Consider the following 142,226-nt stretch of genomic DNA (forward strand, 5'->3'; position numbering starts at 1 on the left):
AACGTTGCCTGATATGACGCACAGGTCCAACGAATTAGAGGCTGTTTACTCGGAGATAACCTCACCAAGAAACAAAGAAGTGTTCTACAAAGAACAAATAGATAAACTCAAATAAAAGGGGAAAAAGCTTCTCTTATTTCGTGGCTCTTAGGCCCTATATATAGGATTACAAGTTGTAGAAATCCAAAGAAGAATGTGCTAAAAACAAGACATGGAAACTAGAAATGAAGACTTTGACTAAAGACCGAAATTAATGATTTTTGTTGAATTCTTTTTCCCATGCACGACCAAGACTTCCTTGCTGACTCCCTCTTGTCATTCTTGATGAAAATGGGCTTGAAATGGACTGAGGAAAGGTCTGGTCGAATTTGGTGTAAAACCGACCCAAATTGAATTTGTTATGAATTTTTCTTTGGGCTGAAAAATGCTCATTTCGCCCAGCAACTAAATCAGCTCCATCTTCAGTGTCACTTAGCTCATTCAGCTCCAAGCTAGTATCACTTAGCTCACTCAACTCATCTAGCTCATCTACTATCACTTCAGCTGGTTCCAGCTCGTCCTCAGTCTCATCAGCTGGTTTTAGATCAGTATCCTCACCATTAATCCATCCTATTTTGTCTTTTGTTGAAGAATCATCTGGCTCAGCCATGGTCGCATCATCCTGGCCCGGGTCTATGATCCGAGGCGCATCATTCCCTCCCTCTTGAAAAGGATTTGACCTCAAATCCATTTTACATGTATCAAAAGGAAATGAATCAGACAAAAAGAATTAAAAAATCATGTAAAATTTAGTGAAGGAAAATTTTGGAAAGAAACTTCCTTGGAGTTTTGAAGTTGGTTTCCTCGAGTACATGCATCTCCAAGTCTTAAACTGATAAGCACGATCTCTGCTTCTGTTCCTGACACCTCTTGGAGACTGATCATGTTTATCCTGGACACTCAAAACAAACATTAAAATACCAGGATCATATGTACAAGACAAGTACTTGTTCAGATCATAAACCAAAGTTTCTTTCCCTAGAACATGTAGCACACGTTTCAGATCATCATGAAGCCTATCAAAGTAAGTCTTGTACACCAGAATGGTGTCAGGGCACGTGATAGCACAGTTCCTAAAGAACAAATTCAAATCATGCGCAAGTTTCTCAGATTTAGAACACAAACGATTAAGTTCAAATTGAGAATTTCTTATCCAAGGCTCAGCATGTTTATCAAAGAAGGTGTTGTAAATCAGAATGTTTTCGAGGCATGAACTACCATAGAACATTTCCAAAACGTGCCTAACTTGATCAGATTCAGAACACAAAAGTTTTAGTTCAAGATCAGATTCAGAATAAGAATGGACAGGTTTCAAAACAGAATCACCACAAAAATCTATTTCAGCTTTATGTGAATTCTGTTCCAGCAATGTGCTAACCATAAAATCTTCCAAAGCATATGAGGATGCAAACAAAATTCCAGTGATCAGTTCATGTCCAGAAGATCTCAGACTAAAGCTATTTTCTTTGAAGACAAATGAATCAAACGATTTTCTAGAGCAGAAAACTAGTTGTTGCAAATCAAGCTCAGATGACTTTTCAAGATGATCAAGACCAGAAAGTTTTATGTCATTGGAACTGACTTTATCAAACAGATCAGGCAGAAAATTAATCAAATCAAGTTTCTCACAGTGCTCTTGAATGTATGTGGTCAAAGGCGTAGGAGTTGTGCCGGGATCAAAGCAAAGTTGGTTCTCCATGATGATGGATGTTATGCTTGGTGCTTCCGCTTAAAAGGTTGGACCAGGTTCGCCTTCCTCATCAAATATGGGACCTAGATCATCGTCCATGGGTCTCCTGGTGCCAAGAAGCAGTCCTTGATGTGAGTAGTCGAATGGTTCTTCCTTAAAATCCTGTGAAAATAGAACAAGACTACTCGGATGCTCCGGTTCAAAACAGGTTAGTCCATTAGTCTCTTCATCATCAAACATAAAATCAGATTTTGGAGATGGAAGATCACATTCATCCTCACAAATGATCAAACTTTCAATCATCTCTTCATCATACTCATCAAAAATTGGTAAAGAATCTTAAAAATCTTTTTGATCTTCAAGGTTGTTTTCAGATTTACCTTTGGGTTTTTCATTGATGAATAAGGAAGGCTTAGCTACAGATGCACGTGTGGTTGTGCTCTTCTTTTGGATCTTGCTGACGTCCTTGAGGGCTTTCACCACACCCTCCACAAGGTTGTCACAAAACTCCCAGACTTCAAACTGACTGAAAAGCCTTCTTTGATCAGCTTCAAACATCTTAACCTGAAAGTTCTCAACACAAAAGGTTAACAGATAAAAATAATTCTCACACTCTCAAGTGTTTGATCTCACCCACACAAGTGTTTCTCTCAGATTTTATGGTCACTCAAGAGTCTCCTCTCAAAGTTCTAAGAGAACAAATCAAATAACCCAATGGATTTCTCCAAGCAAGCAAGAGATGAACACAAGATAGAAAGATAAAGAGAATTGGTTTTGAAATCCGTATTAACCACTCCAAGGCTGGATTTCTCCTCAGCCAGCAGGATTTCTCTTCCACCACCTAGCCAAATAAATCAAACTTTTTTTTTTCTTTTCTCTTTTTCTTTGATAGATCTTTTTTTTTTTTTTTTTTTCTTTTCTCTTTTTTTTTTTTAATAGAAGAATGGCGATAGGTAAGGTAGTGGCCCGGATTTGAGATAGAAAGATGAAGAAGAAGTGTTTAGAAATGAAAGATGAGAAAGATGGATAGATAGTACCGGTTGAGTGGCTCTGATACCACTTGATACGCCCTAAAATAGGGAAGGATTACTCGACCGGACTAAAGGGATATGAACTCGCCAAAAGGGAGAACTGATGGATTGAACGGTGACACAATGGGTTGCGGATGGCCCAATGATACTACCAGACTTCAGTTGGTGCTTGATATGACTCACAAGTCCACCAAAAGAAGGATTTCTAAACGTTGCCTGATATGACGCACAGGTCCAACGAATTAGAGGCTGTTTACTCGGAGATAACCTCACCAAGAAACAAAGAAGTGTTCTACAAAGAACAAATAGATAAACTCAAATAAAAGGGGAAAAAGCTTCTCTTATTTCGTGGCTCTTAGGCCCTATATATAGGATTACAAGTTGTAGAAATCCAAAGAAGAATGTGCTAAAAACAAGACATGGAAACTAGAAATGAAGACTTTGACTAAAGACCGAAATTAATGATTTTTGTTGAATTCTTTTTCCCATGCACGACCAAGACTTCCTTGCTGACTCCCTCTTGTCATTCTTGATGAAAATGGGCTTGAAATGGACTGAGGAAAGGTCTGGTCGAATTTGGTGTAAAACCGACCCAAATTGAATTTGTTATGAATTTTTCTTTGGGCTGAAAAATGCTCATTTCGCCCAGCAACTAAATCAGCTCCATCTTCAGTGTCACTTAGCTCATTCAGCTCCAAGCTAGTATCACTTAGCTCACTCAGCTCATCTAGCTCATCTACTATCACTTCAGCTGGTTTCAGCTCAAGCATACTCTCTTCAGCTGGTTCCAGCTCGTCCTCAGTCTCATCAGCTGGTTTTAGATCAGTATCCTCACCATTAATCCATCCTACTTTGTCTTTTGTTGAAGAATCATCTGGCTCAGCCATGGTCGATGATCCGAGGCGCATCAGTGCGGGTTTACGATTTTTCTTTCGCAGGTTATGCGGGTCGGAATTTTGAGTTTAAAAAATAGAGTCGATCCGCGGGTTGACGGGTCATGCGGGACGGGTTGACCCGCGAACCCAGCCCTAAACCAAATCCATGATATATTGAAATTTGTATATATTTTCTTTCAAGATTTCTTTTTTCTTTTTGCATTTATAAATAAAACTGTTAAAACTTAAATTCAGTATTCCAACGATATTCACAACAATTAATGGTTAACTAACTGGTGACAAAAATCTTGAGTCACAACAACAAAAGAGTTTACAGGATATAAAAGTTCAGACTGACAACAACAACTAACAAGATTTTTACCAAAACAAAAATAACAGTTTATTCAAAACCTTAATTTGTTGTATAATTGGTTCGACTGGTGCGTACATTAGATTTGATCATTATGTTCTCCATTCCAATGGAAACATTACAAAAAAAAGAATGACCAGAGAAAACCTATATAAAATTGAATGAATAAATTAAATTTATATATATTTCAGAGTTTATTTTGGTTCTTGAGAGAAAAACCAGGGAAGGATATGAACCTGAGGACTCCGTTTAGCTACCCTTTGGATGCGTTTTCGGCTTTTCCACTGCAAATCACCAACCGCTGCATCAGTCGCTACTGCCCTCCTTGCCCGTCTATGGTTCAGTGACGGTGTCTTTGGCTCCATTGATCTGTTAAAACATCAATCAAAACAAATGGATTCAGAGAAATGGGAAGACTTCGGCTTCTGATGGTGATTTATAGAGGCTTCAAGAGAGTGGGTTCTTAACACATACATCACAGGTGAACTTAAAAAGTTTGTGGCAATGTGTTTGGATAGCAAAGAAACAAACCTAGGGAGATCAATCTTTGGAGAGGATTCTGCCACTGGACAGCAAGCGGAGCAGACATAAGCCTCAGGCCGCCAATGAAGTTTAACACAATAGGTGTGATACCATTCACCACATTGACTACAAGAAACCATGGATCTCGAGTTGTATGGCTTTAGGCAAACACAGTGTAACATACTTCGAGCTCGTAATGACTGCATCAAATCAACCATAATAATACAAACAGTTTTAGATAGACAGTAAAGGTTGTGTTGTGCTTGTTAACATTCATTTTCTTGCTAACCTGAAGTTCTTCCTCTGCAATGACAGGCAAATTTTCACCCTCCGAGATAAGCTCGAATACTCCTTCCAAGGCAAGAGCACCCGAGTCTGTCACCACCTGCAGACAAAACCAATAGCTCTCGTTAAGCATTCCAAAGTGGTAGTAAGCAATTTACTGAGAAACCGTGTGTACTTTTCTAGCTCGTTTTGCCCACTCTTGTCCAGTGTCATTTAGCTCCACAAGTCTCTTGCCTATGCGATACTCTTCAGGTAATAGTTTCAGTGCTTGTCCCTGTCAAGAGAAGCAAATAACCCAAACTCATCAACCAGATCATTGTGGTGTGGTGTCAAACTATTTATTGAAGCTAGGCATCTCAGTATGCGTAGGAAGTTGATATACTATCAGAACATACCGCTTCTAAGTGCTGCTGAATTTTCTGTAACGAGGGCTTTCCTAGATCTTCTGGTAGCTGCCATTTTTAAGACGAACTTAAGCGATCAGAAAGAGGTACGTAACCACAACTACACAAGTGTCAAAACCAATTAAAAGTCAACGCCCTATTTGTACCTCAGGGGAAGGTGAACTAGAGCCTAACAAGATGGTTTTATAACACCATCCTAGTTTTAAACTTGCCGTTTGAAGTTTGGGAAGTTCTTCCAAATTAAGACCAAGGGACAGACCAGATGTTCTAGCGGAGTCCACTCTGGTTATTAAATCCATAATCTTCGGAAGAATCGTGCTATGCTTGCCATCATCTGTTTTCACAGTGGCCAACAAATCTTCAGTTTCTTGCAAGAGCGGATGATTATCACACTGCCACCTCTCGCAATTAAGCAACAATGTTTCAAGAACCCTTGGCTCTTGAAGTTGAACACTAAGCGATTTAGACTGAGCGACCAGGTCCTGCAAATATTAAAGCATTGAATACTCTATGGTCACATGTTACAGAAAAACAGAAACTAGAATAGGCACAGGAGGCAGACAAACCTTTAATGAAGGAAGTTCAAGCAGAGAACACGGAGATGACGGCATAGAGGAAGCGGCAGATAGAAAAGGCTCAGAGTTCTGAAGCCAAGTTTCAGCCAAAGAAATTGTGTTCTCTATGCCCTTCAGAGAGGGCAAAACAGCATCGATGTTGACAGACATCCTACGAACAACATATTATTGATGAACAAAGGACTTAAGAAATACTAAGCATGCGCTGGGTTAAGAAAACATACCTTACGAGCTCTTTAAGGTCGTACATCTGAGTTTCACTAGCAAGGATACTGCTTGCTCTTTCCTCCCAACACCTCGCCGTTGACAAAGTTCTGGAGATCTCAGCAAATAACTTCTCTTCCTCGATATGTAATCTGGAAATAGAAAGTCTTGGCATGAAACTAAAAAAGAGTGGAATGCATATAACAGATTCTACAATCAAATATCAGTTGACAACGTACGCAACAGCTTCCGAGAGCAGCTGCTCAATGAAATCCAGAGACGTTCTTGCAGCATAAACCTACATCAATATAAAAAGCTGCATCAAAGACATGAACCACAGAAAGAGAACTCGAAACATGAAACCTAACGCTATTTCATAATATAAAACAAATTTCCATGCATTTTACGTCCAATATCAAATGAAACAATGCAAAGAAGTATTACGAATAGTATTCAGAATATCTTGATAATTGCTCGAGACAAATAAGAGATGCAAATTAAAAATAAAAAACAGAGAAAACATTTACCGTTCGCGCTTTTTCTCGACAAGATGCCTTCTTCAGTTCAACCTCAACAAGAGGGAGCCCTTCAACTATTTCAGAAACTTTGATTAGGGTTAAGCTATGATTATGCATTGCAACGCAAAAACAGCTGGGAACCAGATAAGAGACAGCAAAAGAGTGTCTAGGTATAAAAGTAAGACCTTGAATGCCTAAGGATGCTCCATCGTGGAGAAGAGAACTCAGGTCACTGATCAGCTTTTGTTGGTCCTTGCCTTCACGAACATCAACCATTGTATCATTAAAGCGTGAAATCCAAGACAAAGCCTCAACATGGTACTGCCTCAGGATATTCAGCTCAGGAATGTTAATGCTAATAAACCCATCAAATTCATGAAGCAACTCTTCCACATTCTGCGCAGAAAAGAAACGAATGACTTCAGAAAGGTTCGACAAGAGTACTTGTTTTAATGACACTTCAAGATACAGAACAAAAGTACAGCCAACCTTGAGAGATATAGAACCACTCAAAACTTTGCTACATTTATCACGCGCTAATTCTGATTTCTTTAGCAAATCCAGGATCCCTTCCGTTTCTGTAAGTGTCACCTGAAGCTCCAATATCTATTAAGGGAAAAGAACGATTAGAACACATGAACAAGTGACAGAGTTATCATTTTCAGAATAGTGATAAAATAGTCACCTCTGACTTTAGCTTGAAAAGTTCATCCAATTCAATTCCAGGAGCCTTTGAAGCGGCGAGATAGCGTCTCGCCCTTTTAGCTAACATCTGCCGACCCATGAAGAAAACAAATTATCAAATTCAAGAAAGGGAAAGAAGTGAAAGCGAACCTGGTAAATCGAAACCACTAGACTAGGATCATGCTCGTAAACTTTGAAAAATACTAGATTCAATATAGCGTCAGTGAAAGACTTTCGTGGATATGCAGGCATTGAGAAATATTCGGCTTAGTACAATACATCTCATTTTTATTCGATGTGGAATCATATTTAAACCAATATATGCAGTATTCATATACTCCTTTTAATTCACACCCCAGAAATTTCGAGCTAGAGGAAAAAATGACTGGATGTCTGTCTGAACCATGGTTTACCTTTGCGGAAGATATTTTCTTTGACAAGATCTTGTGTTTTCTTAGGGATATTGGTGAACTGGTGACTTCGGAGTGCAATAGCTCCAGCTGGGTGATCTACAAGAAAAAAACAGGTAACACTAATCAGAAACCATAACTTGATTTAGTCAGATTGAATTATCATGTAACAAAAAGCCAAAAAGGCATTTTTCTTATAAACTATGTGGGGAAGCTTTGTAGTGGCATACCGTTGGGCTACTTGACAGAGAACAATCGATTTTCTCAGACAACTTCCTAGCCTCTTCAGCATAGTCCTACACAAAAATGGAAAACCGCTAAGAAATTGATAACATAATGGCAAACAGCGTTAACAATATCATGGGGACATTTCAGGTACATAAGCTAACCTTTAATTTAAGATGACCAGACTGAAAGCAAGGAACGGGGTCAACTCTCAGCAACTCATCGATGAACTCCAAGTGAACTTTCTCTGGATCATTGTTGGCTTTGCCTTCGACTTTTGAAAGACAGTCGTCAACAGCTTCAGCCCATATATTTGCTTTGATCAAACTTTTTGCAACATCCCGTACCTGTGTGACATATATAGAAAAGGTTTTTTTTTCCAGAATCTACCACAAAGAGATGATATATACAAAAGCTTTTCAACAGATACTCAAAACTCACGTGGTCCATTTCTGATCCACCCCAAAGAAACTGTTCTGCTTCCTTCAAAAGAGTGGCATATTCAACACTGGAAAAGACATCGAGGAGAACCGTTGATGCTCGACGAAGCCAATCTTCAGCTGGTCGTGCCTGGCAAACTTGCATCCCCTCCTGCTAGTAAAAGAAAAGACAGCAATAATTAATAAACTGTAATAAGATTCAAGGCCAAAGCAACCACAAAGGTCTAGGTTGAGACCTGTATAGACATACAAAGCGAAGATTCCTAGTTATCTAATACTAGATTTTATCAATCCTTATATCTACGGGGCAAGGATGAAGAATGGCCATGCTCCGCTCATATAAATTCCAATAAGGAGAAAAAAAAATTGTATTGTTATTTGGAAGTAAGTATAAAATTACCTTTTTGTTAGAAGCAGCTGATCGTTTGGTGCCTGAACTTGGCCGTTGTGAACTTTTGGTTTCTTGAGTTTTGCAGTCACCAGACTTTTCAACTTCTTGAACCATTCCATGCAACTCGGCAAGGGTATAACGATATACCAGGCGCAGTTTTGTAGGTTCACATTCACAAAGGTGCTTCCAGTGCTGAATTCAAAATTATAAAAACTTGCATAAAACTGAGAAAAAAGAATCTTGAGATAAATCTGCCAACTGTAACGCACCTTTAAAACCCTCAACAGTTCTATCTATAAAAAAGGCTAGCCAAGTTGATCACTCTCTACAAATTTAGATATAAATATTTACCTCCAAGCATGCAAAAACGGATGGCCTGCAGTTGCAGACGATAGCAGAAAGATGGAGAAACTGCTGGCAGATGATACATGTTGTATCCTACAAATACCGTTATAAAATGTCCACACATCAGAGTATTGTCTTATGAAAGCTAGCATGAACGAGTGGGCAAGCTTAACATCAAAACCAACAGTATCTGATTGCATAAAGAAAAAACCTCTTCGATGCCCACAGAATCAGGGCATTCAGGCAGAAACATAGGAGAAGATCTCAAAATACCACTTTTCCAGAGCTGCTCTCTCCAAGTTTTTTCCTTGCTATATATTCTGAGCAATTCTTTCTTCAAATGTATTGACCCTTTGCCATCGTAGCAGTTTGCCTATATGTAAATACAATTAAAACAATCACGGAGGCTGCACAAACATCCACATTTATTGCTTGAAGCTCGCGTACAAAATATTGTTATCTTCAGTAGCCACTATCCCATTTGATCAAGGGTAGCAACATTTAGTAATTCTAGAACGAAATCATCTTTCGTAAAAGTAAAAGATATAGACCATTAATCAACCAAAAACAACAAACTCATATTGTCTCTTTACCTTAGCTACCACACAGAGAAGCTCTTCATGAGATATGACTGCAGGTTTACGGTACAGTCGATACAGCTCCGCCCCAGAACCACCATAAGGTAGCCAATCGGCAGTGGCAAAGTTGACGGCCTCTGCACAGTTTAAACCTGATAGGACAGCACATGGCAGTTCATCTTAATGTGCATATAATGACATTGGCAACCAAACTCCCTAATGCAATTGATGGGAACACTTTAACACGCAAGTAGTCACGTGACTATTTTAACTTAGATTTAAAGTTAGCGTACCGAAATTGAATCCAGCATGGAAGGATTTTGGAAACGTGATCACAAAGTTTCCAGGCTCCTAGCAGTGAGAACAAGTACATAAATTATGTTGGAATAATTTTAGAAGGAAAGTTATTATTAATCACAAATATCTCCCAAACTTGAACTAGAAATGCTATCAAGCAAATGAACTATATACTTGTATATCAAACCTGTAATACTGTGTAGACTGGGACTTTGTTTTCTTGTAAGACAGTCGGACTCAACATAGTAACCAGTTGAAAGAGCAAATCTGGCTGAGCATCAAAGAGATCAGGTAGGGTTTTTCGCATGACCTACAGAAGAATCACGCAGCACAAGTACCTTAACTTTTCTTTCTGAAAGTAAGCAAATATTGTAGTATGCCAGAAGAAATATATTCCAAAGAAGGAAAAGGAACTTATACTGGGCTATGAATAACTAGCCAGAGATTATTATCATTTGGAGCACACAAATAAAACAAACCTTTTCAAAAGCACTAGCCGCACTGCCTGGAACACCATACCAACATTTTGCTTCTCCCCTGAAACGTAGAATCAAAAAGAAAACAATTAAGAGACTCTTATCATGAGTGAAATGTCTTCTTTATGACAAAATAAGGTATAGAGCAAGGTGTATTTGAGACCTCCACGAACTCAGAAATAACTAAATACTCTATATGCATCAGAATCACGACGAATTACAGTAGAAAAAAAAGGAAGAAGATGAAAAAAAAAAACAGTACAGGCACATACCAGTGATGATAATTCACAGAGTAAAAACAATGGTCTTCAAAATGCCAACAAAAAGAAGAGAAGAGCATTCCAAGATACAGCCAAGGCACTGTAACACCATTGATGTTATGCCGAATGGCCTGAAGCATAGATCCTTTCAACTTAGGCATGTTATTGAGATTCCAAGGGCTGCGGCAATATTCCTCCCAAACATTTGCCTCAACTGATTCTGGTCTTTTGTCGCCTATTCTAGGAAAACCACTCCCATAAACAGAAGTATCCAAGTCATTACCATACATAACTTCAACCTCACCACCTGACCCTTCTACTATTTCCCAAAACTTCTTCTCGATCTGCGTCCTAGACACCGGCCCTGCACCAAACCACTTCCTTTTGGCGCGATCAGCAATCCGCTTAAAGTCTTCAAGTAGCAAGCATTTACCGGGCACAAAGCCAAAAGTGTCTTCATCAGTGTTCAAGCAATCAAGGCAATACCAGTTCCCAGGTGGGATATGGTTCAATGGCGGCGAGAGACAGTATATATGCCAACCTTTATTACAACTATCGCACAAGAGCATCACTTCACCATGTGTGTCACTTTTGCACTGCTCACACGCTTGATCAACCTCTCCCTCGTTTTCCACCTTTGGATTTTTTACGTCAGCTTTTATTTTCCTTCTCTTTGAGCTGGAGAACTCAGAACAACGTCGATTCCTTTTGCAACCCTTTGCCGGATCTGCATTCATCAGACTGTGATATTTCTCAAAATCATGCAAATGCTCTTTATACAACTGACACAGAACATGCTTAGCGCACTTGGAGATCTTTTCACCAGAGCTCATGAACTGATAAACCTCACCCCATTTTTTCCCCTTGACAACCTTATCATAACCCCCAAACCTCTTCACCGCGTTAAACAGCTTACAGAGATCCAAATCATCCCCTTCAAAGACAACTCTCTTCTTCAGCTTCTTACCTAAATGCTCCTCCACAAACCTACTGTACTCCAGCTGAAACGTCTTAGAGTTGCAAGAAGCAGGACGGAACTGCAACCGGTGAATCTCTTGCGTCTTTGTCGGAAACTTGACAGACTCCAAATCCAAACCGAAAGGCGGTTTCCAGCTACTAGGTGGAACGATCTTGCAGATCCCATAAGCCTCTGCCTCAGGCTTGATCTTGTGTATATAATCTAACGGGTCTTTGAATTCATCTTCGGTCGGGTAATAAACAGGTCCAGACGGGACATTGAGAGATCCTCTGAGTTTCTGATCTAAAACCCTTTTCTCTACTGCCTTAGCTCTACCTTTTCCCATTACCAAACACATCCACTATCATAACCTACGAACAAAGTCAATTGATCACAAACCCTAGAGAAATTATCCAAGAACAGTGGGCGTGAATCCAATTCTAGGGTTTTAGCGATTTACCTTGAGAGAGAGAGAAAGAGAGGGCTCGTGAAACTAGTAGAGGAGAGGAAGTGCAAGGAATCTTTCTGACGGATTTGGTTTGTGAAGATTTTGGGAATTTTAATAAAAGTCGTTTCTTTATAAAGCTCACTTGTTTAATTTCCATAATTGGGTTTTCATTGTAACGGATATTACGGAAACGGAGGAGAAGGAAGCCAAACGCTTCTCGGTTCGTCTTTATGGAAAGAGAACTTTGTGTCGGTTTTGTTGTGAACGACTGCATGACGTTTATATTTAAATAAGCTGTACTACGTGTAGTTTCATTTTACTAGCTATAATGACTTTTTTTTTTCTGGGCCCTGAACGTTGGCGGCTTGTAAGGCCCAAACTCGATGATTAAGCGAAATTAGTTTTCCGACAATAAGCTAAAGTTACAAGTTACAAATTCAGAGGTCTTTTTACATACGAAATCTTGTTCTAAATTTTTTAAATGAACCTTTATATTTTATTTACATGCAAGATAGGATAGAAGCAACAAAAGTTTCAAGAAAACAAGGAAAAGTTGTGTGTTTTCAAGGTAAGAAGAAACAAATAAAAACAGTAAAAAAATATCGATATTGCTCGCAGTCTCGCAGGTAAACATGTGATGGTCGGTTAAAAGGCGTTCATACTGTTCAAAAAAATATCGAAGCGTTATGTCGGTGGCAATTATTTTGATAAACCTCAAATTTATCATAATTCATATTTCATACCTCTTTTTTTTGAAAAAAAATCATATTTCATACCTTTTTAGGAGAAAAGGTTAAACTGTTAGCAATATATATTCGACAAAGGAGAAACGTGTGTGCAAATATTAATGCTATAAAAAACTTCATCTACTCTATTAAAAAAGAATTACTAAAAAATATACTATACAAAAGTTATAATAAAATCATTTTATTAATTACTTATTTAACTGTTTACATTAATTAATAAAATACGTAACATTTTCTAAAAATCTTAATAATTCATAAAATCATGATAATAAATTAGTTTTAATTATTAACTTTTAAATATAGCAAAATTTATTGAAAATATGAAAATTCCAAAGTTTTTGATGTTTTTATAAAATAGTACATATATTTATTAATTTAGTATAATTTTTTTAAATAATCTTTCAAACTCGAAAATAATTGTCTAGTTGACCAAACTTTTAGTTTTTGGTTGGTTACTAATGTTAAGGTCACCAACATTATTCTTGTCAGTGCGATATTTTTTGTTGTGAACACATACATTATGTATAATTCATATATGTCGAAATAATGAGCTAGAAATAAATTATATATATTTTTTGATAACAGAAAAATAAATACGTAGAAAGGAAAGAAACTGAAACAAAATAAATGGTTGTTAGTCGTGTATGATAGCAAAAATGAGTTGGTCCTTAAGTTTTATTCGGACCCGTTGGTGAGTTGACTTGGTGAGAAGAGAGGCCTGCTTGCTTTGCTGTTTCTCTCTTACACTTATTAGCCCCAAAACACACAAAAGAAAAATAAAAAAGTTATAATTCTTAAAACTTTCTGGCAAAGTTGTCTGCTTTTGTCTTCCCAAAAAAGGATAGAGAGCTTTCTCTCTTGAGCTAAACACCCACACGAGCGGCTCTCGATTCCTCATTTCAACCTTGTCGCATTTATTCTTCTTCTTCTTCTTCTTCTTCTTCTCTGCTTTACTTCAGTTTTCACCGATCTTTACCCTTTTGGTATCGTTTTGTAAGTTCAAGAACATCGCAATTGGGTTTTGTTTTTTTTTTGCCTGAGCTTTGAATAAATTCAACGCGGTTTTGATCTGGTTTGACTGAAACACTGAAATGGGTTGTGAAATTTCCAAGCTATGTTCGTTCTGTTGCCTTTCAGAGCCACCTGAATCCAATCGTGGACTCACAGCCTTAGGTAACACTTATAGCTTTGATCTATTTATCCTCCCTTTTGTTGTTTTGAACTCGTGGATTTGCTTTTTTTTCTTCTCAGGTGTTGATGATAGGATTGGTGAAGGGAATGATCTGCCTCAGTTTCGTGAGTTCTCCATCGAGACGCTAAGGAACGCTACATCAGGCTTTGCTACAGAGAATATAGTGTCAGAGCATGGAGAGAAAGCTCCCAACGTTGTGTACAAAGGGAAGCTTGATAACCAAAGACGTATTGCCGTCAAGAGGTTTAACAGGAAAGCTTGGCCTGATTCTCGTCAGTTCCTGGTAATGAATGATCTTGGTTGCTTAAAGCTCTTACCTTTATGCAAATCCATGTTCTTGAATCTTTGGTTTCTTTTCTTTTTTTTCAATAGGAGGAAGCTAAAGCTGTTGGGCAGTTAAGGAATTATAGGATGGCGAATCTGCTTGGATGTTGCTATGAAGGTGAAGAGAGACTTCTTGTTGCTGAGTTTATGCCTAATGAAACCTTGGCTAAGCATCTTTTCCACTGTAAGATATTAGCTCCCTTCTTATGCATGGTTACATCAAGCTTGTGTTTTCTCTCAGTATGTAAGACGGAAACTATTGATATGTTTCAGGGGAGTCACAACCGATGAAGTGGGCAATGAGACTAAGAGTAGCTTTACATATTGCTCAAGCTTTGGAATATTGTACCGGCAAAGGGCGTGCACTCTACCATGACCTTAATGCTTATAGAGTTCTCTTTGATGATGTAAGTTAAGATTTTATATTTTGTCCTTTACGATGATACGTGTATGTAATATTCATCATTATTGGGATTAACTTTGGTGTAGGACTCGAATCCAAGGCTTTCTTGCTTTGGTCTGATGAAAAACAGTAGAGATGGTAAGAGTTATAGTACCAATCTGGCTTTCACTCCTCCTGAGTATCTCAGAACAGGTATATATATTTAAAACATTTGCATATATTAGCTTGCTTTATTTGTACTATGGCGGTTTTTTTTTTCTGATTGTGTGATTGTTTCTAAAGGTCGCGTGACACCAGAAAGTGTGATGTACAGTTATGGAACTCTGTTGCTTGATCTTCTTAGTGGAAAACATATTCCTCCTAGCCATGTAAGCCTTCTGGTTAAGAATACCAAATCAATCATTCTCTACCACAATTATTTCTGAATGTCTGTTAGATCTGTTCAAAGAAGAGTGTATCTTTCTAACTAAAACTTCACTTGTTCTCTGTATTTGTAGGCGCTGGACCTCATACGGGACAGGAACATTCAGATGTTGATCGATTCATGTTTGGAGGGTCAATTTTCAAGTGATGACGGGACTGAACTGGTACGGTTAGCTTCTAGATGCTTGCAGTATGAGCCTCGAGAACGGCCTAACCCTAAATCTCTAGTCACTGCAATGATTCCTCTCCAGAAGGACCTTGAGGTACTTTCCTACAAGGCTACAACCACTTCTATATTATCCTTCTCAAGCTCTTGTATCGTCTGGCTGATATGTTTTGTGCATTTAATCATGTAAAAGACTCCTTCACATCAACTGATGGGAATACCAAGCAGTGCCTCAACAACCCCTCTTTCACCACTTGGAGAAGCATGCCTAAGAACTGATCTAACTGCCATACATGAGATTGTTGAGAAACTTGGATATAAAGATGATGAGGGAGCAGCCACAGAGGTTCCTTTCTTAACACCAACCTTGTTTTTAATCATTTTCGTAACTGTCTCACATTGCAAGTCATTGGCAAGACTGTAATCCTTGTTTCTTATTGTAATCTGATTACCTTTTTGTTTTGTGCAAAATGTTCAGCTTTCGTTCCAGATGTGGACCAACCAGATGCAAGACTCGCTGAACTTCAAGAAAAAGGGTGATGTTGCTTTCAGACACAAAGACTTTGCAAATGCTGCCGAATGCTATTCTCAGGTGAATGTTTTGATGTTGTCAGATAAAAGTTAGGGAGCAAATCATAGGCAATTCTATCACAATTTCTGATGCTAATTTTTTTTTGCTTTTGACAGTTTATTGAGGGTGGGACAATGGTTTCTCCAACTGTGTATGCAAGGAGAAGTCTGTGTCACCTGATGAATGATAAGCCCCAAGAGGCATTGAATGATGCAATGCAAGCCCAAGTGATATCTCCTGCTTGGCATATCGCATCTTATCTTCAAGCTGTAGCTCTCTCAGCTCTAGGACAAGAGAACGAAGCTCACGCTGCTCTTAAAGACGGATCAATGCTCGAAAGCAAAAGAAACGCTCTATGATGATGGTGATAACAAAAAAAAAAAAAAAGAAGAGGAAACAGCCCATAGGCTTTGCCGAATATGATCAAAACCCACCATCATCCTCATAAGAGTAGATAGGTGGTTCCCATATCGTGTGCATCCTCATCATTATCATCATTGGTCAGTTTCGTAGTTCCCTTTTTTTCTTTTTTCAAATACTGGACGATGCATTCATTTGGTCTTGTACCGCAAATTGGACTCTTTTTTTTTGTGTTTTCGGTTACTGGCATGAACATTTCCCTATTATACAGAAGAAAAAATTGCATATGTTGAATCTGTGATGGAGATTTGATTATGGGTTGGGAATGGTGTGATTGTGGATTTGCTTTGATGGGTTCCATGTTTTGTAATGTTTTGTAATAAATAAATAACTTGTATGTAAACTTTGTATTTTTGACTTTTGATGATCTTTTGAATTTTGCATATCAGAGCAGAGATGTTCTTGTTTCTGTGCTGACTTTTCTTTCTTGAGATCTGAATACTCCCACAAGCATATATACTTCAATAGTCACCATAAGAAGCTAAATAGTCTTGTGGAATGCTCTACCACTGAGCTATGGACCCTTGGATGCTTAATTGCCATTCTTTCTCTTAATGACAGATTTAATAATCTCAAGCACCATGTAGAATAGCTGTGTGCAGAGGAATCCATGCTCTTGCTTACCTTGAGAGAGATAAAAGGAAAAATTAAAGCCAAAAGTATAGAAAGGAGGGTTGCAATGAAAAGCGAAGTCATAGGTGGATTATCTTAGAGGTGTTCCGTAGCTAAAATCTATAAAAACACATCACACATGTTCTCTTGTTATTTATCTCTAATAGAAAGTATTTGAAAGAATGTACAGAAAAGTTGTTGTTTTTTTTTTAATTTAATAGAGTTACAGAGGCTCCTCTGCTCAGGATATTGTTTCTCCTTTTGCTTTTAGTTGTGCTACTGATTGCATCTACTTTTTTTTTGGTACTACTCTTCAAGATCACTACTCTGAAACCATCAATTGGTATTTGATTGTGTCTTTTAGCACACCCTTTCTATGATTGGCTTAGAATGCAAGTGAAACCAGAGCTTTGTCTTTTTTATATAATTTTTTGAGACAGCTTTTGTCCGTTGCTTTCATTACATTCACAACTACTTGATTCCTATGCTACTTGTCCCTTTAGATCTTGTAGGAGCGTAGCTGAATCTTGACTTATCTATCAAGATTTGCAATTTTAACTTCTCTCTGTAAAAGGTTCATGAACAGTGATAGTTTCCTCAAGAAGTTGCAGTCAGATTATTCATCCTCATTAGCTCTTCCATCATTTTGAAGGAGTGATTGGTAAGTGATCATTGTCTTGACCCATTTCATTATATTCATCTTCTTTATATGTTTGCTGCATTCTTGAATCTCTTCTCTTATGTATTATGACTATCAAAGGCTCCTAGTTTTAGTCATAGAACTGCATTACAATACTGATGCCTTAAATCAAATTTGCTGCAGAAGTTTTGGCCTTGTCTGATGGTAATAGAGTGTTCTTAATTAGTTCTACAAAAGCAGCAAAGATGGCACAGTGTTCTGAAAACGTTATTCCTACTCTACGTGATTTCTTCAACTCCCAAAAGCCAGGGGAAGAGGATGAGTTTATGTTTCATCAGGTCCTCAACTCCTCTTGCAAGACCATTCCACCGAGACCTACAAAACTAGGAAACAAGGCACAAGAGAGACACGGTTTCTTCAATCAGGGAAGAAGCAGAAGAAGAAACATATCAGATGCTGAAAAGTTCTCTGTGGAGCAATATTCTTCTAGTGGTTTCTTTGGGGTACGATTCAACACAAACGGGCGACAACAACAGCAACAACGATCAGCTAAGCCTTTAGGGTCAGATAGAAACATGGAACCGAAATTGCAAAAGTCATTCTCTGCTAGAATGCAACTCCCCTTTATGCAATCTTCAAAGCCAAGCAACAACCAGTCTTCTTCTTCAAGCTGGTTTAGCCGTATCAAGAAAATGTCTAATCCATTTTCAAACCGAAACCCCTTGATACCAAAGTCAGGCGAAATCAAGGTCAGTGGAGCAGAAACACTCTCAAGAAACAAGTCTTCTTCACCTGTTCATCTACATGCACATCTCAGTATTCAATATGAACTTGGGATGCCTGTTTTCACCTTCTCCCTAGACCACCCGGGTGATGTGTATATGGCCAGGACATGGATGGATGATAATGACGACTCTAGGTTCGTCTATTCGTTTCGCTACATTGGTGGTAGAAGCAACAGGAACCACATTGAACAGAGGTCGAATGTTTCAGGTATAGAATCTTCACTTATAGGACAGATGCAAGTTTCAACTCAAATCTCCTTAGAGGCAGAAGAAGAACCATACGAAGATCCTGTGGAATCAACCGTGTCAGAGTTCGTTCTTTTTGACATCGCACGTGCACGGAGAAGTGGTTCCAAGCATGACAGTGTATCTGATGGCTCAAAGCATATTCACAGGCAGAACAGTTTCAGCAGAGGGTTGACTCGTAGTTTCTCAAAACATTCAGAGAATAGTGCATCATCATCATCTGATCCTTGGCCGGCTACAGAGTTACATCCAGGACTAGAGATTGCAGCAATTGTTATTCGAGACTCTTCTTCTTCTAGCAATGAGAGTTTTGAGTACATGAAGAACAGTAAACTCTGTAGACGAGAGATGAAAGTTATAGTTCCAACAGGAAACCATGGTTTGCCTGATGCTGAAAACTCATGTCCGACACCGATACTGCAGAGGTGGAGATCAGGTGGAGGATGTGATTGTAGCGGATGGGACATGGGCTGTCACCTTTTTGTCTTAGAACAACAAGAACTCATCAACAATCTCCACTGTTTGGAACTTTTCACCGAGGTAAGATTTTTTTTTTTAATTCTAGTGGTGACAAAGTGTGATTCAACTTGTTTTTCTTGATCTTGAGATATACAAAAACTATGTTTTAGGGAGAGAAGGAGACCACACCAGCAATGACAATGGCATTCATCAGAGAAGGTCATTACGAGGTAAACTTCCATGCAAAGCTCTCAGCTTTACAAGCGTTCTCTGTATGTGTGGCTGAGCTGCACAGAACCGAATTATCAAGAGGAGAAAGAAGCAACTCTCTGTCTAGATGCAGTTCGCTTAGAGAGCTTATAGACATGGCAACTCCGGTAAACAGAGATATCAATGAAGAAGTCATTTCGTCTTTCATGCCTAATGTCACTTTCTCTCCAATTTCAAGGGTCTAAAAACATATCAGGAAGTAATATCTTCGCCCTCCTTCCTTATGTGCATATATATAGCTACACTATACCTATAATAAAATTATAAAGCCATAATCTGTGATACAAGTGCAGATGGAATTAGTAAAAGTTTAGAACGTTAGCAGCACAAATGTTTGTACTTACTTTGTCCTCTATGACTCAAAGAAGTCGGTTTGTTTCGAATTTTATATTCACTAGTCACCCGTTTCCAACAATATGTATCGCTTTAGAAACTGTTGTTTTTCTATCCAACAATGTAGTCGTTTACCTAAATTGAAACTTAGTCCATGTCAGTTCAGCTTATAGAGTAAGGATATATTGTTTTATGCATACTTGCTTTGAAAACAAATCTGTATTAATAAAATTTAGTACTTTTTTAAATGTGTGAATACTTCTAAAATGATTCGTTCTAATTTGAAATAGAGGAATTGTGAATCTCATATCACTCCAGTGTCTTATATAATGCTGCTGAATTTTAATTAAACTCAGTCTAGTTTTCTTTTTCTTTTTCTTTTTAACATAGTTTTATTAAAAGGTAGAATTGTCGGCTGTAAAATCGTCTGTAATATTTTTCATAGTTGTAATAGCATAATTATCCAGCGTTAAAAAAACATAGTTTTATTAAACTTTAATATTAAAAAGAGTTTCCAAGACACATAACCAATTTTTAATTTACTTATGTAGCTATTATATGACTTGTGAATTTGATTGATTAAAAACAGCGGTGGACCATGGTGTGAAAACAATGTTGACGAAGAAAAAGGCAAATTTTAATTATGTTGGTGTATAAAATGCCAATGCAAAAGGTAATCAGAAGCAAACGAATTTTAAAACCAACTTTTTAAGATTTGATTATGTGTGCAGGAAGTTTCAAGTAACAATTATGATTTCCGGGTATACTTGCACAATTATGATAATTGCACTTGTGCATGGGACCGCACTTGTGCATGGGACCTTTGCAAAAATTAGCACAATTTTTTTTTTTTTTCGGATTAACCTTGGGGTATCTTTCCACGGAAAAGTCCCTATGAATTCTTAATAAAAGGTGCAGTCCACGGATATACTCTTTTTTTGAGTATTCAAATAAACCCTAAAGCATGGACTCATATCTGTGTTAAGTGATCAAGATAATTGTGAATTGCTTTCGTGCAGCAGGTGGACACAATCTTGATTGGTATACTACCCACGAACCAAAAATCCAAACTAACCAAATTTGAAACCAGACCATCATAAATATAAATTCGTAACCGAACCAAAATCGAACTAAAACCCGAATAGGTATCCAAAATTTAGTTTTATCCAAATATTTAAACTATCTGAATAACCCAAAAGAACATAATTACCTAAATATATTTTTAAATAATTATGTGTTTGAAATTAAACAAATACTTGTAAAATTTTGTATAAGGAGAGAGCTGAATTAAAACAAATACATTTTCTATATATGTTAAAGTTCTATAAGAGACAGTTGAATTAAAATAGTTACATTTTTTATTTGACTAACTAATTTAAATTTGATTTAAAAAATCATATACGATATTCTATCCAAAATGTATATTGGTAAAGAAAATGTAGCAAAACAATATTTGATCCAAAAATCAGTTTCTATATAAGCAATAATATAGACATGTTAATAGATCTACCGTTTTGTTTTCAGAACGAGAATGAATTTATAAGATTGTCAATACTCAATACATAAGAAACTTAGATATCATGAGAGTTCTTTTAAGAATATATATATATATATATATATATACATGAAATACAAATGCAAAGAAGACTTTAAATACACCTTTATTTATTTTGTTTTAGATCCTAAGAAATTAAGCTTCCATTAGTATTCAATAAATTTAATTTACAGAGGTTCGGCCTGCAAGGCCCATAAGTAACAAACATATGAAGAGGCCGAAAAGAAACGGATGAGAAGAGTCCCTTAGTTTGAGAAGTGATTTTGCCACATGTTCGTATGTCTTGATTACAATCAATTTCACAAAACAAATATTACATGGCTACTGAAATTGATGACATGGTTTCCAGAAAAATATGACAAGGATAATTTCATTTAATATTGATTTATATTTTTGGCAAATTTATTAGAATATGATAATAATTTATATATTACATTTAATTTTGATATTTCTTTTTGGTAAATATTTTTTAAATATGGTAATAGCTCATACACCATCTATAAAATAAATATATTCATATATAACATTTTAAATTTCGGCATATTATTATTTTTGTATAATTATACAATTTGTATTACTAAAACTTTCAAAAATTTCTACATTTTTTTAAAAATTTATATATCTAATCATAAGAACATTAGTTTCTTATATATCTACAAATTTAAATATTGTTTAAGCTAAATTTTTGATAATTATACAATTTTATATCATTTTATTAGTTTTATACAAATTGATTTAATATATATCAAATCTATATTAAATATTAGTAAAAAATAGTAAAATTTATAATATTTAATAAAATTTATTTTTAATGTAAGTTAGATTTAAAAAATTTCTTACTGCCACCTAGTTGACATAATATAATAAGCTACTCCGAATCAATACTGTCCAGCGTGAAGACAACGCCTGTAAAAAAGGTAAAATCGAAGAGGAAGCGTATAAGCGACGTGAGGAATCAGGAAATCATTACCTATATAAACTGAAACCAGAGATCCTCTTCGCCTCATTCTCTCCACAAACCCTAAAGCTTTTATAATTTCAGTTTCTCAAAATCGGAATCGTTTGCTTTAGTAAGTTCCTCTTTCTATCTCTTACTTGACGAAGGTTCTTTATGTCCTTTAACACTTTGCGGAATTTCATCTCTTTTTAGGTTATGATCTTTGATTAGGTTAGATGATAATTCTCGCTTCATAATTAGGGTTCTTATTTTTTAAGATCCGTGTTTTGCACGCTTTCGTCGACTATAGATTATCTCTCTTGACGTTTGAAATATCCATTAATGTATTTCTTCTTTGTTATCAGTTTGAAGATCAAGAATGAAGATTGGTGTTTCTGAGCCAGAGCGTTGCGGTTGCGACACGTGTGTCCAGCATCGCACTTTCATTACTCAAGAAACCGAACCGAGCAAAGTGAATGGCTCATCGGTTCCTGTTAGTTCCGGACCAGTTGAAGCTCTTGGTTCCACCTCAGATCAGAGTTCCGGAACAGAGACTCCACCACTCGCTCCTCCTCCTCCTCCTCCTGTCACCACATCGGTTAATCCTGAACCGGCGCAGTCTGTTGATGATGCTCATGGCGATGCATCCTCGAAATCATCTCCAGTTCAAACTTCTTCACCACCAACAACCATATTCAGTTTCCCTCCTGTTAGTTCCCAACCAGCGCGAGATCTTGTTCCCACCGGTTCATTGCCAGGTCCTTCTATTGGTTGTTCATTGCCAGGTCCTTTTATTGGTTTTCCATCTCCCTTTCCTACTTCCGGACCATCTATATCCTCCTCGTCATGCCAAGCTTTTGTCACCAACCTTGTCGGTTCCAGACTATCTAGATGGGGACCACCAGTGCAAGCTCCTCCTTTTTAGTTCAACCGCTTCCACATCCTCAACTTGGGGATCAGTGCAAGCTCCTGTCCAAGCTAGTGCACCCAACACTGCTTCTGCTTTTCCTCCACCGTTTAGCTACCCTGGTGCTGGTTGTTTAGCCAGACCTAATGTTGGTCTCTCTCAAATCGTTTCTTCACCGTTTGTGCCAACGCACGACTTTGGAGTTTGCGCTTCAAGGACTACCCCAAAAGATCCTTTCCCAGGATTTAGTGTTGATTACTTGCCCAGAGGTCCCTCTGGACCACACCCACAAACTACTACACCAGTGTCTGGTGGTGGAACTGAACAAGGTTGTAGGTATCCTCGTTATTCACCTACACCAGATTTTGACTCTTCTGGAGGTCCAGCCAAGCTTGTGATGTCCATATCTGCTTCCAACTCACATGGACATAAAAGTCATGAAGAGTTGAGGTGGGAAGATTACAAAAATGGAGACAAAGGTTACTCTCACTAACTCAAATCTTTATATACATAATTTGATTATAGCTTTTTCTGTTTTGGATCTCTCTGTAATTGACTAATCTCATGTTGCAGGTGGGGTTGGGTCGTTTCCTCCTCATGCTCACAAACCTCGTAAAGAATCGAGGTGGGAAGATTACAAAAATGGAGACAAAGGTAACTCACTAACTCAAATGTTTAATAGCATTTTCTGTTTTAGATCTCTCTCTCTCTAATTGACTACTCTCATGTGCCAGGTGGGTTTGGGTGGTATCCTCCTCCTCATCATTCACCGTCGCTATTTGCTTCTCCAAGCATACCTCATCGTCGTCCTCAGATGAGAACTATTGTTCAACCGCACGGAGACATGAGTAGTTTTCCTTTTGGCTACAAGTACATAGGTCAACGCCCACCGGATTGAAGGAGTCTCACACGCCAAGTACGTGGACTCAAAGTATAACGTAAGGACATTAAAAGCATTAAAGACCACCATAAAAACGCTCTATCCACGCCGGAGATCACGTCGCCGTTACAATATGCCACCAAGGACCTATAAAAGAAAGAGGACAAGTCAAGAATAGGGGATCCAATTTTCTCCATAACTAAACTATAGTCTCAATACATTCATACTCTCTTGTCTTCATATACCCTTTGTAGTCATCGTTTACTCTCGATATTATCATCAATAAAACATCTAATTTCCATAGTTGATCATAGCCCAAGCTTTCCCTTTTTAGATAACTCTTTTAACAAGTCACCGGAAACTTACATTTCAACATTTTGGCACTAAAGAGAGAGGGAGATTCAGCATATAACGTAAGCATTTGTAACTTGGGTGTCTGAAAAACAAAAAAAACAGAGGATTAGGAATGGAGAGTGTAGAAATGATTCATGCCACATTTTTGTGTGTTCTTTGTTGTTTAACAAAACAGAGGAGATAAGAGAACATGTGGTAGAAGGAAAAGAGTTTTTTCTTCTTTCAAGTTGTTGAATCTTTAGTTAGTCAGCTATCTTTGTTTCCTTTTTATGTAATCTTCTTCCTACTTCAAACGCTCCTTAACTTTTTATGTCCATGAGAGTTGGAAGCAGATATATGTGTTACGTCCCTCCTCGTTAACCTTGTTCAGTGCCAAAATCCTTACAACAAATGCCTTACAACCACCTAAGCTAAAGGATGTGAAAGTGTTACTGCACAGTCTGCACTAGCTTGGACAGTAGCTTGCGTTGACGACAAGAAAATAGGTTCATGAAAAATTATTTTCTCGGATTTCATTTTACTTTTGTTTGTTTAACTTCATGAAAAAAATCCTTCGTTAAAACTATAGTTTGTAGCAATCTCGATTGTTGCGGTTTGTAGGCAGTTCGAACAAGATATTGTGTTGATGTCTCCTTTACATAACATCTCATGGACTGTGTCGGGGCTAAGAACGATTGTGCGGTTGGGATAGATCAGAGAATAGAGTTTTGCAGTTTGTTTTTGTAAAGTTTCTCAGTATGCATTGCAACATGTGTTCATGTTGGAGGCATGGCTTAGTGAGATATAACAAAGAATATGATTTTTGACATTTTGTTCTTTTCGTAAATTAAAACAGAGGAGATAGAATAATTATAGTAGAAGGGAAAGGAGGTTTTATTGATAAGCTCAAAACAGAGGAGACTTGTTTGCATCCATGATAGAAGAAAAAAATATCATAAAGTTGGACGAGACTTGGTTTATGAAGGAAAAACAAAGACCTTAGACCTACAAGATAAAATACACAAGTTTGATGCAGAGAGCGAGGAGCAATTACTGCAGACTCATGGCGGAGAATGGGAGAAGATTTAAACCATTAACGGGATACGCTTGAGCTGCTGGAGTTATACCTTGAGCTCCAAGATTTGGTGTTCCAAACATAATAGCGTAGGGCTGAACTGCTGGAGTTGTTGTAGTACCTTGAGCAATAATACTTGGTGTTCCAAACATAGTCGGATAAGGCTGAGCTGCTGGAGTTGTTGTTGTACCTTGAGCAGCAAGATTTGGTGATCCAAACATTGTAGGATAGGGCAGAGCTGCTGGAGTTGTTGTAGTACCTTGAGCAGCAAGATTTGATGATCCAAACATTGTCGGATAGGGCTGAGCTGCTGTAGTACCTTGAGCAACGTGATTTGGTGTTCCAAACATAATAGGATAGGCTTGAACTGCTGGAGTTGCTGTTGTACCTTGACAAGTAAGATTTGGTGTTCCAAACATAATAGCATAGGCTTGGACTGCTGGAGTTGTTGATGTACCATAAGCCGCAAGATTTGGTGTGCCAAACAGCAAAGGAAAAGAACCATAGGTAGATAAGAACAACCAGGGAAGAGATGTCGCAGATGAGGGAGGATTTGTGGTGGTACCGTTCAAGCCCAAGTGACTAGAAGGAGAGGAGCTACTCGTGGCTCCACAAGCTGTGCATCCAGATGCTGGGGAAGAAACACCAACGAGTTCATGTGGGCTCTGGAAAGCAGTAGGGGTGTTGTAGCTAGGGATGTTACCTACAGGTAGGGATGTTAATATGGGCTCAACCTGACAGGGTTAGCCCTAACCCTGCAAACCCATTTGTAACCCTAACCCTCATTTTTTAAACAGGGTTTAAATAGGGTTGGCCCTAATAGCACCATGGTTTAAATTCTAACCCTTTTATTTTGATTCACACAACTATTATACAATATTTAATAATGTTTTTCATCAAAAAAAACTTAAAGTAGAGTTTTCTCGCCAAAAACTGAACAACGAAATTTTCCGTCGAAACCGCAAAATCGAGTTTTCAACTAAAACAACAAAATCGAGTTTTCCTTCCAAAAACGCAAAATCGAGTTTTTCGTCAAAACTTCGAAATCGAGTTTTCCCGCCAAAAAATCAAAATCGAGTTTTTCACCAAAACCTCAAAATCGAATTTTTCACCAAAACCTCAAAATCGAATTTTCCCGTGAAAACGTAAAATTAAATTAAGTTTTTCTGGAAAACCCGTAAAACTCAATTTCACGGTTTTGGCGGGAAAACTCGATTTGCCGGTTTTGTAGGGAAAACTCGATATTGCGGTTTTAGTTTTGGCGGAAAAACTCGATTTTGCGGTTTCAGCGGAAAAACTCGATTTTGCAGTTTTGGCGGGAAAACCTGATTTGTCGGTTTCGGCGGAAAACTCGTTTTTGCTGTTTCGGCGGGAAAACACGATTTTGTAGTTTTCGGCGGGAAAACTCGATTTGCCGGTTTCGGCGGAAAAACTCGATTTGCCGGTTTCGGCGGAAAAACTCGATTTGCCGGTTTCGGCGGAAAAACTCGTTTTTGTGGTTTTGGCGGGAAAACTCGATTTTGCGGTTTTGGCGGGAAAACTCGATTTTGCGGTTTTGGCGGAAAAACTAGATTTTACGGTTTCTGCGGGAAAACCCGATTTGCCGGTTTCGGCGGAAAACTTGATTTTGCTGTTTTGGCGGGAAAACGCGATTTTACAGTTTTGGCGGGAAAACTTGATTTGCCGGTTTTGACAGGAAAACTCGATTTTGCGGTTTTTGCGGGAAAACTCGATTTTGCAATTTTGGGAGGAAAACTTGATTTTGTGGTTTTGGTGGAAAAACTCAAATTAGGTTTTGGCGGAAAAAAACACAAATTTTTTTTTGACGGAAAAATTTTATTCTTAGTTGTGGAGCAAAAACTCGATTTTGCAATTTTGGGAGGAAAACTTTTGATTTTGATGCTCAACAAATTGGAGGAAAGAATCATATGATATCTTAATTTTTCTAGTTTTATCTTTAAAATTTAAGAACAAAAATAAATGAAATATTTTTTTCAATTAAATGAGTTAACCCTGGTACCAACCCTAACCCTTGATTATAATAGGGTCAAAATAGGGTTGGGTTACAATAGGGCTGGGCTTATAATAAATAAAAGAGGGCCGAGCCCTAACCCTGTAGGTAGGGATGTTACCTACAGGGTTAGGGGGTTAGGGCTCGGCCCTCTTTTATTTATTATAAGCCCAGACCCTATTTTAACCCAACCCTATTTTGACCCTATTATAATCAAGGGTTAGGGTTGGTACCAGGGTTAACTCATTTAATTGAAAAAAATATTTCATTTATTTTTGTTCTTAAATTTTAAAGATAAAACTAGAAAAATTAAGATATCATATGATTCTTTCCTCCAATTTGTTGAGCATCAAAATCAAAAGTTTTCCTCCCAAAATTGCAAAATCGAGTTTTTGCTCCACAACTAAGAATAAAATTTTTCCGTCAAAAAAAAATTTGTGTTTTTTTCCGCCAAAACCTAATTTGAGTTTTTCCACCAAAACCACAAAATCAAGTTTTCCCGCCAAAACCGCAAAATCGAGTTTTCCCGCAAAAACCGCAAAATCGAGTTTTCCTGTCAAAACCGGCAAATCAAGTTTTCCCGCCAAAACTGTAAAATCGCGTTTTCCCGCCAAAACAGCAAAATCAAGTTTTCCGCCGAAACCGGCAAATCGGGTTTTCCCGCAGAAACCGTAAAATCTAGTTTTTCCGCCAAAACCGCAAAATCGAGTTTTCCCGCCAAAACCGCAAAATCGAGTTTTTCCGCCAAAACCACAAAAACGAGTTTTTCCGCCGAAACCGGCAAATCGAGTTTTTCCGCCGAAACCGGCAAATCGAGTTTTTCCGCCGAAACCGGCAAATCGAGTTTTCCCGCCGAAAACTACAAAATCGTGTTTTCCCGCCGAAACAGCAAAAACGAGTTTTCCGCCGAAACCGACAAATCAGGTTTTCCCGCCAAAACTGCAAAATCGAGTTTTTCCGCTGAAACCGCAAAATCGAGTTTTTCCGCCAAAACTAAAACCGCAATATCGAGTTTTCCCTAAAAAACCGGCAAATCGAGTTTTCCCGCCAAAACCGTGAAATTGAGTTTTACGGGTTTTCCAGAAAAACTTAATTTAATTTTACGTTTTCACGGGAAAATTCGATTTTGAGGTTTTGGTGAAAAATTCGATTTTGAGGTTTTGGTGAAAAACTCGATTTTGATTTTTTGGCGGGAAAACTCGATTTCGAAGTTTTGACGAAAAACTCGATTTTGCGTTTTTGGAAGGAAAACTCGATTTTGTTGTTTTAGTTGAAAACTCGATTTTGCGGTTTCGACGGAAAATTTCGTTGTTCAGTTTTTGGCGAGAAAACTCTACTTTAAGTTTTTTTTGATGAAAAACATTATTAAATATTGTATAATAGTTGTGTGAATCAAAATAAAAGGGTTAGAATTTAAACCCTGGTCCTATTAGGGCCAACCCTATTTAAACCCTGTTTAAAAAATGAGGGTTAGGGTTACAAACGGGTTTGCAGGGTTAGGGCTAACCCTGTCAGGTTGAGCCCATATTAACATCCCTACCTATGTGTGCCTATGGGTTCCTTCTTGGGTTTTGGGATTTGTCATGCTTGGGTAGGGATGTTACCTACAGGGTTAGGGCTCGGCCCTCTTTTATTTATTATAAGCCTAGCCCTATTTTAACCCAACCCTATTTTGACCATATTATAATCAAGGGTTAGGGTTGGTACCAGGGTTAACTCATTTAATTGAAAAAAATATTTCATTTATTTTTGTTCTTAAATTTTAAAGATAAAACTAGAAAAATTAAGATATCATATGATTCTTTCCTCCAATTTGTTGAGCATCAAAATCAAAAGTTTTCCTCCCAAAATCGCAAAATCGAGTTTTTGCTCCACAACTAAGAATAAAATTTTTCCGTCAAAAAAAAATTTGTGTTTTTTTCCGCCAAAACCTAATTTGAGTTTTTCCACCAAAACCACAAAATCAAGTTTTCCCGCCAAAACCGCAAAATCGAGTTTTCCCGCAAAAACCGCAAAATCGAGTTTTCCTGTCAAAACCGGCAAATCAAGTTTTCCCGCCAAAACTGTAAAATCACGTTTTCCCGCCAAAACAGCAAAATCAAGTTTTCCGCCGAAACCGGCAAATCGGGTTTTCCCGCAGAAACCGTAAAATCTAGTTTTTCCGCCAAAACCGCAAAATCGAGTTTTCCCGCCAAAACCGCAAAATCGAGTTTTCCCGCCAAAACCACAAAAACGAGTTTTTCCGCCGAAACCGGCAAATCGAGTTTTTCCGCCGAAACCGGCAAATCGTGTTTTTCCGCCGAAACCGGCAAATCGAGTTTTCCCGCCGAAAACTACAAAATCGTGTTTTCCCGCCGAAACAGCAAAAACGAGTTTTCCGCCGAAACCGACAAATCAGGTTTTCCCGCCAAAGTGCAAAATCGAGTTTTTCCGCTGAAACCGCAAAATCGAGTTTTTCCGCCAAAACTAAAACCGCAATATCGAGTTTTCCCTACAAAACCGGCAAATCGAGTTTTCCCGCCAAAACCGTGAAATTGAGTTTTACGGGTTTTCCAGAAAAACTTAATTTAATTTTACGTTTTCACGGGAAAATTCGATTTTGAGGTTTTGGTGAAAAATTCGATTTTGAGGTTTTGGTGAAAAACTCGATTTTGATTTTTTGGCGGGAAAACTCGATTTCGAAGTTTTGACGAAAAACTCGATTTTGCGTTTTTGGAAGGAAAACTCGATTTTGTTGTTTTAGTTGAAAACTCGATTTTGCGGTTTCGACGGAAAATTTCGTTGTTCAGTTTTTGGCGAGAAAACTCTACTTTAAGTTTTTTTTGATGAAAAACATTATTAAATATTGTATAATAGTTGTGTGAATCAAAATAAAAGGGTTAGAATTTAAACCCTGGTCCTATTAGGGCCAACCCTATTTAAACCCTGTTTAAAAAATGAGGGTTAGGGTTACAAATGGGTTTGCAGGGTTAGGGCTAACCTTGTCAGGTTGAGCCCATATTAACATCCCTATGCTTGGGTCAAGATCTCAGACCAGTGTAGAGCGGGGTGAAACCTGGCTCCAACACCGGTTTTCTTTATTTGAGATCTCTGACGAAAGCTTCAAGACAACGACGTACGTGTTGTTCGGTGAAGACATCTCTTCTACCTAGATCCAACTTCCATGCGATGGTAAGACTATTGGAGGAGTAGTGGAACGAACGCACTGCAAAGATTGACGACGACAGTATAGTCAACCGGAGGAAAGGTCCTTGTTATTGTGGCGAGGTGGTGTTTACTTCCCAGTGCCAATAATGCTCATGTAATTGTTGCGATGGTACGGAACTCCGCTCCTTTTGAAGCTGCGACTTGTGGTACCTATCTCGTTGCCGTCGTCAAGGCCCGTTTTTCAATCCGGAATTGAGATAGTGATTGCCGGAGTATATGAGGCTTGGTCGAAACGTGCCTTTGGTGGTACACATACTACACTCGGATCATTAGAAGACCATAGGTTGTTTAGAATTAGGAATTGGTCGAGTGTTATTGTTCTCTTGTTTTTAACGATGTTAAATTAGGAGTCTAAAAGATGGTTCGTTCTGAGTAGTGGGATGAAGTCGCTTTCACTGTGGTCGAAAATACAATAGTGTACATTAGGTAGCACTGGATCCACTTAGTGATCCAGAGTGATACTCAACTGCATTATTGTATATATGGTATAGTTTCTGGTGAGGTTAAATGCTTTGTACCAAATGTATTGATGAAAACAGAGATTAAAATTGAGCACAAAAAAACAAGAGGTAAGGAGAAGAAATGGTGAATGTGAAGGAGCTTTTCATGTTTAGTCGATTAAAAGTTTTTAACCATGTGCTTGAAATCATATAACAACTTTTGTGTTTTCCTATTGATCTCAGTTATATTAAATATCTAGGGAGAAAGTTTAATTAAAACAAAATAGTACATTTTTATACTATTTTGTTGTAAACGCTAAGAAGGTTAACATTTCATTATTATTCAGTACTGGATGGGGAGGTTCAGCCCGTAAGGCCCAATTAACAAACACATAGAGAGCCCAAGTACACTTCCACAATTTAGCTATTTCAAATAAATTAAAAGAAAAAAAAAAGATTATAAGAAACGTCCGGCGTGAAATCAACGCCTGGAAGAAAGAACGAAAAAAAAAAAAAAACTCAAGAAGCGTACAAGCGACGTGGGGAAATCACGAAATCATCACCTATATAAACTGAAAGCAGAGAGATCCCTTTTCATCTCATCCCTATACAGTCTCTCTATAAACCCTAAAGCTTGATTTCAGTTTCTCAGAATCCGAATCGTTACCAAAGTAAGTGCCCCTTTCTCTATCCATCTCTTACTTATCATGGTTCCTTTGCAGAATTTTATTTCTTTTCCGCCAAAAAGTTCTGATCTTTGTGAACACTGATGGATTCTTATTCGTAATGAAAATTCTGATCTTTGATTTGGGTTAGGTTAGATGATGATATTTTCTTTTCGTAATTAGGGTTTCTGAGTTTTCTTTATACGATCTGTGTTGCCTCTGTTGCAAGTAATTAAGGTTCTGAGATTTTTTTTTATAAGACTGTTTCTGATCTGTTGATTGATTTTAATATAATTTTCGTCTTTGTTGTTTATTAGTTTGAAGATCGAGAAGCAAGAATGAGGATTGATGTCTCTGAGCCAGTGCTATGCGGTTGCGACACGTGTGTCCAGCATCGCACTTTATGCATGTCCAATACTCAAGAAACCGAACCGAGCAATGTGATTGGCTCATCCGTTACTTCAGTTCCTGTTAGTTCCGAACCAGTGCAAGCTCTTGGCGATGAGTTTTCTTCCGCTCTTGGTTCAACCTCAGACCAAAGTTCCGAAACAGAGACTCCATTCGCTCCTCCTGTCACCACATCGGTTAATCCTGAACCAGCGCAGTCTGATGACTCAACCATCTTCAAGTTCCCACCAGTTAGTTCCGAGCCAGCACAAGCTCTTGCCCCTACCGCTGCTTCCGGTTCAATGCAAGGCACTGCTTTTGGTTTTGGTGCATTTGCTGCTCACAGATCATCTTTCTTCGGTGCATCTTCCACCTCCGCAGTTAACGGTTCTTCGCCATTCAGTTTCGCACCTCCTGTTACATCGGTTAGTTCGGCACCAGTGCAATCTCTAGGCACAACCACTACATCCGCCGCTTCTGCATCCTCAACTTCATCTCCAGCTAACAGTTCTTCTTCACCAACCACATTCCAGTTTGCTCCTGCTTTTACATCAGTTGCTCCTTCCGGACCATCTACATTAGGGCCAATGCAAGCTCCTACTTTTGCCAGACCTGATGTTGGTGTCTCTCCAACAGCTCCTTCAGGGTATTTTGGTCAAAATCAGTTTTCTTCACCAAAAAATCCATTCGGAAGCTATTTGCATCCAGCGTTTGGTGGTAGACATCCCTCTAACCTTTTTGGACCAAACCCACAAACTACTATACCAGTGTCTGGTCGTAGTCCATTTTGGGCTGCTGTTGAAACTGAACAAGGTAGTAGGTATCCTCGCTATGCACCTACACCAGATCTTGATTATTCTGGAGGTCCGGGCAAGCAGATTATTTCCATATCTGCTTCCAACTCACATGGACATAAAAGTCATGAAGAACTGAGGTGGGAAGATTACAAAAAGGGAGACAAAGGTAACTAACTGTCTCACTACTCAAATCTTTAATACATAATGTATATCATTTTCTGTTTTAGATTTTTCTCTAATTGACTACTCTCATGTTCCAGGTGGGTTTGGGTGGTTTCCTGCTGCTCATACATCTCCCTTTTCCTCATCAACTGTATCGCCGTCGTTATTTGCTTCTCCAAGCATACCTCATCGTCGTCCTCAGATGAGAACTGTTGTTCAACCGCACGGAGACATGACTTGTTTTCCTTTTGGCTACACCTTCCCCACTGCTGTTCAGAGACCCGCTGGTGTTTCTTCCCCAGTATCTGGATGTACAGCGTGTGGAGCCACGAGTAGCTCCTCTCCTTCTAGTCCCTTGGGCTTGAACGGTACCACCACAAATCCTCCATCATTTGCGGCATCTCTTCCCGGGTTGTTCTTATCTACCTATGGTTCTTGTCCTTTGCTGTTTGGCACACCAAATTTTGCTGCTTATGGTGCAACAACTGCTCCAGCGGTCCAAGCCTATGCTGTGATATTTGGTACAAATTTTACTCCTCAAGGTGCAACAGCAACTCCAGCAGTTCAGCTCTATCCTATGATGTTTGGAACACCAAATCTAGCTGCTCAAGGTTCAGCAACAGCTCCAGCAGTTCAAGCCTATCCTATGATGTTTGGGACACACAATCTTGATGCTCAAGGTGCAACAGCAACTCCAGCAGTTCAGCCCTATCCGATGATGTTTGGAACACCAAATCTGGGAGCTCAAGGTACAACAACAACTCCTGCAGCTCAGCCCTATCCTATGAGGTTTGGTGTTACTCAAGCTACAACAACTCCAGCAGCTCAGCCTTATCCTATGATGTTTGGGACACCAAATCTTGGAGCTCGAAGTATAACTCCAGCAGCTCAAGCCTATCATCCTCCCGTTAATGGTTTAAGTATTCCATTTGCCGCCATGAGTCTGCAGTAATTTGCTCCTCGCTCTGCATCAAAGTTGTGTCTTTTATCTTGTAGTTCTAAGGTCTTTGTTTTTCCTTAAAGAGTCATAAACCAAGTGTCGTCCCAACTTTATGATTTTCAGCTAATCATGGATGTAAACAAGTCTCGTAAAACATCGTTATTTTGAGTTTATCAATAAAAAGCTCTTTGTGTTTCAAAAAAAAAAAAAAACAATAAAAAGCTATTTTTCTTCCATAGATTCTATTTATCTCCTCTGTTTTGTTAAACACACACAAAATGTGGGATCAATCATTACTACAGTCTCCATTCCTAATCCTCTGTTTTTGGTTTTCAGACACCCAAGTTAACAAATGCGTTGACATTATGATTTTTTGTTCATTCTGATGATTTCATACTTTACTTGTTCTCTCTCTGGATTGTTACAACATTATCATTTTTGATATTATTTTGAATGAATAGAAAAACCAAAGGTGGGAAGTTTACAATAATTGTTTACATAATAGTTTTTTTCTCTGAATTCGTATAAGATCAGTAAACAAATGCTTGTCTTCTAAATCGCAGGACTAAGTCTCTGTTCTACTATATTTGACCAATTAAACAAATGTGTCAACTTGATGGTTTTGAATTGGTGAAGATATCCACCAATCATTGATAGAAACAATAATATTTCATGCATATTCTTCCACTGAATAATTAGTACAACATCTTTTTTTTGTTAATTATTTTGAATATATTCAACAAGCAAAAACTCTTCTTTCTACTATAAAGTCTGTCTATCATCTCTGTTTAGAACACACACACACATAAAATGGCAAGAATCATAATTACACTCTCTACTCCTCTGTTTTTCTTCTTCCTCTTCTCTCTGCTCTTTCACCAAACCGTGTCTCAACCTGAACACATGGTTACTTTCTGCAACCCTTCCGACAACTTCACACGAACCAGTTCATACGAAGCAAACCGAGACCTTTTACTCTCCTCTCTTCGCGACAGCTCCTCACTAGGAACCTATTCAAATGCCACAGTCGGTCGCGGTCCCAACAAAGTCCATGGCACATTCCTCTGTAGAGGAGACACCACCGCAGCATCTTGCTCAGACTGCGTCCAAACCGCTATAGTCGAGATCGCTACAAACTGTAGTCTTAACAAAGCAGCGGTCACATACTACGAAGAGTGCATGGTTCGATACTCAAATGTTTCTTTCTTCTCTGTTCTTGAGGTCAGACCAAGTATCGTCCGTTACTCTCTTCGCTCCGCTCCAAACTCGGATACGTTCAATGAAACACTAGCTGATAAATTCATCCAACTGATTCTCAACGTATCTTCGTCATCTTTGGTTCCTTATTTTGTGGAAGATCAAGAACGTGTGACGCAAGTAGAGGGTTCTTATGAGTTTGAGTCAATGGTTCAGTGTAGTCCTGGTCTTGATCGGTTTAACTGTACCGTTTGTCTCAGATTTGCGCTCTTAAGAGTTTCAACTTGCTGCGGTTCGCCAAGTTCGGCTCTGATCTTTACTCCTAAATGTCTTTTGAGGTATCAAACCTCTGCTTTGTCATCACCGCCACCGTTGTCTCCATCGCCTCCGCCTCCTCTATCGTTGCCGCCGCCTCCACCGTCACCGGCTCTATTTTCCCCGCCTCCTACTTTATCGCAACCGCCACCACCGCCGCTGGTTTTCACGCGGCCACAGGACGTTCCAAGCCTTAGCGGGTCGTTTTCTAATGTTATTAAAGGTGATCATGTTTTGTATTATCTATTTTTGTTTTGTGTTGACATATGATTATCCTATTTTTTATATGATGTTTATGATATCTAACTACAAATATTATTGATAGGGTAGGCTCTAATTTTATTCTATTTTTTTTTTTCTGTGGCAGGAAACGAAATATTTGGGAGAATGGCTATTACGATGGCAGCTTTGGTGTTTGCGCTTGTCAATTTGTGAACACATTTGATGATTTTGGATTGAAATAATTTGTATTTCAGTTACAAAAAAGAAAAAAAAAAATTGTATTTGCTTTTATATTTGTCATGTGTTTATTGTGCTCTTAAGATCCAAAGAAAAGAAAACCATGTTGCTTTTTTAAAAAGAAACATGCAATCATGTTGATTTTGAATCATTTTGATGTTGCTTTTGATGTTTGTATGTACTGATCAATAAAAGAAGAAGAACTGGAGGTTGATACGTTTCAAATTATAATTAATTTCTCTTTTACATCTCTTTTGCTATCTACTATAATTAACTCTGCTGCATAACCTTAGTGTATACAATTTTTTTTGAAGAAATCACTATCGATTGATTTAGCAAAAATTCGGTGGTAGGTGGATTGATTAACAACGAATATATCGCTAAATCCTAGTCTGCAATTTTAGGTTAAGCATTTATAAAACATTATACATCAAATCTAGCTAGTGGTTCCATACTTCCATGCATAAATGCAAACTGTTAAAACTATTAAATGACGGTTACAAAAGAAAATTACGCGGTCGTCGATTTATCATAATTATCATACTGATATTCATCTAAGTTGGAAGCTCCGTCGGACGTCCGCTTCCCGATTCGGAACCAGAATCGGAACCTTGTAGAAACTTCGCTTCCAAAACGCTTCTAAAATATTTTTTTTTTAACACGTTAGAAGCTTATGATTGTGTTAATAAAGATTCCGCTAACAACATTAGTTCACATAATAGTTTTTATCTGAATTCGTATAAGATCAGTAAAGAAATGCTTGTATTCTAAATCGCAGGACTAAGTCTCTGTTCTACTACATTTGACTAATTTAAACAAATGTGTCAACTTGATGGTTTTGAATTGGTGAAGATAGCTACCAACCACTGATAGAAACAAAAATATTTCATGCACATTCTTCCTCTGAATAATTAGTACACCATCATTATTTAGTAATTATTTTGAATATATTCAACAAGCAAAAACTCTTCTTTCTACTATAAAGTCTGTCTATCATCTCTGTTTAGAACACACACACACAAATAAAATGGCAAGAATCATAATTACACTCTCTACTCCTCTGTTTTTCTTCTTCATCCTCTCTCTGCTCTCTTACCAAACCGTGTCACAACCCGAACACATGGTTACTTTCTGCAACCCTTCCGACAACTTCACATAAACCAGTTCATACGGAGCAAACCGAGACCTTCTACTCTCCTCTCTCCGCGACAGTTCCTCACTAGGAACCTATTCTAACGCCACAGTCGGTCGCAGTCCCAACAAATTCCATGGCATGTTCCTCTGTAGAGGAGACACCACCGCAGCATCTTGCTCAGACTGCGTCCAAACCGCTATAGTCGAGATCGCTACAAACTGTAGTCTTAACAAAGCAGCGGTCACATACTACCAAGAGTGCATGGTTCGGTACTCTAATGTTTCCTTCTTCTCTGTTCTTGAGGTCAGACCAAGCATCGTTCTTTACTCTCTTCGCTCTGCTCCAAACTCCAATACGTTCAATGAAACGCTAGCTGATAAATTCAACCAACTGATTCTCAACATATCTTCGTCCTCTTTGGTTCCTTATTTTGTGGAAGATCAAGAACGTGTGACGCAAGCAGAGGGTTCTTATGAGTTTGAGTCAATGGTTCAGTGTAGTCCTGATCTTGATCGGTTTAACTGTACCGTTTGTCTCAGATTTGCGCTATTAAGAGTTTCAACTTGCTGCGGTTCGCCAAGCTCGGCTCTGATCTTTACTCCTAAATGTCTTTTGAGGTATCAAACCTCTGCTTTGCCATCGCCACCGTTGTCTCCGCCTCCTCTATCTCTGCCGCCTCCACCGCCACTGCCACCTCCACCGGCACTGTTTTCCCCGCCTCCTACTTTGTCGCAACCGCCACCGCCGCTGCTTTTCAGGCGGCCACAGGACGTTCCAAGTCTTAGCGGCTCGTTTTCTTTTAACGTTATTAAAGGTGATCATATTTTTGTATTATCTATTTTATGTTTTGTTTTGAACATATGATCAGGGTCGGATCTGGGCGGGGATAGGCTGGCTAGTGAAACTTTAGTCTTGACCTCCAAAAAATTTGAAGGGTTTTTACATAGGTGTAGGTCTCCAAATTATGGGGAAAAATTATTAAAGTTCTTTAAGAAATGTTTCTAGCCCTCAAAATTTTAGATCTAGTCCTGCATATGATATTCCATTTTGTTAAAAGAAAAGAAACTATGACATATAACTAAACATATTATTTTTGAAGAAAAAACTATATATTATTCATAAGGGTTGGCTCTAATCTTATTTTTATTTTGTGGCAGGAAACGAAATATTCGGGAGAATTGCTATAACAATGGCAGCTTTGATGTTGACAATTGTGAATTTATGAGCACATTTGATGAAATTTGGATTAAAATAATTTTATTTCCTTTAATGTCTGTTATGTTCTAAGATCCAAAACCAAAAATGATGTGAATATGGTTTTAAAAATGATGTTTGATTTTGATGTTTGTATGTATTGATCAATAAAAGAAGAACTGGAGTTTGATACAAATTATTATAAATAAAAAAATCCCTAACTTTGTGTGTTTGGCCTCTCTCCTCTCTATTTTCCTTCTTAACCATAACATATCATTCACAAGGAATAGAGAGAAAGAGAGAGATTTTGTTTTTTCTTATGTGCATATTTTCGATCTTAGATTGAATCTAAACTTTCGCCTAGGTGAATCTCTTCTTCTTCTTCATCGTCTTTTTTTTTGTGTGTGCATAGCAAAAAAATCTATATAAGTTTATGTTTCCCCCTTATTCAGATTCAATTTTCTTCTTCTCAGTTTAATACTTTCAAATTCGTTTTGCATGATTCAGATTGATGATAGTTAAAAAAGGTTGAAGATAGTACTTATGCGTACTCATGTTTCAAAGTCTAATTAGTTCCTCAACAAAGAAAAGTTCAGAGCAGGTAACAATGGGGGTGATTGGTAGTTGCTGTAGGTGCTGTCCACGGCCCTATTTATTTCTACAACATCAAATTCAGAGCAATCAAGATTTAATTCTTTTTTTGAAATCACAGCTTTTGAAAGAACTTACAGCTGTGCAAGTACTCTGCAGAGCCAAATATTCAAAGCAATTGTTTAGTGCTTTCCATAAATTTCTACAGCAATAAAATTTAAAGCCACAGCAAAAAGTCTACAGATTTTTTTCTACAGCAAAAATTTTAAAGCTACAGCCATTACCAATCGGGTCCAATACTTGAGTATTTACAAACTGTGTATTTACAAATTTGTTTGTTATGGTTAAATTATTTTGAAAATATGTTTTCTTATAGCAGAATAGAAATATGTTTATGAGTCTTTTTGTAAACTTATAAATCTATCATATCCAAATTGATGATTGCAGAGAAAAATGATCGACAAAATCCCTAACCAAACCCATGACGGAAGCGGAGGTGGACTAGACGGGAGCAACGGCGCCCTCTCACAACACCTAGAGGCGCCGGAGAGGCGAGGAGAAGCTGATGTCGGAGTTCGAGCGAAGGTGCGAGGGAGATAGATAAGGTGTGGCGCATGGGTAGCACGCCCTGTTTTGTTTCTTGAGATGTCGATTAAAATACATCGCCTTCATCAAGGGTTTGTTGTTGCCTCGATAATTGTTTATAGCATAAGCATGTAAATTTAATGAATTGTAGTAGTATAAGTGTTTATTGCATATATGTTTGTAAATTTTATGAATTACGTTATGCTGTGAAATTTATGATTTTAATTAATTTATGATAAGACCAGCCTTTTTTTAAGATGTGAGTTACAATTAATTGTTGAGTTATCTGCTTTGATCATTTATTCCAGTAACATGTATAGCTGTGGGTATGTATATATAGCATCTCAGATATATAAAACATTTGCAAGTCTAAATTTACTATCGTGTATAATTTTAACATATTGAAAAAAAATCAAATCCTCACAATTTTGTTGTTGCCATAGATAGTTAGCAAAGTAAAATTCAATTCTTATCTTTATACGAATCAAAAGGTTCGTTTTCTCTAGTGTTTACGACACAAGGTTTTAAGTTTTATGAATTGTGTTTGCTGTGAAGTTTATGGTTTGAAGTAGTCTTTTGATAAACCAGTTTTTTTTTCCTCCGATGTAAGTTACAATTAATTGTTATGTTACATGCTTCTGATTATTCATTCCAAATAACATGTATCTATATTGGAATATGTAAAGATAGTTTAAGATATGTATAAAACATATGTAAGTCTAAAATTAGTATCATGTATAACTTCAACTTCTTGAAAGTTTCAAATCCTAACAAATTTGTGGTTGCAATAGATAATTAACAATGTGTTATAAACTAAGTCTAAAAGTATATCAAATAGCAAGATAGAGTGGAAATCAAAACCACAAACTAAACATCATAGATATCTTTTAAACAAACTAAACATCATAGTTAAGAAACAGGTGTCACGAACTATAGAAAAAATATGTTTTCTCTTTCTAACTTTTTAGTGAGAATCGAATTAACTCTCAATTTTGTGAAACGTATTAATTAACTCTATACATTAGTTAACAAATAGTTGTGCAACATTAGAGCACTTTTTGCATAGCAATTTGGTGATAAAACAAAAGAAAGAGTAAATGTTGACCTGGACGAAAGAAAATAAGCATACATATTGAGTTTGTTCAAGAACATAAGGCTTCCATCAATCACAACACATGAATGATAAGAGCATAACAGAAAGAGGAAGCAAGATGAGATGAATACACATCATGTTCACTAGACGAGTACCACTTGTCAATTTTGAAAACATAACTAAACTTCCAATTTTGGTGATAACAAAGCTTCACAAAATATGGCTTCAGTTGACTTCCCAGATGTATATTTTCTCCCCAAGAACTTCTATTGGATATGCTGACATAATGTTGTAACCTTCTTCTGCCGAACTTTCAGTGCAAACGGCAAAATATTTGTTTTTGGAATGATTACCACGATCGTAGGAGGACGGTTTCCTTTGTCCAGATAACATGTCCACAATCATTCTCTTATTAACTCCATTCAACTTCTGCTCCAGCTTTTCAGTGTTTGTAATCCAGATTGTCGTTTTTCCCCGGAGAGGTACATCTATAAGATCAATACTCATCCTCTGGAAAGCTTCCTTGTGCTCAGCTTTAATACCACTACCATATATGCGAAATGTCACCACATGACCATAATATTTTTTTTTCTGTTTAAGTTTATCCATAAGATTCGAGACAATCCGTTTAGCAAAGGCACCACTGGGGATACAGGGGAATTATAGTCCTAGAACACACTGTCTTTACATTCCCGAATTCTCCAACTGCTCTGCTTAATTGAGGATTGAGTCTGTTGATGGAGATAAGTGAAGAAGAAGAAGAAGATCAAAAAAAAGATATGAAAGAGAAAGGAAGAAGACAAAAGGAATATTGTTTATGGATTTCGATCATTCATTAGAGCATTTTCATTAGATATTTTCACAATGTTTCAATAACTAATAAAATAAAATGAGACCAAATTATCAGATGAGCTTTTCTACAAATTAAATCATTTTGACTAAAGTAAAACTTTATTTATTTTGATTATTGATCATAAAATCTATTTTGATGCTGGATAGATTGGCGATACCAAGAGTTCATATTATAGTCAAACATAGTAGTGACATCAACACTGAAAAGAAAAAAAGTTATAAATAAAACCGAAAGATGCAGGGGTGTTATTCAATTAGTGATTTAAAATCAATTATTAATCTATCAAATTTTAAAATTTTAAAATAGTTTAAATTGATAGATTCTAAAATTTCTGCAGTATGCATTGGATTTTGAGTTCAATCATTTATTCATGAGATTCTATAAGAAATTATTTGAAATCAATCCATAATACAAAAAAATTTAAAATCCTTAAAAGTTGAATAACACTAGATTTTAAAAACTGAATTTAAATCATTCATTGAATAACATTAGATTTTAAAATAGAATTTACAATCATCATTCGAATAACAGTGGATTGTGTTTAAATCTAAACTCTATTAAAGTACATAATTGAATAATACCACTGTAATGTGTTTGAGTCTTTTGAAGGAAGGACGATCGAAACTCTGTGTTTTTGGAACTCTTATAAAAATGTTTACTCACTGGATTTTGGTTTAGAGTCTAGACCGAAAGGACCATGAACCTCTATATATTGAGATTTTCCTTTTTACCCCAAAAAATGATGTCTTATGTTTTGCATCAGATCTTTGACAAAACCAATGTTTCAATTTTATCTTTTGCCTTTGGTTTCATCTGATCTCAAGGACCTGCAAAGATAATTACTAGTTTAATACTTTATTATACTATATTATACAAAAATGTGGAATTCAACTAAAATAATAATTGTTATATGCCGATTTACCTTGTGAGTTGGTCAACCACGTTATATGTAATATACAGTAGTTGAATTGTTTCGAAAAAGACATCTATGTGCATTGTTTTGTTCTTTCTTTATATAAATGTGCTCTTTTTTGTTCTTTCTCACAAGTCTAAAAATCAAGAAAGAACACAAAAATGATGAAAATCATTGCACACTTTGCTACGGCTCTGTTTTGCTCCCTCTTATTCTCCCTCCAAACCATGTCCGAGTCCGTACAAATGCTTACCGATTGCAACCAATTATCTGACAACTTCACTAGAACTAGCTCGTATCGATCAAACCGCGATAGTCTCCTCTCCACTCTTCGCGACCGTTCTTCCCTCGAAAGCTATTCCAACGTCACGGTCGGTCCAAGCCCAAACACAGTCTATGGCATGTTCCTCTGCAGAGGAGACATCAACAGAACATCTTGTTCAAATTGCATCCATGCCGCAACGTTAAGCGTCGCCGAAACTTGCAATTCTCATAAAGGAGCTTCCATATTCTATGACGAGTGTATAGTTCAATACTCGAACGTTTCTTTCTTCACACTCGTAGAGGATGCACCTGCCATTCGTAGATACTCTCCGTCCAGTTATTTGGGTTCTTCTGACTTTTTCAATCAAACACTTCCTGGAAAAATATACGAGCTTATCCTCAGAGCCTTCTCGTCTTCTTTGTCGTCACCAATTCCATATTTTGCTGAGGATCGAGAACATGTGACTCAATTGGAAGGTTCGTATGATTTAGAGGCATTGGTCCAGTGTAGTCCTGATCTTGATCCAAGAAACTGCACTGAATGCTTGAGACTTGCTGTAGAAGATTTCTTTGAGTGTTGCAGCCATGCTCGTTTGGCTCAGATCATCTTTCCTAAATGTCTTGTCATGTATAACGTCTCCGCTTTGCAACCGAGTCTTGGCGTTATAAATGGTTAGTAACTTAGTATACAAATTCTTTTGTGATATGCACTATGCGTATATATACATGGCCTCGCCCTCTGCTATGGCTTATGGGTATTTGATATGTAATAAGCAACTTAAACCCAAATATTAATATTTTTGGCTTATTTTATGTTGCAGGAAACAAAATATATGGGAGAATTTTCATTACAGCCATGGCAACTTGGGTGTTAGCACTTCTTGGTCTATGATCCAGTCAAATGATTATGAAGTTTTATTTATATTTGTATTACACGATTGTATGTGCCGCTATTTTCTTGTATAGTTAATAAGAATCAATATACTTGTTTTCTAAGTTATCTCAGAAAATTTTGACGTTCGATATGCTTACTAAATAAAATCCTAATACATCAATATATACCTTCTGTATTGTAAGAATGAGTCGTCCAAAAACAACTCTGTGTTCTGCTTCAGACAACAAATGTGTCAACTTCATGTTTTATTAGCTTCATATGGTTTAAAATAATAGCCAGCCAGAAGGCTGCTAACGGAAGCAAAAGCTATTATGACAGAAAAAAAACAGGTAAAGAGAGGAGCTAACATCTGGCACAAGTGATTAATTAAGTCTTATTTGTTTTAGAGGTCAAGGATTATTAGAACCTTGATTTTGCAAATTTTATTGCGCTTCAATAAAACATCAAAATAACAGAAAGTCTTGCCATTTGCTATGTTTTCTTGGGTTTTAAAAGGCTTACATACAAAATAAATAAAAAACTTATCAAATGAGAAACGCTCAGGAATAAGGCACAGATTAAATGCTCCCCTTAGTTTGAGCTCAATCTATTTGCGTACATCGCAAGTATTTCAGGGAGCACTGTTTTTGGATATGGCTTTTCAAAATCATTGTCTCTCAAGTCTAGGGCTTACCATTGCCATTTATCTGGAAATGCTGAAGATGTGACCAAAGCGTAATTTACGTAAGCACTTTTTTTACTGCTGTAAATGCTACAATGAATGTCGATGTTCGAGATGCTCCCAGACACAGTAATCGAAACACCCATTATGACTTCCTTTCTGGCGCCGGTGAAGGCATTTCTCGCCGGCGCCGGGACTCACAGTCACCGGTTCACCTATGCCTCCTCTTCATAGCTATGTTCTTTTCATACCTTTTACTTTGTGTTTCACCGTTCATAAAGCTGTTATTATGCGGTGGAGGGAAGATCCGAAGCTCTATGCGACGGAGATAGATAAGAAGATTCATAGAACCACCTCTATCGGCCTTACTTGCCCTCTGGTTGGTCTTCTCATCAGCATTGAGTCTGGAAGTTTCCTCCGCTGCTGCTGTTCAATGCTTTTCGGGTAAAAGCCCCGACGTTTTCTTTACAGGTGACTGTCGTACATCCTTGGGCGCCAGCGCTTCCTCTGTTCAAATTTCGGTGAGGACTCCATATTCTCAAAGAAGGCATCTCTTCCTGTCTCCGGGAACCGACGAGCTCTTTCATCCACCGTTTGAGGCGCCCCTTACTCCATCCGACACCAGATCTGGAAGCAGCCCTTGGCTTGATCTGAAGAGTTTCAGAAACTTCTTATCCCTCTCGTTTCCCATGATGATGATGCCTGCGTTTAGTCTCCTCCGTAGCCTGGTTGGCCGTCGACAAAGCAGTCTCAGTGATAGCTCCTTCAACGGCGGCGGAAAGTTCAGCCTAGGTTACGAGTGCATCTTGGGCCTTTCAGCTGACATTGGGCCTCGTTTACTTTCTTTTGGGCTTGGCCCACTAAACTTATGGTAAAGGTCAGCTTTTTTACTAGTCAATTAAAAAACAGAGTCGTGGTGAGAGACACGATTATAGCATGTATGGTCTTAAACTGTATGACTAGATTTGTAAAGATTTTCGGTGGATTCACCGACGTCTGTGATTTGTACGCATTGCCATATATCTACTTCATGAAGAAGTTATTGGTGGGTTCACCAAGTCATGTTCCATGTTCGATTTCATTCCCATACTTCCTTTCTATGAAAGGAGAAGACTTCTCGGCTTCTACGTCGGGTAAGTGTTCCAGCTTTTACACCGTCTTGTTATCTTATGTAGCGGTCTGTATGGGGCCTGAAGATGCAAGCGAGACTACTTCGGTTTATCTCGTTGGTGAAAACTGGGTCTCAATGTCACTTGTGACTAACTTTCAGCTCTCCTACTTTGTCGTGAAGCTCTTATCGACGCATTCAAGCTTTGCTTTGAATTCGCTGTCATCTTCTCATGAAGACTTATCTATTTTAGCTTCGTTTGCTTATGTAGTTTATGCTTATGATCAAAGAGGATGTTTGATTCCCTCTAGTTGTACGGTTGTACCCAAAAACATTGAAGTTTAATGAAATTAAGTCGTGTTCAAAAAAAAAAAAAAGAATGTCGATGTTCATAGAAACATAGGAGAGACGCTCTAACAAGTTCCTACTAAATTAACATGTAATCCAACCTCTTGTCTTTGTTCTTTACTATTTTAAAGCAATCAATAATACATTTTTGAGAGAGTTAACTCTCCTTGGAAATGGTTGGTTTCTCCATGAACTTGGAGACTACCATACCAATAGCAAAGACGAGAGGCCAGACTGATACTTTGATGGGACCGTCTCGTCGTCTGTCAGTAAAGCTACAATTGATCGTGGACACTATTAACTGACCAACAACACAGAAAAATAAGATAGCATCTGTGGAACTACCAAAGATTCTGTTGTAGCCACGTGATGGATAGTAGAAACAAGGAATAGGCCACTTGAATCGGAAACGAGCTTTATGGGCTCGGATTTTGCAAGTGAAGTCAAGGGTGGATAGGATAAGAGAGAGAACTGACATCAGTAAGGAGACTTTAGCGAAATAAGGCTTGCGAGTTGAAGAGAGCTGGTCTGCACCCGCTGATGCAATCTCCAGGAGCAAATTGATGACGACGAGGAAGGCCATTCCAGTGGAATACCCGGTTTTGGTCCAAATTGTAGCATTTAGTTTGTCTGAGACATCTCTAACAATCTTTTCAATCATCTTCGATTCGTTGTCCCTGACAAGTGAGAAAGAAAAATCACGGCTAAAAATCTCAAAACTTTAGAATATTTATACTCGGTTGGTCGCGAAGGTTTATACCCAGTCAGAAAGATTGTATTAACTAGGGGTTTAAGGTATTTAGGATGATACTTTTGGACCTGATCAATATAGGTCAAGGTGTGAACATAACTTTGATATCATATTAAATTTTCCAAATTAAAACTAATTGATAGTAACTAGACTTTATATATTATTTAAAGTCTCATTGTGGATATTTATCCTTAATAAAACAGAGATGATTTTGTAGATTCATAATAAACTTTCCAAATGGGATTTTTAAGAAATAACCAATTGAACGAAGCAAGAAAGAAACAAACCACTTAAGGGAGTCTTCCCCGGCAATGTTGCCCACATCGGTCAAAGCTTGACTCCACATTCGCCTCTCCTCCTCTGTTTTATCAGCACATGTTTCCACGAAAATATTACCAAAATCACCGGTCTGGTTCCGAACATGAGAAGGATCAACTCGGTAGAAGATGGTCATCACTATATGCCCCATATTTTCTCTGCACCTCAAGATCTCTACTAATTCGCTTAAACACCAGCTAGAAGAAGCATATTTCTGCGACAGCACCACGATCGAGATCCTGGATTCCCTGATCCTTTGTATGAGAGAAGGTAGGACGGGTTCGCCTCTCACGAGATCTTGATTGGTGAACATTGTAATCCCATTTTCGTTTAACTGCCTGCATAAATGGCTCAGAAAAGTCTGGCGCAAGCCTTGTCCGTAGAAACTAGCAAAAAGGTTGTCTTTCAAAGAAGAAGAAGCCATGATGAAGAGATATTCAAAGATGAGACCATTTATGATCGACAAAACCGCGTTCACTCTTCACTTGTTGATTACTCGGAAAGTACTCTAATTTACCCCATTTACAAAAAATTTATTCTCCATCTATTTTCTAACTAACCATTCCTTTTCTTCCTTCTCTCCTTACCCTTTCTTTCTTTACTATTTCTTTTTTTTTCATATGTTGCAGGATCCGCACAAGAAAAACTTTTTTTTTTTCTTTAACTTTTTTTTTTCAGGTGGATCCCACCTCAGTCTTTTGTAACGAGGAGGACTTTTTCTTTCAGATTTTTTTCCCAGATTTTTTTTTTAAATTTTTTAAAATAATTATTAATGATTAACATTACTAAAATTATGAAAACAAAACTAAAATTTAGATTTATCTTAAAATATTTTTTAAAAATAATTAAATAACAAAATAAATTATTTCAATAAATAAACAATTAATTTCAAAATAAATTTAAGAAAATATTTATATAATTATTTTCCTAAACGATTTTTTTCTCTTTTATTTAAAATTTATCAAATTTAAAATAAGACATTTCACATTTTAATCAACAGCTAATTTCAAAATATTTATATAATTATTTCAATAATATTTCAAAAATACAAATTTAATAAAATGTGTATTTTAATAATATATTAATCAAAAATTTCAAACATAATTTAATAAAATATTTATATTAATTTAGGTTATAAAAATATTTTCAAAATTACAAATTCAATAGATCATATATTTCAATAGTATTTTAATCAATAATTAATTTCAAAAATATTTTTAAGAAACTGTGTATATAAATTATTTTCCTTAATTAAAGTTTTTATCTCTTTTATATAGCCTTAAAATTTAAAATAAGATATTTAATATATTTTATTATTTTATATTTATAATTGAATTTAACAATCTATATAACTTATAAATAATATTCTCTTTGTTTCATAAAAAGTAAGACATTTTTCTTATGTAAAGATTATCATTTAAGAATCCTAATTTAGTTATATCTATTTTGAATTTAATATTAATGTAAATATGCTTTGATATTCGTCTTAAAAACTTTTGATTAAATAGATTTATTTATTAAGAACATGAATGCATTTAAATCATTTTTAATCTGTAAAAATATCAAAATTGCATTCTTCATTAAACGGAAAAGGATATATATTATTTTATATAAATTGAAGATTTTATATTATATTTTATTTATATAAATATGTATTGTCGATTACTAGCACTACTAGAACTACCTTAAACTACCTTGAATTACCTTGTACTACTATGTATATACATATTTCTAAGAACTTTATATCTTTGGCTTATTATATATTTTTAAAAGATATAACTTATGTATTTTGAAATTATATGTCTAAATTTGTGTTTAGATATCAAATTAGTTATGAAATCTTTAATATTTCTTAAGTTATTAGAAAAATTATCTTTTTCACAAAAAACTTCCTTATACTTCAATGCATAATGTCTTGCTGGTGAAGTTATAATAAGGTGAATCACACAAAAAATTGTGCATTTTAGAATAAAGTCCATCACAGGACTGAAATTGCCAAGAACCTTCTTCCGTCTTTCACAGCAGTGAGAGTAATCAGGACTTTATTCTAAAATGCCCTAGTACCTTACTCTCTAGTATGCCCCAGTTTTAAAAAGATTTTTTTTTTGAATATTTTTTAAACCAGAAAACGAGTAAAAGACATCTAAGGACTTAATGAATTTACATAATTACAAACCCAACCATAGTACAATCGGATTATCCAAATCCAAACCTAGAACATATGGATCTTTCCATCATTCTTTCATGATTTTTTTTGGAGATTTTAATCTTTTTTTTTTCTGAGCTTTCGTTTTCTCTTCAAGAGAAAAAATCGCTCAGTTCCATAACTCTGTTTTATTTCAGACTCTATTCCGAAGACGGAACGACTCAATCGTATCACCACATTCCCGTTCTTCCTCCTATCAGAGGCATCTTCCTACAATTTTATCTTTGAAACCAACGAATTAATTGAAGTTCTTCAGGCTAAAAATGGTTATGGAGCATTCTCGTTGGGCCATATCCTGTGAATTGGTAACCTAAATTAATATTGAATTTGTAATTTTGAAAATATATTTATAACCTAAATTAATATAAATATTTTATTAAATTATGTTTGAAATTTTTGATTAACATATTATTAAAATACACATTTTATTAAATTTGTATTTTTGAAATATTATTGAAATAATTATATAAATATTTTGAAATTAGCTGTTGATTAAAATGTGAAATGTCTTATTTTAAATTTGATAAATTTTAAATAAAAGAGAAAAAATTCGTTTAGGAAAATAATTATATAAATATTTTCTTAAATTTATTTTGAAATTAATTGTTTATTTATTGAAATAGTATTGAAATAATTTATTTTGTTATTTAATTATTTTTAAAAAATATTTTAAGATAAATCTAAATTTTAATTTTGTTTTCATAATTTTAGTAATGTTAATCATTAATAATTCTTTTAAAAAATTAAAAAAAAATCTGGGAAAAAAATCTGAAAGAAAAAACCCTCCTCGTTACAAAAGACTGAGGTGGGATCCACCTGAAAAAAAAAGTTAAAAGAAAAAGAAAAAGTTGTGTGGATCCTGCTGAAAAAAAAAGAAATAATAAAGAAAGAAAGGGTAAGGAGGGAAGGAAGAAAAGGAACAGTTAGTTAGAAAATAGATGGAATAGTGAGAATAAATTTTTTGTAAATGGGGTAAATTAGAGTACTTTCCTCCTGTAATTTAGCATCAACCGAAAGTAACTTATTCCCTCTCTCAAAAGCCTTGTTCGGAAACTCGCTAGGCGCTACGCGTGCAGCGCAGCCGGGCCTAGCGATTTATTGAAAAAGCGGAAAAAATCGGAGAGTACGCGGGAAGGAATTTTGTGTATTTTTGTACGTATAATACCACATAGTATAAATAGAAATTAACATTTTAAATTTTAGTTGCTGTATATTTATGGTTTTATACATGTTTAATGAATTCGTGTTATTAAAGTGGTTATTGCCTCATTGTAAACTAAGCAAGGGAAGGTCGATACACTTTATGGTGGTTTAAAAAAATTAGAAAGGTTTGTTATATATTTATAGTTTCAAGGATTGACAATGATTCTTCACAGGTGAAGTGGTAACGCTACACTTGTAAACTGGAAGTAGTGCGAGTTCGATTATTGTAACTTGCATTTGGTTTTCTTTTTTCACTCATTTATTTTAATAGGGGTGAAGTTGTAATTTTGTACTAGTCTTCTTCCCAGACCTATTTTCCTGTATGCGGCCGCCATTGGTTTTACTCAAGTTTTAGATGATTTCATCACATAATCCCTTAGATTTAGCACTTACATGGTTAAACTCATACTATTTTCGTGTTTCCAATACAATATTAACAAAATCTGAGTATTTTCAAGTGTTTCATGATTTGGACAAAACGAGGTTTTGTCAACTGGACGCCCGCGTTCTCTAATTCTACGTTGTAAGCCGGAATTACTCGTGTTACTGTTCAACACAACCGAATCGACCTTAATCGCCACGCTCACCATACGTAGAACATTTAACCGGCCGCAAAATCGGTTACTCGGCCGCGTTTTTGAACAGAGCTCAAAAGTAATCAAAGCTTACGTGGACAGCATTAAGTTAACACATGGTGTTTCGTTAAAAGTAGGTTTACATAGAAATAGAAGACATCATCATATCATTTGACCAAAAAAAGCAAAAAAAAAAGAAGACATCATATCATATGCTTTAGTTACACAATTAGCTACTAAACACCAACAGCTCAGATTCATCTCAAATCTTCCTCCCCCCGTCCTTTGAGTCCTCACCGCCTTCTGTTGAGTGGTTTCATTGAAGTTGAAGTGCTAATCGTCGGTCTTTTAGCACCTGAGGCCAATCAAGAAGAAGGTTAGATTACTCACGCAGCAGATTGACAAACTAAAGAAGACATCATATGCATAGTTTACACAAAAGATCATAGAATGTAACTATGCAAAGTGCAAACGATTTGGTTTTTAGGATACAAGTCAAAGAGAGGTTATGTAATAGAGACATTACTTGTTAAGGCCTTAGAGGAGGAGCTAGTGGCAATTGACAGACGAGAAGGTCTTGTCTGGCCTGGTGGTTTCAAGGTCTGCTTTGGAATCTTCGATGGAATACTAATTCTGCTTTTAAAACGCCCAAAACAAAACAAACATAAGAATCTGTTCATACTAGCATTCAAAATTTTCTGTTAAAGCGTGATAGTAGAGGATGCTTACTTGTCTTTGGTCACGTTTTTCACCATTTTCGCTGATTTCTCGGGTTTCTCAGGGGCCAATTGTGGTGCTTCAGGTCGTTCGGTTATTTCAAGAGGCTTCTCGGTTTCAGGGAAAAGAGTCAACTCCACTGCACTGCTTATGGAGCCATCAGTTTCTGTTCCCATCGAAAGACAGCTATCAGAGATATCACTCAATCTATCCTCAGAATCTGCATCCCCAAGGCCTATGAGTTCAATATCGTCTTCAAGGTCAATTTCTTTCGACCCACCAGCAAACTTAGACAGTTGGTGAAGATCCTTTCGATGTTTAAGTTCGTCTGATGAACGCGGTGAACCAGAATCAGAATGCTTACTACTATATTCTGAGCAGTTGTCAACATCTGATGTTGATCTTCCAAATAAACCAGAGGGCTTTCCTCGTCGACCATTTGGTGATGGTCCTATAGAATGTCTTCTAGGTGATGAAGGCCCCAACAATCTTAAATTGCTTAAACCACGTTTCGGCACCGTTGCATTGTTACCTTTTAGCTTCTGAACATTTTGAAGCTCTTCGTCTTTCTTGGCAATGACATCCTTCAAGCTTGATACCTGTTGACATCAAATGGTATCAAGATAAGTTTACCTTTTGTTCTCTATTTACTTTCAATGGGAAAGATTAAATCTTGAGAGAGAGATAGAAAGAAAATAAGCACTTGTTCCATGAGGTGTCTAACATCTCGTCCCTCTTTATTACTTTTAGCTGCACCTAATTCCACACCAGAAACTCTTTCAGCAAACTTCAGAGTGCTAACGGTCTCAGCATAAGAGTCTCCATCAGGGTTGACTTGAACAAACATAAGAGTCTTGGCCTGTCCTCCTACAATATAGTTAAGGGAACCAACAACATAAAGCCAACGGATATATCATGCAATACGTGGAGCCATAATCTTAAACGCTATCTTCAAAGAGGGTTAAAGAAAGTACCCAAAGAACTTTGAAGGACTTGCGTTAGTTTGCTGTTTCTGTACGGCACATGGGGGTTCTTATGCGCTAGAGCAAATATGACATCTCCAAGGGCTGACAATGATTTATTTATATGCTGAGCCTCCTTGAGCCTGTCTCCAGTTACCTCCGAGCGATCAACCCGCTCACTTCCAGCAAGATCGACCAAGTGCAAACTACCACGCAACACAGAATCGGTTTCCACGTCGACACCACGTACATGAACAGAAAGAACGCTGTAGAGAATGGGCAACATTGCTTTAATCCTTGGGTAACTAGGCTTAAGATAATATCATAAGATAAACAAGTTGAGGGAAAAAGTCTACAAACCAGTGTGATCTACTACTCCTTTCATTGAGGGCTGTGGCACCAACGGTTCTGTTCATGAGCCCAATATTCATCAGCTCAAGCACATCTTCAGTTGATCTCACAGAATGCATGCTTGCATCTGGGACAGCTAACCCATTTGGTAAGGCAGTATTCCAAACCCCTAACGTACGCAAGTTAAGGAAATTTTATATCGAACTCAACATATGCAAACATATACATAAATATCTATGTATATATGAATGTACATATTCTAAGTAAAATCTAGCCATAATATTAGCCTAGAGAAGGATATCTTCGACTGGAACCACCATCAGAAAGTATGTCACGAACTTGCTCATTGTATATCTCAACCATTTGAACACCGACTTCATACACAACAGTGTTTTGTCTAATCTGAGTTAAGTTAAACAAGTCATTCAGAGCTCTGTAATTGACACCCCAGTCTTCTTTTGAAGTGATGCTTGGCCCACTCTGTATTAGCAAAATGGAAATATGTGAGTTAGAGAGCAATAATGCTTGGCTGAAACATAAAAGGAGCAAAATCAAGTATGGCATCACCATTGTATAAGTTTTTCCAGAGCCCGTCTGACCATACGCAAATATACACACATTATATCCATCAAGAATAGAACGAATTAATGGTCGAGTATCTAGGAAAACCTCCTCTGCATTAAAAAAAAAAAAAATAGAATCAGGAAATATCAATATGTACATAAAGTCCTTAACAAGCTAATCTATATACATAAGAGGAAAGAGGTTTAAACCTTGCGTTGCTGCTTGACCGAAAACTTTATTGAACTTAAACAACCGATGGGTATCTTTCCCTTGCTTAAACGGATTTGCAACCACCAATTCACCGTTCTCACCAATGTACTCAATAGAAGTTTGTCTACTGTTTTGCCCTGGAAGGAATGGTCTTATCCGGCAATAGACTCTGATATTCCCTGGAAAATAAATGCAAGAGAAGAACAAAGTCATATCTTGACAGAATGGTCGAATGCAAACAAAGTACAATGACCCAAATTGTTTTACCTTTCAATTCCTGAACTTCATTGTACAGTCTTCGGTTTTCTTCAAGGACCACATGGTAATTTTTTGCTGCATCAGCCACTCCTTTGAGCTTTAAACCTAGGAACAATATTATAAATATGAAGCCAGGTGCTCCAGAATAGAACATACATACACAATTGGTGACAGAAATGAATCTTACCATAGTAATTTAGGTCCTCAAAATATTTCTTCTGCGTCCTTAAGACTTCTTGCTTTATAGACGCTGAAGTAGCATTCAGAGCCTGCATAATTCACAAAAACTATGTCAACCAAAGAAACTACCAAAGGTATTTATTGTTTAGAATAAATACTATATATTGAACCCCAAACCTGCAGAGCCCCAAACTGGTTGTCTATGAAGCTTTGGTAGGTGCACTCTTTTTTCTCCCATTTTTGAGATTTAGATAAGTACAACTTCTCGAGTTCTTTGACCTTCCTAGTTGATTCGGCAACTTGTAACTCTGCATCCTTTAATTTACTCTCCAACTCAACTTTACTATTTTGTGCTTGTGCTTCTAACTCCAAGCACTGGTTTGCATGCGTCTCTTTCACCACCTTGAGTTCTTGCTTCAGCTTACGAATCTCAGCATCACTGAGCTCTTTTTCCTTTTTCAGACGCACCACATCTTTTTCTTCTGACCTTTCTCTTTCTTCTATTCTGTTTTTTTCAAGCTAAAGAGCACAACAAACCCATTATTGGGAAAATCGAGATAAAGAAATTTAATACAAAAGGCGGATGAAAATTGATGCCGGAGTCACGTATTAAAGTATCGGGCGCATACACAATGACTTATGATATGATATCAATATCTAGGATTAGGCTTAAACGTCACTTTCCACAAGTAGTATATGCTAAAATTATGGAACTAATGTAAACCAACTGTTCCAGATGCAAGAACTAAGTTAAGGCTAAGTATGCATTAAGGAGACGATACATATTGAATCAATAAAATACCTTCGTACGTTCCATACAATTCGTAACAATCTGCAACAAAGAAAATAATAGAAAGACCAATCAATAAGCGAAACAGAAATAAACTGAAACTATGAGACAATAGTACCTCGTTTTCCTGAGTTGCCCCAGCTGCCAAGGTTTCTAAGACCTTTATTCTTGACCTGTATTTATCTTCACGTACCCTGAAGAGTATATTTTGCTGCACATTTCATAAACATGTTTCATTACTTGGTAAGAAGGATTATATTTACACGGGCAATACAAAGAAGAAAAGTATTATGTAATCTTTACATTTTTCAGGTTATCAGCTTGATTTGAGATCCTCTGTTCTATCACTTGCACAAGTGCGCTCAGGAGTGATGCCATAGCCTGAACAACACACCGGAAAATGGAGAAACATGTGGAGCATAAGAAGAAATGTTCCATGAACTAAGGATTCAAATTTTAGGCAAACCAGATTAAAAGTATCAAGAGAAGGAAGGTATCAGTAGCTCAATCTTTGTCTTACGTGAGACACATGTCCATTCATCTTCTTGACGCTCTCATCTAGAAGCTTATCCAGCATGTCAAACAGCGTCCGAGTAGGTGCATTCTACAAAGACAAAGGAAATACCATTTGAATCAGATAAAGGAGCTAAAAGCTAAACGGTTGGACACAGTCTACTAAAAAATAAGTTTGAATAATTTACTCGTAAACTGTTAGATTTTAGTAAATCTGAAATTTTAGCATCCGATATATCAATCTCAAATCCTTCCTTCGACTGGAATCCATCAGTAAAGTTGCGGTCATCTCCTCTTGGATCCGAATGGTCTTCTGGCAAGCTCCATCTCCTCCTTGCACATAGTGAGTTTTTATCATTACCACCATCGGAAAAACTAGCTTTAAGCGCCTTAAGGGACTGAAAAACTGGCACCATATCCCCCTGCATTTTTTACTTTTTATTAGGAGGCATAACTCCATAAAGAAACACGCCAGAGAAGAAAATATATGGGAGAAAAATTCATGCAATCTTATTAAGAATAGCAAATCAGACAATAGCCATGATGAGAACAGCGTTGCAGCCGGATAATGTCAAAAAACAAGGCTTGTTTTAACTTTTAACAAAAATTAAAGCCTTAACTTTTAACAAAAAATTTTAACAAAAATTAAATACCCTGAATTGGTTAGATTTTATAAAAGCCAAGGTGGGTAAACTCACAATCTCTTTACCTATGTGATGATATAATACTATATAAACCAACCACATTTTCCCTATTTTAGAAATCAATTTTTTCTATAGAAACGAGAAGTTATATCCATAGAACAAAACAAACCTGTTCTATGTCTGAAACCTCGAACCTGGGGAGGGCCATCTCATCCATAGCAGTCAGAAACCGCTCAATTTTTACATAAGCAGGCTCAAAGCTGCCTCCCTATAGAATAGCCAGAGAGTGTGAGTTTAGCAGAAAATGAGAGAGAGAGAGAAAGAAAAACAGAAGCTTAGCACCAAATGGTGAACAAAATAAAAATTCGTAAGTACCATTCTCATAGAACCAGGACTAAGCTGATTCAAAAGGTTACACAAGACAGTTCCATCCCTCAAGCATGCTCTCACTTCGTCCTCTGAAGCTTCCGATGGTAAATTCAAATAAGGAAGTGTCTGATTTAACCATTCCACCAAATTCTGATGACCTGAGAGCAAAATTAAGAAGAAATAGTGAGAAGAGAAGCCATCGTCCATTTATGGTTTACACCTACACCTACAATGAGCTTAAAGGTTCATTTCTACCATGACCCTATTGGAATATGGAAACCCCTACCAAGCCAGAGAAATCGACTCATCCAAGATTATTATATTAAACTTGACCATTTTTCTTCTAATCACTTGAATAATCCTGTCATACTCAAGTTCTGAGAGATAATTGAGTAGATGACGTTACCTTTCTTAGTATCATCCAAGCTTGAACGAGTTTCTGAGCCGTCGAAACTGAGAAAACTAGTAGCATCGGAGGGAGCATAGACACCACTCATATTGGCGTCCTGTTCCAGATTAATGTTCATTCCAACTCAGAGAGTTCCCATGATTGTAGTTGAGAGGAGGCCTTAAAGCAACAAAGAAAGTTTGTCAACAACATCAACTTACTAATTCGTGGTAAATATTGAAAAAAAAGGGGCTTGCTTCATCAATCTAACCTTCTAACATAATCTCTCATAACCTAAACCCTCCTATGATACAACTAAGACCTAACAGGTTTAAAGCTTTCAATTTCACATAAGACTACTTCTCCTATGTGAGGGCTAAAAAACCGTTTAAGATTATAAACAATGATGAAGTTTCTTCCTCGTATTTTTTTTGGTAATCAAAAAGGTGGTTTCACTTCTTTGTCTGGAACTCAATCATTGTAAATTTGTCCCTATCAGCAAATTGAACCTATGTGGCGGTAATTACAGCAGCAACCCTTTTACCACCGGACCAAACTTGACGTTGGTTCTTCCCAGTAATTTAACCACAATGCCGACCAAATCAATTACGCAGATCCAGTCAATTACGCATTTGCACCTTTGTAACAGAGACGTAGCCAGGAAAAAAAAAAAAAAAGGGTAAGTACCTGAGAAGATAATAGATAAACCTCTCGAGGGGTCGAAGCAATGCAAAAAATGGCGACTGGTCCTGAAGGAAATGCTCAGATTTCACGGCGAGCAACGGAGAAGGACGTTTGAATCCCCTCGCCGGATGAGAAATTCGAAATTTCCAGTCGCACGATTTTGCTCACTCTTTTCCTCCTTTCTTTTCTCTCTTCTTTTTTTAGATTCCGACAAAAACAAATCCTAATTACGGTTCCAACTTCGAAAATAGAGAAAAAAAAATGTTTTTTTCCCTGTAATTCTTTTTACAAAAACAATAATAATTACAGTATTTATTTATGTTTGATTTTGCTTTACGTTTTGTATGTTTTTGGTGGGCCCTACCCTCGCTACAGAAAGACTCTTCCCGCTTTTTCCCATCCAAACTTTTTTTTATAAATTCGTCGGATATATTCACAATAATATTCATATTGATTATGCGGCCCAATTAGGCCCACGTAAACCCCTAAACTAACTGAAATCGTATGTCCTTCAACTTGTTCATCATCCATACCAAAAATATATTTTACAAAAAATTCTTGTAACAAACTTTCTTACTGATATTTATGTTACATGGAAAAATGATCCGTGAAAATGGGATGGATCCCGCACATGTAACTTATGAAGCGCATATTTGGACGTCAGGGTAGTAGTATATGTACTCAACTCATGTGCAAAATGCAAAATATGCTGAACAAATTGAGAATGAATAGCTGGATAAGTCTGTTCTAGAAACCCAAGATTATGGAGACGATTCAAATATCATTTATACAACTGACGTGCATCACCACTCACAAACCATTTCACTAGCTAGAATCTCCTCCAAGGTCACATATTGGTCCATCAAAGCGGTCAAACAGACACGTGTTGCTCCATACGAAAGTAGTCGAGGGAGAGACGTATCACTGAGCCGTGAGAATAACATCCCACGATGCGGTTGGATAGTGGGATAGACATGGACAAACAAGCTTGAACATAATGTGATATAAACATGATTTTCACGTATGCATGGCTAGGTGCATCTGGGTCTACACATGATTCATTGGTGTTGCAGTATGCAATAGATGGAGACTATATATCCCTAAACTTCCTATAGGTAAATATTATCTTGTTGATTTTAGATATGCCAATAAAAGAAGATTTCTAGTCACATACCGAGGAGAGGAAGCATAATACCATCTTTCGGAATTTGACGATGGTCCTCCTTGGAACAAAAGGAATTGTTCAACAAATTATATGCATCACTTCGCTCAGTCATTGAAAGAACATTAGGAATTTGAAAAAAAGAAATAGAGAATCCTTAACAATTTGCCTCGCTACGACATCAAGACCCAAAATAGGATTGTGCATCAATGGTTCTTCACAATTTTATCAGGCTTCACAAAATTCCAGACGCTGATTTTGAAGATAGATATAGCAATGGTCAAGAGGAACAAAGACGACGAGTTGAAGAAGAAGAAATAATAACTGATGGTCAATACATGAACAACATAACATAAGAGATGAGATTGCAAACATGATTTGGAATGAATATTTATAATTTTTTGCTATTATTGGATTTTAATTTAAAGTTCATGCTATTATTATTATTTCATTTAATTTAACTTATTATTGATATTAGAATAATTAGTATTAGTAGTTATTATAACATTAGAAAATAATGTATACTGAAAATTATTTTTTCAAACTTCTTATACTTATTTAAAATAAATTTTATTTTTATTTATTTTAAAATAGCTTAATGGTTTATTTGTTTTTATTAAAATAATTTTATTTATATGTTTATATATTCAATTCTTTTAATCATAATTCATACTGCAACTTATACATCAAAAATGTTACCAGCATAAGTTTTAATAAAATGGTAACTCTTATTTTTATTGCAAACTTACCATATAAACTTATAGTTTTTACCACATACTTTTTACTGCAAGTTATATCAGACTACAAATCATACTGTAATTCAACTCTAATTGTTACTAGTCGGAGCCCTAATCTTATATTTGTTTACTAGGATAAAATTTGTAGTTTGTATGATAGTTTTGTTATATGATTTAAGAGGAAATGTAATAACTAGTTATAAAAATAGGTTAACCAGCTCTAGAGTTGCTTTGAATTATGAATCTGAATAGCTTCGATCAAACCAGAGAGGCATAAGTTACGAACTGGGCTTAATCGTACTTCAATGGTAACTGAATGTATATTTAAAATAGGAAAAATGAATGTTAGACTACATGAAGTATTGGCCATCACATGACTAACCATGCAAACTAAATTAATGTGTACCTAGTTACACGAAGTATATATTATGCATGACAACATCCCCCAACTTAATGATGGTATGTAGCTAACATCACGAATTTAATTCATTCATCTAAAAACCGATGTAAATGTCAGAGACCGTTTAAATATCTCGTTTCACCAATTAAAATATGAACTACCCGAACGTAATTTAACCAAAATAAGATTTTAACCCACGTTTTAAAAGCGTAAGAATTTTTTATACAAAATCAATATATTTTAACATTTTTTATATGAAGTTTTTTAACATTTTTATTTTACTGTATTTGAAAACTATATAATTGTATTACTTTTATTTATATTAAATATGAAATTTATATAAGATATTATTTAATTATTTAATTATTTTAATCTGTTTTCTTATTAATTTTTAACAAAATTTCTGTAATTCATTTGATTAATTGTGTGATATATACTTATTTGATAAATTTTTAATTATAAAACTTATTTGACGTCAATTTATTGAGTTTAAAATTTTATTTGTTTAAAAATTATTGTATGTCAATTTAAACCAAACATACTCTCGCATACATAATTATTAATTATATACTTTTAAGAATAAAAATAATCTAAGAATAAGAATCTAATATGAAAGTTTTACTAAGTTTAAATGAATGCAGTTTTTTAATGAAAATATAAATAAAATAATTTTTTTAATTTTATATTAAACAAATAAAAATTTAGAGTCACTAAACTGACATCAGTTAAGCTTTATAATAAAAAATTGATCAAATAAATACATATTATACAATTAATCAAACGAATTACAAAAATTTTATTAAAAATTTAATTATAAAACAGATTAAAATAATTAAAAACAAAATTAAAATATCTTATATAACTTTCATATTTAATATAAATAAAAATAATATAATTATCTAGTTTTCAAATACACTAAATAAAAATGTTAAAACACTACTTATCAAAATTTTGTATAACATAATGATTTTTTAAATCAGATTTTGTTAAAAGTATTCTCACACTTTTCAAACGCGGATCAAAATCTAATTTTAGTTAAATTACCATCAGGTACGTCATATTTTAATTGATAAAAACGAAAAAATTTAAACGGTCTTTGACATCCACATCACTTTTTGTATGAATGAAATTAAATTCATGATGTTAACTACATAACTTCATTAAGTTGAGTGATGTTTCCATGCATAACATATACTTCGCGTAGATAGGTATACATTAGTTTAGTTTGCATGGTTAACTATATGTGATGACCAGTACTTCGCGTAGTCAGCAATCTTTTTTCCTTTAAAATACCATGTAGTTAAACATTTAATGCCGCCACCATTATATTTGATGTGGAGGTCACATTGGAACTAAAGAACGAGGTCCTGAGTTTGTCCTAATGATACTATTAAACAAAAACTATTAACGACCTTCATATTTTTAAAATCCTGTCAAACTTAGGTAGCAAAAACATATTGTGGTGTTCTTTTTCTTCTTGTAACAAAACATTAAATTGTGGTTTAGTTCATAAAGTTGTGAGAAATGGTAGGCGTTTGACTCCAAGCTAATGGCATTAGGGAGTGACACATATTCAAAATGACTTTTTAATATAGTCGTTAAGCTTTTTTCGTCAATGATTTACAATTTTATACAAATCCGGGCCTAATCATAAACGCAGGTCAAAGGAGAACGAAATATCATTTGATGATTGATCCATTGGAGCTTTTTAACCCTGTATCTTAGGGGGACTCTTAATGAAAATTAGAAATAAAAGAAAAACAAAAATGGCAATTAAAAGAAGAAACGTTCCTTAATCTGGGGTTAGAAGGAACGTGTCTTAGGTACACGTGTTAGATTTTGAGGAGGGAAGAGAAAGAGAGAGAAAGGAAAAAACTGGTCTTGTCTTCATTGTTTCATTCGGTCCTCTCGCTTTCTCTCTCTGTCTCTCCGTCGGTCCCGACTCTGCATGCGTCGGAGACGAATCGGCGACGCTGTTTTGTGAATCGAAAGGCTCATCAAAGAGGTCGTGTCTCTCTCCCCCCTCTCTCTCTCTCTCTCTCTCTCTCTCTCTCTCTCTCTCTCTCTCTCTCTCTCGTTCCCCAAAATCGCATGCGTCTGAGGCTCATCGAAGAGGCTGTTCTGTGAATCGAAAGGCCAATCAAAGAGGCTGTCTCTATCTCTCTCTCTGTCGCTCCCGAAAACCGCATGCGTCTGAGTCGAAGCGAAGGACCCGCATCAACAATCGAAAGGCAACAATCGAAAGGTAAAATCGGTGATTCCTTTCGTGATTGTGTTGTGATTTGAAATGGGAAGTGTCAAAACTCTGACTTTGTTTAATTTTGGTTCTCTATCTGTATCTCTCAAAGTCTCAGTCGGTACCGGAAACCACTTGCAACTGTGTGGAAGCGAGGCAGCTGAGTCGAATTGAAAGGTCAAGAATCTCTGTCTCTCTTTGTTGTTTTGTTTATGAGTTTCGATTTGTAGATTGTTCTCAATGAATCAGAGTTGATGTGTATCTTCTGTTGTGAACATAAGTTAGAGAATCAGATTCCAAAAGCTTAAAATATAATTTTATAACTTTAATTTCTATTTTCCTGAGCGTTTTGTATATCAGAAAACATTGATCATAGTTTTGTATGTTTTTTTGTTTCATTGTATTTATAACATGATTGGTTTGATGTATATAGGTGAAACGCATAAGCTTTGCGGTCCTGTGATGCGGATTAACTTGGTTGAAGGTGAAACGCAGAAGCTCTCAATAAATTCCGAGTTCTTCTCTGCAAAGTCAAGGTTTGTTCCCTCCTTTACAGTTGTTACTGAAATGAATATGTCTTGATTATGGTTAGAATAGAACTGGGGATAATAAATGTTGTATACTGTTAGTTAATGGTTGGCTTAGGTACTAAATATGTGGTTGATCGATTGTTGTTGTGTGATGAATGTGAATAGATAAGATCGATTGTTGTTGTGTAATGAATGTGATTAGATAGGAACGATTGTGGTTGTGTGATGAATGAGTTTAGATATATGTCTACTCCATTTAAACTTCTCTTCCATTTATTTAGCTCAATCTCTTTAATGAAACAATTTAAACTTCTCTTCCATCTATTTAACTCAATCTCTTCCATCTAAATTTTTTAACTTCTCTTCCATCTATTTAAACTTCTCTTCTTTATCATCTCTTCCATCTTTATCATCTCTTCTTTATCGTCTCTTCTTTATCATCTCTTCCATCTCTCTTATAATCCATATCAGTATGGATTATAATCCATATGGAAAATATGTTGATCTTCTTAATAGTCAACATGAAAGTGTGACTTCTTTAGACTCTCCGCCAGTTCATGTGGCTCGCACAGAAGGCACTGAAGATTCATGCTTCGGTGACACTCCTGCAGAGCGTAGAGAGCGAAGAACCTGGACGCCTACAGATGATATAGTTCTAATTAGCTCGTGGTTAAACACTTCTAAAGATCCCGCTGTAGGGAATGAGCAAAAGTCAGGTGCATTCTGGAAGAGAATTGCGGCCTTCTTTGCGGCTAGTCCTAAGCTTGCAGGCTGTGAAAGAAGAGAGTCAATGCACTGCAAGCAACGTTGGCACAAGATCAATGATCTTGTGTGCAAGTTCTGTGGAGCATATGAAGCTGCAGGGAGAGAGAGAACAAGTGGCCAAAATGAGAATGATATTCTCAAACAAGCTCACGAAATCTTCTTCAACAACTATAAAAAAAATTCACACTCGAGCATGCGTGGAAAGAGCTCCGCAACGACCAGAAATGGTGTGATTTATCTACTGCTAAAACCGCCAGAAGCTCTAAAAAGAGGAAGTGTGAGGATGGTTCACAATCCTCAACATCTCACGCAACTGACTACAAGGCTGGTGAAGCGGATGAGGGAACTGCTAGGCCCACTGGTGTTAAGGCAGCGAAGAGCCGTGGTAAGAAGACAATGGAAGAGGGGAAGGGGCTGGCCGAGTTTGAGCGTATGTGGTCCATTAAACAAGAGGATTTGACTAGGAAAGAAAGACTCTCAAAGTTGGGTCTACTTGACCGTCTACTAGCAAAGACAGAACCATTGGCTGAGTACGAAGAAGCTCTAAAAAAGAACCTCATCAACGAGTTGTTCTCCACTTAGTTTAAGTTTCATGGTTTTTGTTGTTTGGACTTTGTCAAAAATGTATCTCTATGACTTGTTGTTTGAACGTTGTCGTGAATTAATATGAGTTGTTGTTTCTTGGTTATGACAAGAATGTATCTCTATGACTTGTTGTTTGAACGTTCTCGTGAATTAATATGAGTTGTTGTTTCTTGGTTATGACAAGAATGTATTTCTATGAGTTGTTGTTTGTTGGTCATGTTCTGTTGTTAACATGTTCTTCTCGTGTGTAATTATTTCAGGTAAAGCCGGGTGTGGAAAACTGGTGTAAAGTGAGAGAACACTCACGAGCTCTGTCACAGAGTTGTAAAGGCATGAAAGTGACAAGTTTTGGAATTTTCTGTCACAGACTTGTATTATTTTGTATTGGTGTGTCACGAGTTATGAAAGTGTCATGCGCTTTGTATTGGTGGTTGCACCAGAATATTGTAAACTCTCATGTTTTGTAATGGTGTGTCACGAGTTAAAGTGAAGTCTTTCTTTATAAACTCTTATTGTTCTCTCTTTAAAAACACATAATATCTTGTTCTTATTCTCTCGTTAAACTCCCAAGTCCGTAACGAGAACAACACAAAAAGTTTCAATATTAACTCTATCTTCTGTTCTTGTTCTTGTGTCTCTTCTTCTTGTTCACTCTTTCAAGTTTAATAACATAGTCTCTTCTTCTTGTTCACTCATTAAAGTTTCAAATCTATACCAAAAGAATCCGAAACTATTTCTTTTTCTCAAAAACTCTTTATCCCTCTTATAATTTCAAATCCGTACCAAAAGAATCAAAAACTCTACACATATATGTCATCTTCTTCTCATAACACTTTTGAGGGATCAATTGATGAAACTTTTGATCAATATTTTGATCAACATTTTGATCAAACGTTCGAGCATTTTTCTATTGATTGTGGTGATCAAGAAGAAGAAAGGAAAAGAAGGAAAAAACGAGTTTATATCGAACGAAATCGTGAAGAAGGCGATGTATGTTTATGGAATGATTATTTCAGCGAAGATCCAACATATCCTGAAAATCTATTCCGACGACGATTTAGAATGAACAAACCATTGTTCATGCATATTGTTGACCGACTCTCCAATGAAGTTCAATTCTTTCAACAAAAGAGAGATGGTCTCGGCAGGCTTAGTCTCTCTCCACTTCAAAAGTGTACCGCAGTCATTCGTGTCTTGGCATATGGTAGTGCGGCTGATGCGGTCGACGAATACCTCCGACTCGGTGCAACAACTACTCGGTCATGTTTGGAAAATTTTGTGGACGGAATAATTTCTTTATTCGGCGATGAGTACCTAAGAAGACCAACACCTGCTGATCTTCAACGTCTACTTGATATTGGTGAGCATCGTGGATTTCCCGGGATGATAGGAAGCAGCGATTGTATGCATTGGGAGTGGAAGAATTGTCCCACCGCTTGGAAAGGGCAATATTCTCAGGGTTCGAGTAAACCAACAATTGTTTTAGAGGCGGTTGCTTCATATGATCTCTGGATATGGCATGTGTTTTTTGGACCTCCAGGTACCTTAAATGATATCAATGTTCTTGATCGCTCACCGGTTTTTGATGACATAATAAATGGTCAAGCTCCGCAAGTCACTTACTCTGTCAACGGAAGAGAGTATCATTTGGCGTACTATCTCACCGATGGTATTTATCCGAAATGGGCAACTTTTATCCAATCTATTCCAATACCACAAGGGCCACAAGCAGTTTTATTTGCTCAACGTCAAGAAGCTGTCCGAAAAGATGTCGAGCGTGCTTTTGGAGTCTTGCAAGCTCGCTTTGCCATTGTTAAAAATCCAGCACTTTTTTGGGATAAACTCAAAATTGGGAAGATTATGAGAGCTTGTATCATACTTCATAATATGATAGTAGAAGACGAACGAGATGGGTACACTCAATTTGACGTTTCAGAGTTCCTACAAGGAGAAGACAACGGGAGTTCACAAGTCGATCTCACATATTCTACAGATATCCCTACAAATATCGCCAATATGATGGGTGTTCGAATTAGAATTCGTTATAGACAAATGCATCAACAATTGAAAGATGATTTGGTTGAACATGTGTGGTGTAAATTTGGACGTGATGAAGAGAACAACTAATCTTTGTTTCAATGTTTTTATTTAAAATTCAATGTTTAAAATGTTATCTTTTATTATGTTTTATTTAATAAATAATTTTTATTTTTAAAAAAATTGTTTAATTTTTTTTTTTTAAACTCTTAATTAAGAGACCTGCATTGAAGCACCTAAATGTTGCCGTCTCTTAAACCACATTTATTATTATAAAAAAATTAAGAGACCCATTTAGGGTCTCTAGGTTAATCATGTTCGTAGAGTCTCGTAAAACCAAACTTGGACTGACCTGACCGGTACTTCACAAGGGGTTTTAATGTATGGTTTACGTACGTATTTTATGTAAATGGCCATGTGCATATTTCTATTTTTCCATGTTCATGCGTGGCGCCACTATCATCATCCATAGATCGTGCAAAAGAGTGGTGGAGTAGAATAATTTCTTAATAAAATTATAACTTTTAATTAATGCGATAAAAATGCAAGATAATGTAGTTTCGAATTAATTACACCATATCATATCCATCAAATCATGAAATTCAAAATTTTCGGAACCATGCACGTGGACTGTAGTTTAGCGGAAATCAAATAGTCAAACAATGAAGGCTTCAGTTTTCTTATGAAGAAAAACAGAAACTTTTGATGAAACTAATTTTACAAAATATATAGTAATATTTGTAGCTACTTTTTTTTCAACTTGCAGCTACTACTTTTACTGATTGTTGTCATGACTGTTTCGAGCGTAGAGCACCATCTGACATAAAACATTATGCCTATATACTTATATATATATATATATATATATATATATCTATATATATTCATTTAAATGGTAAAATACTAAAATGTCTTTGCGTACGCATAAGCTAAAATACAATGAAACAACATAAGACTACGTGGATTATGCATAAATACTTACGTGAAAGGTACCTTTTACTATGATCTAACTCACTTCGATCACTTGATAGTATATTCCAATAGTAATGAGTAAACCGAATACAGGTGTGGTCACACTATTACAAGCTAAGCTTAATTGGTTAAGGTAATTAAGTTTTATATTGGTTGGTTTAATAATTTATGATAGAATCATAGAGAGTGGCTGGTGCTGACAATGTTATTAATGCTAAATTAATATACTGGACCACAAAAAAATGGACTGTTCGATAATCAACCGAAGACTCTGTTCCACTCAATAAATGCGAGCATCTCTTTCATTCTAAAATATGTTTTATTTATCTTCACATATTTTTTTATTTTTTATTTTTTTGATAAAAGAAAATTACAGTTTAATGAATCGAACTTTGCACTTTGCTTTTACATCCAATGTTCGAGTATATCATTTTATCTTTACACTGGCCTTGGTATTTATAACGCAGAAATTGATCTCTTCACTTGTTTTTATAGTTAAATTGTAACAAATCTTTTACATATGTAACTGTCTAGGAAGTAGGAATTGGTGGTATGTATTTATAATTATTTATAGTCAAATCCTCTATCACAGAAGTCAAAATGATCCTTTTTGGAGCGGAGATTATAGGCTATAGTCATGTTTGCGTCTGCTCACGATGACCGCAGTGTACGAATAACACTGATGGCATGCATATTCATACAGTCATACAAAACTATGATTAATCAGTTAGTATTAGGAAATTACTGAAAACATAAGTAAGAACATATCAACCATCGTTATTTTTTTTACATCTAAATCAGTGATATCATGCGCTTAAATGTGACTGACAAGTACGGCATTAATTAGTCCGAGAACCTCTAACAGATTATATATGATTATCAGTGTGTTAATTCAAATACATTAAATATTTAAAATCAAATGAGAAAAAAAAGTTGTACGTGTAATCATATACAAGAAATAAATAAAAACAAACAAAGCCATATACTCCTCTTTCAAGGCTCAGACACGACAAGTAGTCCTAGTTAGGGGTGATTATTTTGGGAGTTGCGAAGATTTTATAAAAAACATACTATAGCTTACGGTAATAAATAGCTCTTGATTTCTTCCAGTGTTTTAAATATCTCATTTAAATACATTTTTGTCAAATCTAATTCATATAATCACTTAACGTTGTTTGATTCTCTTCCCGACTCAATGTATATAACATTTTTTTTTGGACAAATTATTTTTTTAGGCCAAAAAAATAATAACTATATCCTATTAGATTAATTTTTTTACCACTTTTTCCTTTAATACCTTTTAGCATTTTCCAAAATAAATCAAATAAATAGTTTTACAAACAAAAAAAATTCAAAAAATAGTAACTACCAATGAAAAACTTATATCAATTTATTGGTATTTTTTCAAGTTCTAAAAATGTTTAAATCACAATTTCATATTTTGTTCTACAAAAAATAGAATTGGCATTCCACACAGTAGAAAATGTAATTAACTTTTTTCATTGAATCTAATATGTATAGAATATGTGATCTACGTAAATAATCGTAATCTAAAAATATTTAGAAAACACATTTCGCGCTTAACCTATTGTTCTAAAATCTGTAGAATTCAGAATCTACACATTACTATAAATCTAAAACTTGTAGAAATTAGAATCTACACATTACTATAAATCTAAAACTAGTAGAAATTGATTTTAAACATGTTTATTGTGTTCTACATATAGTATAATACAAATTCTACGGATAAGTATAATCAGTTGCAAAAATATGGAAAGAGAATATTTGGAATTATTCAGTTACTTTATTTATTAAATCTTTTTCTTTTTAAACCAGTGATTTATGCATATATATTGATTTCTGTTTATAAACTTTTTAAACTAAAAATAAAATATACACAATAAAAATTTATCTAAATATTAAATATTTCTTTGAATTTTTTATATAAAAATTTATAAATATTATCATGCTATTAAATATACAAAAATTGATCAATTAATTTATATTTATTATATATTTTTCAATTAAAAAGTTTTCAATGCTAATATGAATAATATGAAATTTTATGTTATTGATAACATAATATTTCTATCATCTTTTTATAATAAAGTTGTTTAATGTAGTATATAATTGTTAAAATATGTTATGAAATTAAGTATAAAGTCAGATGGATTAGAGATTTTTTTATATTATATAAAGCATCCTTGTAAGTAAGAGATAATATAAATGCAATACTATATATTTTTGGTTTCAAATATTGCATAACAATGAGTGTATAATTCGTTTGTTGAAAAAATAATGCAAATATTTAGACATCAAATAAATAAATAATAAAAAGTAAACATATCCTTTTTTTATTATTTGATGAGCATTAAAAATACCTTTAGTTCATGTATTTATTACAATTGTGTCATTTTTTACGTGGCAACTCCACAAGTTCCCTCACCTATTCTATTTAAAACTCCTTTGTTAACTAGAGTAATTACACATCATGCCATTGATCAAAACATAATTACCTTAGTTTTGTCTACATTTGCCACATATATACGTTGATACGTATTACATCAAACCTTATCATTTATTTCTTGTGTTAGTTACCTTAACCGAAGTTCTACGTATTACATCAAACATTTTAAAATTATGTTATTTACCTTGACTGAAGTTTTTTCATTAATTTGTTTCAATACAAAAACATTACTGACATACGTAGTGGTCTAATTTTTTATTCAAAATGAATATAGATGCGAAAAAGTTAATGTGTGATTATCAATCAATGTTTGTTTTCTGAAAAATCCTAAAAAGTATTTGATGATCAATACGTGCTCAAGTGATTGATTTTCTTAAAAATGCGAAAAAATATTTGTTCTCTTAAAAATATATCAAGAGGAAAACTTTGTTTTCTTAAAATAGTGAAACAGAAGAACCATGCATATGGTATATAGTTTCATTAAATTGTTAGATGATCCCCACCTTGCGATTGTAGAAACTAAGGTACAATACGATTTTCTGGCATACAATTATAAAAACTTACCTTAGGTGATCTATCGTAATTAAGATTTTAACGCCAGCTTGCATAATGCAAATAATGGCGGAGCAAATTGCCCATGATTCAAACGTGATTTGCAAGGACGAAATTGATTGATGATTGGGAAAAAGGAAACTTCTAATAACTTTGATATATTTTTAAATTACAAATTTGGTAAATTGATGGTAATAATACGTGATTTGCGAGGACTTGACTTTTGTATATAAGGAACGTAGATTAAGGTTCAAATTATTAATCAATTAATAATCGTGAACTTTTTTGAATTTGTTCAATTGCGATTGATAAAAGGAAGTTTGCATTAACTATTTACAATATTAAAATAATTCTCGACTAAGATTGAAGCGCAAGTTATGTGTAATATTCGATTTAGTTACAGCCATTATTTTGAATCCATATGACCACATGGCGATTCCTTTTTAGTATAAATATACGGCTTCTATAATTCAGAAAACTCACCACACCTTTCTTTTCGACTTTGCTCATATCAAAGCATTCTCTCAAGCAATTAAATGGCTGGCTTTAACTCTGTTTCCGATTTGAAACCATTCAAGACATTGTTTCTTTTATATTTTATTAGTCTATTGCTTATGTTTCGTTTTATTTTATATTTATAATTTATTTTATGCAAACAAATATACAATTTTTAAACAAAAATTCCGCAGCTTAATTTAGATTGACATACTAAATTTTGTCTAACCCTTACTTTATAACATATAGTATTTTTTTCTATGACTTTAACTTTTATTATGTCTACAAATTAAAAGTGATAATATTTTGAAATCTATTTACTCTGCGCAAGGCGCGGGTTATCACCTTGTGTTTAATTATTAATAGAACAATTATATTGGGCACATGATATGTCCACGACCAAACAAAAATGTATATTGCAATATTATATATTTTTGGGAATTTTTAATATCTTTTAATTATTTTAGTTAAAATTTATATTTTAATATTTAACAATTGTTTTATTAATTTTAATTTCGAATTTTAATTGAAATTAAAGGTAATATTGTCATTTTAAAAATATTTAGCCTAATAGGACATAAAGTATATAAGATTTTTCTTTTTTTTATTTGCATGGAACAGAATCGCAAATAACTAAAAATTCTACTTTTTTTTTTTAATTTGAGCATGTAAATTCGACCTGTTAACATTCGAAATCAATGCAGAAACTATTACAAGAACATAAATAAATTATGAAATGCAAGCTTGTTTGTCTGTTTCCCGGGAGATCCTCGAGGCATAACCTTAAATTTCGTGTTCTTCGTCGTGTGTAGCCATTAAAATCAGTTATATTTTAAGAAAAAAACTACCAGCATTTATATTTTCTTGTGTATATATTGGACTTTTTTTATAAAAGGCTTTGTATAGAGGGAAAATTGTTTTTTAGAGCAAAGAAATGATAATTATGTCTCTTTAGACTAATTCTATATATTTTATGTCTCATTAGGCTAATTATTTTTAAAATGACAATAATGCTCTTAAAATTGTAATTTTTAAATATAATAAATAATGGGTTCGATCAAGCGGGACCAATCGATCCGAAATTACAAAGTCGAACGGATCGATCGATCTCATCATTATGCAGAACAAAAAGAATGCTGAGCATATACTGATCGACCTGATCCATTTCACTCGATCGGCAAAGGTCGATTTCATACAGATCGGCTGATCTCGAATTATAGATCGATCGATCCCATGCCCAGGTAAGTATTCCAACCTGAAGCTACAACCAATTCCCAAACACCAAAGCATAGATATGAATCATGGTAGAAATAATGTGAAAATTTTGTGAACAATCAATGAAATATAGAAGACGGCGTGAGAAGAAGGTTAACACGTTTTTTTTTAAATCGATTTTTTCAAAATATGAAAGTGAATATTCCCAAATATTTGTTTTCCATATTTTTCGAAACTGATTTCTTATCCGTAGAATACATGTAATCTATAGAAATCGGTTTCTACAGGTTTTTTAGAATTATAGTAATGTGTAGATTTTGATTTCTACATGTTTTAGATTTACAGTAAATCTGTAGAAGCCGGTTTCTACGTGTTTTAGATTTATATTAATGTGTAGATTTTGATTTTTGCAGATTTTTGATCGGTAGGTTAAGCGCAGAATGTGTATTCTAAATATTTTTAGAATATTCTTATTTACGTAGATCACATATTCTAAGCATTGTAGATTCAATGAAAAAAGTGGATTTCGTTTTCTACTTCGTAGAATGTCATTTCTACTTTATTTAGAACAGAATCTGAAAATTATGATTTAAAAATTTTTAGAACCGAAAAAAATACCACTAAGTTTATATAGGTATTTTATCAATAGTTACTATTTTTCCAATTTTTTTTGTTTGTACAACTATTTATTAAATTTATTTTTAAAAATATTAAAGGGTATTATAGACAAAACTGACACAAAATAGATTTTAGTCTAAAAGAATATAGTTACCATTTTTTTGCTAAAAAAATAAAATAATTTTCCCTTGTATATATTGGACTCATAACAATCAACCGTTGTTGGCAAAAATAGGGCTTGGTTGGATTTTATATGAATGTTTTATTTATGAATTATGATACTAATTAGATTGGTCAATGTCCTTTATATATTATTTTAAATCTGATTATATTTTGATATGGGTTTTTAATACGTTCTTTAAAATTACGGTTTTTGTACTACTTTGAACTAAATTATACTGTATTCTATAACACATAATATATCGTATTTGAACCACTTACAGATCGTGGTCAATAAAACCACAATCGATCACTAATAAATTAAGATCAAATCTAACTCGCTTATACCATGTTAAAACCAAAAGACGATCACACCTGTTTTGATTTAATGTTAAGTTTCATCCATAAACCAATAATGGGTAAGCACGTGTAACATCCCGAATTGTGATATGTGAAAATGCTAAAAGAATTGATTTGACTAACTATGTCACTAAAGTTGACTTTTTTTTTTCGGAGCACATCCTAAAGAACTCCAGAGTTAAGCGTGCTTGAGCTGGAATAGTGGAAGGATGGGTGACCTATAGGGAAGTGATTCACGATAGCGTGCGAGTGAGACCAAAGCACAAGAAAAGGTCGGGGGGTGATTGCAGGATCAGTAAACAATGATTTCAAGCCTTGGAAAAATTAACGGACCGATCGCTGGAACGGGATGGGGCCCACAGGCCGAGAGAGCTGACGAGGGCGGCCCATTAGACGTGGACGGTCGGGGCGTTACAAGTGGTATCAGAGCTGGTTAGCCATCTCAGTTCTGACCTGAGAGGCGTCTTGAGACCTGTCGTGGGCCGCAACGAGGACGTTGCGTTCTTTAAGAGGGGGTGAATTGTAACATCCCGAGTTGTGATATGTGAAAAGGCTTAAGAGAATTGATTTGGCTACCTATGTCACCAAAGTTGACTTACCTTTTCCGGAGCACATCTTGAAAGAACTCCAGAGTTAAGCGTGCTTGAGCTGGAGTAGTGGAAGGATGGGTGACCTATCGGGAAGTGATTCGCGATAGCGTGCGAGTGAGACCAAAGCACAGGAAAAGGTCGGGGTGATTGCAGCGTCAGTAAACAATGATTTCGAGCCTTGGAAAATTAACGGACCGATCGCTGGAATGGGATGGGGCCCACAGGCCGAGAGAGCGGGCGAGGGCGGCCCATTAGCCGTGGGCGGTCGGGGCGTTACAATTCAATTGGAGACAACTTGTCTTGTGGAGAGTTGTGAAAGGGTGAGGTCTTGGGTTCGAGTAACGCCAAGCGCATCAATAATCTACCGGTGGATGTGGAGGCAGTTCCTTCCAAAGGGAGGGGTTAGGGTCGGTGCGCTGCAGCGCTGTGAAATCTGAAGTCCGCCGGACGGGTTTTCACAGCACGTGTGTTGATTAATATAGATAGTGCAAGTTTCCTTCTACTTAATTTAGAATTTATAACTTCCACTCAAAATTATAGTACAAAGAGAAAGAACAACTTAATTTTCTTTTGACAAATAAAATACAAAAAGAGAGTGATGCTAGGAGCACAATATTCAACCGAAGGGTAAGTACCCACTTTTTTGTTTCTTTATCGTCTAGAAGATTATATTGAACATGAACCAAGTTACACAACCGATGATGATATAAAGTTGGGAGTTAAGCTAATTCCCAAAGTTTAAAGCCACTGGAAAAACAACACTCCTGCTATTTTTTCTTTTTTTTTTTTTTTCCCAAATTGAAAACTTTATATATAACAAAAGGCTTTTACAACCATCAAGAGCATATCCGATTACGATTCCACAAACCTCCCCAACAAAAACCGTTATGATACATAACTACACAATCATCATCAACACCCACACAAGGGTGGACCAAAAGGAAATTGCCATGACTCTGTTAACTATCATATGCTCCACTTTCATTCACGTACATATGATCCAACCAACGTGGATGGCCAACCGCTACATAAGACTGCATCAGACCAAGCTGCCTGACACTCTGAGCGATGAAAGAGGCACATCTAACTGAAGCCAAAAGTCCAAACCTTAACTCCCATGCCTCGAGAGACCGTAGCTCTCTCTTAATCTCTGTAGCTTCAAACTGTAAGTTAGGCCACAAGGCGGGTTTCTCTATTGCCTCAACTATATCCCCAAAGGTTGAAAGAAAGATCACCTTATTCTTCTTCAAACTCTTCATACTTTCTAAAACCCACAACCAGATCTGTAGCTTAGCCTCATTGATCGACTTCACATCTGAGAAAGCCCTCCTACTATGTAGTAGAACTCTTCTCTTCTCATCTTTCACTATCCACGCCGCCCCCATGAACCCAAGACCTTTCGACCAGTCCATGTCAAACTCACAAAGGACCCATCCTTTGGCAATTTTCGGAGCATTACCTAGTACTCCCTTCTCTATCACACCCGCCTCCACTTGGTCCATTCCACTCTGAACTTGTTGAGCTACAAACCATACATCAGCTTCCTCTTTGGCTTTCTTTCTGATTTCATCTGCTTCAAACAATTTTCCTTCAAAGATAAAGGCGTTTCTGTTCTTCCATAAGTACCACAGGACCCACGGCCAGCTTCTGTTGATTTCAATATCGAACCTTACATCCTTACTCACCTTCAGGAGGTATGCGATGTTTTCATAGATCGAATGGTCGCTGAAACCACCCCGAGGAGAGGGGATATTGGATACCGCCCAACACTTCCTAGGTAGGTGGCAGGAAAAGAGTATATGGTTCACCGATTCCCCTTCAAAGCCACACAGCTGACATCGATCATCGCACTTCATTCCCCTTTCCCTTAATAGATCAGCTACCGGCAGGGCTTGAGACACAGCTTTCCAAACAAAAGTTCTTATCTTAGGGGGCGTCTGCACTTTCCAGATTTGAGATTTCAGGCTATTGAGGGATGGTTGAGCTTCGGCAACTTGACGTATCTCTTTGCTCTTTTCCTGGGCCGCTAGCCAATAACCCGATTTAACCGAGTAAGCACCTGATTTGTTAAACTTCCACACCCAGAAATCTTCTTTAGACGTCACCGGTTGGTTATTCAAAAGAATTTGGATGTCTGAAGGCACAAAAACCTCTTCCAATGCCTGAATATTCCATCTTCTATTTTGGAAATCTATCAGCTCCCTTACCCTCAAATTCACATTGAATGTACAGTTTTTTATCCAGGGAGCTCTCATGCCGTACCCATCCGCTTCATCTTCTACCCATTTGTCCGTCCAAACGTGTATAGAGTTTCCATCGCCAACTCGTTTCTGCAGACCTTTAAGTATCAGTTCCCTCCCAGATAACAAACTTCTCCAAGCAAAGGATGGCTTGTCACCCAGTTTGGCGTCCAAAAAGTTAGAACTTGGAAAGTATCTGCTCTTGAGGAATCGGGCCAACAAGCAGTGGGGGAAAGTAAGAACTTTCCAGGCCTGTTTAGCCAGCAACGCCTGATTAAAGGCTTCCAAGTCTCTAAATCCCATTCCACCACTCTCCTTTGGCAAGCAAAGCTTCTCCCAAGCTATCCAATGGATTTTCCTAATATGCGCATCAGATCCCCACCAGAAGTTTGCCATGGCACTGGACATATTGGCACAGATTGTTTTCGGGAGTTTAAAGACTGACATCGCAAAAACAGGCAGGGCCGATGCTGACGTCTTTAATAATATTTCTTTGCCGGCCTGTGATAGGTTCCTTAGGTACCAAGCATTCAGTCTACCATTCACCTTTCCTTTTAAATAGCCTAGCAGGTCTACCTTAGAGCCGCTAAAGCATTCCGGCAGCCCCAAATATTTGCCTGAACCTCCTTCATTCGAGATACCCAGCACCCTCTGAATCGCAAGTTTAACAGCGGGATCAACCTTAGATCCAAAGGATACGGCTGATTTCTGCAAGTTGATCGTCTGTCCTGTTGCACAGCCATACACCTCGAGCACTTGGTTCAGAGTCCTAGCTTGATTTTCAGACGCTTTGCACATAAACAAACTGTCGTCGGCAAATAGCAAATGGTGAACTGAGGGCCCCTCCTCAACAAACTTCAAGCCGTTTAGCAAGCTTAATCTTTCTGCTCTATTCAATAGGTGTGTAAGCCCTTCCGTACACAACACAAATAGAAACGGCGAGAGGGGATCACCTTGTCGTAGACCACATTGCGGTTTGACCATCCCAAAAGGTTGATCATTCACCAGTACTGCAAAGGAAACAGAAGTGACGCATGCCATAATCAGCTTAACCCATCTGGCGTCGAAACCAATAGCCTCCATCAAGCTCCTAAGATAGCTCCATTCCACCTTGTCGTATGCCTTTGACATGTCCGTTTTCACCACCATTGTCTCAGTCATGATGCTCGGATTAGTCCGTATAGCATGAACCGCTTCATGGGCAATTGCAATGTTATCTGTAATCAGCCTCTCCGCCACGAAGGCAGATTGATTGACGGATATCAGCTCAGGGAGGATGGGCTGTAGGCGATATACCAATACCTTTGCGATGATTTTATACAGGACGGAGCATAAACTTATCGGTCGCATATCAGCCATAGTCTCGGGCTCCTGGACTTTAGGTATGAGACAGATATATGTGAAGTTCCAATCCGCCGGCATTCTCCCTGTTACAAAGAACTTCTTTACTTCAGCTGATACTCTTGGCCCTATCTCATCCCAATATTGTTGGAAGAAGAAACCCGACATTCCATCCGGCCCTGGAGCACTTGCGCCTTTTATACTGAAGACAGCACATTTGATTTCCTCATCAGAAACTTCGACGGTCATTTGCCGGTTCATTTCATCTGAAACTCTTGGTCTCATATCCTGTAGCAAAGGCTGGTAGCTTGGGGGATTAGAAGATCTGAAAAGCTCATTAAAGTAGTCGACCGCCACTTGAGCTTTTGCTGCTTCTGACCATTGCTCTACTCCATTCCCATTCTTGATTCTAACCAGTCTTTTCTTCGCTCTGTTTGCCTTAACCGATTCATGAAAGAAGTTGGAGTTTCGGTCACCATATTTAAGCCATTTTTCCATGCTTCTCTGCTGCCAGTAGAGTTCCTCTTCTTTATACGCTCTACATAGCTCTTTCTTTATCACCCTGATCGCATGCCAACACGGGTAGTTTCTTGATTGAAACCATTCTAGCCTCCTCTCCAAAATATGAATTTTATCTTTGGCATTGAAGACCCTCTGTTTCTTCCATTCACTCAAAGCACCACGACAGTCTCGAAGTCTTTTCGCCACATTTCTATTTTCGGACCCTTCCGCTGCACCTCTCCACGCCTCTATGATCTTATGTTTCACTCCCGGTTGAAACAAGAATTTTTTGTCAAATCTGAACTGACCCACTCTTCTTTCTTGATAAGCTTGAAGTTTCAGTAGCACAGGTCTGTGATCAGAGCCTCGTTTGTCCAGGAACCTCTGATTCGACCCAGGAAAAAATCTCAGCCAAGCTTTATTCCCAAAAGCCCTGTCTAGACAACATTGGATCCACTTATGCCATCTTTGCCCCGCCCATGTAAATCTGATGCCAGATGACTCTAGTTCTTCCATTCCACAAGCCGCAAGCATATCCCCAAAAGGTTTGAATGAAGCTTCAGATCTCATGGGGCCTCCCGTTTTTTCATCATTGTTGAGGATGTCATTGAAGTCTCCAATTAAGCACCACTTATCTCTTCTGGTGACCCCTATCCTGCTGATTCTTTCCCAAACAATCTCCTTCCCCTCTGAAGACGGTTCACCATATAAACATGAGAGGAAAAAACTAACCTCTCCATATTGAACCTGCATATCGATCAGATTCTTATTTGCATATTTAATATCCAGCTTGATGTCGCTTTTCCAAAATAATGCCAAGCCCCCACTCAAGCCTCTCGGATCAATTGTGAATACCCTATCATACCCGAGCCACTGCTGCAAATCCACCAAAATGTTTCTACAATTCTTAGTCTCCATTAAGAACATGATCTCCGGGAAATGAGTTCGACGTATTTCCCGGAGTCTCTGAATTGTCAGGTCTTGAGTACGTCCCAAGCCCTGGCAATTCCAGCTCAATATGCTCATTAAATATTGGGCGATCCCTTCCTCGGGATCACCTTTAGGGTTTTAGACTTCTCCGAAACTAGAAGATCCCCAACTTCAGTTTCTACCTTTCTCTTCTTACTCCCTTCCACTCTCTTATCAGCTGCTTTATCCCATAGGACTCCCTCTTCCTTTTCCGCGTTCAAAAGCAGCCTAGGATTTCTTCTTGACTTGGGAGGACGTCTACGCTGATATGTTTTCTTCTTAGTCCCGGATGAAGCACACGGTTCCGAAAAACCAGTACTAAACACCGTCGAACTAGGAGGAGAACCCATATAAATGGCATCAAACTTAGTGTCATCACTTCCACCCATTGTGATCTTTTCAGCGTTCCATCGTCCTGCTGTATCAGCTCTGATTGCAGAAGCCATAAATTTCTCCTGTTGGTTTCTGCCTTCCAAAGGCTTCTTTAATTCCTCATAGCTGAAAACTATCCCTTTCCCTCTGTCAAAGTCTTGAGAAATAATGGGAGGTGTCTCAAGTCTCAACATTGTACGCTTCAGCATAGGATCTTGTTCCACCGCAGCTACCGAGCCTCTCACTCTTTCTTGCCTCACGTATCTGTCCTCTTCGGTGGCCAACATCATATACTGTCTCATTTCATCCAGCACCTCTTTTATTATTTTCGGCTTTCCAGTAATTGAACTTATCCCCACCTGATCTTCAGTAAGAACTCCAAAAAGAGGATCATTTTCTTTTAAAACAACTTGTTTTACTTCCATCTCCTTTGAGATCCTTTGGCTTCTTACAAGAGTTTCATCTTTTCTTCTTTTCACTACCAGAGGACACACCTTTTGCTCATGGTTCAGCCTATGACAAGTAAAGCATCGCTTTTGGATCCTTTCATAGTCAAAATGGATCTTCACCGGCTTTGCTCCTTTAATGTTGACAACCCTTGACATCTTCAAAGGGTTCGCCACATTGAACTTCACTTGGACTCTTTCATAGGGTTGAGTTTGCGGTTTTGTGGGGTCAAAGATAAATTCCTTAACTTCTCCCAGCAGCTCTCCCAGCGCCATGATAGCTTCCTTTGTGTAGTAATTCATAGGAATGTTGCTAATCCGCACCCACAGCAGAATAAACTGCAGATAATCGTCTGGTGGTTCTTCAACCCACCTCTCAATCGCCAAAGCCCATTCATTGAAGGTATGTACTCCTTTCGCCAATACATCAAGTAAATCGTACTCATGGTCGAAGAAGAATTGAAAACGCTCCTTGGACAGAGCCACTCCTCGACATCTACCCTCCTTCTGCCATTTTCCAGGCATCCTCCAAATTAAAGTTGACATTTTCTGGCATTCTGGGTTTAGGATTCTACCCACCAGACTCAGCTTATTCTTCTCATTCGAACAGAACCCCGGTAGATCCGGCATTTCGAACGGTTCATCTTCTTCCTCCAGTGAAAGAGCCATCAAGGCTCTGTCCATTGCCGCCGACATCGGTAAAGATAATCTTCGAAGCTCCAATCAGACTAAAACCAAAGACGTTCACCCGATTGATTGCCCCAAATCCGATCTAGCTTTTTCCACGATCAAAGAACACTCGATCTTATCTTCACTTTTACTAAAAAGAACGTAGAAAGAACCACAAAGTGGTTGAACTGCTTCAGGAAAACGTGTTTTTCTTTCTTTTTCAGGGACCCACGTACCACTACTTTACTCCAAGTTGAGAGAATCCTGCTATTTTTTCTTTACCATTTATTTTTTTCCAAAACTATTAAAAAAATCCTCGTAAATTTATGTATTCTATGATAATATAACAGTGCATTTAAGTGTCCATAAAGAGATTCCGAGACCGTCCTTTCTCTCTCGACTCAAATCTCAATTCAACCATAACAATAGTAACTTTCAAATATAAAAAATATTATTTTAAGTTTTTTTATTATTCTTCCCGTATCTAGAAGGGTTCAAGATAAATGTTATGGGGCTTTGTTGTTTTCTTCCTTCCCGAACTGAACCAGTGTCATGTAAAAATCACCAACTCATAAGTCAAACCCTATAATTCCATTCTGCTTTTTTCCTTGTCTACAAATAATGGCTGCTGTAGAAAACAGAATGGTGCCGGAAAATCTAAAGAAGCACCTCGCTATTTCAGTTCGAAACATTCAATGGAGTTACGGAATCTTTTGGTCTGTCTCTTCTTCTCAACCAGGGTACATCTCCTAATCTTTACCCTTTTTTTCTCTAAGTTTAAAGTTTTCTTGGCTTTCTCCACAATACTTGAGATATTGTTGTTTCTAATCAAGAACTGAGAAAAAAAAAAACTAATTATGGGCTCATTTCAACATTCAATCTTTCTCATTTTCAAATTTTATCTGTATGTTGTGGGTTAAAAAAAAGACTGTTGGAATGGGGAGATGGATACTACAATGGAGACATTAAGACGAGGAAGACGGTTCAAGCATCGCAAGTTAAAGCTGACCAGTTGGGTCTTGAGAGAAGTGAGCAGCTTAGAGAGCTTTACGAATCTCTCTCCCTCGCGGAATCTTCAACCTCCTGTGGTTCTCAGGTCACTAGACGGGCTTCCGCCGCCTCTCTCTCTCCGGAAGATCTCACCGACACTGAGTGGTTTTACTTAGTATGCATGTCTTTCGTCTTCAACATTGGTGAAGGGTAATTCCGTCTTTAATCTTATAATCCATTACTAATTAAACCATTTAAAAAAAAAAAACAACTTCAAAACATGTATCGTACTTTTTGATAAAAAAAAATTATGTACTATATATATATTTTTAAAATTATGTACTATATTTCTACTTACAAAACTGACAGAAAATGTATGCTATTGCAAAATTTCAAAGATCAATGTAATTTCGTATAGATATGAATTATGATTAATCAAACTTAATTATAATTAAGAGTACTTTGATTTTGTCTAACAAAAAGACAAACATCCTTTATTATCATGTCTCCTTCAGTTCTCATCTTCCACTTATTCCGACATGGACGAGTTTGATTGTTACAAACGCAATGTTTTTACGTTTGTGTTTTTTACAAAGTATCAACCTTAGCATGAGTTATAAATGATGATGTATATAAGCATTTTTTTCGTCCGGCCGATTAAGAATAAAACATAAAATGATTTTTAAAAAATGTCTTTTTATTATTATAGAATTCCCGGAGGAGCGTTGGCGAACGGGCAACCAATATGGCTATGTAACGCTCATACCGCCGACAGCAAAGTCTTCACTCGCTCTCTTCTCGCAAAAGTAAGTTCTTGAGTAGTTTCTGTTTTCAACTGGAAACGCTATAACTAAAACGCTTTTCCATGTGGCGCTGCTTTCGCTCTTTTAAGAGTGCTTCGCTTTTGACAGTGGTTTGCTTCCCATTTCTTGGAGGAGTTCTTGAGATCGGCACGACCGAACATGTAAGCCAATATTTTTATATTTATCCTATAAAACTCAGCCGTTTCGACGCATTAGGAGACCACACCAATCAACAGGATACATAATCCTATTAATTTTTTATCTATCAAAAATTAGCACAAAAGGTAAAGGTATTTCTAGCATGTATATTAAACAACATATTTATAATTTACATTGATTAGGTAAATAAAAATAGGACAGAAAAAAGTCCCATCTGACAAAAGGTTTAATTTCTCCGACATTTCTAATCAATATTGTCATAAAGCTGTACATTTCCAGCGTTTAATAGTGAATAATGAAAGTTAAAAGGGCTAATTTATTGTCTTTTAAAAAAAAATTATTTTAGGTTGCAGAGAACTTAAACGTGATACAATGCGTGAAGACATTGTTCCTGGAAGCTCCTCATGGAACTTTATCAACGAGATCCGATTATCAAGAAATTTTCGATCCTTTAAGCAACGATAAATACATTCCAGTGTTCGGAACTGAAGCTTTTCCGACAACTTCTACAAGCGTGTATGAGCAAGAACCAGATGATCATGATTCGTTCATCAACGGTGGTGGTGCATCTCACGTACAGAGCTGGCAATTTGTGGGTGAAGAACTCAGTAACTGCCTTCACCAACCGCTTAATTCCAGCGACTGCGTTTCTCAGACGTTTGTTGGAGCGACTGGGAGAGTTTCTTGCGGCCCAAGAAAGAGTAAGAGTCAAAGGTTAGGTCAGATTCAAGAACAGAGTAACCGTGTAAACATGGACGATGATGTTCATTACCAAGGCGTGATCTCGACGATTTTCAAAACAACACATCAGCTAGTTCTTGGACCGCAGTTTCATAACTTGGATAAGCGGTCAAGTTTCACGCGGTGGAGGAGGTCATCATCATCGTCTGCAAAATCGTTAGGAGAGAAGTCACAAAACATATTAAAGAAAATTGTTTTTGAGGTTCCTCGGATGCACCAAAAGGACACACTCGAAGATAGCGGTAATAAGGTTGGAGATGAAACCGCGAACCACGCCTTGTCCGAGAGGAAACGCCGTGAGAAATTGAATGATCGGTTCATGACGTTGAGATCAATGATTCCTTCGATTAGTAAGGTAACCTAATCCATCAATTTTGCTTCAAATAGTGTTTTTGTATGTGCATGTTAAAACTATTATGTTTTCAAGGGAAGTAATCTTATCTCATGTGGTTTCTTCAGATCGATAAGGTGTCGATTCTTGATGATACGATTGAGTATCTTCAAGAACTGCAAAGACGGGTTCAAGAATTGGAATCTTGCAGAGAATCTATCGATACAGAAATGCGAATGGCTATGAAGAGGAAGAAACCGGATGGTGAAGATGAAAGCGCCTCGGCTAATTGTTTGAACAACAAGAGGAAGGAGAGTGATATGGGAGAAGATGAACCGGCTGATACCGGTTATGCTGGTCTAACCGATAATTTGAGGATCGGTTCGTTTGGCAATGAGGTGGTTATTGAGCTTAGGTGTGCTTGGAGAGAAGGGATATTGCTTGAGATAATGGATGTTATTAGTGACCTCAATTTGGATTCTCACTCGGTACAGTCCTCAACCGGGGATGGGTTATTGTGTTTAACTGTCAATTGCAAGGTACATCCATTTACACAAGCTAAATTTATGTTACCCAACCGGAATGTGAGTAAACCGAAACTGATATATATTTTAATGTTGGTTGCAGCATAAAGGGACAAAAATAGCCACAACAGGAATGATTCAAGATGCACTTCAACGAGTTGCATGGATATGTTAAAGGTCTCACGGTTTAGATTGATAGAATTAGCTTTTGTTCCGGTTTAATTTTCTGATCTTTTGTACTCAGATATTCAAAACAGATCTTTTTTTGTTTTTTTTTTTTGAGATTTTGAAAATTTTGGACGATCCTTTGGAAATCTTGTAAAATAGAATTCCTTTTGGTTCATAACGTAGTCGTAGACTAATATGAGTTCCTTAGTTGACATATAATGAGATTAGCTGAAGTGAAATGAAACACTCGGCCTAGCTCGTGCAGTAACCATTCTTGATGATAAGTAATGTTTGCAAAAGAAAAAAAATAGTAAAATAGTACCAAATGCATATTTTGTGACTAGTTTAAGATTCTACCAAACAAAATCATATACTAAAATCTAAATAGATAGAAGATAGTTCGATTTCAATATTCTTTTGGTATATTTAGGAAATTAATGTTTTAAAAATATAGTTTGAAAATATAAAGATGGTTGGTCAAAAGCTGCTAGAAAAGTGTTTTGTTCACATACAATGCCTTAGTAAAAGGAAGTAATGTCATTTCAAATAATTGCAGCTAACACCACTGAGAAATTTGAACATGCGTAACCCATTTTAACAATTACTTTATCATAAAAAGAAGGAAGATATCTAAGCACAAGGAGTCGGACTGTATTTGGATTTCGTATGGTAGCATCAAAATAAAGTCTCTATCTTTTTAGTAAGAAGATGTTAACTTTATTGCAAAGAATACAGAACGAGGTGTTAGAAAATTGGGTTGAGACATTTCTTGATTTAGAACAAGAATAGTAGAGTGGCAATTCTTTGATGAGATTGGTTGGCATGGTAGGTGGCCTTTAACATGATCCATCAATTGGTGAATTTGAGGTGTTGTGTAGATCGTTGGGTAAAATCCCGAGTTGTGATATGTGAAAAGGTTTAAAAGAATTGATTTGGCTACCTATGTCACCAAAGTTGACTTACCTTTTCTGGAGCATATCCTGAAAGAACTCCAGAGTTAAGCGTGCTTGAGCTGGAGTAGTAGAAGGATGAGTGACCTATCGGGAAGTGATTCGCGATAGCGTGCGAGTGATGCCAAAGCACGAGAAAAGGTCGGGAGGTGATTGCAGGGTCAGTAAACAATGATTTCGAGCCTTGGAAAAATTAACGGACCGATCACTGGAACGGGATGGGGCCCACAGGCCGAGAGAGCGGGCGAGAGCGGCCCATTAGCCGTGGGCGGTCGGGGCGTTACAGGTTGTTTAGTAAAGGCAACATGGAAAAGAGTCAAAAGACTATATGAATTTGTTCGAGAAGATTGTGGACCTATGCATGGAACCTTTTTTTTGGCTAACCAACAATATGTATAGATCCAACTAGTGTGTTTAAAGATGGCTATATACCAAAAACTAGTCCAACTAGTTTGTATGCATCTGTAATTAATATGTTTATATTCGACTTTAACATGCATAACGATCCAGCTATAGCATGCATAACTTAAGACTATAGCATGTGTCTATAATGTATAACGATCCAGCTATTTGTGGGACACCATAATAACTATAATTCAAGGCTGATTCTAAAGCTAGGGAGACTATGGACCCGAGTATCTGGAACATCCTAGCTAACTACTATATGTATAAATTCTACTACAACATATATAACTTTACAGTGTGCAAACCTACATGTATCATGAACAAATCTGACTACATCATGTATAATCCACTTATAACTTATAACATACAAAATCCAACCTACATTTCAGAGCCGTTGTAATTACAGTAATCAGTCATTCAAGTTACACTTTCGATAACATAAACAGAAACTTGATTTTGAGACCAAAGCTGACTGACTCGAGCCAATTGTCAGCATAGTGAACTACTATAATTAGGTATGGACATTCGGATCCTGAATCGGATTTTGGTAGGTTCTACTCTTTTTTTTTTGTCATCAACTTTACAGATTCATACTGACTCTGTAAACCAAATCGGGTGATCTGCATCCATGTGAACGACAAAAGACGGTTGCCTCCTAGCACTGCGTGCTATTCTATCTGCTGTTGAGTTTTACGTCCTTGGTACATAGATGATCTCTGATCGGGAGAAGCTCTCTTTCAGGATTTTGACATCGTCCAAATAATTTGCAAAAGCTGGTCATTCTTCTGGTTCTGAAACCATCTTCACCAATTGAGAACAATCCGTTGCAAACGTAACCTGGATCTGACGTAGATTCCTCATACATTCCATTGCCCAGAGGAGCGCTTCCATCTCCGCATAAAGAGGAGAGAGACTAGCCGTAACATTCATCGCCCCCAACAATCCATCAAATCCTTTTAAAGTGCTGAGCCAACCTTGTCCTGGAAAAATATCACCCTCTTTCCATGAGCCATCTGTGAAACACCATCTTCCTGGAATTGACGGCAAAATCATATCCACTATTTGTGGTGTTGTCCTCTGTTCATTCAATATTTGTGCCTCAGCCCACAATGTTGATTCTGTTTCTGCTAATTTAAGCGTATCCATGGGATCCATATCCAAATTACTAAAAACTTTATTATTCCTAGCTTTCCAAATATACCATTGTATCCATGCAAACTGATGATCTTCTAGCTGCGGGGAAATTCTCCAGAAAAGATGATCCATGTTTGTAAAGAAAGAACTTGTTGGAAAAATATCTGGATTTGACGGTATCTTTGAAAGAGCCCAAACCTGGAGTGCTGGAGGACATTCAAAAAACACATGGTTTATCGATTCCTCTTGGGCTCCACATCGTGCACAACAAATATCCCCTTGAATCCCCCTCGCTTGTAAATTTTTCTTCACTGCTATGCATCATGTCACCAATTGCCATAGAAAATGTTTTAACTTTGGTGGACACCGTATTTTCCAGCAGAAAGCCTTCAGAACATCCACTGTGGAACCAATCAGTAACGGTGGTCTCTCCCTATCTGCATAAATCTGTTCTAGTTGATATCCTGATTTGACTGTATACTTCCCATTTTTGGTGAAGTGCCATCCATCTCTATCTACCCTCTGAGTCCTGCTCAGTGGTATGCTTTCTATAAGTTCTGCATCCTGTGGATCCACCAAAAACCGAATTGCCTGTGAGTTCCAAGTACGTGAGGTAGGGTCAATGAGAGACTCCACAGTAAGGTCCGGGTATAAATTGTGTTGATTTTTATTAGCTGGTCTCGGGCGAGTGGTTGGGAGCCATGGATCATTCCATACGGATATAGAAGAACTTGATCCCACCCTTTTGATTAGTCCTTTGCTTACCAGAGATCTAGCAGATACGATACTCCGCCATCCATATGACGGAGAATATGAACGAATCGGTTCCAGAGGTGATGCATTCCTGTAATACCGACCTTTGAAAACTCGAGAGAATAATGTGTTTGGCTTCTCTATTAGGCGCCATAACTGTTTACCAAACATCGCTGTGTTGAAATCAGTGATGTCCTTAAACCCCAAACCTCCTTCATCATTATCTATACATACTTTGTCTCATGATTTCCAGTGCATGCCTCTTGTACTCCCCCCCCCCCCTGGACTCCACCAGAATTGTGATATTGCGCTCGTCAGTTTTTTAACGGTTGCCTTAGGTAAACGATAGCACGACATCGTATGATTTGGTAATGCCATAATCACTGATTTAATGATCACTTCCTTTCCTCCTTTTGTGAAGAACTTGAAAGTCCATTCATTGACTCTATTATTTAATCGATCCTGAACAAAGCTAAAAACTTGGATCTTTGAACCCCCCAGATTTTCTGGTAAACCAAGATAAGATCTCATTCCTCCAAGATTCTGAATGCCCAAAATATCTCTTAATTCCTGTCTTATTGATTCCTCAATCTTATGTCCAAATTGAATTGAAGACTTTTTAAAATTTACTAACTGCCCTGAAACTGCCTCATATTCCTTTAAAATCCTAAGAATTGTTTGACACTCTCCATTTTGAGCTTTACAAAAGAAGAGACTATCATCCGCAAAAAGCAAATGAGATATGGATGGACAAGCTCGAGCTACCTTCATTCCCGTTAGTTGTTGCCCCCTCTCTGTCTTTTTAATATTCGCAATTAAAGCATCAGTGCAAAGAATAAATAAATAAGGCGATAAAGGGTCCCCTTGACGTAAGCCCCTATGTGGAACAATAAGGGCACGTGGTTGACCATTTATAAGTACCCGATATTGCACCGATGATATACATTACATCATCAATTTAATCCAATGGAGGCCGAAACCCATTTTCTGTAGTAGAGCCTTAATAAAGTCTCATTCCACTCTATCATACGCTTTGCTCATATCCGTCTTAATTGTCATATACTTTCCCTGACATGCTTTATTTGTTCGCAATCCGTGGAACATTTCCTGGGCGATAAGAATATTATCAGAAATTAACCTTCCTGCCACGAATGCCGATTGAGTTTCAGATATGAGTGAGGGAAGATAGATTTTCAATCGCTGGCACAAAACCTTAGAAATAATTTTATATCCAACATTACAAAGACTGATTGGCCGCAATTCCGTCATCCTTGTAGGTCTCTCTGTTTTTGGAATCATACAGATATTAGTAATATTTAATCTTGCATCCATTTCTCCCGAAACTAAGAAATTATTCACCATCTCTACCAAATCATTCTTAATAATATGCCAGGAGTGTTGGAAAAAAAGAGCAGTCATGCCATCCGGTCCTGACGCCTTCTCCGGATGCATCATAAACAAAGCCTCTTTGACCTCCTCCTCTGTTGCTAGTCTCAATAACCGTTGATTCATTTGGGAAGTGATACCCGGTGTAACCTCTGTCAGAAAACTATCGAAATCCGATGGGGAAGTGGTACTAAATAGATTTTCAAAATAGTCGATTGCTACTTTTTCCACACCATTATCCTCTGTAATCCAATTCCCATCAGCATCATGTAATCCAACAATTCTGTTACGAACCCATCGTTGCTTGGTTAAAGCATGATAAAATTTCGTGTTAAGATCCCTAGAGGAATACCACATGTTCCTACCTTTCTGGTGCCAATACTCTTCTTCATCCTTATATGCATCTTGTAATTTCCTAGACACCTCGAGAATATCCTCCTGGGGCCTGGTATTGTTTGTTTGTACATCTTCAAGTGCTTGCTGTAGATCATTTATTTTTTCTTTTCCATAAGGTGGATTATTTTTCCACCATTTAACAATTTCATGACGATAATTACTAATTTTTGCCACTATACTCCCAGGTCTCCCTTCTGCTCCTCCTTCGCTATAATCTAGCCAACCCATGGTAATTGATTCCATAAGTCCTGCTTGCCCAATCCATCTCTTATCGAACCGAAATTTTCCTTTCCTCCTTGGGATTTTATCTTCTAGATAAGCTACCACCGGCCGATGATCGGAAGCCACCATTCGTAGATACTCTGTAAAAGAACATGGGAATAGAGTATGCCACTCTTCATTTGCTAAAGCACGATCTAATCGACATCTAACCATCACTGCCCCTTTCCCTTTTCCTCTTCTTCCTTTCCATGACATTTTGTTTCCCCGAGCCGGAAATTCTAGTAAACCACTATTTTTTATCATGTTATTAAAAGGAATAAAAGAGTCCGCACTCCTTATAGATCCTCCTTCTTTTTCATGATTACGAGTAATTTCATTAAGATCACCAATGATAAACCAGGGTTCGGATCGTGATAGTCCATATCTAGTTAAGCGTTCCTACACTTGTTCCCTCATCTTCTGAACTGGATCCCCATATACAAAAGTAAGATAAACCGTTTTGCCAAGAGCCTCCGCTTCCACATCAATCATTCGGTTACTAGAGTATAATACCTTGACCTGGTATTCATTATTGTAAAAAGGCGCTAGACCCCCACTTCTCCCCACCGGATCTACTGTGATCAGATTATCATAACCAATATGAGATTGAAAGTTTTGAACAAACTCTGAATCTTGTTTTGTTTCTGCTAAAAATAAAAAGTCCGGTTTATGTTTATGCCTTATCTCCTTCAAATAACTTATGGTCCACTTACTTCTTATTCCTCGGCAATTCCAACTTAATACTCTCATTTGAAGATATTTTTTTTAATGTTCTCAGGAGAACCAAATTGACGGGTGTAATGAGACCCTATTTCCACAATCCATCTATTATCCTTTCTTTGGGGCCTTAACCATTTCATAAAAAACCATAATGCCACTACTCTTTTAAAACTCCCATATTTGCCACTTTCCTTATTCACATAGAACGCAGGAAATAAAAATACTTGTAACAGAAAATAATACCAATCCCTTTGAACCATCAACATGTATAATAAGACTATGTTCTTTGCGTTAAGCTTACGTAACCTCCAATCCAAGGAATCCCATGTTCCAAAAAAAACCCCTGAAAGATGCGTCTGTCTCTGTCTCCCAACATGGACTATCACTGTGTTGCAACATTAGTATACACACAGTGAAAATGGAAACGTTTCCTGTATGTCTACAAAGCCCCATAAAAATAAACCTACTTAAGCCAAAATCATCACCACGGTCATTTACTATCCAAACTAGAATCAAAAAAATTAATACTCAAATCCGGATCTTTTGGATAAGATATTTGGATCAATATAGTTACTTAAAATTTTTCGGTTCAGGTAAGTTCCAACCGGGTTAAAGTCGTTTCATGTCACAAAACGAAATACATGTAAAGAACCGGTAAATATCGGTTATATGTTTGGATTCAGGTCGGTTCGGATATCTAGGACCCGAAAAAAAATACTCAAAGACTTGAAAAATATCAAAACCCAAATACCCGAATATATTTGAATATCTGAAAATACACTAATTTTGTGTGAAACCAGACTTGGACACCTGAAATTTTAGCCGAATACCCGAAATATTTTTCTAAAAATCCAAAATTTTACATAAACGCAAAATTTTATTCGAAAAACCGAATCCAAAACTCGGGAACATGGGTTGGGATGAGTTTGATTTAGGCTTGATTGTACGGTATGTTAGTCAACTGGTCGACACAGTTAATGTAAACTTTTTAGAAACCTAAAATAATCAGTTCCAAAATCTCTTATATATTATTAAAAGAGAAGTACAAAAATAAAACAACCCTTAGTTTTTCAACTTATTTACAATGACATGCCACTGAAGTTATTAATTAACCTACCTTTTAGGATTTTTTGTCTTTTCCTCTTTAATTAATACATTTCCAAAATCAAATTCTAACTAAAAATTATGGCAATAATAATTAATAAACCTAGCTTTTAGTATTCTTAGTCTTTTCCTATTTTATTATACATATGTGTGTTTGAAAATAATTAATTCCATATATACATTTCGTAATTACATACATTATATAGTAATTATTTTACTAATTCCACATATACATAGTAAATAGTATACAACAATTTTATTATACATAATCATAAAATTTTGATCCATAAAAACAGTTTATACAACAATTTTATTATATATTATCATAAAATTTTGATCCATAAAAAATAAAACTACATTTGTGTGACTTTACGGGTCATATTCTTAATAAATGGATGATATAATTAAGGGTTTACATGATAAAATAAAACTACTCAATATAAACCATAAAATTATTGTGTTTAGAAATGTCGTATTAAAAAAAAATTTAAACAGGTAAATTTTAAAATATATATTATCACTTATACAAATAAATATTCATTTATAAAAAAAACTAACACCCACGCGGGTGCGCAAGTCAATTTCTAGTTCTTATTATTTGAGAAACATTTTAAAAAGGTAACCTTTAATTTGTATTTTATTTACGGCCGTTCCATTAGTGAAGTGGCAACACTACATTCATCCTCACTTTAAATTGATATTTACCCTTTCTTTTATAGAACAATTACAAAAAATGCCACTCACACATTATCAAGTGGACCAACTTATCATAAGGGTGATATTAAAGAAAGCATATTAGATAAATCCGGTTAGAAAACAGATCACGTCAATCCGGTTTAGATGAACCACCACCAACGCAACTAGATTTTCATATTCTTTTTTTTGTCATCTGTAGATTATATTAAACACAAAAACATCATTTCTTACAAACCAGAGCCGGCAAGGAATACATTCCTTCCAGAGCCAAAAGCCGGCGAGGTAACATGTACCACCCGGAACCAAAAGATGGATACAATACAAACCCATAAAAAACTAACAAAGGCACGAAGAAAAAAGATGTCGAGAGGCAGTAGAGTAAAACAGAACTTCAGTAGAGGAGAGCTCCACCTTGCGCTCAAAGACGAGCTTACCGAAATAGAACTCATCAACAATTAACACAAGATTAGCGGAGCAGCGAGATAGACTAGACGCACACGAACATCACCAAACATAAAAACTGAATCGAGAGAGGTTAGAATCCTTAACCGTCGCTGTAAACACCCTTCAATCCCAACTAAGTCTCTCCATTGGACCTTGAGTGTGCTCTCCCCGCGCCTCATACGCACCATCACCCCACGGCAAAGCCTATAAAGTTTCCCGGAAACGTCTTATTCACACAGCCGGTAACTGGATAATAACCACTCCAAATCCATGACAATCACGATCAAGACGGCGACAATCGACCCACAATGAAGCAATCGCTCCGATATACATCTATCTCCTTCCAAGCCAAACACGCACCTCCTCTGAGAACCAGAAGATGTTTCCACCTCCACCGAAGACTAGAGCCACCACTGATCAACCCACATCCCAAACCCCATAAGAACTAACAAAGCAAACCCCTAACCGAAGAACCGCAAACACGCGCCAAGACTATCCTTCGAGCAACACGCGCCACCGGGAGAATAAAACCTGACACCGCCAAGCTCTTCAAAACCGATGCACACCTTGTGAGCAAAGCCCACGAAGACCTATGACTCACGCACCTCCAGAACTGGCTAAGGGAGAATCACACCAAAGAGATCTGAAAATCGGCAAATCCAAAACCCTAGCCACCTTAAAATCCGACTCCGCAACCAGCCGCACCTCCACGAACCTCGCCGTCCCACCAAGGCTACCGGTGACGACAGATCTGGAAGAACCGCCATGGTCGGACCCCGAATCAATCATCAAACAACGACGTCATTGCTTTAGCATATCGGCTAGGGGGAAAGGCTAAGTAACAAAGCAAAGGGAAAACGAGAGGGGAGAAGGAAGCACCGGCACCAGCGGCGAGCCGCAAACGCCGGTGGAAACGCGATGGAGTTCTTCAGGCTCTTCTTCTTCTTCTTGCGTTTTTTTTTAGGCTACTGTCGATCCAATGGTGCTAGATTTTCATATTCAACCAATGGTTTTCTTATTGAATATTTCCTAACGATATATAATTGAGATGAATTTTTAGAAACACAACTGAGTTTTCATATAAGACCATGTTTTGCAAACCATGGTTTGCTTGAAAATTAATTTTCTTTGGTTTTTTTTTTCTTAATTGACTTTATAGCTTAAACATGTGTTACATAACTAAATCAAAGAAAAGCCATATGTTTGACTTTTTAGCTAAACGTAAACGTGTGTTTCATATCAATAGTTTCGTAATTATAATATCAATACTATTAAGAAAAAATTACACGTAGACATACTTTTTACTTACCTATTTACATCCACACATACTTTCAGCATGTGAGGTACTTCTTCCTTGTAAATTTCCCAAAGAGCTCTTATAACCTAAAATCTATCTTTCCATTGACTCATCAAATTTTAATCAGCCGCATCTACTCTCTTCTCCGATGATTACAATTTTCACAGCCGACGTTTTACACAATATAATAAGGGCCGTTAATGGTAGAGGAAAAGCTGGAGGTGGAGATGCTAGTGGAGAAGAAAAGGTGGAGACATGGTTACGGTGGAAAACATAATGTTTATGGTGGTCATGCTAGTGGCAACGGTAGAGGTCGGGTCTTATGTGGTGGTGAAGGAGGAAGAGCTGGACGTGGAGCCGTGGATGTGGATCAAAAGTTGGAAGGTATGGAGGAGGTGACGGTGAAGCTAATGGCTTAAGTGGAACTTGTGTAATTGGATATGAAAATTGTGGTGGTGAAAGAAGTGGTTAGCAGTCATGGAGCCGGTGGAGGGTCTTATCGTGGTAGTGCTTACGTAGGCAGGTAATGGAGGAGCTTATGGCAGAGGAGGAGGAGCTAATGGCGTCAGTGGAGCTTGCAGATGTGGATATGAAAGTTGTGGCTGCGAAAGAAGTGGTTAGTGGTCATGGAGGCGGTTGAAGGTTTTATGGTGTTGGTTTTTACGAAGGCTGAAGGAAGAGGAACCATAGGCGGGGAAAGATCAACAGTTATACCCTCTAGTGGCGGTAGAGGAAGTGGTGGTGGAGAAGCTTATGGCGGAGGTGGAGTTTATAGCGGGATAGTTATGGAAGTGGTAGTGGTGAAGGAGGTGGTATGGTGGTACAAAAGAAAGATACCTCAGTGGTGGTTAAGGAGGTAGTTATGGATAGTCCACAATTTGAAATCGGTTTCATGACCACACTTTCTCTGACCACATGAACGAAATTAAATGAAGGTTATAATAGACATTTTACTCCACCTTTTCCTGCACAAAGTGTACCTCCAGCTTGAAGTATGTCAAAGTGTAATACAACACCTTTAAAGTATGTCAGTTGGTAAAGCTTTCTATTATTAAAAGGGAAGGAGTTTTAATAAATCTAATTTAAAAAATTGTTTGGACCCTTTCATTAACTAATAATATTTTGGTCTTACTTTGATTTGGACAAACAATATGTTACCTTAAATTTCTCTAACAATCATTTAGTCAAAGCTTTTATTTATTGGACTCATATCTTTTTGTAAACGAAAAGATTAAACCATATATACACGACCACATAAATTTGGTTCACGAAAATATAATATCATGTACAATTTATTATAATCTTCTCTAAATATGTCTCATTAACTTCATAATTAAGATAAGTTTAAAAATTATATATTATGTTAATTTTATTTTATTGATAAATAACAATTTAGTATTTAAGATAAGTTTAAAATTATCAAAAACCCAACAAATCTTTTTTTTACTGCTCCACAAAAAACCTACAAATCTATACTATTAAATTAGCCAAAAACCTCTCAAATAAATCTTAAGTTTCACCAACTGAACAAATGTAACTTTTATAAAATGCACAAAAATATAATGAAATGTTAGATTTGGGCATTCGGGTCTTCGTGTCAAATATAAATCGGTTTCTTTCAGGTCCAAGTTCTTTGGGTCTTGGGCATTTATATCCAACTAGGTATTTGAATTTTTTTTTTCTCAAATCGGTTCCTTTTAGTTCCAGGTCAGTTTGAGTCAATAATTCAAATATCTGTAAAATTTACTATGTAATTTGGCTAAGTAATGAGTCTAGCTCGGTTCGAGTATTTAGGACAAAAAGATCTAAGGAATCCAAAAAGCCAAAAAATCAAAACACAAAAATACCCAAAATCAAACAAATACCAGAAATAACTAAATATCTAAAAGACCAAAATCTTACCCGAGAACCAAAAATATCCAATATTTTAAATATATTTTCAAAATTTGAAATTTTACCCAAAACCTAAAACTATAACAGAAAACGTGAATCCAAAATTTACAATAATATTTTTATACTGAGAACATATATGAATTACTCAAATATACAAAATATGAACAAAACATTTTGGGTACTTTGGGTACCCGGAGTCCAACAGAGACCCGCAGGTCCAAAAAAATCTAATAGGTACTTTTTTTCCAATCCCGAACCTCAACCTGTATATCGTATTGGTTTGGTTCGTTTATCAAATTTGAGTAAAATTTTCATACTTGAGAAAGAGTTACATAAGAGTGTATATAAAAAAATCTCGAATAAACCTATTCATAAGTTATATAATTTTAAACAAATTTATGTATTCGATATAAACGACTTTATAACATAATAATACACAATATACTCAAAATACTATCTCATATCCAACTTCGTATATAACCCATAAAATCCGTGTTTTCGAAGCGCGGATCAGAATCTAGTTTGAACTTTATAGTTATTATTATAATATAATATTTCCTTTTTTTCCGCAAAGTTATGATGAATTAAGCCATATAACAAATTAACGTATAGACTAATTCCAATTGGTTTATGGTTTGTCTTATATATAAAGTGATGCAGCAAATGATTTTAGGTGATGCCGATTTAATGTAAAAACGCGAATACGACGATATAATACGATTACTTGACTGATTGTATAGATCTTTCAAAAGAAATTTTATAATAAATTAAATGGAATCCCTTAATTTATGCTCCATGTTGTGAAACTTAGGATTTAGAACTATAAATTTCTGTGTATTATTAATTAAAAGTGTGTTCCTTTGTATAAGGATTACAAGATATAGAAATATGGAAAGTATCCAAAACCTAAACCAACTAGGATTAGGAAAACTAGTAATACATAATATGGAAAGAATACAAATACAAGGAAAAAGGAAATATGGCCGTCTCTCTCTCTCTCTCTCTCTCTCTCTCTCTCTCTCTCTCTCTCTCTCTCTCTCTCTCTCTCTCTCTCTCTCTCTCTCTCTCCAAGTCGTGGCCGCCTTTCTCTCTCTAGGGTTGGGCTGTCTCTCTCTCTAAGTGTATGGGCCGGTTATGGACCGGGCCGGTTATGGACCGGGCCGGTTATGGACATCCATCAATTGATTTATAACACTCCCCCTTGGATGCCATAACCATACATGGATTGTAATACGCTTAATGTTGCCTCATTAAAACATTATCAAGAAAACTCAGTGGGACAAAACCATGATGAAGGAAAAAGAGTACAACACGTACTACTCCCCCTGATGTGAACCTCAGTGGAGGTCCTTCAGCCTACGCATCCCAATCTGATGCGTGAGCTTCCTGAATGTGCAGGTAGGAAGTGCTTTGGTGAATAGGTCTGCTGAATTGTCACTGGATCGTACTTGGACGACCTGGACCTCACCGGCTTTTTGAAGCTCGTGAGTGAAGAAGAACTTAGGCAATATGTGCTTCGTCCTATCACCTTTTATGTAACCGTCCTTGAGCTGAGCAATGCACGCAGCATTGTCCTCATACATCACGGTTGGCTCTCTGTTCTCGGCCATCCCGCAATCAGCTCGGACGTGTTGGGTCATCGACTTCAACCAAACACACTCGCGGCTGGCCTCATGTATGGCCAATATTTCCGAATGATTAGATGATGTGGCCCCGATGGTTTGTTTCATGGAACGCCATGATATGGCCGTACCTCCATGTGTAAAGACATATCCTGTCTCTGATCGAGCTTGATGTGGATTTGATAGATAACCTCATGATCGGACATGATCTAAACATATACAAGAGATTCATGGCAAAAACACATGTCCAGCCTAGTATAGCTTGCTTATTACATCAAGGCGCCAATGGTACTTGGGTTAAGAACTTTTCCGGACCAAGGACATATCCCTTGTCCTTCTTGGGATCAAAGGATCCGTGTCTAATTCAAAAAATCCTCACGACCATGTCCTTCTTGAGACTTACAATACGTTTTTGTCCGGACCAAAGTACCTTATGGGACAACACAATGGGCGAGCTTTTAGTCCATGTTTAAAATTTGGTTGAATACCTTTCTATAAGCCCTTTGATGCACAAAGATTCCATCTTTTAAGATGTTTTAATTTTATTCCCAAACAAAACCTTGTTTGTCCCAAATTCTCATTTCAATCTCTTTCTTTTAGATAATCGTTTGGGAAATCTCTCCAGAGGATATTAACATACACATATATGTTTTAGTTCTCGAGAACCTGTTGTATTTGACAACTCAATATCTTCTGGGACTTATATATATATATATATATATTCATTATCCAGTGGACCATATAAGTAGGTGGTTTCTACATCCTTTAACCGCAAATCTATTTTCTTTTCTTATGGCCAGACTTATTAGGAATCTAAATGTTTGTTATATCCACCACAGGGGAGTATATCTCCTCATAATTGATTTCTGGTCTTGGTGTGAATCCTTGTGCATATGGCCGTGCCTTATATTTTGCTATCTAGCCATGTTTCATTTCTTTCACAAAGACTCATTTGTCCAACTGGTTTTACATCTAGAGGTGTCCGAAATGTGGGACCAAAACCTCGATGTTCTTAATTAATTCCACGTCCTCTTTTCCTTTTATCTGATTTGTTGAGTGCACTCATGTATGGACGTGGGTTCATGATCCTCGTTTATATTCATAAGTTCAAGTGCTACTAAAATCATCTTATGTCGACATTCTTTATGTGTTCCATAATGTTCCAGACATGATATAATCGATTGAAATTTTATTATTATCAAGGACCTTTATTACCTTGCAGCTTGGCGTCTCAAATTACATATTTTGGTACCTTAGATGTTTAGCCGGCCGGCCTTATCTCTATGTCTGGGATGGTTTCCTTAGTAACCTCGGATTTGGATCTGTTTATCATTATCTGCACCTTTCTTTTGTTTCCGAGGATTCTAATTTTTTGGAACTTATTGGTCTATCTTGTATAGACTCTGTAGCAACTTGACTGTGTCTCTCTTGGACATCATTTTCATTGGTGCTTTACAAGCTGGTTTATATATGACTTAGTCATTTTTCCGGGTCAGCAAATGTGTATGACATTTGATTAGCTAGCTTTGTAAATGTATAATCTTTGGACGTCTATTTCACATTCTTTAGTCCGAGGATGTTGCCAAGATAATGATGGTCGATGCCATTCTGTTTCTTTTACCAGCTTATTATTTTCTCCCCCTAATGTGGGATAGTCGGATTCATTAAACTTTCAATCCGTGTTCTTGGCCACTAAATAGATCACCCATATTTGGCTCAAGGTACTTCATTATCATGGGAGATTCATATCCAACATATATCATCATCCTCCTTTTGAGGTCCCATCTTAGTTTTCTGTGGTGGAGCAATTGGCACATCTAAATGTCTTTAATGATGGAATATGTCTGGCTCTTGACCCGTTATCTAATCGAGATGGGGGATATCTATGATCACTAAATGGCCTGATGCTTTTAACTTAGATGCATGTAAAATTCGTATGTCCCCAAGCTTTAGATTTGGAGTTTTGACCTTATAAGTAATGGCCTATGCGGTTTATAAAAGGATTACCAAGCCGTTTATAGTATGGACATGTGCCACGGATTTGTCCACACTGCCCCCTCATGGACATACTATAATTATGGCCTAATGAGTTTCCCTTGTGAGATTCTATGGGATAACTCTTTCTTTCTTTCAATGTGTGCCCATTTTGCATCATGTTTGAACCAGGATGGCTAATCCGGTTATGCCATAGAGTGAAAAGTTCACAGGCATTTGCCTCTATCATACTGATTTTTGCATAGTATAGACCAGTAGAGAATGCATGTATAGTCTCGGCCATTTTTTCTATGATCTTGAGTGAATTCTAAAAAGAAATCTTTATTTCCTTTGCCCATTGTTTCAATATGGAAACAATTCTTATGTTTTTTTAAACTCAATGGGCTTCTATGGGTGAGTATAAATCATTAGATCTCTTTAGTCTGGCTGTAGCCTTTCATGGGAACGGCTATACCCGTAGCTATATTTATTATCTCTTTGGGCGATGTAAAGGAATTCTTTGTTCCTAATGCCCATGATTTCAATTTTGAAACCATTTATCCATTATTTAAGAATGAAGAAATTTTAGGTGATTTATTATTATAGATTTTATTATATTTATTTCAGATTTTCAGAGATAGGATTTTTAAAATAAAACTTTCATTCATATAATAAATTCAAATAAGTCATAAAGACAAAGAAATCATAAAATCAAAACAAGACATCGAAATCAACTTATTCTTTTAGACAATTAGAAGTCTCATATTCCATAAGATCGTGTGGGCTTCAGGATTCTTCCCTTTCAAAATTCTCTTGGTACACATCAACTAGATGCTTGGGAGTCCTACAATTCTTAGCCCAATGATTACTTATTCCACACCTATGACACACTGATCTGGTCGAGTGTTGTGGTTTAGAAACACCACAGATTCTGCCTCGACCACGGCCTGAATGAAATTGATATCCACGGCCTCTTCCATAGCTATTCCCGCAGCCATGTAAGTTGTATTGGCCGCGGCCACGTCCTCTCCATCCACCACGGCAATGGCCGTGTGGTTTATCATGATGGACATGGTTAGATTCATTCATAGCTTCTTCGGCTGCATGTGCTTCAGGTAATGGTGTGGATCCTGGAGGTCTCATCTCACTGTTTCTCATCAGTAACTCATTGTTTTGCTCAACACGCAACAAACATGGAATCAGATCTTCATAACTCTTGAATCCTTTTTCACGGTACTGGTGTCCTAACACCATATTATTTGTGTGAAAGGTGGACAATGTCTTTTCCAACATATCCTCATCTGTGATCTCCTTACCACACAACTTCAATGTAGAAACAATTTTGAACATTTCTGAGTTATATTCATCCACGGACTTGAAGTCCTGGATCCTGAGACTCATCCAATCATAACTAGCCTTTGGCAATAACACCAACCTTTGGTGATCATATCTTTGTTTTAACTTGTTCCAAAGGTCTAGAGGATTCTCAATAGTTATGTACTGATCTTTGAGACTCTCTATAAGATGATGGCGAATAATTAATATTGCCTTGTATCGATCTGTCTTACTTGCATTATTGTCCTTGGCAATACATTCACCGAGGCCCTTGGATTTCAATATAAACTTAGTATCAAGCACCCATTGCAAGTAATTATCTCCTGAGAGATTTAGGGCAACAAAATCCAAGTTGTTGATTTTCGACATCTGGAAACAATTATTAATACTTTTAGAAACTTTTTATAGCTTTATAATAATAGTTTATGTCACACGGACCAGAAAAGAAAATTTCTAAGAAGTATCATATGCAAACAAAATGATCAGGTTATAATGCATTATTGGTCTCACGACCAAACGAGATGATTTACTTATCCTAGTAATATTGATGCAAGCCACACGAATAAAGGATGATTATAAGCAATAAAATCAATCCTAACAATTTTCTAAGTGATCATCATGGATGCAAGACAAGTCACACAGCTAATGGTATGAACAATCTTAATCGGTTTCTATATGATCATAATGCAACTAGTTTCAAACACCTTAGCAATCAGGTTTCTAAGTGATTATGAAAGCATGAAATCTCAAACAATTAATTTAATTCAAACAATCAAATTTTAGTATGAGATCCTAGCAATCGGTTCTAGGTGATTCCTATTCAGAAACAATTCAATCACAAACAATCAGATTCGGGTTTAATTATTTAAGCAATCATGATCAGGTTCGGATTTTAAAACAGTAAGCAATTAATCAATTCTAGCAACAATCCTAATCAGATCAGTTTCAATCTCAATAAACAATCAATCAAATTCAGATTATATCAAGCAAGCAATCAATCAATAGTTTTCGAATTAGGGTTTTAGGATTTTCGAAAATTTGATCTTAGATCAAAAGAATTTTGATTTGAGATTCAAAACCATTAAGGCTTTGATTTTAATTGATCAATGGATCAATCTCGTTTTAGGTTTGGGGATCGAACTTATAGAGCTTCGATTTACTCATTAGGGATTGATCTATTATCCTATGGCTTTAGTTTATAGAGATTAGATTTTAGGTTTCATTCTTTACAATCAACCAAATTCGATTTTCATGTTCTTAGAATTCGAATTACCTTAGGTTAGTAGGTTGTTGAAACCGGACCACCAAGAGAATGAACCTCGAGCTGGCCAGGAACGCGAGCTGGACACGAGCTGGCCTGGACGCGAACGGATTGAGGTTGGAGATGCGAGCAGCTGATCGTCGAACGGGAGCTGTTGCAGTCGGGATCGCGAGCGGCTCTGATGCGAACGGGAAGCTTTGCTGTCTGGAACGCGAGCTATCCTGGATCAAGATGGAGCTGAGTTCGTCTAGGATCAGGAACGCCTTGGGGCTGGAGCTGATCAGGTGGATACGAGCTGGAACAGATGTGGGGACGGATTAAGGTTCGTCGGGTTCGGATTAGAGTTCCAAATCAAATCGGCGCGCACTGTATTTGTGCGTGAGGGCGCGTCGGTGGTCAGATCGACAAGCGATTTGTACTGACTGATTCGTCTCGGCAAGGGCTTCGATTTGATATCTTGATCGTTTTCTGGGTCCTCACGGTTTGGGAGAACAGCCTCTTTGAAGTTCCGAGGCAGATTCCTCTTCGTTTAGGGTTTTAGGGTTTTAGCGATTTGGTTTTAGGCTCAGGGTGTTAGAGGCTGTCGTGCTGATAACGTGTTGTGAAACTTAGGATTTAGAACCGTAAGTTTCTGTGTATTATTAATCAAAAGTGTGTTCCTTTATATAAGGATTACAAGATATAGAAATATGGAAAGTATCCAAAACCTAAACCAACTAGGATTAGGAAAACCAGTAATACATAATATGGAAAGAGTACAAATAAAAGGAAAAAGGAAATATGGTTTTCTTTTCTCCAAGCTACATGGCCGTCTCTCTCTTTCTATCTCCAAGTCGTGACCGCCTTTCTCTCTCTAGGGTTGAGCCATCTCTCTCTCTAAGTGTATGGACCGGTTATGGATCGGATCGGTTATAGACATCAATCAATTGATTTACAACACTCGAAGATTTTTAAGTAATTAAGGAATCAACATAAATGGTGACGCATATGTAATTATTGTTTTATATGTTATTTGATATGCTCTGTCTATGGTCAAATATGATGGTAGTCAATACTGTTTTCTAAATTTTGGAACTATAATATAATACTTTCCAAATTTTGTGAAAATTACAACCGAAAAGTTAGGAAAATTTAGTATTATGAATTGGCGACAATATCCGTTTCTACTCAAATCTTGTGCGTCAACCCTAAGTATGATTACTATATATATCATCCTAAACTCATTTCTACATCATCACAACCACAGAGTTTCAAAACTGCGATAACTAGCAAAAAAAAAATAGTTCTTTGAATTTCATCTTGGACTTGAAACCTTACAAGTCTATGATAAATGTGAAAGTCATTCGACTTTGGAAATAGTACTCAGATCCTGATGGTCGTAGATGCAAAAGTAAGTTGTTTTAAGTCTTTAGATCGTATGTTACTTTTGTAGCACCAATTTTTTATTCAACATAGTAGAATAAACAGCTAATGTTTTCATATGGTTTATTTTATTCAGGGACAAAATCCATGCTACTGTTAAATCTTTTTTTGGTTTTTCAGTTTGATCTCTTTCTGAGACAAGTTTTTTTTTGTTTTGATAAATGGCTCTGTGACAAGTTTAAAAGTGAAAAATACAAACTAAATAAAAAAACAATATCTTTGATTTTCTATCTTTTATATGAGATCTGAGTTTTCTATCTGAAAAATCTTACAACTATTCTAGACAACCAGAAACCTGCATCTAGACAACCAGAGACCTGCATTCTTTTGATTTTGAAACTGTGTCCGGCTAGAAAGAGGAGACTAGAAGGGCTGCTGCTTTCAGACGGCAAAGCTCCACGTCCTCTGTGCGGTAGAGGATCATTCTCGATTAAACAACCATTGTGTCTGACAATATGTACATGAGAGCTAACACCTCGATATATCATGTGTATAGCCGTGATAACGAGTATCAAGGTTGCCGTTGTTTTATAAATCGAACGCCGTAGAAGATGCATGGCGGAGAACGTTACGTAATAACGGAATACAAAAGAGAGGTCTTTTTCTTTTGCTAAAAATAATTTGCATTAACAAAAGAGAGGTCTTTTGATGTGGGTTTCAATTTTTTTTGTCCATTTCAATTATAAGTCCAATGCGTACGAATATATGAATTGCACCCTTTTTTATCATATGAATTTATATATTTATTAGAAGGAAGTGTCATTATAAGAAACTAACGCCGAGAAGAGAGCATCCTTAGAGCATCCACAATGGGAGCTCTTAAGGGAATTCTTAGAGGGTGTGGAACCCATTTTTTTAGAGTTTGTGCAAAAAAAAATCCTTAAAATCCTTTGATAAGGATTGATACTTACACTGTTCACGGGTCCCATTGACTACGTGGCAGCCCGTGAATGGTCATCTTTTTTTTTTTTTTTTAAATTTAAAAAATCCAAGATTAATCCAAAATGCCCTTGTGGTAAGGACTCCAATGAGTCTCACCATTGCGGATGGTCTTACATCAAGAAACATAAGAGCCTCTACTTTATGGCACCTTCTCTTTAATAGTATTATTACTATAAACTTCTTATTGTACATTGACTTATACTGTTATACATATTATCTCTTACATGTATTATGCAAATTACATACAAATAATATGAAACTACATTATATTGTTATTACGATAGTTTTACCCCGCGTCGCCACCTAGTTCTCTAATAAACAAATACTCAGACCTATAATACCACAGTAAATGAATTAACCAACTTTATTACATTAGGTAAATGAAAGAAATCTCAAGTATTCACATCAACATAGTAGCAAGTTGAAAGATGCATCAGAATAAAGAAAGAAAGAAGATTACCAATCTGCAGTCGTTCCGTCTTGGCTTGTAACTGGGCGAAGAGCAACAACATGAGAATGTCTCCTTGGACTCGAACTGATTTTACAGGCAAGAACACTGCAAAATCTTGGCAGATCGAATCACAGAGACCTGCATCTCTGATTGATTGGATGAAAATCTCAAGGCTCTAGACTAACAAAAAAAAACAGAGAAATGAGTGTTAGGTGTAGTATGGGTATGGTTCTAGATAATTATGAAAAACCTCAAGGGCATTTTGATAAACTTTTGTAATTCATAAACTGAGAAACAAATGTAATAATTATGAAAAGCTTTGAATGTCGATACTGATTACAATATCATCTCGATAGTTATCCATATCTAAGATCTCATCACGATCGTCCAAAGAGTCTTAGCGTCTACAATTACATAAAAAGCATAACCTCACTACAAATGACTCTCTTCTTTATTTAAACTCAAGCTTGTACTCTTCATTCTTCTATGGCAAAGATTATATTTTCAAACTGAATTTTTTATATACATAGCCAAAAAAAAAAATGTTTAATAATCCGTCCGTAGAGATTCAGATTAATCCATATACCTAATCTGCATTGTTCTAAGCTCATGAGATATCTCAAGCACCAGCCCTTGCATAATATTTTCAACGACATCAGAGACTACACCTTCAGATTCACCACCACAATCCGACCAAAGACACGGCTTCATCAGATCAGTCTCAACGACCTGATCCAATGTTCTTGGAGAGTCACAGCAGAGTAAACTCCAGTCAAAGCGTCTCATAGTCTCGTGGATCAGATCTTCTTCTCTAAAGGAAGATGGTAGGTTGACGACTCTCGAGTTCTGAGATGGCTTGAAAGGCCAAAACTTGATGTCTTGGCGGTATATCTCCCGGAGAATCTCGTCTGTGTAGTCAAGAACAAGAAGAAGCTGGTCGTTGTTGTGATTGCCGTGTGAGAATTCGTCTAGAAGTGATGTTTCTTGGTTGCATTTGGCCATAAGATTGGTCCAGTTCAGTCTTGAAGCTCTGAGAACTTGCTTCACAAACTCATGAACAGAGTCTTTCTCGAGAAGATCGAAAGATAACAATCCAATCTGCTCTTCTGCAAGACAGTAAGAGACTTAGTACTGAGACTAAGTGATTAAAAGATTGAAATAATGAAAGGATTGATCGATCAGAGAGACAAAAGACTAACTGTTTCTGGAGCTAACTGTTTCGTCTAACATATGAATCCTCTCTAGAACTGAGACGGGACTCGGTTGCTCCTGCTCATGTTCCTGTTCCTGTCTTTCTAGTCTCGAACTCGACTCCTGCAACGATTTAAAGCATAGATTAAACATCAAATCCGTGTAAGAGACATCTATTGTTTCTCTCGGAACTTACAGCTGATGAGCTCTCTAGATCTTCTACAGGAGTTCTCAGACATGTGCACTCAGCAGAACCTGTACTGTTGTCGTTGAGAGACCTTAAACTGGAGTTGTGAGGATTCGGATCGAAAACCTCCAAGTCCTTGTCCAAGGACCACAGCTTGAAGCTCTCTCTTCTCTTCTCCAGCCTCTGCCTTCTCTCTTTGAGTTTTGTCTGCAAGCTACTCAATGCTTTAGGAACTTCATAAACCGGCGACGAATCTGATCTCTCCTGTTGCCTTTCCACCATGAATCTTCTTGGCAGAACATCGTTCTCCATGCTTAGCTTGAAGACATCAGACTCGACCCGCTTCTTGCGCCTAAACACAGGTGACTCCGGGCTTCTATAGCCAACTGCACTTGTAGAAACATCACCACCAGCCTCGGTTTCTTTAGCTTTAATTTCTGCCTGAGTGTTCTCTTTGTTAGATCCAACAACAAGCTTCAACTTCTTGGCTAGATGTTTGAATCTCAAGTACTTTCTATCGTCAACCGAGCTTGATATTCTAGGCTTCAAGAGAACAATCTCATCCAAATCCTTCACCTTAGGTCTCTCCAAGTCTTGACCTTTTTTGGTTGAGAAAGAGTTAGGATCTTGTAAGAGTGTAATGAACAACTCTTTGTTAGAGCTTAGAATATCTAAAGCTTCCATGAACTGCTTAGACCGGTCTTTCCCCTTCTCCTCTGCCTTGGAACAGATCAAAGTTTCAGCTGCTTCATCCACACAAACTTGAAGGTTGATCTCTGAACTCTTCCTACAATCTCTCCCATTCTTCAGATCCTTATCATTTGTATTCACAATTTCACTGGAAGAAGATTGCTTTTGCTTATCAGGGCTTTCACTAGTTGCCTCCCTTAGATTCTTGATCCTCTTTATCTCCCTCTCTAGCAATCCCTGAACAGGTTTTGGTTCATAGCTCTCATCTTCTCTTTCAGAACTTAAAGATCTTCTCCTCGTTTTACTCTTACATGGACTCTCTCCTTCCACAATCCGCTGAACAAATTAAGAGATTCAGTTTTTTTTTTTACTTACCAAAAAAACTGACAATTTGAAAAGGCTATACTTACATCATGACACTGACATCTCTCATGAAGTCTCTTGAGTAAGTCAAGCTGACTTTTAGTATAAACATTACCTGCGACAAAACAAGAATCAAAATTTAAAACTAAGATCATGAAGTGATCCAAAGAAACATAACAGTACTAACCTGCAGAATCTCTGATGGGTTTCTTGTCTGAACTCAGTTTCTTATTACCAGATTTAACATGTCTGAAATCAAAGAAGTTGATCAGTTTCCAACCGCAGCCAGACTTATAACTCTCGTAGACGAGAGGGCTTTTAGGGAAAATTGGAGTTCCAGGACTCTTGCTGCTTCTTGGTGATCTCCTTTTCTCCATTGATTGATCAAATAACTCTGTCCTCAGTCTAGTACAAAACCGATTCTCAAAACCCTGGAAAAAAAACAGAAACCATATCTTTAAAACAAAACACCAATTTAAACATAAACAAGAAACAAAAAGAAAAACAGAGGATTTTTCTAACTATGTCTGAAAATTACTTCTTCTGGATACAGAACTGTCAATTTTACTTTCTGGGTTTCCGTTTTATCCCTTACCCTAAACCCTAAACTGAGATTTTCAGTTTCATCATGAACAAAGGAACTTACTTTAGTCTAATAATGTAAAATATACAAGTATATATGTGCTTGTATAGACTTATCTTATCAGAGATTTGCTTACCACTGAGATTTCAAGGTTGAAATGGGACAGAAAAAAATGCAAACTTTTTTCTTTGCAGAGACAGTGGAGCCAATCAAGCACTGAGCTTTTGTGATGGACTCTGATTTTTAAGAGTTAAAAACCGCAAACTTTTGTTTCCACATACAAAAGAAAAATAAAAAAAAGTGCTGAACATGATTGAGGTTGAAGATCTTTAGCGAAAATTAAAGGGACCCTTGTCTCTTCATCTACCCTTCTAATGTAAAATGTTTTTTTTTTAGAATTGAGGTTTTTTTTTCTGTCTTCAAGAAAATTTGTAAGGACAATAAATGAGGATTACTGTTTATTCTTGGAGATGGGTCCTCTCGCCATTAAATAGGCTTTTTAGTCTCCTTATGGAGGAGAAGAGGAAGAAGATGACGTAGGACTCTTTATAAAATATAAGAAATGATTTGAAGAGAAATGTAAATAATCAAAAGACCAATTGAAAATAGATCTTTATTAGACTATCTGACAATTTTTTTTTGTTTTCTTTTTCACAGGCAAGCAGACATTTTTCATAGTGAGATTTTTGGTTTATATCTGTAATAATTTACAACTACCTTTTAAATTTGCAAAATAAATAAGCGAAAATGAGAGAGGAGAGGGACGTGAGACTGAAAGAGACAAGGTAAATTTGCAGATCGTTTCACATATAAGACAATGCTTTCAAATAATGCTTTTATTTCTGTCATCTTCTTATCTACAAATGCATGGGAAAATCGCATATTCATGCATCGATTTAGCTAAAATTAGATAATTAGTATTTGAACTCAGAAATCATGCATACCTAATATTTTAACGTAATTGTTTTTGAACGTAGATATTCAAATTTCAAAATTATGATTTATATCTTGATGAAATCAAATAAAAGGAGATGCTAAACTAACTACAATATCATTTAATTTTATACAATAAAAGATGTTTTATCTGATTTGGCGGTTGAATTTACATTTATCATTTACCTTTTTTTTTTTTGATAACTCTGGTATCTGGGCAGCCACATTCCCAACTATCCCCCCGTAGGGGGTCCAGCGCCCCAACGGAAGGGATGTTAAATCCGCTGTGGCCGGGGCTCGAAGTCGTGATGGCGGGCACCTCAGCCGAGGTTCCTATACCACCAGACCACGAGGCCCGGTTAAATTTATCATTTACCTTATCAACAAAGATACCAACCATGATAAATCTAAATTATGTAAATTTTTAAGAAAGAATTACACTGTAACATAGTTTTTAGTTTTTTATAACAAAATAAGACATTTTCGTCTACTTACACACTTTTTCCTAATTTCATCATATTTCGTTTAGTTTTTCAAGTTAAAACAGAACTATATACTAAACAGCATGACCCACTATCATCACTCTCTTGTCTTCTTCATTCTCAACTTTCTCTTTTTAATTTTGTTTATTGATTATTTTTATAGAATTTATTCAAGAGATCGCTTTGAGATTTTCATCGATTTTTTTTTTCAATTATTTTTCAACAGATCGCCGTGAGGTCCCGTCGTTGGATGTCGTGATATGCAGGAGTTGGACGGCGTCATCAAGAATGTGACACTCAGTCGTGGCGATTTGGAACAAAATGTTCAACAAATCAGAAACAAAAAAAAGAACAGCTTTGTAAAACCATGAATTAGGATTGAAATCTATCAGATCTAGACAAAATGCATAAAAAAAAAACAAGTGAAGAATGTAAAGAATCGTGAAAAATAGGTGAGAGAGGCGAAAATTAGGGTTTATGGTCAAGAATGACCAAAAAAGAAGACGAGGATATTTTCGTAAATTTCCATCATTAATGAAAAAATCAAATTAAAAAGTTTGTGTGTACATTACTTTCAAACTGTACATGTGTACACTTAATTTTGTATTATACATCAAAGTGATTGTGTACACATTTTGACTTTTTGTAGGTTTTCTATCAAAATAACTAAGCATTTGCGACTTCATGAACTCACGAAAATGTTAATACAATGTACATGTGATTTTTTTCCTTCTTCCCATGTGCACGCAGGGTCGGGACATCTTTGAAATCTGACTGAACACAAAATCATTGAAATGCATCTTTTTAGCAATTGTACTCAAAATCATTGAAATTATTAAATTTCATACTTTTAGCAATGTACAAATGAATCAGTGTACATGTGATTTTTCGTATAATATTGTACATGTGGACAATAAAATATATTTAAACACGTTGACGATATTTGACACACTGAGTACCTTTCAAGTATCATTCTCAGAACTAAATTAATATTAATTTCGTGTGTACATTACATTTAAGCTATACATGTGTACACCTAATTAAACCATCTTTGAGCAACATTGAAACTCGCTTGTATTGTACACATGTACACGCTCGTTTGTATGCAATTGTGGTGTAGTTTGTTTATATATAAAGAACATATGTAGTGTACACATGTACACTTTGACGTTGATGTACATATGTACACTATGATATAGATGTACGTGTACAATATGAGCACTTAGATGTTACTATTGCATCTAAATTATTTAAATTTAAGTAGCATTTAATTGTTAATAGAAAATTGTATTTGCATACATAATTGCATAACCATGGTCTGGAATACATACATGTGTAAATTTGTACATGTTTATATGTGTATATGTGTATACATGTACATGTGTTATATGTGTTTATGTGCACATCTTCACTTGTGTACATTGTATATCATTAAAACAATGTACCGTACAATCATGCTTTTCCACTAAAACCGCAAATCACATTGTCTGCTTAGAAACCCAAAACCCAAAATCACATTTTGAATGATACTTGAAAGCTACTCAGTGTGTCAAATATCGTCCACATGTACAGTATTATACGAAATGATGCATGTACACCGATTCATTTGTACATTTCTCAAATTATGATATTTAATAATTTTGTGTACATATTTTTTATATTATATTTTAAATTCATATTAACATATTGTAGGGATTGAATTGAACAATTAAAAGTTTTTGGACAATTAAAAGGGATGTATCTGAAAATTTGATAGTTTGAGCCAAATTAGTAATGTGAGAAAAACTCATGTCACAGCGCGAGGAGAATTAGTTGTGGAGCACAACGTGGAGGAGGAAGCTTGGTCGTGTGATTCATGGCGAAGGAGAATACGAACCACAATCGAAGTGGGTTGAGGTTCATCACGAACGAGGACCATGAAGCACGGCGAAGAGGAACTGTGAAAGAAAAAAGGATGAGAATGTGTTTTTATTTTATGAAATTAGTTGACTGAAAAAAAAAACAAGAACTGATAAAGAAGATCTGAGAAAGAAAATGAGAAATTAGTGGATCCTACCGATTATGCTCTAGTTATACTTTAGTTAGCAATGAATGAAAAAGTTAAGAGGTGTTAAGAAAAAGAGAAATTACCTAAAATGACACATATTTTACTTGTAATGACTAAACTAATGCATATTATTTTGTAATTACCAGAATAACTTTCACTAAAGGTCAAAATACACAAATACCCTTGAAATCTTTTTTTACGGTGCTGTCATTTTACATTATTTTCGAAAAATTAAAAGCATTATATCTAAAACAGACCTAAAAATATTGTTCCTCTCTCGCGTCTCTTCGTTTCGTCTCTCGGATCTGATACTTTTTCTGGCGGCGGTGCTCTTACCTGTGCTGTGAGAAGGCCTATATGAGTCCTCTTTACTTTTAATCGATCTTCTGTAGTTTTAAGGTCTTCGGCTGTACTGGAAGGTGATGGAACTTCTCTCAATGGTGATATGGTGTGGTTGAGCGACGGTTGGTTTCTGCCTTGTTGCCAGCGAGGTCGAGTTCGTCGTCAGGGCGTGAACTATCCGCCTGTGGACGGTGGTGAATCTAACTGTCCGGTGGGGTTTGAGTCCGGCTCGGTGGTTCCGCGTCTAGCGAAGCCTCTATTTTCATCACTTAGTTGAATTTGTCTTTGATTGGCATATTTTGCATCAATGTTGAAGATCTGGGTGCAGGGACCAGTCGCTTGTTGCAGATCCAGTACTTTCTCAGATTGAGCTTCTTAGTTTTATGTGTTCTGCAAATTTAGTATATTTGCATTATAGTAGAGTTATTTTAGTCATGATAGTAACTCATTTTGATCCAAAAAAAAGATGGTAACTCACTTATTCATTATGTGTTCTACAATTTTAGTATATATGTAGAAACAGTTTCGCTTAATCGACTTATAAGGTACACTAATGTTGGTTTCTTGTGCTAATATCTTGTTCTTTCTCAGTTCACTTCTGGCTTTTCATATTTTTGGTTTCTTTTAGAAAAAGATTGTTGTTGGCATTGCTAAGCTAGATGTTGTCTCCTAAAATGTGGAAGAAAAGTGAGAATCAGTTCAGGGTGCAAAGACAAGAACATACCGCAAGATCTGAACCTTGGAGACTGTGGGTTTATACACTTTGAAGTATATTGACTGTTTAACGGCTTGAACGACGATATTATTCCAGTTCTACATCTGAAGATGGCTGTAGAGGAGGTTCCTTAAATTTGCTAAGTAGTATGCATGTTGTTTTTAAAACTGCTTATGTAGTTTTTTGTTGCTTTTTTGTATTGGATGTACAAGTATTCCAGTACGCAAGCTGATGTTCTTTTAGTCGGATTATTGTATATGCCAACCGTGAGTGCTGTTACTCCAGCTCTTATAATTTCATCAAGAATCTCATACAGATTTTTTTATTTACTTTTTCCCTAGTAACACTATTTATAAATGCATTTTTGCAGTGACAAAATAATTGTGGACTAAGTTAAATCCAAACCTTATGCTACGTGAGACAATTCTAAATGTATACAAATACACAAAAAGACGTCAAACGAAAGAACTTAGAGTTGTTGATACTTCATAATTTTATACCTAATTCTGATCTTAATTAACCTTAAAATAAACCAAATTCAAAATTAATGTAAACCCGGTTGAAATTGAACATTAAATTAAGTTTGGTTTATATAAACCCAGATTTCTGTCAATAAATCTGTCACAACATAAATTAAAAGTCTGCCAACACTTTTAAATCAGACATATAACTCTGTCATAAGAAAATAGGTCTAACAGAAAAAAATAAGTTGGTACATAAAAAAATAAATCGCCCACAAAAATCTACCATTTATAACAAATCTGCTACCTCAGTCACTAGACATATCTTTAAAAATCTGTTATCCATTTAAATCAGATAATTAACTCTGTCGTGAAAACAAATCTGACGTTTCTAAAAAAATTTGACACCAATATAACAGAAGATTTATTTTTCTATATAGATTTTATAAATAGACTTATTACGCGATAGATTTATTTTTTTGAAAATAAATCTGCCAACGAAAAATTAGTAAGGACACTTTGGTAATGTTTTTTTTTGTTATAACTATGGATAGCGGCAGTTTCGACCAGAAAAATATTCTAATAATTTTTAAAAAATATGAGTCATTCTAGTAATAACACAATTAATTTGTGTCATTTTAGTAAATTTTCCAAAAAGAGAAAGTGTAAATAACTTAAAACTACATTCCAGCGTAAATAACTCAATTTTTAAACAATTGAGTTGACGTATATTTACTATTTACCTATAATATCTAACTTTTTGAATTAATTGTTGCACTTGAACTAAATTGAAATATGAATAAATTTTTCTCCTTATATATATAAAATATATAGTATATGTGTGTGGGTGTGGATGTGAGAACATTTCTAACTCAACTATAATTTTAACGGATAATAATATTTAAGCAAATATTGTTATAAAAAAAACTGGAATTTTATTGTATCGCAGGAATTTAAATAAGGGCGAAATATTATACCCGTAGAAAGAAATAACACTGATATAGATAGAGAGTGTTTATTATAGAGGGAGAAGAGAGGTGTATGATGCGAGTTATAAACGATCGAATCGATCGTTTATATAGAAGTTAAAAAGTAGGATTCACTGTGCAAATAGTGCAGCGGGCCCCACATCTTTTTAAATTTTCAACGTTTGTGGCTGCTTTCATAACACTCCTCATTGGGGACCGGTGCCACTATCCATTCTCGCTTAACGTCTTTGTTGCCTCGTTAAAAACCTTTCCAGGAAAACCCAATGGGAAAAACCATAGTAAGGTAAAAAGAGTACAACTACGTAGGCTCCCCCTCGAATGAACAGTCATAGATCCTTCTGATGGCGCATCCCAATGTTATGGATGTGTTTTCTGAATACCGAGGTAGGGAGTGATTTTGTGAAGAGGTCGGCTGCATTGTCGCATGATCGAACATATCTTACTTCAATCTCTTTATTCTTCTCGAGCTCTTGAGTGTATGAGAAGAACTTTGGAGGTATATGTTTGGTTCTATCGCTTTTGATATATCATTCCTTCGTTTGAGCAACACATGCCGCGTTATCTTCATATAGAATAGTTGTCTCCGTATTTTTGTCAATCCCACTGCTTGTACGGATGTGTCGGCTTATTGATCTTAGCCATACACATTCTCTACTTGCTTCATGGAGTGCAATGATCTCAGCGTGATTTGAAGAAGTATCAACAAGTGTCTGCTTCTGAGAACGCCAAGATATGGCGGTGCCTCCAATTGTAAAAACATATCCTGTCTGGGATCGAGCTTTGTGTGGATCTGACAAATAACCTGCATCTGCAAACCCAATCATTTGACATTTTGAACTTTTAGGATAACACAAGCCCAAATCAGTTGTTCTTTGAAGGTAACGAAAGACATGTTTAATTCCATTCCAATGTCTTCGCGTAGGAGACGAACTGAATCTCGCTAAAAGATTAATGGCAAAAGATATGTCAGGTCGAGTACAATTTGTAAGATACATAAGGGCTCCAATTGGACTTAAATATGGAGTTTCACGACCAAGTATTTCTTCATTTTCCTCAGATGGTCGAAACGGATCATTTTCAACATTAAGTGATCTAACGACCATCGGGGTGGTAAGAGGAGTTGCTTTATCCATGTTAAAGCGTTTCAATACTCGTTTGGTATATGTAGACTGGTGTACAAATATACCCTTTTGAGAATGCTCAATTTGTAATCCTAGACAATATTTTGTCTGCCCGAGATCTTTCATCTCAAATTCTCCTTTCAGATATTTTGATGCCTTTTGGATTTCGTTTTGAGTTCCAATAATATTAAGATCATCAACGTACACCGCGATTATCACAAATCCGGATGTTGTTTTCTTTATGAAAACACAAGGGCATATAGGATCATTCGTGTATCCTTCTTTTGTTAAGTGTTCGCTGAGACGATTATACCACATTCGTCCAGATTGTTTTAATCCATATAATGATCTTTGCAATTTTATTGCACATAACTCTTTAGGTTTGGAACTTAACGTTTCTGGCATTTTAAATCCATCTGGGATTCTCATATAGATATCAGTATCTAATGATCCATATAAATATGCCGTAACGACATCCATGAGACGCATTTCTAAATTTTCATTGGCCGCTAGGCTCATCAGGAATCTAAATGTGATTGCATCCATAACAGGAGAATAAGTTTCCTCATAATCAATTCCTGGCCTTTGAGAGAAACTTTGGGCTACGAGACGAGCTTTGTATCTTGTAATCTCCTTTTTCTCATTTCTTTTTCGGACAAACACCCATTTGTACCCAACATGTTTTATATCTTTGGGTGTGAGCACAATAGGTCCGAATACATTTCGTTTGTTAAGCGAATCTAATTCGACTTGAATTGCATCTTTCCATTTTATCCAGTCATGTCTCTTTTGACATTCATATACAGACTTTGGTTCTGGATCTTCGTTTTCTTCATTTATTTCCTTTGCTAAAAGGTATGAGAAAACGTCATCAATATCATCCATCTCATTTCGTTTCCATATCTTTCCATTATGGATGTAATTGATAGAAATCTCATGATTTCCTTCAGATTCAAGATGCTTTATATTGTCGTTAGATTCACAATTTTCTTCGTCCAAAATATTTTCTGTTATTTTGGGAGTATCATGCTTTTCACATTCCTTACGTTTTCTAGGAAGTTTATCCTTTGAACCAATAGGTCTACCGCGCTTTAAACGTGTTCCTGATTCACGTGTATCAACTGCCGTTCCACCGTTTTGTGGTATTTCAATACGAGCAGGAGTATTTGCAGCGGGTATATGTGATTTAGTTACCATTTTGGTATCAGCAAATGAATCAGGTAGCTGATTTGCTATTTTTTGTAAATGCATGATACGTCGAACTTCTAGTTCTGAATGTTTCGTAGGAGGATCAAGGTGTAATAACGATGGTACACTCCATTTGATTTCTTTTCCTATTTGCTTATTGTCTCCCCCTAGAGTTGGGAATTCTTTCTGATTGAAATGACAATCGGCAAATCGTGCCGTAAACACATCACCAGTTTGTGGTTCTAGGTATCTTATTATTGATGGAGAATCATAGCCAATATATATTCCCAACCGTCTTTGCGGTCCCATATTTGTACGTTGCGGTGGTGCTATTGGAATATAAACCGCACAACCAAAGATTTTTAGATGAGAGATATTTGGTTCTTTTCCAAATGCTAACTGTAATGGGGAATATCTATGGTATGCACTTGGTCTTATCCGAATTAGTGCTTCTGCATGCAAAATAGCATGTCCCCATACAGAGGTTGGGAGTTTTGATCTCATGATCAATGGCCTTGCAATTAGTTGCAGCCGTTTAATTAATGATTCTGCCAAACCATTTTGTGTATGAACATGAGCAACATAATGCTCTACTTCAATCCCTGATACCATATAATAATCATTAAAAGCTTGGGATGTGAATTCACCAGTGTTATCTAATCTAACTCTTTTAATTGGATAATCTGAGAACTGTGCTCTTAATTTGATTATCTGAGTTAGAAATCTCGCAAATGTCATATTTCGAGATGATAACAAACAAACATGCGACCATCTACTCGATGCATCGATTAATACCATAAAGTAGTAGAATGGTCCACACGGTGGATGTACTTGTCCACAAATATCACCTTGGATTCTTTCCAAAAATTTTGGTGATTCTTTGTCAATTTTGGTTGGTGATGGTCTTATGATTAATTTCCCAAGAGCACACGCATCACATGTCATTTTATTACTTTGGTATATATCTTGGGTTTTTATTGAATGACCATGTGAGCTTTCAATGATTTTTCGCATCATTGTAGTGCCTGAGTGACCAAGACGATCATGCCATAATGTAACATCTTCTGAATTTCTTTTGATCACAAGATGTGATTCTATAGAATCAATATAAGTGTGATGCAATCCAGAAGGAAGTTCTGGAAATTTTTCCAGTACAAGGCATTTGCCTGATTTTTCAGAAGTTATATATAAATACTTCTTTCCATTCTCAGTTGCAGAATGAGTGTTATACCCTTGACGGTATATATCTTTGAAACTTAACAAATTTCTCTTAGAATTTGGAGAATATAAGGCATTATCTATGGAAAACTTTGTTCCATTAGGCAACATAAAGTCTGTCTTGCCAATTCCTTCGATCAGGTCTGTAGGACCTGATATTGTGTTTACAGTCATTTTTACTGACTTTAAAGTAGAGAAATATCTCTTATCCTTCAGTATAGTGTGCGTTGTGCCACTATCTGGTATGCAAACTTCTCTACCAATTTGCTTAGTTGTTGTTCTATTTGCTTTCTTATCCATTTCTGTAACACACAGTTAATATCAATAAAGAAAATAAATTTTCATAAGTAAACATATTATGCATCAATAACAAGTACACAATAATTATACATTAGTTATTATGAAATACAACATTATTCTGAAAGTGAAATACATAATATTTTATGGCATCACTGGGCATTATTAAGCTTGATCAGTACAAGCACTTCAATTATTTTGATGAGTGGCCTCGTCGAAATCTCCCATAAAGTCAGAGGATTCGAGGTATGTCGATGTTGTACCCACAAGGTGTTCATTGAGATTTACTTCCTTTGCCTTGCCTTTAATAGATTCTTGGTACAATTGGCATAGATGCCGAGGAGTTCGACACACTTGAGACCAGTGTCCCTTCGATCCACATCTGTAACAGACGTTCTCATTTTTATGAGTAGGGTTTTCTTGGGTTTCTTTCCCTTTTACCCGATCAGATCGATTCCATGTGTTGGATCCCCTTTCTCTTGGGTTGTTACTCCTTTCATGGTTGCAGTTAAATCGATGACCACGACCAAAACCACGATTGTGACCACGGCCACGACCACGCCCACGATAGGAATAATTTCCTTTTTCCGGATTTTTTATATCCGTTGCATTTACCTCAGGAAATGCTTTGGTTCCCGTGGGTCGGGCATTGTGGTTTTTAATGAGGAGTTCATTATTTCTCTCCGCTATTATAAGCGCCACAGCGAGTTCAGAGAACCTCGTATACCCACAATTTATATATTGTTCTTGTAGAACATAATGATTTTTTTGGAACGTTTGGTAAGTTTTCTCGAGCATTTCTGCTTCCGAAACAGGCTTACCGCAATAATCTAATTGCGCCGCTATTCTCAATATAGCGGAATTGTACGTTTCCACTTTTTCAAAATCTTGAAATCGTAGATTTTTCCACTCATCGAGTGCATGGGGGAGAGTAATTTTCTTTTGGTTATCAAACCTCTCCTTCAGAGCTTTCCAAAGATCTAAGGGATCTTTGGTTCTCGCATAATCATGCGTAAGATTTTCATCTAGATGTCTTCTCAGAAATATCACGGCTTTAGCCTTTTCATGAGAGGTTGATATATTACCTTCTTTTATTGTTTCGAGTATTTTCTCGGAATCTAGATGAAGCTTCATGTTTGTAACTCATGCCGTGTAGTTTGTCCCAGTTACTTCCAATGCCGGAAACTGAAGTTTCTCGATTTTTGCCATTTGTATTTCTAAAGCACATAAATAAAAATTATTTGAATATTATTAATATTAAAATGAACCGTTTATATTAATCATGCAAGCAATTACAAGGAGAAGCGATGTAAAGAAAAGTAAACCGATATTCATCTTAAATTCTCCCGGAGTAAATTCTCCAACAAATAAACCATAAATAGAAACACAAATAAAAATGGCACATAAAAACAAAAATGTGCGGATCATCTTTCTTGAAATAAAAAATCGGAGGAGAGCGATTTGAAGATATTTGAGAGAAGATGAAATGTTTTGGATGAGAAAATGGAGTGAAAATGAGTTGTATTTATAGATAAAAATCACTGTTCATGACCGTTGGAGAAAGGGAAAATTTTTGAAATTTTTTCTTTGTGACCGTTGGGGTTAAATCGAGTGCACCAAAAATCAGTCTGAAAATATCGTATTAAACGGTCAATCAAATCTATAAAATTTCATAAAAATAAAAATTATGGCAATGAAATATTTATGTTATGACAACAAATCATGCGACGGCTCAGCCGGTCAATGCAGAGTAATAAATAAATTATACGGCGGCTCGGCCGACCAATTAATAATAAATAGAATATAAGGCGGCTCGGCCGACCAATAAATAATAAACAGAATATAAGGCGGCTCGGCCGACCAATAAATAATAAACAGAATATAAGGCGGCTAGGCCGACCAATAAATAATAAACAGAATATAAGGTGGCTCGGCCGACCAATAAATTAAATTACTAATAAATAATATAGGCGGTATTCCAGCCATTATAGCATGATATAAATAATAGTAGAGGCGGTATACCGACCATTATAGCAGGGTATAAATGATACAAATAAATTTTACCAAATTAGAGAACAATCGTGCTAATAACGTGTTATAAAAAGAACTGAAATTTTATTGTATCGCAGGAATTTAAATAAGGTCGAAATATTATACCCATAGAAAGAAATAACACTGATATAGATAGAGAGTGTTTATTATAGAGGGAGAAGAGAGGTGCACGATGTGAGTTATAAACGATCGAATATAGAAGTTAAAAATTGGTTTCACGAATAGTGCAGCGGACCCTATATCTTTTTAAATTTTGAAAGGGTCGTGGCTGCTTTCATAACAGATATAAAATATTCTTTCTTTTTCACTTTTAATTTTTGTTATCGCGTGTAGACAAAGTTTCCATTTCCAGTTTTACCTCTCCGATAATGGTTTTGCCGTCGGAAATTTTGATGATTTTTTTTCTCTTATCACTCTTGAGCTTTATAAAGTGGTCTTTTAAGTTTTCTTTGACCTAGGAGTTCTCGATCTGTGGTGTTGGTGTTTGTACGGCGTAGTGGTCTCAGACTTCACGACCCAAATTTGTAGGGCAGGTCCAATGATGTGTTTTCCCTTGCATTATTCTTTGTTTTATCTGAAAATTCACGGCGGTTTGAACTATTTCAGTTGAGAAATGTGGTGGTATGAGTTTTCTCGGTGAATAGATGCGACGTAGGTGTCAGGGATGTTTCTAATCGGATTCTCTCTCTGGTTCGTATCGGTGAAGCCTCTTCGATCTATTCTCTTATTTCTTGCCCTACTCTTTCTCTTTCTTTTCATGTTTTATGATTTGTTTCGCTTTTACACCGTGTTTTATGGTGGTGATTCATTGCCCCACTTTATCTTTTATGGTTTCAGCTTTCTAATTAAAATAATTTCACTGTTTCCGCTTGGCCTTTGAGAGATTTGGATGGCAGCGACTTTAGCTGACGTAACGGCTTCCTTTGGTGGTGTATTTCAGTGGATTGATCGGCTCCGGTTATCTATGTTGACCTTAAATTTTGGTTTAGATTTTAGGTCATTCCTATTTAGATAGACAAATTGTGAGTTTTGTAATTTTTTCTTTTCTTTAGTTATTTTCTTTTATTTCTTGTTTTCATTTTTCCTTATTAGAAAATATAAAAACTTTTGAAAAATATTTTTCTATGAAATAATTTTAAGTATTCAAACAAATAAATTTAAGTATAAAATAATATAATTTGCTTCATTCGCCATTTTATAATAGAATAAAAATAATTTTATTTTATAGATAAAGTAATGTGTTTCTTTATTTATTTGATAATATATTTTTACTTTAAAATAAAATATGCACGAAAGTAAATTTTGTATTATGAGAGAATAATAGAATAACCCCGTTGTTCTGAATGTGGGCGTGGGTGAACGTCATGAAACAATAAATACTATGGTGGACATTTTATGTTAATAAAACATTAATTTATCACTGACATTAATTTCGAGTAATAGAATGACCGTTCGTTGTAAAAAAAAAAAAATCAGTCAATAAAAGTTTACCTTTTATATTTTGGCTCAAAATTTTCTTTTCTTATCGGTAATGTAACCGTTGTAATAGAACTCATCAAGTAATTGAAAAAGCAGTACATATGCTTTTAATGATCGTTATCAATAAAGGCGACTGCATAAATGAATATTATTAGTCTAGTTCTCTTTGGAGTTTGGAGTAATCTTTTTGGCGAAAATTACAGCGCAACCCATTTTACCAAAACAGATTCGTTCTGATAAAAAATAGTTTTGTAAAATTAAATTGCTGTCTATGTCGATCGAATCAACGACCACTAGATTTAAAGTCACGCGCTCTACCACCAAGCTAAACAACATTCACTATTCGCACTAATCTTGTTAATTACTAGTAACGTAAAGACTCTTATAGTATTGCAGCTTTTGAGTGGCAGTTGAATCTCACGCGCCTATTTTGTTTTCTTTCTAATCTCAAATCGCGTTTCAAGAGGGTTGAGGTTCACACGATTCTCCGGCATCTCCATCGGTGCTCGATGTGACCTCTCTTCACCGGAATCTGCTCGATTAAACGGATCCAACAGGATCCGGTCTACTAGGAGGTGTTCCTCTCTTGTGGGTTCTCTGTAGCGGCAGCTCCTAAGAACTTTGCCGCTCTGGTGACTCGACGGTGAAAGGTTGGCGTAAACTGTTTGAGAACGACTGTGACCCAACCGGAACCGCATGCCAGTCATCGGGACTGGGGTAAAGCTCAGAGGTAAGGGTTTGTTCTGCGGTGCCGGTGGATCTCACAACTAGGATGGCAGCTCCCCTTTGTCTTAAATCTCAGCGGTTCGCTTTTCTTTCTTTCCTCGCTGACGAGAATGGAAGAGCATGTGACTCTTCAGACCTGTGAGGCGGTGAAACGGTTGCAGAAAGCGGCGGTTAGGGTTTCAGAATTTTTCTTCATCTGAAGGCGCCGTTTGTGGCCGCGGGATGCTTTGTGGGCGGCTCCGTTGATGGTGACTGGCAGTGGATCTAGCAGGCCTCGACACCTCCGTCATGAAAAGTCGCCGGAATCTGGATCTTGTGGCTGCGGTGTTAACGGAGGAGGGAGCATACTCCCTCGGTCTTCTTTCCCTCAACTAAAATTTCTCTATGTTTGTTATCTGTGTATTTGCATAGCTTTAATCACTTACTAGAGATTGACCCGCATGCACGTTCGGGTGTTAATTTTTACGGTTTTATAAATTTTTATTCGTTATTTTATAATTAGTGTTATATATTTAAGATGCGTCATCGTATAACTAATTGTATTCAAAAGATTTGGACTGAATCGGGTAATAAAATTATTTTTGGTACAAATATACGAACCCCTTTAAGATACATTTGTTATTTAGATATTTTTATGTTTCTACACATCAAAATCAAAATCATTCAGACCCGGGATGACCCAACTCAAATCTCATAAATAAATTTATAATATCCAAGTGGCGCCTAATTTCAAAATCCAAAAAAATTAAACCCGAAAGAAACAACTTGTACTTCAATGAGTATCCGAACGTCTATACTTAACTGATTCTACAAATAAATTAAAAAGAAAATTCTTTCTATATATTTGACAAAAATAAGAAAAGTAGAAAGAATTTTTTATTTAGTAAAATAGTTATATGAAGTGAAACATTAAGTGACAATAAATGTAATACTTTTTAATTATTTTGTTCACATAAACTATGCCTTTGAATTATGTGTTTGAGTATGTAATTTTTCACCAATTGGAACTAAGACAAAAGAAAGTTTTAGTAAAACAGATTAAACCAAACTATTAACCATATGAAAAATTCTGTTATTTTACATTTTTGTTTTTTATAATTGCACAAAGTTAATATTGATTAACTAATACAGTATAACCTTTTTAAATTAATACTCTATAAATTAATATACACTAAAAATCTCTATAAAATAATATAATTTTACTGTCCCAAAATGAGTTTTTGGTTCAATTAGTATATCGATAAATTAATATCTCTATAAATTAATAAAAAAATATTTTTGGTGTAGTCCCAACATTATTAATTTATAGAGATTTCACTGTAAATAAAAAAATCTGCATTATTACTTTTATGGTATATTATAATTAATGATTTGATGTATTGTTACGGTAAATATAGATAATGATATGATGTATTGTTAAAGTAATATAATTAATGAAAATACTAAAATAACACTATACTTATATTTTTATACATTAATATTTGTTTTTCATAATTAATGTTTTATATTTTAAATATGTCGTAATATAACTAATTGTATTCAAAAGATCTGGATCGAATCGTATAATATGGTTATTTTTGGTACAAATATCCAAATCCGTTTCAAATTCATTGGTTATTTAGATATTTTTAGGGTCATATACATCAGAACCGAACTCATGCAGACTCAAAAGGACCCAACTCAAAACCTACACATAAATTTATAATATTCAAGGAGGGAGTAGTTTTAAAACAAAAAAAAACGATATCCGAAAGGAACAACTCGTACCTAAGTGGATATCTAGTGTTCATGCCTAACTGATTTTATAAACTAATAAAAAAACATTTTCTATGTGTTTTGCTAAATTAAGTGAAATAGAAAGAATTTTTTATATTTATTAAGACAATTACTTTGAGTAAAAAATTAAGTGACAATAAATGTAATTTATTTTTATTATTTTGATTTAATTTATGATTTTATTCACAAAACATGTCTTTGGATAATGTTTTTGGCTACGTAATTTTTTACCGATTGAAATTAAAAAAAAAATGTTTTAGTAAAACAAACTAAACCAAATGTTTAACCTTATGCAAAACTCAATTATTTTATGTTTTTTATTTTATAATTGACAAAAAATTAATATTGATTAACTACTAAATAAAAATCTACACTATTATTATGGTAATATAATTAATGATGCGAAATATTGTTAAAGTAATGTAATTAATAAATTTGTTAATATGAGTGAAATATGAAAATACAATTAATATAATACTATTATTTTCGTTTTTTAACAATTCTCAGTTATATTACTATTCATCTTTCCAAATAGTACTAAAGTATATTTCAGTTTTAATATAATATATATAATCTAGGGTTCACGTGTCTGTGGTGTACTGGAAAAAGCTGTAGTCCGATGCCTTTCGGAAATGAAAAATAATTAATATTATATTTTTTTTGTGCAAATAATTAATATTATATATTAAAAAAGAAAAGACTTATACTTCCCATCTATGTCATACTACATGTTGACACATGCACATTTAATAGGTGTGTATGCATTTCTATCAACAGGTTAATGTGCATATACTTGAATAAAATACATTTGTAGAGTAGCCGATCCCCAGCACTGCACGCTCTTTTTTCCTTTCCATTTTCATACTTTGCTACCGAGTCTATGGTTATCTTACACGTATCTTTTTAGAAATTATTAAATCAAATTACGCTCATTCTTTAGATGATAAACGAGGATATAACAGAGGATTTTTTCTCTTACTTTCCTTGTTCCCAAATTTAATCTTTCACAAGGAATAGGAATAAGAAAGTTTTCCAGATCGGTTTTTGTTTCCGGCGACGCACTTTTTTCTTCGGTGGTCGGCCGGTTCTGTCTCCGGCGTCGCGTCGTTACTCTCGATGGTCGTCCGGCTTTTGTCTCCAGCGTCTTTGCCTTCTTCTCCGGCGATGGCGGCTGGCTTTCTTGGGTTGTAAAGGGTTGGGGCGGCGGATGATATCTCGATGATGGTTTATCGACGTTCTCCGCCGGTGGGTGATTCTGGTACATGTGATGTTTGTTCTGTGTGGGTGTGGCTCGGATGAGATCTCAAAATAGTTTGATTGAAGCTCTCCGAGAGTTAGTGCTCTGGCAATGATGGTGGATGCCGTGGAGTTGTGGTGGCTGTGATCGTGAGGTTTGGTCCCGGTGAGCCGGTGGTTTCCCGTGTCGGCGTTGTCGATTTGCATGTCGGGAACATGAAGGGGTGATTTCAACCACGTGTTTCTCTTTCACAGTGGTTTGAACACGTGGCTGCGTAGTCAATGCGTTTCCACTTTCGTGTTGGCTAATTGTTCAATGGGCCGTTGTTGGCATTTGTAATGTTTAGCTGTGTTGGGTTTTTTGGTGGGTTAAATACTTTTTGTAATGGACTTGTATGGTTACTACTTTTATAATAAATAAAATTTAGAAGGAAAAAAAAAAAAAAAACGAGGATATAACATGCATTGGAATATTTTTTTTTGAACTTGAAATATAATTTACTAAAAGAAGCACTTGAAAATTACTAATTCGAGTATAATTATTTTAGTAATTAAATTCCAAGGCACGTTCACGAAGAATCTAACAATTTATTTAATTCTAGCGAGTTATGTGCGTGAATGCATAAATCATTATGAGATCTACATGTGTTTTTTGTTCTCATATTGGTTATGATCAAAATATTATATTATATCACAAATAGATGTCAAATAATTTATAGGGCAAATCTCCAAAATAACATCTTTCTAAGTTTATATCACAAAAATAGCACTCAAAAACTAAAATGACCAAAATAGCACATTTCTAAGTTTATCCTTTGAAAATTTTAATTTTTTTATTTTTCAAAATTTGAAATCTTATCCCCAAAACCTCATTTCTCAACTCTAAACCCTAAACCCTAAACTCTAAACCCTAAACCCTAAACGCTAAACCCTAAACCGTAAACCCTAAACCCTAAATCCTAAACTCTAAACCCTAAACCCTAAACCCTAAACCGTAAACTCTAAACCCTAAACGCTAAACTCTAAACCCTAAACTCTAAACCCTAAATCCTAAACCCCACCCTTTAACTCTAAACCCTAAGTTTGTGATTTTTGATAAAACATTAAGTGATATTTTTGTGACTTTTGACTTTGAATGCTAGTTTGGGAACAAAAACTATTTTTGTCTTCTTCTACCTATAGTTTATATACGTTTTAATTTTTTAACTATGACATGTTATTGTCGTAGTTGAGATGGTGCCAACGGAAAAAAGGAAAGAGATTGTGACAACGACTGTTTAGACTTTTAATTCACCATTCACGAACTTTTGTAATTATCGTTTTTGCATATAACAAAGCATTGGTCTTTTCAAATGCATGTCTTTATTTATTGTTATCGGAGCCCTGTTTATCAATTATGTAACTTTTTGGTTTAAAAATATATAAATATAACTATATGTTATTGAAAATCTTATTATTTTTCTTAATTATCAATCAATTTCTTATTTGCTTATTTATTCTGTTATCTACTAATAATAGCAATTTTATTTAATTCCAAAGATCGTAAATTTTAGTTATATCGAAAAGTTGTGTTCTTCGTAAAAGATGTCAAAAAATTATGTCATTTCTAAAAAAAACTGTATTGTTTGGCATCTTTTCACGTAATGGTCTCATTTTCAAACAAGACAACCCTTAAATGAAACTTCTCTTGTTAATCTCTCTCTATATATGTGTGTATATGTGTTTTACTAACACTTTATTCCTCCATCGTTATGTGTTTTACTAACACTTTAATCCTCCATCGTTCTTTTGTTTTCTCATAATTCTATCCCCAATCTAAAGAAAATTAGAATTAATGTTTTTGCAAGACAAAAAAATTTGTGGCAGTAATTCCAGTTGCGATGCAATTGAGTTGGTGGTTATCACTTACTGCCATCTCTAATTTCAGTGAGCATTTTTACTGTTGGATTTGAAACGTGTTTACAATAATAGTTCAAAGCTATTGTTCATCATAACCTCGTGTTTCTTTCAAGAAACCACTATCAATGTCCTTTCCTTTAGACAAATTTGGGGTTCTCATCATTCAATTTTCTAATAGTTTCAATACATCTAAATTTATGTTGTTGTTCTTTCGTTTTCTCTTTTAGATTCTAGATTGAGGCTTACCATATTAGTATTACGATGAAGAGAACATGGGGTTTTGTCTGCCATTCAATAAATCAATTAGAGGAAAAGAACAAAACTAAGGTTGACCCCTACGCCGAACTTTTAAATTCACTTCTCATTTTATTACCTATCAAAATGCCACATGAATAATAAAATACATTATTTTTTATTTTAAAAAATTTGAAATAATTGAAAAAAAAATAATGACGCTCATTTTAATGACGCTAACGCCACTAACTAAACTCTAAATCTTAAATTCTAAACCATAAACCTTAAATCTAAACCCTAAACCCTAAATTCTAAACCCAAACTCTAAACCCTAAACCCAAACCCTATATCTTAAACCCAAATCCTAAACCATAAACCCAAACCGCAAACTCTAAACCCAAACCCTAGACCTTAAACTCAAACCCTGGATCCTAAACCCAAACCTAGACTCTAAACCCAAATCTTAAACCCTAAAGAAACAACATCAACATTAACCCAAACCTTTAGGATATAGGATTTGGGTACAAGGTTTACGATTTGAGTTTAGGGTGTAAGGATTATGTTTGGATATATGGTTTGAATTTAGAGTCTATGATTTGGGTTTAGGATATAGGGTTTGGGTTTAGGGTTTGGGTTTAGGGTTTAGGATTTGGGTTTAAGATATAGGGTTTGAGTTTTGGGTTTACAGTTTGGGTTTATGATTTAGGATTTGGGGTTTAGATTTAAGGTTTATGGTTTAGAATATTTTAAGAATATTTTTTTATAGAGGAAGAAATAGTTTAGTTTATATATATTATTATTTTTTTATAAAAAAAAATATATTGGGTAATTGTATATGTGAAATATAATTATCTTTACAGATAATGGGTTTATATTATTGTAATGTAATTGTTCGAAGAGTTGTGTCTTTTTAATTACTTTTAAAAATAGTTAAAATATTCTAAAGAGTGTCTTTCTAAAAATGTAAGAGTTGTATCCATTAGGTTTTATTGCCTATATATATGGGGTAATTGGTATATGTGACGTATAATTATCTTAACAGATAATGGGGTTGTATCTTTGTCATAGGAATTGGAACTGTATAACGCATAACGTAAAACAAATATTAGTATACATGTCGATCAAGGTTCAAAATCGTATTGTTCTTCTAATTATTTGAATAAGGTCTAGTGGCGTCTCGGGACGAACGCGTATACGAACTTGCGAGATACGCAAGCATCGAATGATGAGTCTGCCCATGATCACATGTTCGACTTTGTAAGTCATGTTATAAGTTTGACCATCTGGGATGTATTCCTCTATTTTTTCCTCTATAATAAAGAAACTGTATAATAGATGTGAATTTCTCTCCAATGTATTTCTCTATTTTTTTTCTATAAAAAAATATTCTTAAAATATTCTTTTTATTTTATAAATAACACATTTAACTTATAAATGTTGCAAATTAACCCATTTATTATAACTTTTAATTTTTTCATAAAATTGCAATATTATTTAAATTAAACATTTTATTACAAATGACATTATAAAATAATAATAAAACAAAATATACATTATCTAAACATCTCATTACTATATTTTTTCCATAAATGGTCGACTAATGCATTCCAAAGTGAAAAACGAGCTTTCTTATCATTGATTTTTCTGAATCAACTTAGAAACTCTTGGAACCGATTATCTTCATCATCTGGTATTTGGACTTCTGGTGGTGGAGCTTCTCTTTCAATACACTAGAAGAAGAAAATAAACAATTCTTAGAAAACCTAAAGAAGTCAAGTGAACAAAGACAAAAATCAGTTGGAGATTCAAAGACAAGATCCAAAGACAAAATTTTGCTTTAAAACAGATGAAGGAAAATAACAAATTTTATTTTGTGACTTAAATTCCATAGAAGATCCAAATGTCCGTGAACATTTCCAAGTAGAGAAAGCACATATTTTACAAAAGCGCAGTCACCAACAACAAAATCAGCAAGCTCCTCCTCCACCCACGTCATTTGGACAATATTTTAGTATTTTTTGTGGATCCGAAAGTAATTTACCGGAGTATTAAGTTGTTTCAACATGTTGTATTGATTAATATTTAAGTATTAAGTTGTGTCAATATTTAAGTTTAATTTTAATATGTTATCAATATGTAAAATTATGTTAAACTTTTAGTAATTAAATTTTAATTAATAGTTTTAATTATCAATATAAAATTTTAGATATCATTCATTAAATAAAAAGTACTTTAAAATAAAATAATTAGTATGTAAACATAAAATAATTAGATATCTTTTTATTTATAATTATAAAAATTAAAAATTAGTATGTAAACAAAAATTTGTGCATTTATATGTAAAAATTGTATTTTTTCATAAACATATATTTTAGTTATAATCACAAAAGTTAAAAAACTATTTTGTAAATAAAAAAGTACATCTTTATTATAGAGGAATGCTATTTTTTTCCCTAAATATAGAGAAAAAAATAGCAATCTCTATTATAGGAGAAGAAATAGAGGTGTATTGGAGTAGATTTTTCTTTATTATAGCATATAGAGGCAAATATAGGAATGAGTTGGAGATATTGTTATAATTAAGTTGATTCGTTTTTTTATTTGTTGTAATTGTCAAGATATATACTAATACTGCAGAGACTGGTTAGTGTCATCTACAAACTACACACGTTATTTCAACGAAATGATGATATTCCCTATTGTTTTGGTAACCCATTCTTTTGGGAGAAGTTCGAGACATAATACGGCGAAACCTCTATAAATTAATAATGTTGGGATTAGACCAAAACTATAATTTTTTTTTTAATTTATACAGATATTAATTTATCGATATATTAATTAAACCAAAAACTCGATTTGAGACTATAAAATAAATTTTTTTAGTGTATATTAATTTATAGAGTATTAATTTTAAGAGGTTATACTGTATATTGATTAACAACCAAAACTTACTTTAATTGAAATTCCATAAACCTATATACGATGAGATTTTTCAAAAAACAGGACATATTGATTTATTCTTAATTGAAATATATAAATGTTATTTTCAACCGTATGGTAAAAAAGAAAAATCTTACATTGTGGGTATGTAATATTTTTAAAGTATTTTTTATAAATATTTTATTTAATTAGTAAACTGTAAAACTATGTAATGATATGTCATGTCACTGTTAAAAAATTGTTTTAGAAAGATTAAAATGTCTAAAAATATGTTTTATCGTCTTATAAATTATATAGGTTATTTGGAGTTATTTATAAAATTGTTTTGATATTTAAGCGGTTGGCAAAATGTTTATAGTTGTGTTCTTATATATTCACAAATATTATCATTCTACAGTGTGTCTTCTCATCTTAAAAATTGCATATCTAAAAATGTGTATTTCCATTCTAACAATGTGTTTCTTCATCCTAAGAATTGTATGAGTTTAATAGAAGTTGTCAAAATGTTTAAACATGTGTCTTTTCATCCTAATAATTGCATTGATTAAAACATTTTCCTTTATACATGAGTTCCATAGCCTCTATTAAACGTAAATGGAAGAATTATTAGCGATTCAAGTGAATATTTGTAACAATTTAAGTGAATCAGTGCAATTGTTTCGTGGAACAGTTATAACTAAGTAAAAGAAACATTGCAACTTTTGGTGAATATAATTTTTAGTGATGAACCATTACAATCTTTGGTGATGAATCATTGCAATTGTAGGTGACAATAATCTTTGGTGATAAATCATTGCAACTTTTCGTATTAAAAATCATTGCGACTCTTAGTCTTCTATATAAAGAGTTGTGGACACTTACAAATCACAACCAGAAAAACACAACAATCATAGATATGCTATAAAAGAGATCCATTGTTCAAAAATCATCAAAAATCTTTGAAGAAACATATAGAGACATGGAAAAAATTCTGTTATTCTTATATCTTAGGCTAAGGTGGGAAATTTGGTTTGAGGAACCGATAAAATTTTAGAGTGTTTATGTCTAAATATCACCTCGACTTCAAAAATGCTATTTGAAAATATAATAAAAGATGTTAATGGTTTCAAAAAAGTAAATCCATAATTTATCAATTTAGTTAATTTTATGTTCCATAGTTTAATATAATAACTGTTAATGTTTTACAAAAATTCTTTCAGAAATTTAAATCAATATTATAAATGAAAAAAGGCATATATTTTTAATAAAATGAGTTCATTATAATAACTTTAAACATGCATGGAAACTTCAGTGTGTGTGCCTTTACCAATATGTTATATTTTTAAATTGTTGTATTTTTTACGTACAATTGAATAGTGTAAGAGTATTTATTTATATAATTCTTAGTTTTCTCAGTTTAATGAATTTTTATTTTATTTTTCATGAAAGTATTCATTTGTTTATTATTATTTTTCTGTTGAGTAGATGCATTCTTTAAGAATACTTAACTGTTTTAAAAGTGTATCCTTTTAAAAAAGTTAATATCTTTTCAGTTTAAATTATATTTTAGAGAAAATTAATCTGTTTATATGAGTGTATCTTTATTTTTTTCTTAGCTAAACTGAATATGTTTTAGACTCATTGATAAATAAATATTTTATCAAATAATTTTTATTATATTAACATATTCTAAAAACAAAAGTACATAATAATATGCAATAATGATAAATTTACTAAAAATGTCCAAGGGTGTGTCTTTTATTCTTATAATCCGCATAATTTTTGTAATGTTAATTTTATCATGTGACAAATTATTTTGGGCAATTATCTCAAATATATTTTTTTTAAGTTTATGTCACAAAAATAGATCTCAAAAAACAAAATGACCAAAATAGACTTTTTTTATTTTGAAAATTTAAATATTTTTTTAGTTTTTAAAATTTAAAATCATACCCCCAAAACTCCACCCCTTAACTCTAAACCGTAAACCTTAAATCATAAACCCTAAACCCTAAATTCTAAATCCTAAACCCAAAAATACACCTCTTAATAAAATATTTTGGTCATTTTGATATTTGGGGTCTATATTTGTGATAAAAAAAACTTTTTAAGTATATCCTAGGGAATTTCTCAATTATTTTTATTATATTTTTAAAGAATTCAAAAATATGTGTCTTTTCGTTCAAAATAAAGTTTATTCAAAATATTTATAATTTTATTACAACCAAACCTATAAACAAAATGTAGATTTTTAGTATTATTAATAAAAAGAATATAGTTTCTTGCTAAGACATGTATTTCTTCAAAATAAATTGAAAACAATTTTTTTATAAAAATTATATTATAAAATATTATTTTCATAAAATGAGATACCGCACGGGTTCCTTGCCTAGTTTCACTAATGACAAATTTAATTATTTCACCAACCGGATTAGTTTAGCTTAAGTCAATTAAGAATTATAACTTATGTTAGTACAATCTAATCGTATTTTATAAAAATGGGTGGACCATTAGTATGATTGGTTGACTAGTAACGGTATACGTGTGGTTGTCCACTTATCCTACGTTATTAATAATCAAATTCACCTAACTTTACATCAAAGTTTCTCTCCGCCATCCAATAGAATATAACTATTTATGTCAAGTTGTCATAATACCTACATTTTTTTTTATCAAAGTCATAATACATACATATGATATATTACAATCTTTTGTCATACGCGTAAATTCAGTAGACGAATTATTTTAGATAGTGTACCAACAAAGGTATCACGACGTATGACATCTTCTCACCATTTACTTTATTTTCGTAATATCAAAACACGGAAAAAATCGATAAATATTTCCAACTTCCCAAAATATAATTCACGCAAGCAAGACAAATGCAATTCATAGAATAAGAAACTTACGCGAAGAAAAGTTGAATTAATGCAGGATATGAAGTTTACCAATCAATTAATTAAGAGGTTATCATATAGTACATTATACAATAAGCTCATGTTAGACACAATATAAACTACCTCTACATTCTTAAGTTAGAAATTGGAACACTGTATTTTGTATATATTATATATATACAATATTGCATAATGGGAGTAAATTAATATAATGTTAATTAATCAAACTACATTGCTTACAAAAACATCAATGTATTAAAATACATGACCATATCTTGTAACACGTATTCTCTAAAGACTGTGACATGATTGGCTTTTGTTAATATTGTGAATGGCAGTCGCATGCAGACGATACCCACGTTAATTAGTCATTTCTTTGTATTTTATGATATAAAAAAAAAAAAATTAAGAAAACAATAACTATGAAATGGGCCGGGTGAATGAAGAAACGAGGCTCAAGTGGAAAAGGGACCACAAAGGGTGTTATGTATTAAACCAACTCAACTGTAAATGGCGGTGGTCGTTTCAAATTAAAGTGGCCATGTGATTTTATTTTGTTCTGGCAGTGACCAAGATACTGGACCTGGTTAACGTAAAAAGAATCAAATAAAACTCTTTCAATATACTGGACTTGAAAAATATACAAACTATAGACTTCAGTGTAATGCTGATTGTGGCCGGTGCTTGTTCTGTTTAGTTTGAACATTAAAGCTAATAGAAGGTGTCTATCATTGCTCAAAGTGTAACAAAAAAGTGGGCTTTTTACAAGATTGACTCAAAACTCAAAGTCAAACATAAAACTAACTCATACTTTTTTTGGATTTTTTTTTTGTCCTATTCACTCCACAAGTTCATAATATTCACGAAAATGCCATCAATTTTTTTTTATTTTTTTTTTCCGAAATGACATTTTTACTCTCCCACCCTCATCATCTTCAAGTAATTACAAGATTGCTATTGTCATCAATACCCCAACCACCATGAACAACCAATTTGAAGCTCTTAAAATCGATTTACACTCTCTTTTTCTTACTTGTTATGAACTAAAAACAACATCTCTTTCACTTTGCCTCCATATTCATCCAAAAAACTCAAGCTTTTGATTCAATTTTTTTTATGGTTGATAGAGCCATTCAAGCATACTATTCTTGGTGGGTTATTTTCGTTTGAGATTCTGAGTGGTTGGAGAAGACTCTGTGTGCTAAGGAAGTCATCTCACTAGTTTAAGGTATGGAATTGAATTTTTTTCCAGATCTGTTCGTGTAGAAGACTTACCCGTAAGTAGTCTGGCTGTAGAAGACTTACGGGTAAGTCTTCTGGTCAAACGGACGACTTACTTTTAAATCGTCATCTTTGTTTGTTAAAAAAAAATCTAGAGAATACCCTAGACGACTTACTGATAAGCCGTCTAGGATAAATGGGTTAGTTTTGCATTTGACCGAATTGTGTCAGATATTTGACTTTTCCTGGACGACTTACCAGTAAGTCGTCTCCGGGAAAACAAAAATTTCAATATTTTATTAAATCTGGATGACTTATATGTATGTCGTCTCAGGTTACTTTTGCAATTGGAAAATAAAACTTAAATATTTAACTTTTCCCAGACGACTTATGCGGAAGTCGTCAAGTAAGACGACTTACTTGAAAGTCGTCCAGATTTATTTCCTAGATTATGGTCAAACCTTGCTTATCTCGGACGACTTTCTCGTACGTCGTCTGCCTGGACGACTTTCAAGTAAGTCGTCTGGGTAAAGTTAAATATTTAAGTTTCTTTTTCGAATTGCAAACTAACCTGAGAAGACTTACAAATAAGTCGTCTAGCTTTAATAAAATATTGAAATTTTTGTTTTCCCGGAGACGACTTACTGGTAAGTCGTCCAGAAAAAGTCAAATCTGACACAATTCGGTCAAATGCAAAACTAACTCGTTTATCCTAGACGACTTACTGGTAAGTCGTCTAGGTTTTTTTTTTTAACAAACAAAGCTGGACGACTTACTTGTAAGTCGTCCTATTTAAAATAAGTCGTCCTATTTAAAATTCAATTGCAAAAATGACCTGTTTGGACGACTTACTGGTAAGTCTTCCAGACGACTTACTGGTATGTCGTCTGCGTCAATGTTTAGTAAACTTTCATTTTCTCTATGTTTACTAATGTGTTTTATTTTGAATTTTTGTAGATGATGCGTCAGTTACATGCAGTGTATGGAGAATGGTTGTTGAAAGATTATCGTTGGGATTTTGTGGTTGATAATGTTAAAGGAGCGAGAATCATTTTTTTGGGGGAAGGTTCGACACATGTTGAACTTCTTGCAATGACTCAAGAAGATTATAACCTGGACATGAGCACAGAATCTGTGGAGATAACCTACTCATTACCAGCAAAAATGATGCATGCTCCAGACACCCCTCTTATTCATGTTACAAGTGATAGACAAGTTCGAAACTTGTTCGAGATAACCAAAACGCACGGAGTACGGCTTTGTGTATCAAGCCATAGCAAGGTGGAAACGGTTTCAGAGTTCAAGGAAGAAGATGATGAAGATGATGAAGCTGATGAATGTTTTGAAGATGATGATGATAATTTGGTTGAAGATGAAAATCATGATGGGAGGAGGACGATGGGGAGGAGGATGCTGGTATCTCTATTGTTGCTGAAGCGGACGAGAATGGTGAGGATTACAGTGTTTATGGAAAGGTTGAAGATGAGGATGAGGAAGATGATGATATGTGTTTTGAAGATAATAAAAAGATTGAAGGAGGAAGATCGAATGGTAACAATATCTATGTCAACCAGAGTTTTGTTAGCAAGGATGCACTGCTTTCAGAGCTGCGGTTGACAGCAGTGAGATTTAGCTTCTCCTTCAGAATATACAAGTCAACGAAAACTCTCCTTGTGACAACTTGTCCGGTTAGTGGTTGTCAATGGAAGGCCAGAGCGAGTGTGAAACATGGGACAAACACGTTTTGGGTAACAAAGTATGTGGAAAAACATACATGCTCAGTGGGAAACCGACTCGCTCAACGGAGACACTGTACTCCGAAGTATGTTGGTAGGCTTTTCATTGATCGTGTTGGAATCATTGATGGGTTGAATCCGCAGCATATCACTGATGCAATGAAGAACATGTTTGGCATGACGCTTGATTACACCACTTCATACAGAGCACTTTTATATGCACAAACATTGGTGAGAGGATCGTCAGAAGATGTGTATTCGCGTCCGCCATCATATCTCGAGCAAATCTCCTTAGCAAATCTCGATTCTATCACGGCTATAGAACTTGATTCTATCAATAGATTTAAGTATATATTTCTCTCTTTTGGAGCTTCTATCAAAGGTTTTAAGTATCAACGAAGGGTCATTGTGGTGGATGGGACTCACCTAAATGGGAAGTATGGAGGTGTTATGTTAGTTGCAGCCGCACAAGATGAGAATTTTCAGATATTTCCATTGGCTTTTGGGATCATAGATGCTGAAGATGAACCTTCTAGGGAATGGTTTTTCACAAAATTGGCTAGTTGTGTATCTGATGAGCAGCCTCTGGTGATAGTCTTTGACCGGCACGCGACCATTAAAAGTTCGTGTGATAAGGTGTTTCCTTGGGAAACCGAGGAATATGTTATTATCACCTTCAAGATAACATTGTCAAAAAGTATAAAGGGAAACATCTCTTGTACTTGGTGAAAGGTGCTGCCTATGCTCATACGGTTTCAGATTTTGACCGGTACATGGCTGAGATACGGAGTGCAAACCCGGACCTTGCAACGTATTTGGAGAATGCCGACGTCAGCCTATGGTCAAGGGTTTATTGTCAGGGGGACATGTACAACATAAAGACAAGCAACATCGCTGAATCTATTAATTCCGCTCTGAAGCGAGCTAGAGGATTTCCGGTCCAGTTCCTGTTGGAGTTCATAAGGGAGAACCTAGGAAAATGGTTTTGGAAAAGGATAAAATATGCTTTGAGTCTCCCAACTCAACATAGTCGAGGTGTTAAATACTTTCTTGTTGTTCGATCGGGGATAGCGGATACGATGACGGTACAACCAATTGATGGATGGCGATTTTTTGTGAAAGGTGGGAAAATGGACTGTGTGGTTGATTTGGAACATGGAAAGTGTGATTGTGGTGTCTATGCAGTGGAGAAAATACTTTGCTCTCACGCTATAGCTGCTGGAACATCTTCTAGTTTGCATATCTCCACACTTGTATGTCCAGTGTACTCAAAAGATTTTCTGTTTGCAGGATACTCAGAGAATATATATCCTTGTGTTGGACAACAAGTTTAGGAACGCACATGCTTTCCTCCGGATGTAAAGCGTGGTCCGGGAAGACAGAAGAAATCAAGATGGCAATCTTGGTTGGAGCTATCCAGGATGAGAGGACGCAAACCCCGAAAGCAACACATGGTTTATAGATGCTCAAAATGCAAGGAAAATGGCCATATGAAACCACAATGTAAGTCGTCCAGTGATTAGTCTTCCAGAAGACCTTCAATTAAGTCGTCCAGAAACTCATCCAGTTAGTCGTCCAGGTTTTTTCTTCCAGAAGACCTTCAAGTTAGTCGTCCAGTGATTAGTCTTCCAGAAGACCTTCAATTAAGTCGTCCAGAAGGTCTTCCAGGGTTTTTTCTTCTAGAAGACATTCAAGTTAGTCGTCCAGTGTTTAGTCTTCCAGAAGACCTTCAATTAAGTCGTCCAGGGTTTTTTCTTCCAGAAGACCTTCAAGTTAGTCGTTCAGTGTTTAGTCTTCCAGAAGACCTTCAATTAAGTCGTCCAGAAGACCTTCAATTAAGTCGTCCAGTTAGTCGTCCAGTGTTCAGTCTATGTCTTAAAAATTTGTGTTATGAACTTATATGTGTCAACTTCTTTGTCAACTTGCACTACCAAACAAATTTGCGATGGTCTTGCCCTTTATATTATCCGAAATATAGTTACAAAAGGTCACTGCTCAGAAAACTTTCTAGACTACTTATAGTTAAGTCGTCCAACATTCCAGACGACTTAACTGTAAGTCTTCTGCACAGAATATAGTTACAAAATTGGGATCAAGTTCAAATACACACATCAACCTAATCTATCATACAAAATAATCTAATGTGGCCTGTTTATCACCCGTCATACGCACCCAGGTTGTCATCCATGTCCTTGTTTTTGAACTCATGCGCGTCAGGAAGCTCTTGAAATATATCCACCGCAATCTTATCCCTCATACTCTTCCCGTTGGCCTTAGCAAAGTCTTTTTTATTAAACTTTATCCCAAGAGCATGACATTCAATGTACTTTAGAGTGTACACGCCAAAATCACCAGCTCAGGCCGGAGGTATATTGGTCGGTCTCTCATATGTGAATGGCTCCAGGCTGTATTGGACACGTTGTTCGTCTGAGGAAGCACACTCAACAAGCAGATAAGGGACCATGTAGAGAAAAGGCTCCATTACCACATCGAGTTCTTCTAGGGAGAAACTGGAACAAATGCTGTCAAAGACGAATATGTGCCTCTTAGGGATCAATATCCACATAGCAATCCAATGAGTGTCGGCGAAGTTCACTGGCGCATAGATATCATCAATATCCGTCCCCCAAACCTTGTTCGATTGGCAAAATGATGGTATAGTGCCTGCATAATAATTCCACGCCCCATCAGGGAGTCTTTTTCCTAAACCGTTCTGATCGGGCTCTGAGTCCTTAAAATCCTTGAAGTTGAATCTCCATTGCTGAGCAAAGTGATGATCAAGGAAGCACATTCTCTCGCTCCTGAAATGTTGTGAGTTAGCGTCGTACCTCTTCTTCAACACATTAATCCAAGCATCAATATGCTGCATATAAAATAGAGTACAAGTCAGAAGATATCAGACGACTTACTGGTAAGTCGTCTACGTAGAAGACTTACCAGACGACTTACAAGTAATTCGTAGACGAATTAAGTCGTTTGATAAGTCGTCTACATAGACGACTTATCAGTAAGTCATCTAAGTCATATCTGAAGACTTACACTGTCCTCCAGCCACTCTAAGGAGGTTTGGAGGATTTGATACCACAAAGTTCTATTTTTACGTGGTTTTTTATCGAGATCTGTTCTATAATGACTGCAAACACAAAATGTTGAAAACCAATCAGTTTTTGTAGACTAAAGCAAGCTATTATGGGAAAAGCAAACACTTACGGACAAGTTTTCAACCAATCAGCGAGCTCCTTCAACTTCTTCTTGTCAATTGGTGCAAAAGGATTATAGCCTGGATAAAGCTTTCTGTTTGAAATGATCACTCTGGCCGTGCTGTTTGCCGTATAAGGAGATTGCTGTGAGGCAGCAAGTTTCCTTGTTCGATCACTCTTTGCACGGCAAAGTGCCAAAGCAGCTTCCCTCTTTTCCTGATATCTAGCATCCTTCTTCTGTAAATCCGAAACAATGGGTTGATTTTTGTCCAATAGAACAAGGCTCGGTTCTGGAGCTTTATCTTTCGAGGAACTAACATCTGCGGGCACAACTGCGGGCATATCTAGACCTTTATCCTCCGCCAAGCTCTTCCTTCCCGCGTTCGTCCCATTAACACTTTCACTCTGCAATATACAAGATGGGTTTATACAATAATAACCAAAGATCTATTTCAAACAATAATAACCAATGAGTGTCTTCAAACATGAAACAAAATACATATACAAAATCCATACACTATAAACAAAGCACACATGTTCTGACATACAAGAAACAAAGCAAATGCAACTTTTCAGTTCTTATTCTTAAGGCTTTGTCTAGTCAATCTCTTGTTGGGAGAGGATTCGTTAGTAACCCCGGGTTCGAGCGTTGGTTTAGGTGGAGAGGTAGTGTTTTGAGATGATGTCCCTTTCCGTTTTATGGTGATACCAACCTTCTTCTCCACAGCTTCCACCATTTCCGACAGATACTTGATCTCCTTAAGGCACGTCCCAAACTCTTTCCTCATGGCATCAGCTATGTCCTTGAACATGGTTTTAATATTCTCTTTGATCAACCCACCAACAGTCGTAGTCATCTCTTCACTAGCCTCTGCAGCTGCCTCTTCACTAGCTTCTGCAGGTGCCTCTTTATGAGCTTTCTTCCGAGGTCTTGGACTGTCTTCCTTCACTACCTTTTTCTTCGCTGGACTCACAACCGCCGGCTTTGTATTGACCCAAGTACCGGTGACTTCCCAGTAATCCATGGTCCACTTCCACGGTTTCTTCACAAACATGAGTTTAATTATGTTCTCCGCGGGCGTGTCCTCAACATCAAACTCCCATTTTGGAAATATTTTACGAATGTCCTTCAAAACAAAGTTGATCACCCTAGTCTGCAGTAAATAGAAGATATGAATTTAGATATTTGACGGATTAAGAAAGATGGAAAGAAAAGACTTCGCAGACGACTTATAATTAAGTCGTCTGGAAAGTCTTCCAGCTGGAAGACTTAATACAAGTTTTCTACTAAGACGTCCAGTTGGAAGACTTATCAGACGACTTAATTATAAGTCTTCTGCAAAGTCGTCCAGATTGAAGTAAATACATGACTGAGGATAGCTTCTTTAAACTGTGTGTGTCCTTTGCAACCCTTGTAAGCCAGTATCGGTGGAGACGGATTGTTTGGGAGATGATTACCAAAAATAGCATCCAATTCCGGAAGAGTTGTGTACACCCAGACCTGGAGAGCTTGCGCAAACCAATTAATAGTGTAACAACCCGAAATATATCTGCCCTTCACAGAGTCCATCAGCACCTTAAACGCAACTCTCCCCCATGGATATTTCTCAAACCGTTCTAGCTCCATCACTAGCCTTGCCAAACTAACCCGTGTAGGGGTTGAATACTTTCTCCCTTCAATGTATCCAGTGAAGATGGTAAGGTACGCGAGCCGCTTGCGATCATCCCGAGACCACCCTTCGCATCTCTCAAGTGCTGCTATTATCTCCTGAGTAGATGGCCCAGCTTCGACATGAACTCCCAACATCTCCTAAAAAGAAGTCAACTCCTTTGTAACAACAGAGTGAGGTCTCTCAAGGTCCTCGATGTACTCGCAGTTTAGACCAGCGAGGTTTTCAAACTTTAACAGTGAAAACCTCACAGGTTCTGGACCAACGAGACTCCACAGCTCATACTTCTTCTTTATGTACAGCTGGAAACCGAGCATGTAGTGAACCAGCCTTGAAGCCCAATCAAATCCCAGCTCTTGGAACTTGATGAAAACTCCCAACTTCGACTCCTTCAGCTCTTCATATTCGTCATCATGAAGAGTATTCTTTAAAGCAGCATGCAACGTCCAACAAGTATGATACGAAATGCTATGCACTGCGGGGGGCTCTTCCCCTAATGTATATATCCTACGGGGGAGTTCTGGCATCTCCATTTTATTTGCCTGCAAAACAATCAAAGACAACCATCTCAAACAATCAAAGACTTATAATTAAGTCGCCTGGCAAGTTTTCCAGCTGAAAGACTTATAATTAAGTCGTCTGGAAAGTCTTCCAGCTGGAATACTTTCCAGACGACTTAATTATAAGTCTTCCAAGACTTCTAGTTTTATGTTCATCTTTTCCTCAATCAATCACTCGACAGTAAGAGATATAACTTACCGGCGGCGGTGTTCAACGAGACGCCTCTGAGAGAATGCGCGCTAGGGTTTCCTCTCGAATCTTAAATAGAGGAAGCGGCTGTGAGAACGGTGGTGAAAAACGGTGATAACGGCGGAGAGATAACCGACAGCGAGAACGATGAGAACGATGGATTAGAGATAATCGACAGAAATCGCCTTCGAAATCGCCTTTGAGAGAAACAACTATAGGGGTTTCTGATTTTCGATAGACAGTGAAAAAAACACCTTATATATGGCCGGTAAATAATCCGGTTAGGTTTAAAAGTACATTGTAAAATTAAAGGTTTGGTCCGGTTTGGACGACTTACTAGTAAGTCGTCTGTTAAATATTGTATTAACTAACTAACCACGTTATAAACCCGTAGTTATACTTAAATAGTGTTTACTATACACAGAAATAAACACACTTACGTAAATTTTAAAGTTTTCAAAAAAACATTTATGCATTCCAAAATCTAACCCTAAGAACACATACAATACTACAACATATGTTGGCAAAACCTAAACCAAAGAATATCATGACTCACTACTTTCACTCATCTATGTTGAAAACAATTAACTTTTGTTATATCTTAATTTATATCTCTTAAAACATATGTTAATTACATGATTTCAATTTTTCACTTATCAAAATATTTTTTACAAAATTTTTAAATTATTTCTAAGTAGAACTAGTCCAGACGACTTTCCAGTAAGTCGTCTGGACGACTTACGGGGGTTAGAAACGTAAAAAAATTTCGGTTTTTTTGTTTGTTCACAAGGAGTTGGTTGTAATTTCAATAGCCTTTTAGGTTAATTTTGTATTTGATTCAAGTTTGAGTTTACTTTTGTGTTTGAAATCAAGTTGTGAGTCATATTTGACAATTTTCCCCAAAAAAGTTTCTGATGCAGTTATAGGTAGCTACGGGTGACCATTAGCTGCTGCCTTTATTTGACCATGAGAGGGGCATATCCTCCATTTGATGTTCTCTCTTTGTAAGCTTCATTTTTTGGTAAAGTCCTTTGCCTAGGTAATGTTCTTGGTAAAGCGAGGCTACAAAGCATGTTGGTCTTTGTGATTTTTAGTAATGCCTTCGTTTGCGTCATCTCATTTTTATACTTCTGTAGTCGGCTGTGACCACTTTTGGCTGTCCTTGGGTACTCTCTGTAATGGCTTCTCTTTATCCTAAATGCATATATCATGAGATGAAACAAAGACTTGATCAGTGCAATATATGGTGCCGCTATTAATATTTACAAATCTTGGTCAATGAATCTTATGGGCTACCAATTCAAAGCAAGCTGCAATAAGGGGATTGAATCTTTCCTAATTACTCAGCTTTTCTCTCTCTCTCTCATCTATTCAAACTCTCTCAAGACCAACAAAGCTCAGGCGCGTCACTGCTCTCTCTCCGGTGTCCGGAGGCGCGTCCGCGCGTGTGCCGGCGCCGGAGAAGCCTCTCTCCCTTCCCTCGTTTTCTCCTTTGCTGCTCCTCTGTCTGTCTCTTCCCTCTGATATGTTCGCTGTCCTGGGTTTGGTATGTGGCTCCGGAGAGTGCTCTGTGCGCAAGGAGCGTCTCTCTCTGGCTCCACATACTTTTTCTGGTGCTGCGGTGAGGAGGACTCAAGGTTCAGTGGAGGTGTGGTCGGCTTTTAGGGTTTATGGCGGGATCGATTTTCCAGATCTGTTTTTAGATCCCGTCGGATTCCTTCGTCGTTAAAGGGATTTGAAGGTTTGCTCCTACTATTCGACTTCGGCGGTGTCGACTGTTGAATGGTGGAGTCTTTCAGTAGCGGTGGTGGGTTCCCTGGTCTTCTCCGGCGTCGGCGA

At 36.1% G+C, this 142,226-nt stretch overlaps 15 protein-coding genes, 1 long non-coding RNA gene and 1 pseudogene across 22 annotated transcripts; 10 read left to right on the plus strand and 7 right to left on the minus strand.

Moving 5' to 3' along the window:
- Nucleotides 1-4,019: 4,019 nt before the first annotated feature.
- On the minus strand, nt 4,020-12,190 carry LOC106390274 (lysine-specific demethylase 5B). 4 transcript variants are annotated; one of them, XM_022695182.2, is made up of 27 exons: nt 12,038-12,190; nt 10,632-11,948; nt 10,363-10,420; nt 10,071-10,193; nt 9,880-9,937; nt 9,602-9,738; nt 9,220-9,381; nt 9,015-9,101; nt 8,673-8,855; nt 8,274-8,423; nt 7,997-8,179; nt 7,838-7,903; nt 7,611-7,706; nt 7,199-7,285; nt 7,003-7,119; nt 6,699-6,909; nt 6,523-6,587; nt 6,235-6,293; nt 6,016-6,147; nt 5,783-5,942; nt 5,363-5,698; nt 5,208-5,264; nt 4,988-5,086; nt 4,817-4,912; nt 4,537-4,727; nt 4,242-4,374; nt 4,020-4,152 (listed from the first exon to the last, which is right to left on the minus strand). In XM_022695182.2, the coding sequence occupies exons 2-27, from the start codon at nt 11,933-11,935 to the stop codon at nt 4,048-4,050; spliced, it is 4,455 nt and encodes a 1,484-aa protein (XP_022550903.1). In that variant the 5' UTR covers nt 11,936-11,948; nt 12,038-12,190; the 3' UTR covers nt 4,020-4,047. The 4 variants fall into 4 exon arrangements, with proteins under 4 accessions (XP_022550903.1, XP_022550902.1, XP_013686152.1 ...); XM_022695181.2 differs by having other exon boundaries at nt 8,274-8,426; XM_013830698.3 differs by having other exon boundaries at nt 4,020-4,374.
- Nucleotides 12,191-13,426: 1,236 nt separating this feature from the next.
- Nucleotides 13,427-16,653, plus strand: LOC106390273 (serine/threonine-protein kinase BSK7). Its single transcript, XM_013830696.3, has 10 exons — nt 13,427-13,944; nt 14,023-14,246; nt 14,336-14,471; nt 14,561-14,694; nt 14,777-14,882; nt 14,973-15,058; nt 15,188-15,376; nt 15,473-15,625; nt 15,758-15,871; nt 15,967-16,653. The coding sequence occupies exons 1-10, from the start codon at nt 13,863-13,865 to the stop codon at nt 16,207-16,209; spliced, it is 1,467 nt and encodes a 488-aa protein (XP_013686150.1). The 5' UTR covers nt 13,427-13,862; the 3' UTR covers nt 16,210-16,653.
- A 253-nt stretch (nt 16,654-16,906) lies between these two features.
- On the plus strand, nt 16,907-19,812 carry BNAC09G11280D. 2 transcript variants are annotated; one of them, XM_013835308.3, is made up of 3 exons: nt 16,907-17,543; nt 17,706-19,093; nt 19,183-19,812. In XM_013835308.3, the coding sequence occupies exons 2-3, from the start codon at nt 17,768-17,770 to the stop codon at nt 19,465-19,467; spliced, it is 1,611 nt and encodes a 536-aa protein (XP_013690762.1). In that variant the 5' UTR covers nt 16,907-17,543; nt 17,706-17,767; the 3' UTR covers nt 19,468-19,812. The 2 variants fall into 2 exon arrangements, with proteins under 2 accessions (XP_013690762.1, XP_048625917.1); XM_048769960.1 differs by lacking the exon at nt 16,907-17,543 and having other exon boundaries at nt 17,571-19,093.
- Nucleotides 19,813-22,039: 2,227 nt separating this feature from the next.
- On the plus strand, nt 22,040-23,466 carry LOC106394487 (proline-rich receptor-like protein kinase PERK12). The gene is made up of 2 exons (XM_022695180.2): nt 22,040-22,240; nt 22,473-23,466. Exon 2 carries the CDS (start codon nt 22,487-22,489, stop codon nt 23,030-23,032), a length of 546 nt encoding a protein of 181 aa, XP_022550901.2. The 5' UTR covers nt 22,040-22,240; nt 22,473-22,486; the 3' UTR covers nt 23,033-23,466.
- Nucleotides 23,467-25,103: 1,637 nt separating this feature from the next.
- LOC106393487 (nascent polypeptide-associated complex subunit alpha, muscle-specific form-like) lies at nt 25,104-26,056 on the minus strand. The gene has a single exon (XM_048769961.1). It carries the CDS (start codon nt 25,719-25,721, stop codon nt 25,278-25,280), a length of 444 nt encoding a protein of 147 aa, XP_048625918.1. The 5' UTR covers nt 25,722-26,056; the 3' UTR covers nt 25,104-25,277.
- A 5,357-nt stretch (nt 26,057-31,413) lies between these two features.
- LOC106390272 (nuclear pore complex protein NUP98A) lies at nt 31,414-34,145 on the plus strand. The gene is made up of 3 exons (XM_013830694.3): nt 31,414-31,631; nt 31,943-32,975; nt 33,070-34,145. The coding sequence occupies exons 2-3, from the start codon at nt 31,964-31,966 to the stop codon at nt 33,921-33,923; spliced, it is 1,866 nt and encodes a 621-aa protein (XP_013686148.1). The 5' UTR covers nt 31,414-31,631; nt 31,943-31,963; the 3' UTR covers nt 33,924-34,145.
- A 571-nt stretch (nt 34,146-34,716) lies between these two features.
- Nucleotides 34,717-36,767, plus strand: LOC106395349 (cysteine-rich repeat secretory protein 9). The gene is made up of 2 exons (XM_013835837.3): nt 34,717-35,646; nt 35,791-36,767. Exons 1-2 carry the CDS (start codon nt 34,722-34,724, stop codon nt 35,856-35,858), a joined length of 993 nt encoding a protein of 330 aa, XP_013691291.1. The 5' UTR covers nt 34,717-34,721; the 3' UTR covers nt 35,859-36,767.
- Nucleotides 36,768-36,821: 54 nt separating this feature from the next.
- On the plus strand, nt 36,822-38,435 carry LOC106395153 (annotated as a pseudogene).
- A 3,530-nt stretch (nt 38,436-41,965) lies between these two features.
- On the plus strand, nt 41,966-44,080 carry LOC106393486 (putative cysteine-rich repeat secretory protein 5). Its single transcript, XM_022694324.2, has one exon. It carries the CDS (start codon nt 42,408-42,410, stop codon nt 43,185-43,187), a length of 780 nt encoding a protein of 259 aa, XP_022550045.1. The 5' UTR covers nt 41,966-42,407; the 3' UTR covers nt 43,188-44,080.
- Nucleotides 44,081-45,544: 1,464 nt separating this feature from the next.
- On the minus strand, nt 45,545-47,169 carry LOC106392345 (disease resistance protein RML1A). Its single transcript, XM_013833168.3, has 2 exons — nt 46,561-47,169; nt 45,545-46,199 (listed from the first exon to the last, which is right to left on the minus strand). Exons 1-2 carry the CDS (start codon nt 47,013-47,015, stop codon nt 45,680-45,682), a joined length of 975 nt encoding a protein of 324 aa, XP_013688622.1. The 5' UTR covers nt 47,016-47,169; the 3' UTR covers nt 45,545-45,679.
- Nucleotides 47,170-50,679: 3,510 nt separating this feature from the next.
- Nucleotides 50,680-57,448, minus strand: LOC106390398 (kinesin-like protein KIN-14J). 2 transcript variants are annotated; one of them, XM_013830854.3, is made up of 21 exons: nt 57,209-57,448; nt 56,540-56,701; nt 56,140-56,291; nt 55,934-56,032; nt 55,309-55,542; nt 55,128-55,211; nt 54,911-54,988; nt 54,726-54,818; nt 54,620-54,649; nt 53,995-54,336; nt 53,825-53,906; nt 53,647-53,742; nt 53,379-53,558; nt 53,173-53,279; nt 52,907-53,085; nt 52,615-52,779; nt 52,267-52,520; nt 51,996-52,159; nt 51,305-51,891; nt 51,102-51,208; nt 50,680-50,930 (listed from the first exon to the last, which is right to left on the minus strand). In XM_013830854.3, the coding sequence occupies exons 2-21, from the start codon at nt 56,658-56,660 to the stop codon at nt 50,869-50,871; spliced, it is 3,216 nt and encodes a 1,071-aa protein (XP_013686308.1). In that variant the 5' UTR covers nt 56,661-56,701; nt 57,209-57,448; the 3' UTR covers nt 50,680-50,868. The 2 variants fall into 2 exon arrangements, with proteins under 2 accessions (XP_013686308.1, XP_013686307.1); XM_013830853.3 differs by having other exon boundaries at nt 51,102-51,211.
- Nucleotides 57,449-62,742: 5,294 nt separating this feature from the next.
- On the plus strand, nt 62,743-63,617 carry LOC106393485 (glutathione S-transferase T3-like). Its single transcript, XM_013834181.1, has 2 exons — nt 62,743-63,148; nt 63,241-63,617. Exons 1-2 carry the CDS (start codon nt 62,743-62,745, stop codon nt 63,615-63,617), a joined length of 783 nt encoding a protein of 260 aa, XP_013689635.1.
- A 10,427-nt stretch (nt 63,618-74,044) lies between these two features.
- LOC106393483 lies at nt 74,045-79,650 on the minus strand. Its single transcript, XM_013834180.1, has 2 exons — nt 78,226-79,650; nt 74,045-78,166 (listed from the first exon to the last, which is right to left on the minus strand). The coding sequence occupies exons 1-2, from the start codon at nt 79,648-79,650 to the stop codon at nt 74,045-74,047; spliced, it is 5,547 nt and encodes a 1,848-aa protein (XP_013689634.1).
- A 352-nt stretch (nt 79,651-80,002) lies between these two features.
- LOC106390918 (transcription factor EGL1-like) lies at nt 80,003-83,477 on the plus strand. The gene is made up of 7 exons (XM_013831470.3): nt 80,003-80,363; nt 80,551-80,823; nt 81,323-81,419; nt 81,506-81,577; nt 81,922-82,671; nt 82,776-83,186; nt 83,275-83,477. Exons 1-7 carry the CDS (start codon nt 80,245-80,247, stop codon nt 83,344-83,346), a joined length of 1,794 nt encoding a protein of 597 aa, XP_013686924.1. The 5' UTR covers nt 80,003-80,244; the 3' UTR covers nt 83,347-83,477.
- Nucleotides 83,478-99,160: 15,683 nt separating this feature from the next.
- On the minus strand, nt 99,161-99,775 carry LOC125592466. The gene has a single exon (XM_048767653.1). It carries the CDS (start codon nt 99,773-99,775, stop codon nt 99,161-99,163), a length of 615 nt encoding a protein of 204 aa, XP_048623610.1.
- Nucleotides 99,776-104,073: 4,298 nt separating this feature from the next.
- Nucleotides 104,074-107,335, minus strand: LOC106390271. 2 transcript variants are annotated; one of them, XM_013830693.3, is made up of 6 exons: nt 106,936-107,335; nt 106,404-106,647; nt 106,264-106,331; nt 105,173-106,189; nt 104,985-105,099; nt 104,074-104,891 (listed from the first exon to the last, which is right to left on the minus strand). In XM_013830693.3, exons 2-6 carry the CDS (start codon nt 106,591-106,593, stop codon nt 104,359-104,361), a joined length of 1,923 nt encoding a protein of 640 aa, XP_013686147.1. In that variant the 5' UTR covers nt 106,594-106,647; nt 106,936-107,335; the 3' UTR covers nt 104,074-104,358. The 2 variants fall into 2 exon arrangements, with proteins under 2 accessions (XP_013686147.1, XP_022550898.1); XM_022695177.2 differs by lacking the exon at nt 106,936-107,335 and adding an exon at nt 106,755-106,880.
- Nucleotides 107,336-118,885: 11,550 nt separating this feature from the next.
- On the plus strand, nt 118,886-120,143 carry LOC125593397. Its single transcript, XR_007329310.1, has 2 exons — nt 118,886-119,177; nt 119,251-120,143. It is a non-coding gene; the product is annotated as an uncharacterized LOC125593397 (long non-coding RNA).
- The last annotated feature ends 22,083 nt before the right edge of the window (nt 120,144-142,226 follow it).

This window comes from Brassica napus, chromosome C9 (genome assembly GCF_020379485.1).
Source record: "Brassica napus cultivar Da-Ae chromosome C9, Da-Ae, whole genome shotgun sequence".
Lineage (NCBI taxonomy): Eukaryota > Viridiplantae > Streptophyta > Magnoliopsida > Brassicales > Brassicaceae > Brassica > Brassica napus.

Bases quoted from the DNA above. Each gene is read 5' to 3' on its own strand.
- LOC106390274 (XM_022695181.2), bottom strand. From the start codon at position 11,935: ATGTGTTTGGTAATGGGAAAAGGTAGAGCTAAGGCAGTAGAGAAAAGG. The intron at 10,421-10,631 runs GTATGTGCCTGT...TCTACGTTTCAG, and splicing joins TCTGTGAATTATCATCACTG to GGGAGAAGCAAAATGTTGGT. The intron at 6,588-6,698 runs GTCTTACTTTTA...TTTCTGAAATAG, and splicing joins AGCATCCTTAGGCATTCAAG to TTGAAGGGCTCCCTCTTGTT.
- LOC106390273 (XM_013830696.3), top strand. From the start codon at position 13,863: ATGGGTTGTGAAATTTCCAAGCTATGTTCGTTCTGTTGCCTTTCAGAG. The intron at 14,695-14,776 runs GTAAGTTAAGAT...ACTTTGGTGTAG, and splicing joins ATAGAGTTCTCTTTGATGAT to GACTCGAATCCAAGGCTTTC. The intron at 15,377-15,472 runs GTACTTTCCTAC...ATCATGTAAAAG, and splicing joins CTCTCCAGAAGGACCTTGAG to ACTCCTTCACATCAACTGAT.
- BNAC09G11280D (XM_013835308.3), top strand. From the start codon at position 17,768: ATGGCACAGTGTTCTGAAAACGTTATTCCTACTCTACGTGATTTCTTC. The intron at 19,094-19,182 runs GTAAGATTTTTT...ACTATGTTTTAG, and splicing joins GTTTGGAACTTTTCACCGAG to GGAGAGAAGGAGACCACACC.
- LOC106394487 (XM_022695180.2), top strand. From the start codon at position 22,487: ATGAAGATTGGTGTTTCTGAGCCAGAGCGTTGCGGTTGCGACACGTGT.
- LOC106393487 (XM_048769961.1), bottom strand. From the start codon at position 25,721: ATGTTTGGAACACCAAATCTTACTTGTCAAGGTACAACAGCAACTCCA.
- LOC106390272 (XM_013830694.3), top strand. From the start codon at position 31,964: ATGAGGATTGATGTCTCTGAGCCAGTGCTATGCGGTTGCGACACGTGT. The intron at 32,976-33,069 runs GTAACTAACTGT...CTCATGTTCCAG, and splicing joins TTACAAAAAGGGAGACAAAG to GTGGGTTTGGGTGGTTTCCT.
- LOC106395349 (XM_013835837.3), top strand. From the start codon at position 34,722: ATGGCAAGAATCATAATTACACTCTCTACTCCTCTGTTTTTCTTCTTC. The intron at 35,647-35,790 runs GTGATCATGTTT...TTTCTGTGGCAG, and splicing joins GTTTTCTAATGTTATTAAAG to GAAACGAAATATTTGGGAGA.
- LOC106393486 (XM_022694324.2), top strand. From the start codon at position 42,408: ATGATGAAAATCATTGCACACTTTGCTACGGCTCTGTTTTGCTCCCTC.
- LOC106392345 (XM_013833168.3), bottom strand. From the start codon at position 47,015: ATGGCTTCTTCTTCTTTGAAAGACAACCTTTTTGCTAGTTTCTACGGA. The intron at 46,200-46,560 runs GTTTGTTTCTTT...CTCACTTGTCAG, and splicing joins GGGGAAGACTCCCTTAAGTG to GGACAACGAATCGAAGATGA.
- LOC106390398 (XM_013830853.3), bottom strand. From the start codon at position 56,660: ATGAACATTAATCTGGAACAGGACGCCAATATGAGTGGTGTCTATGCT. The intron at 54,989-55,127 runs GTAAGACAAAGA...TGTGTTGTTCAG, and splicing joins TGAATGGACATGTGTCTCAC to GCTATGGCATCACTCCTGAG. The intron at 52,160-52,266 runs GTACTTTCTTTA...ACTATATTGTAG, and splicing joins AGTCCTTCAAAGTTCTTTGG to GAGGACAGGCCAAGACTCTT.
- LOC106393485 (XM_013834181.1), top strand. From the start codon at position 62,743: ATGGATTATAATCCATATGGAAAATATGTTGATCTTCTTAATAGTCAA. The intron at 63,149-63,240 runs GTGGCCAAAATG...ATGCGTGGAAAG, and splicing joins TGCAGGGAGAGAGAGAACAA to AGCTCCGCAACGACCAGAAA.
- LOC106393483 (XM_013834180.1), bottom strand. From the start codon at position 79,650: ATGTCGGCGGCAATGGACAGAGCCTTGATGGCTCTTTCACTGGAGGAA. The intron at 78,167-78,225 runs GTGATCCCGAGG...TGGAATTGCCAG, and splicing joins AGAAGTCTAAAACCCTAAAG to GGCTTGGGACGTACTCAAGA.
- LOC106390918 (XM_013831470.3), top strand. From the start codon at position 80,245: ATGGCTGCTGTAGAAAACAGAATGGTGCCGGAAAATCTAAAGAAGCAC. The intron at 80,824-81,322 runs GTAATTCCGTCT...TTATTATTATAG, and splicing joins GTCTTCAACATTGGTGAAGG to AATTCCCGGAGGAGCGTTGG. The intron at 83,187-83,274 runs GTACATCCATTT...TGTTGGTTGCAG, and splicing joins GTTTAACTGTCAATTGCAAG to CATAAAGGGACAAAAATAGC.
- LOC125592466 (XM_048767653.1), bottom strand. From the start codon at position 99,775: ATGAGTCTCAGGATCCAGGACTTCAAGTCCGTGGATGAATATAACTCA.
- LOC106390271 (XM_013830693.3), bottom strand. From the start codon at position 106,593: ATGGAGAAAAGGAGATCACCAAGAAGCAGCAAGAGTCCTGGAACTCCA. The intron at 106,190-106,263 runs GTAAGTATAGCC...TAATTTGTTCAG, and splicing joins AGAGATGTCAGTGTCATGAT to CGGATTGTGGAAGGAGAGAG. The intron at 104,892-104,984 runs GTTAGTCTTTTG...ACTGTCTTGCAG, and splicing joins AACAGTTAGCTCCAGAAACA to AAGAGCAGATTGGATTGTTA.